Consider the following 144179-nt stretch of genomic DNA (forward strand, 5'->3'; position numbering starts at 1 on the left):
GATCCGTCTTGAGAATTATCCTATCTGGATATATGGACAAGAAAGGTTCAATAGCTGATAAAGCATGTAGTTCACTGATTCTTCTTGCTGATGTTATTGCCACCAAGAAGACCGTCTTGAGGATAAGGTTTTTGAGGGTAACCATTTCTAGTGGTTCAAAAGGTTCCTTTGTGAAGGCCTGAAGGACCACCGATAAGTCCCATTTGGGGAAGCTTCTGACAGGCACTGGTCTGGAGCGGGTAAGGGCCCTGAAGAATCTGATGATTAGAGATTCTGAAGAAATGGGCCTTTCCAAGAATACCCCCAGGGCTGTTACTTGTACCTTGAGGGTACTTACTGCCAAACCTTTTCCTGCACCCTCCTGTAGGAACTCTAAAATTGAAACAATACTGTCCAATTTTTGATCTTTCGATTCACACCAGGTATTATAGGTTTTCCAAACCTTTGCATATATATTCCATGTGACTTTTTTCCAACTGAAAAGTAGAGTAGCAATTAATGCATCTGAAAATCCTTTTCTTTTCAGCAGTTGCTCCTCAGATACCAGGCGGTGAGCTTTAGCTTTTCCACTTCTGGATGATAGACTGGACCTTGCAGCAGTAGGTCCTGACGAAGAGGGAGCTGAAAGGCAGGTTTGACTGACAGTTGGAGGACAGTCGAAAACCAAACCCTTTTGGGCCAATATGGAGTGATCAGGATCACTGATGCCCTTTCCATTTGGATCTTTCTCAACACTAACGGAATTTTTATTCTAGGCCATGTATCCACAGACAGCAGCTATCTGGGTCATGAAGTATCAAATTTAGGGTGTGTCCCTATCCTTAATTGCTAATTGAGTGAGAGGACTGGGAAACAAGGATTTCGGGCACAAATGTTTTTTTAAAAAACAAATTATTTTATTCAAAACATATTAAAAGCCAAAGAAAAATACAGGCATATAATTGTGTGTTAAGGACCAAACCAGACCCATAGATGGTCTATACTGTGGTGTACCTTAATACATACAGTTTAGAACAATGGTTTGCATACATCTTAAAGTACAGAACAATTAGTAGTCATATCATTCTCAGGACTATTCACTCACGATCAGACAAAAACCACCGGCGGACACCAAAATAGACAAGGTGTCGGTCCGTGGGATCAACTGAGAGTGTGAATTAACTTCCACCATATAATATTTGACCTTTGCTCGACATGTTTCGCTTTCTTATGAGAAAAGCTTCATCTGGAGCATATCATTTCGTTTGTCTGTGTAAAGAACAATACTGTTTAGACATGTTGCATGAAGATAACATTATTTATGATGTTTCATAATACCGTGTCCATTATTCCACTTAGTTAAAAATATATACATATATTGCATTTAAATAAGTCCTTATATTTTTTGTATACATATATCAACACAATATATCATTGAGTCTTAAGTTGCGTCTAGCATCCAAGGAGGTATTCGGTTGGGGGAGATCAAGCGCCGGGGATTACCAAAAGCGAGGCATATGTGGGGACCCACCCCGTAATTACATTGTCACCAAGATATAAGAAGTGGTACATATGGTAAACAGAGGGGGGGACATACATACCTGTACAGTAATATGGTAAACAGAGGGGGGGACATACATACCTGTACAGTAATAGTCAGGCATAAATCTCAATTCCGTAGGGGAGTTTTTTAACGAAGAGGACTGTTGTGCGTTTGTGGAAAGCACCGTATTTTGGCACCTATATGAGCATGTAGTAGTGAGGGTAATCACTCCATATTTACTAGATAGATAAGAAAAAGGAATAGATGTTTTTTAAAGGGGACCAGTTAGTATATTAGTTCTATAATTATCATTGAAAGATCGAAAAAAAGGAGTATGTGCTAGCCAAGAGGGCTGGAACATTCCAGGGTGACAAAGGTAAAAGGAAAAAGAAGAAAAAATAATAATATATATATATATGTATACTGCATGCATGTGAGTAGAGTGCATAGATATCCACAGAGACCCAGTAGTTGTCCCAGAAAAGGGTGATTAAAGAATTCATATTGACTTAGTAAACAGGGATAGGTAATTAGACATATAATTGGAACAAGGTAACGAATCCATATATGGGAACTCTCCGTGCAGCAATGGGCCACTCCTGGAGTATCCAACATCTTAATTTATATTTTTACTATATATAAATATCCATGTGTATATAAATCCTTATACATAGGATGGAGTTATATCTTAGGCATGGTATCAAGTTTGTACCCGAGTAAACGTTTCTATACTCCAGTGAGTGTAACCCAAATTGCATATGCACGGATGATTCCATCATGGAGTCAGAATGCATGCTGTATTAAACTAATAATAGCAAAAAGGAATGATGATAGGATATCATAAATTATCCTATCATCATTCCTTTTTGCTATTATTAGTTTAATACAGCATGCATTCTGACTCCATGATGGAATCATCCGTGCATATGCAATTTGGGTTACACTCACTGGAGTATAGAAACGTTTACTCGGGTACAAACTTGATACCATGCCTAAGATATAACTCCATCCTATGTATAAGGATTTATATACACATGGATATTTATATATAGTAAAAATATAAATTAAGATGTTGGATACTCCAGGAGTGGCCCATTGCTGCACGGAGAGTTCCCATATATGGATTCGTTACCTTGTTCCAATTATATGTCTAATTACCTATCCCTGTTTACTAAGTCAATATGAATTCTTTAATCACCCTTTTCTGGGACAACTACTGGGTCTCTGTGGATATCTATGCACTCTACTCACATGCATGCAGTATACATATATATATATTATTATTTTTTCTTCTTTTTCCTTTTACCTTTGTCACCCTGGAATGTTCCAGCCCTCTTGGCTAGCACATACTCCTTTTTTTCGATCTTTCAATGATAATTATAGAACTAATATACTAACTGGTCCCCTTTAAAAAACATCTATTCCTTTTTCTTATCTATCTAGTAAATATGGAGTGATTACCCTCACTACTACATGCTCATAGAGGTGCCAAAATACGGTGCTTTCCACAAACGCACAACAGTCCTCTTCGTTAAAAAACTCCCCTACGGAATTGAGATTTATGCCTGACTATTACTGTACAGGTATGTATGCCCCCCCCTCTGTTTACCATATGTACCACTTCTTATATCTTGGTGACAATGTAATTACGGGGTGGGTCCCCACATATGCCTCGCTTTTGGTAATCCCCGGCGCTTGATCTCCCCCAACCGAATACCTCCTTGGATGCTAGACGCAACTTAAGACTCAATGATATATTGTGTTGATATATGTATACAAAAAATATAAGGACTTATTTAAATGCAATATATGTATATATTTTTAACTAAGTGGAATAATGGACACGGTATTATGAAACATCATAAATAATGTTATCTTCATGCAACATGTCTAAACAGTATTGTTCTTTACACAGACAAACGAAATGATATGCTCCAGATGAAGCTTTTCTCCTAAGAAAACGAAACATGTCGAGCAAAGGTCAAATATTATATGGTGGAAGTTAATTCACACTCTCAGTTGATCCCACGGACCGACACCTTGTCTATTTTGGTGTCCGCCGGTGGTTTTTGTCTGATCGTGAGTGAATAGTCCTGAGAATGATATGACTACTAATTGTTCTGTACTTTAAGATGTATGCAAACCATTGTTCTAAACTGTATGTATTAAGGTACACCACAGTATAGACCATCTATGGGTCTGGTTTGGTCCTTAACACACAATTATATGCCTGTATTTTTCTTTGGTTTTTAATATGTTTTGAATAAAATAATTTGTTTTTTAAAAAAACATTTGTGCCCGAAATCCTTGTTTCCCAGTCCTCTCACTCAACACTAACGGAATGAGTTGGAAGGGGGGAAAGGCATACCCCAAACTGAACTTCCAGGGATGTGCCAGAGAATCTACTCCCAGAGAGTTGTCGTTTCTGTGGAGTGAGAAGAAGAGTGGAAGTTTTGCGTTTTTTGTTGCAAACAGATCCACCTCTGGCCTTCCCCAAGTCTTGGTTATTAACGAAAAGATTTCTGGATTCAAGCTCCATTCTGCTTCTCGGATCTTCTGCCTGCTTAAATAATCCGCCACACTGTTTAGTGTACCTTTTAGGTGGATTGCTGACAAGGAAAGTAACTGACTTTCCGCCCACTGCAGAATTTCCGTTGCCAAAAGCTGTAGGGTTTTGCTTCTTGTGCCCCCTTGCTTGTTTAGATATGCCACTGTAGTGGCGTTGTCTGAAAGGACTTGAACATGAGTCCCCTGAAGATTTTGAGAGAAGGCAGCTAGAGCTAGGCCGACTGCTTTCAGCTCCTTCCAATTTGAGGATTTCCTTGTCTCGGAGTGAGACCAAACCCCCTGTGCCAGGTTTTGGTTCCAGTGGGCTCCCCACCCCCATCTGCTGGCATCCGTTGTTAACCTTTGGCCTGCTGGGAAGGACCAGGTCAATCCCTGAGACAAGGTTATCTGATTTCTCCACCACCAGAGGGACCTCTTGACCTTGGTGGGGATCTTTACCTTTAAGTCCAAAGTCTCTGGATTGTGATCCCAGATTCTGAGGAGGAAATATTGGAGTGGTAGGAAATGAAGCCTTGCCCATTGGACGGCTGGAATTGATGCAGTCAGGTTTCCAAGGACTGACATGATCTCTCTGATCGACCACCACTGATTTGATTGCAGCCTTGCTACCATATTTTGTATTTTGACCTGTTTGTCCTCTGGTAGAAAGATTCTTTGTTCCACAGAGCATAACTGAAACCCTAGGAACTGAACCCGTTGAGCCGGTATGAGATTCGACTTCTGGATATTTACTATCCAGCCCAGAGTCTCTAGATGACCTCTTGCCTTGTGCAGGTCCTCTTGAAGTTTTTCTTTTGACGGGGCAAAGAAAAGCAGGTCGTCCAGGTAAGGCACCACAGAGATTCCCTGAAGGCGGAGGGGAGCTAAACACTCTGCCATTACCTTCGTAAAAATACGAGGGGCGGATGATAGTCCGAAAGGGAGTGCTTTGAATTGAATGTGAAGCATTTCCTTTCCCAGATTTACCGCCATCCTTAGGAATCTCTGAGTGAGGGGCTATAGGGATATGTAGGTAAGCATCCCTTAAGTCGATTGATGCCATGAAGCATCCTTTTGTTAACAGGGTTCTGACTGTAAGAATTGAGTCCATTCGAAACTTTTTGTACAGAACTGACCTGTTTAGTGGTTTCAGATTTAGTTTCAATAGGTTTTTATTGATTTTAACAGTAACCTAAGCGTTCATAAAAGGCAGGTAACAAACATTTCCTTCATGCTAGAGAAGATGTACAGAACAATCACAAAATGAATACAAGAAGGTATGACATACAACCGTCAGTTATTGTTCGCAAGGAACTCATGGGAAAGGTATCATAACAGTTGCCTGGAATAGCGGCGGACCTCCCCACCCCAGGCACCCCCATGGGAACAAACTGTGACTTGGGGGGGGGGGATGTCCACCTCTTGAGCATACAACAGTAAAACATCATGTAGGCATCAATGAACACGCTACCAATACCGCCATTGGAGAGGGCAAGAAACTGGTGAATGTGAGGGGAGGAAGGGGAGGACACAAAAGGAGGGTAGGGTGAACATAAAGCGGGTTAAGAGTTTAGGGGGAGTAGAGGAGGGGACAATGGCGTTGGATCCACCGTATATGAAAACAGGTAATCAACATCAAACAATAACTGTACATTTAGGGTGCTGGAGCCAAACATCCCATTTCCTGTGAAACGTCTTGGTTTTCAAGGAAATGCGGGAAAGGATGCGTTCCATAATCACACTGCTGGTTCAGGGTGTCGATGGTGTCCTCTATCGAAGGGGCTGTGGTGGATTTCCACAGTCTAGTGATAGTGAGTTTGGCTGCTAAAAGAATGTGAATTATCACCGGTCTAAAGGCTAGCCGAAATTCCTGGATACCAACATGTAATAGGGCCAAGTCTGGTTCGGGGGACACCCGCTGATTACACAATTCAGATATTAGGGAGAAAACTTTATTCCAGAATGACCGGAGAGATAGACAGGCCCACATAGTGTGGAAGAGGGTGCCACACTCCCCACATTCCCTCCAACACGAGGGCGGGTGGGAAGGGTAGATCTTGGAAAGCCGATATGGCGTTAGGTACCAATGGTGGGTCAGTTTAACATGTTGTTCCCAATGTGTAACGCATTTAGTGGCCGAGTACGTGGCCGAAAAGGCCTTTAACCAATGAGAGGAAGGGAACGTTTTATGTAGAGTCTGTTCCCATTTAATCATGGTGTGTGTTTTAGAGAAGTGTCCTAGTTGGGTAAGTGTTTTGTAGAAGAGGGTTATACCCTTAGAGGGGCCAAGGAGATCCTGAAGATATTCGTGGATAGGGGTAGGGAGTGTGATAGAGTGTGGGATGACTTCGGAGCGTAAAAAGGACCGGAGTTGGAGGTAAGTGTGGAAGGTCTTTGGCGGGAGGTTAAATTTTTTCACTAAGTCCGCGTAGGTGGAGAGCAAGGTGCCTTGGTAAAGGTCCTCGATGTGTCTCGGTGGGGCGCCCTTAGGCAACCACAACGTGAGGTCAAGGTTGGGAATAAGGAAGGAGAGAACTTGCAGCGGGAGCTTAATATTTTGACCACTGTCTGTAGGCGAAATGGCGAGGGGAATTTCTTTCCAAATGTGGTACGAACACAGAACCGCAGGAGTCGTGGAGGGAGGGGGTTTGGCCCCTATGCGAGTGGCAAGTAACAGCTGTCTAAGGTTCTTGTGTGGTAATAAGGCCGTTTCCATCTGCGACCAGGATTTGTTGGGGGAAGGGGACCACCAGTACTTAAGCTGGTCGAGCACACATGCCTTGTAGTATGAATAAAGGTTGGGGACCCCCATCCCCCCTAGGGACCTATGCCGGGACATAATAGCTAGCGAGCATCTCGAGGGTTTTCGGTCCCATATAAATTTGGTAATCACACTTTGAAGGGCTGTAAAGAAGGAGCGTGGAAGGGGGATTATCAATGTGCGGAGGAAGTAGAGGAGCTTAGGTAGGACTATCATTTTAAATGTGGCTATTCTACCCATAACGGATAATTCTTGCGTTTTAAGGGATGTCAGAGTGCGTGGTAAAGAATCCAATAAGGGTTTAAAATTGTGGGCAAACAGTCCGGAGGTGTTCGAGGTGAGTTGAATACCCAGGAAACCTAAAGAGTCTGCAACCCAAGTGAAGGGGAGATTTTGCGAAAGTGACTGACGGAGGGCAGGGGGTATGTGGAGAGGAAGTATTTGGGATTTGCTAGCATTTAATTTATAATAGGAAACTGCACTAAATTCTTGTAAGAGATCATAAACTGCAGGGAGAGATTTGGCTGGATTAGTCAATATGAGCAAAACATCGTCCGCGAACAGACTAATCTTGTGCTCAGACTGAGCGACCTTAGGGCCTGAAATCAGAGGGGAGTCACGGATTCTCTGAGCTAAAGGTTCCATAAGTAATGTAAATATGATGGGCGAAAGGGGGCACCCTTGCCTAGTACCATTGGTAATGTGTAGGGGTTTGGATTTAATCCCCGAGGTAAGGACTACCGCGGAAGGGGTAGAATACAGCGATAGAATGGCCGATTGCATCCAATCCTGGATACCAAACTTGTCTAGAACTTGTTGTAGGTAACCCCAATGGACCCTGTCAAACGCCTTCTCCGCATCCAGGGACAGGAGCAGAGAAGGCGTCTGAGGGGCCCCAAGGTGGGAGATTAGGCCAATAAGACGTCTGGTGGCATCAGGGGCCTGACGACCAGGAACAAACCCCACCTGGTCTGGGTGTATCAGGAGAGGAAGTACCCTCTGCAACCTTAGAGCTAATATCTTGGCGTAAATTTTAATGTCAACATTTAGCAATGATATAGGTCTATAGTTCGCAGGCAGAGAAGGGTCCTTATTCGGTTTCGGGATAGTAACTATAACAGCACGCAACATATCAGGAGGGAAGGAAGCAGTGGAGGAAGCAAGAGAGAAGATCTCCTGTAATCGAGGGGCAATTTCTGGAGCAAAACATTTATAATAGTCATTGGAGAAGCCGTCTTCCCCAGGGGATTTGTTGTTAGGTAGTTTAGAAATAACAGAGCAGATTTCGTGCGGAGTAATGGGTTGTGAGATAGATTGGAGCAGCTCCGGAGAGAGAGTAGGCAATTTAGTCTTGGAAAGAAAGTCGGCAATACCCTCAGGAGTAGGTTGAGGTGTAGAGCCGTCAGTGCGGAGGTCATAGAGTTTCTGATAATAAGACGCGAAGGCATCTGCTATATTTTTGGGGTTGGTCAGGAGATCAGCTGCGGTCGGATAGGTCAAAGTTAGAGTTTTCTGTTTTAGTCGCTTAGATTTGACCCTCCGAGCCAGCCAAGCACCCGCCCTGTTATTAAGTGCATAGAATTGAGCCTTCATGTACTTAAGGTGGTTTTCGTATTTATATAAGAGGAGAGACCTTAGGGTCTGTCTTTCAGAAACAATAAGTTGTGTGAGGCTGGGGGAGGGGTTAATTTTGTTTTCCTGCTCTTTAAGATCAATGGACTTCAACAGGTCCTCAACCTGTTTCCTCCTCTGCTTCCGCAGATATGAAGACATCTTGATCAATACTCCACGCATGTATGCCTTATATGTACTCCATAGGGTGAATCTGTTAACATCCTGGCTATCATTCCATTCAAAAAAATTGTTATGTTCTTGCAATATCGCCTGGCGCAACTTCTCATCCGCCAGCAGCGAAGAGTTCAGTCTCCACACCGGGGGAGGGGAGTTGCGCAGCTTATCGTCAAACTCCAGAACTATTGGTGCGTGGTCGGACCAAGAAATTGTGCCAATGCGAGCATTAGTCACACTCTGCAAGGATCCCTTCGTAGTAAGAAAGAGGTCTATGCGGGAGTATGAGGAATGGGGTGCAGACATGAAACGTATAGTCCCTTTCAGAACCGTTAAAACAACGCCAGACATCATATAAGTCGTGAGATTGCAGTAAAGACACGATAGATTGTGTAGGCCTTCTGGATTGGGAAGTGGAGTCCATGGCAGGGTCCAAGACAGTATTGAAATCCCCTCCAATCAGGAGGGTGCCTTGCAACATTTTCAGTGATACAGAAAGCAATGGGGACAAGAACTTCCGTTGTCGTGTATTTGGGGCATAGAGGTTAAGTAGGGTGAAGACAGTATTGTTCAGTTGGCATACTAGCACAATAAACCTCCCTTCAGGATCGGCTAAAGAGTCAATGTACTTGAATGTTACTGAGTCTCTGACAGCGATAAAAACACCACACGCCTTTTTCGGAGCGTTGGCCATATAGACATGGGGGAAGTGAGGAAGAGACACTATGGGACACTTGTGGGCTGCGAAATGGGATTCTTGGACAAAAAACGTCGGCTTTGTGAAGTTTGGCTTCTTTAATCAGTGCCGATCTCTTATAAGGACTATTAAGCCCTTTCGTATTCAGCGAGAGTACTTTCAATGGCATGATGACACAGTGGGACATGTGCGGATGGTGAGGGTCCTACCCAGGGTAGGTCTCACCGTATGTAGTGCATAGTACCTTACTGCAAAGTTATGTAGACAGGCAGGCTTCCGGGCGGTGTGTAGCACGATGAATGCGGTGTAAAAGGGACACTCGTATCCAGCAGACATCTGTGGTATTAGTCCAACCAGTTGTACAAATCGACAGGGGTGATTCGGATTCAGGCAGATGGCGAGTGGGTTTGGGGAAGCTGTAAGAAAAAGGGGAGACGACAAGACAGACAACACAGAGATAAGAAAGGCCTGACTAAAAAAGCAGGCATAATGGGCAGCCAAAAAGGCCACTGTGGTCAAGGGGGGTCTACAAACGCTCAGCAACATGCTGAGCTGTCAGAGAATTTGTAGGGCGCACCAGGGCAAAAAAAACCTGATGTGAAGCAATGAGAAAAGAGAGCGTCAAAAAAGAATAGAAAAAAAAAATAAGCAGCAAAACCAGCAAACATTGGAGCTCACGGCATTCCTCCAGAAAGTTGAAGAAGAATCTGACTTATGCAGAAAGCAGAGGCTTGTAGGAAATCATGTCCATTCAGAGTGCAGGCGTTCCAATGGGGGAACAATGGGTAAAGGGGTCTCGTCGGGTATAAGTTGCCACTGCTTGAAAAGCTGTATCCCCTTCTCCACACTGTAGATAGGATATGTCTTGCCGTTCCAGGTGACCAGAAGCTTCGTGGGGAAACCCCATTTGTAGATCACCTTGTTATTGCGGAGCATCTTTGTGAGGTGCAGTTTGCTGCGAGATATCTGTATAAAGGGAGATGCCCATGAATTCTTCAGGGACCGCTGGACTCTGTTTTGCCGCCAACATGACCCGCTCTTTCACATGGTAATAATGTATGCGAGCTAGGGTGTCCCTAGGCGTTGTGTCGGGCAGGAATTTGGGCTTTGGAATGCGGTGGGCCCTGTCCACACACAGTTCAATGTCGCTCAAGGCCGGGAGGAGGGCCTTCATCAAGCGTTGTACATAGCGGGTCAGCTCACTATGGGGGATAGTTTCAGGGATCCCCCTGAACTTAATGTTATTCCGACGTGAGCGATCTTCTAAGTCGGCTAGTTTAGTTTGGATGCGTTGTAACTCAGTCTCTTGGTCGGTATAAGCATCGACAAGGTCATTATGTGCATGATAGAGATCCGCCATCTTAGACTCTAAATGATGAATTCTATGGTCATTGGTCTGCACTTTGCCTTTAATATCATTGAACATGTCGTCAAAGTCAGCATGGAGTGTGCTCCTGAAGGATAGGAGCATCCTCTTCATGGTCGCTTCAGATATAGGCTGGTCTGAGGCAGGGAACAGATCAATGGAGAGGTCTGAGGATCTGTGAGGCCTCTGGGCCTTGTCTGAGGTGCGCTGTGTGAAGGGGGAAGAGTCTCCACTATTGCGGCGTTGTTTGGACTTTGCAGGGCTGGATGTAGTGGGAGAGGAGGGTGGGGAGCTTTCCTCCAGCGTCCCCATGTCAGCCATGTCCTCTAAAGGAGGGTCGCCCCCGCCGCTATAGCGCTGGGGACCGGGAGCCGCGCCGGGTCCGGCGCCATTTTGTGTACCTCGAGCCGGCGCCGCCGGGAAGAAGTCGGTCAGCCGCTGAGGTGGTTTCGTCGCCTTCCTGCGCTTGGACATCGCTGCCTGGTGATGTAAGGAGCCTCCTCGGTCGATTACCGTGACCGCAGTGAACAATGTCAGCCGCTGTGAGTTGCTGTAGTCTGGTGGATGCCGGAGCTCTCACTTCATGCGGCCATCACGCTTGCCGGCCGGACACGCCCCCCGTGGTTTCAGATTTAATATAAGACGAAAATCCCCCAATGGTTTCTTTATCAAAAATATGTGGGAGTAAAATCCCTGATGTTGTTCCTCCACTGGTACTGGACAGACAACTCCCTGTTGCCTCAGGTCCTTTAGCAGGTCCATCATAGCCAGGGCTTTTTCTGCAGCTCTTGGGAGGCTTGTGACAAAGAACCTTTTGGGTGGCGTCTCTGAAAACTCTGTTGTAGCCTTGGGACAGCATATCTAGAATGTATTGACTTTCTGTTATGGCTGCCCAATAGGGGAGGAATTCCCTCAATCTTCCTCCCACCGGCAATGCTTTGTCATTGTGTTTTGCTGGTTGACACAGGAGGATGGAAGAGAACACCTCCTTTCCCTTTAGGTTTTTGTGTCAACCAGTTTCTTCTTTTCTCCTGGGATCTGCTATTCTGCTGAGCTTTTTGAAGTCGAAAAAGCTTTTTTGCTGCCTGTTTTCTCTTCACAGAAAAAGACTTATTTTTGTCCGCTGTTCTATCTAGAACAGAGTCTAGCTCAGGCCCGAATAGTAGATCCGCCTTGAAATGGAAGTCCACACAGCTTATTTTTAGAAGCCGTATCCCCAGGCCATGTCTTTAACCAAAGAGCCCTTCTGGCTCAGTTGGTTAAAGCTGCAGATCTTGCTGTCATCTTCACTGACTCTGCTGAAGCGTCAGCAATGAAGGCTATGGCCGTGGAGCGCGTGGAGAAGGAATCCAAAATTTCCTGTTTAGGTGAATCTGCTGTGATGTGTGCTTTTAGCTGGCTAAGCCAGTATTCCAGATTCCTGGACACACAGGTTACCGCTATGGCAGGTTTTAGATTCCCCATGATGGATTGCCAGGATCTCTTAAGTTGCTGGTCCATCTTCTTATCCATGGGATCCCTCAGGACTCCCATGTCTTCAAATGCTAGGTCCGTTGACCTAGAAACCTGGGAGAAGGCTGCATCAATCTTTGGCATCTTATTCCAGGGAGCCCCTGGGTCCTCATCAAAAGGAAATCGCCTTTTAAAGGCTTTAGGGAAGAAGGTTTTCTTTTCCGGATCAGTCCACTCATGTTTGATTGCATCTGAGATGGTCTGATGTACTGGAAAGGTACGACCCTTAGGCTCTTCCAAGCCTGCATACATTTTATCATGCAGGGACAGTTCCTTCTTATCCTCTTCTAGACCCAGGGTGATGTAATCTGCCCTCAAGAGACCATGCACCTGCTCTAAGGACAGTTTGTATTTAGCGGGCCTACTTTGTGCCCCTTCCTCCTCTTCTTCCTCTGAATCCTCTTTGGAATGTGAGGGGGGAATGATCTCCTTGGGTGGGAGGGACCCCTTCTGTTCCCACCGAAGGAACCAATTGTGAACCCTGAGAAGAATGTGAGGCTGATGGCTGACTCAGGGCAGGATCCTGCAGGGATGACCGAAAGGATTGGATGGTAGCATCCGATTCCTTCCTCACAGATGCGACTAAGTCACCACAAACTGCAGATGCTTCTTCCTTTACTAGTGCATCAATACACCCCTGGCAAAGTGTCTTTTTCCAGCTTTCGGACAACTTTGCTTTGCATGAGGGACACTTTCTCTTGAAAACAGTTTCAGAGCTTTTAGCCTGGAAGACATGAAAGAAAAACATATACATGCTTCTTGTGAGTCAGCCTGATTCTCAGGGCCACCAAGGTGCACAGGAAGACATATTAAGGGAAGCCCCATGTGCCCTGACAGGCCCCCAGCCACCGGGGGGAAAGATAAAAGGGATGGAGAGAGACCCCAGAGTAAGATAGGCCATAATAAAGATACCCCTTACCTGGGCCTTACTGGTGCCTGTGCCTGTCCCACTCGCTGAAGAAGCTTCCATCGCTTGGCAGCGGTATCACCCGTGGCTTCGGTACAGGTTCCGGAGACCAAAGCGCACCTGCACTGGACCGGAATAAGGCACCAGCTCGCTCCTCCCTTCTTCCTCTGCGTCCGGCGGAAATGACGCCATACGCCCCCTGCAGTGCACTGCCCTTTCCGGAAACCTCACTTCCGGCCGGACGAGCGTCACTCTATCCGGAAAAAAATGGCGGCAAATTTGAAAACAAGGCGGCGGAGGTCTAAGAAAAATCGTTCCGCTCACCGAAGTGCCTTCCCAGGGCTGTGCTGGGCTGCAACTTATTACTATGGGCTGAGATTCAGAACTCAACCTAGAGCACTGAAGAGGAAGAAGGAGCCCATGCACTGCAGTCGGTCGCGTGAATGGGAGGAAGCAATCATCTCCAAAAAAAGGGTAGGTGGACGTAGGAAGCCCGGTCTCTCAGGATAGCACCTTGAGAGCCCAGCTCCCCACAGAGGTGTTCCTCGGCCGGAGAAAACACAAAAACTGACAAATGGTGGGAGAAGCCTCCTTTTAAAATCTGGTGGATGGGGTGTTTCCTGATGAGGAGAGGGAGGAGCCATCTCTCTAAGGTGCTGTCCTGAAAGACGTTTTAGGAAAAAAAATGTGTATTTATTATTTTTTGTAGTTGGAGTCTATAAAGCATTGCATCAGCACATAGCTGATGCCATGCCGGTCTCCTGCACATTGTCAGGGTATCTACTTGCCCGTACATCCCGTACGGGTAAGCAGATACTCCCTGACAGGAAGACTCAATTAACTACCACAGCGCTCCACAGCTCCATGGTAGTTCATTGAGAACTACAAGCTGACAGCCACTAAGGATGTTGGGTCTTGTAGTTCATTCAGACACAGAGCTGTGTGTCTTAATGACGCGGATGTGTGGGGGCGGAACCTTGGCCGCACTATGTGGGTGGAACTTCTCCCCGTACTGCTGCCACAGGAGGGGGCAGCAGGCAGCGGTTGCAGCACTGGGAACATGTTACATGTTTCACTCTAAAATCGGGTGGAACATATAACAGGAGGTAAACTTATCCTTTAAAGTGGTTGTAAACCCCTACATATACCCAGTGAAAGTGACTGGCCTCAGGTGATATACAGAGATAAAACAAATCCTCCTATACAAGTTGTACCTGTTTATTTACAGTCCTCTACGGCTTCCTAAAGCACACATTTTACACAGCATCTCCGAACTCTAGCAGGCGGGGGTCATCTGTCACACACTGGAGAGCACATACAGGGAGCTGACTGTCACCTGAGACCTGGATGAAGGGAATGGACACCCCCCCCCCACCTCATAGGAAAACATGCACAGCTCATGCCATCAATCACAGGCTGTGTGCTGAAGCTCCCCTTCTCTGTCCCCCTCCTGCGTTAGCTGCCAGAAATGACTCATGTAGACAGCAGAGCAGGGAGGCAGCAAACCAAAATCAAACTCAGTGCTTTATATTGAGAAAAGTGCACACTATAGATCAGTGGTCGCCAACCATTTGGACCTCTTAACTCACAAATTTTGAATCCTGGGGACCACTAACATGCATTTTACATGCCTTATACATACACACAAAGCCCCGGCTCTCTGCCCCCCTCCCACTGGATCATACTAGTACCTTATACACACACAATGCTCCGACTCTCTGCCCCCCTCACCCTGGATCACTCTGCTGCAGAGGCGTAACTAGAACCTTCAGGGCCCCTGGTGCAAGAAACCATAAAGGGCCCCCTTGACTCCCTGGGGCAACCCAGCCCCATGCACACTCCCGCACACCTGGATAGAAGGGGAGGCGGGGGCGGCATATAGAGTAACTGATCCCCTACATTTTCTTCCTGCAACGGAGGGGGGGGGGGGTGGTTCCTCTATATGCCACCCCGCTGCCCCTCCTATCTAGGTGTACAGGGGTGAGGCATGGGCCCCCTGGAGCATGGAGTTGGAATGAGTCACAGCGGTGGTGTAAATGGAATGAGATGAGTGGGAGAAGTGATAGGGGATGGAATAAGTGGCAGCGGTAAAGGGATGGCAAGAGTGGGAGGGGGGGGGGGGGGGGGTAGATGGAATGGGATGAGCTGCAGTGGTCGTGGTAGTGGTGGTGGGGAAAGGGATGGGATGAATGGCAGAGGTAGGGGGATAGGATGGGATGAGTGGCAGAGGTGATGGTGGGATGTAATGAGTGGTGGTGGTAGGGGATGGGATGAGTGGTGGTGGGGAGGATAGGAATAGTGGCAGCATTGGTGGGGGGATTGGGTCAGTGGCAGCGGTGGTGTTGCTGATGAGATCAGTGGCAGCGGTGGTGTTGCTGATGATACCAGTGGCAGCGGTGGTGTTGCTGATGATACCAGTGGCAGCGGTGGTGTTGCGGATGATACCAGTGGCAGCGGTGGTGTTGCGGATGATACCAGTGGCAGCGGTGGTGTTGCGGATGAAACCAGTGGCAGCGGTGGTGTTGCGGATGAAACCAGTGGCAGCGGTGGTGTTGCGGATGAAACCAGTGGCAGCGGTGGTGTTGCGGATGAAACCAGTGGCAGCGGTGGTGTTGCGGATGAAACCAGTGGCAGCGGTGGTGTTGCGGATGAGACCAGTGGCAGCGGTGGTGTTGCGGATGAGACCAGTGGCAGCGGTGGTGTTGCGGATGAGACCAGTGGCAGCGGTGGTGTTGCGGATGAGACCAGTGGCAGCGGTGGTGTTGCGGATGAGACCAGTGGCAGCGGTGGTGTTGCGGATGAGACCAGTGGCAGCGGTGGTGTTGCGGATGAGACCAGTGGCAGCGGTGGTGTTGCGGATGAGACCAGTGGCAGCGGTGGTGTTGCGGATGAGACCAGTGGCAGCGGTGGTGTTGCGGATGAGACCAGTGGCAGCGGTGGTGTTGCGGATGAGACCAGTGGCAGCGGTGGTGTTGCGGATGAGACCAGTGGCAGCGGTGGTGCTGGTGGGATTGGATGAGTGGCAGCTGTGATGGGATAGGATGAGTGGCAGTGGTGGACTCCTAGTGGTCTCAGCACGCACCGCCGGAGGCTCGCTTCCGCTGTGTAGACACAGCTGGAGTCGGGCCGGAGGAGGAGAGGCGGCGATCGCCGCCTCTTTTCCCCGATTGTTGGGGAAAGTGTGAGAAGACCCACCTTCTTATGTAAACAAGGCAGACGGATCTTCTCAGCGACAGGCAGGAGGAGATCACAGGATTCAGCATAGCTGAACCTGCGATCTCTGTCTGTGTCACAGAACCCCCTTCCCCCCCACACATCAGTAAGCATGAGGCTCACATTTAACCCTTTGATCACCCATAGGGTTAACCCCTTCCCTGCCAGTGTCATTATTACAGTAACAATGCATATTTTTAGCACTGATTACTGTAGTAATGTCACTGGCACCCCCAACAGTGTCAAAAAATGTCAGTTAGGGGTCCGATCTGTCCGCCGCAATGTCGCAGTCCAGAGAAAAAAAATAAATAAAATCGCAGATCGCCGCCATTACTAGTAAAAAAAAAAATAATAAAAATGACATAAACTCTTTCCCGTAGTAATAGTTATTAAATGCGATAACTTTTGCACAAACCTATCCTTGCGATTTTTTTTTACCAAAAGTATGTAGAAGAAAACGAATTGGCCTAAAATGTTAAAAAATTTAATTTTTACATTTTTTTCACTCTTTTTTTGTTTATAGCGCAAAAAAAAAAAAAAAAAAAAAAAAAAAAAAAAAAAAAAAAAAAATCGCACAGGTGATCAAATACCACCAAAAGAAAGCTCTATTTGTGGGAAATAAAAGAACATCAATTTTATTTGGGTACAGCGTTGCATGACCGCGCAATTGTCCGTTAAAGTAACGCAGTGCCGAATCGCAAAATATGGCCTGGTCAGGAAGGGGGTAAAATCTTCCGGTCTAAAAGCGGGAACTAAAGTCTTATTTTTAGAGACTGTGAACAGGCCAGCTTTTTATTAAAGAAACAGGCACAGTCTCTTCTGCAATTAAAATAAGTTTACCTGCTCTTTGTTATCCGACATGCAGTTTTCTTCCTCAACTTCAATTATCAGCATTGGGAAATAAGTATAGAAACATCCTTTACAGTGACATGATGTACAGGGAGTATCACCTTCCACACACTGACAGGCTCCTCTCACAGCCTATTATACCTGTAGATGTTCTGGGTGAGCGTCATACACCTCATCACACACTCTCCATTACTAAGGGCTCATCACACCATTATTACCTGACACACTGTGGAGGTGAAGATGGGGCATCCAGTACCTGGAAAGAAAGACACAGGTCAGGGAGGGAACAATATGGCTTCATTGTCAATACTAGAAGTAATGTCACCTCACCTCTCCACACCAATGCCACAGTCCGAGCTTGTCACAGCCAAATCCCCTGGAGCTCTACAGAAGCGAACTACATTCCCCGGCATGCACACCTCCGCCTTCCTGTGTACAGTCACATGGTTGCATACAGGTCACGCCTTCCTGTGTACAGTCACATGACTCCATACAGGTCCCGCCTTCCTGTGTACAGTCACGTGGTTATATACAGGTCACGCCTTGTGTGTGTACAGTCACATGGTTATATACAGGTCACGCCTTCCTGTGTACAGTCACATGGTTATATACAGGTCACGCCTTCCTGCGTGCAGTCACATGATTACATATAGGTCCCGCCTTCCTGTATGCAGTCACATCATGGTTACATACTGGTCCCGCCTTCACATTACTGCATTGAGGCCTTTCTGGAGGAGAGTAACATGGTTCCTGTGTACAGTCTCATAACCGCACACAAGTACCGCTGTTCACCGCCTTCCTGAGAACAGGCACATGACCGCATACAGCTCCCGCATGCCTCGTTGACTGTATACAATCTTGCCTTCCTGGGGACAGTCACGTGGTGTCATACAGGTCCCGCCTTCTTCTGTACAGTCACATGACTGCATTCAGCTCCCCCTTTTGTTCCATGCACGTTGAGGAGATATATAAAACATATCCTCCCCTCCTCGTGAATTGTGTGACGTACCCCAAGCAAAGCATGACGGGAAATGTAGTTTAGGGACTGTCGCCGAGAACTCTTACTGCTAAACTTAGTGTTGGTGTATGTGTTGTAGGGAGTAGAACTGTGTGGTGAGCCTGGAGCTGTGCAGGCCGGTGGAATGTGGTCCTAGTGTTTACACACCATGAGAGCGGTCAGGGGCTCAGAAGCGCAGGGCATGCCGGGAGTTGTAGTATTGAGGAAGAGGAGGTGATGGTGTGAGCACGTCTTTCTAATGGAGTCCTGACTGAGGAGAGGACCCCCGGGCAGTGTTGTATGGAGGTGAGGGGGACCTTCAGGAGGTGTCCAGTGCTGGCTTCATGTGTCAGAGTGGGGACTGTGTGGGCTCAGCCTCATGGTCCCAGCACAGGACATGGGAGGGAGAGGGACTGACACTCTACAAGGGACACCTAACTGTGAGCCTCATAGTCCCAGCACAGGACATGGGAGGGAGAGGGACTGACACCATACAAGGATGCAGTTCTCTATAATACAGACACCTACATGTGATCCTCATTGTCCCAGCCCAGGACATGGGAGGGAGAGGGACTGACACTCTACAAGGATGCAGTTCTCTATAATACAGACACCTACCTGTGAGCCTCATAGTCCCAGCGCAGGACATGGGAGGGAGAGGGACTGACACCATATAAGGGTGCAGTTCTCTATGATTCAGACACCTACCTGTGGGGTTTATTTACTAAAGCTGGAGAGTGCAAAATTAGTCTCACTTCTGGATAGGAACCAATTAGCTTCCAGATTCTGTTGCCAAACCTTAATTGAAGAAGCTGATTGGTTTATATACAGAAGTCAGCCTGGTTTTGCTCTCTCCAGCTTTAGTAAATAATGTGTCACATCCATCCAGTTATCTCTGAGTGTCTGCACTTCTCTAATACACAGGAGAGTCTTCCCCATACTATTCTAGGGGCATTGTTTACATAGTGGATTGCTCATCCTCCCCTCTGGTGTCCAGGTCTGGGGCCAGTATGCAGAATATGATGACACCTGTCTATAGCCAGGCTCTATACACATACAGGGCACAGGCCTGACCCTCTCTCTAACAGTCCTGTGGCATGTAGATGGCTTTTTCTCCACTTACATTGCCAGCATGGTCCCTGTGTGACGAGGGTGACTGACTCCTGTGCATGTACAGCAGGGACATCATCATACGCTGGCCAATGGAGATTCCTGAAAACTGGCACCCAAGGAGACCATGCCGGCAATGTAGGGTGGGCAAATTCTGTCTACATGCCGCAAATGTTTGTGAGCAGCCAAGTAGGTGAAATCTGTTGCACAAGAGACATTGCGTGTCTCCAATGCCACATTTGCCCGCTTGGTCTCAGTCTTTACCACTTAAAAATTGGGCACTTTCACCCCTTTCTAGGTCAGTTTTCAGCTTTCAGAGCTGTCACACTTTGACAATTGTGCGGTTATGCAACACTGTGCCTATATACATTTTTTATCATTTTTTTGAGACAGACCTTTTTTTGGTAGTATTAATCACCACTGGGTTTATTTTTTGCTAAATAAACAAAAAACTACCAAAAATAAAAAAAAAAAAAAAAAAAATTTCGTAGCTTCTGTTATACAATTTTGCAAATAAGTATTTTTTGTTCTTCAGTGATGGGCAATAAGGAGGCTGCTGTGATGGGCAGCACTTATCAGTGTAAATGATGTGATGACGCTTGCAGGGTAACAGCTCTCCTTTCCTCCCATAGACACAGCACGTGAGGAAAGCATTGTGGATAACCGGCAAGTCTGTTTACATGTGATCATCTGTGATTGGACACAGCTGATCACATGGTAAAGGGCCTCTGTGATTGGCCCTGGAGGACAGAGCTGTCCTAGAGCGTGCCCGATGCATGCCGCTGGAGGCGCAGGTCTGGGAGAATGTCTTTGGAGTGTAAAAAGAAAGTGGACAAGCACAGGGAGAACATGCAGTCTCCATGCAGACAGTGTCCTGGTCAAGGTTTGAACCAAGGACAACAATGCTGCAAGGCATTGTACTACTTACCATGTCACAGCTCAACATCAATCCTAATGATACTTCCTGACGTGTCCTTCTGCTGTCTCCATGAATCACAGCACACTTTCCTCTTAAAGCAGAATCAATGTAACTGTTTCCCAAAACACTTACACTCAGGGGATGCACTGAATATTATTTGTCACAGTTGCTTGTGCTTTTAACTGAACAGTCAATCCATCATGGCAACTGCAGATCAAACAGTGGCTAGGATGGCAGCTTCCTTGGCTGTAAAGGAGAGGTTTTGTTCCACTTTAACTGTATACATTCCTGCTGAGAGCAACCACTCCATCATTCCAAATAGCCTGTATTCCCCAGAATGGCTACCACTGCCCGAAGTGGAGGTAGTTCAGGTCTTCTCAGAGGTTTATTGAAAGAGTGAGGAGGTGTTCCAGCAGTGGCAGATGTCCTCACTGCAGTGTAGAGTAGTTGCCGACATTCAGGACTTTTTGATGTATTTAAGGAAGCCTTATGTGTGGTCCTTATGCCAGAAGTACATAGGGTAAACCGTTAGTAACTTCAGTCACTTTCAATTGCCGTAATGTTCGGAAGGATGAAGGCATCCTGCCAGTGTCAGGTTAAATATTTGGATGGCAGCAATGTCCACAATTTGCCTCCTTCCATTCCCTTTGTTTTTTAAATAAAATTTTGAAAAAAATGGTCTGTGCTAGTGGTGTACCGAAATAAAAAATTTGGACCCAAACTGAAAATTCAGGATGTACTTGGCAGAAAACTGAAACCGAAATGGACAGTTTAAAAATATATAATTGTATTATATTCAACTTTTTAATTAATAGCTTTAAGTCCCCGTTCACACTAAGGCGACCTGTGAGGCGACCTGGTCGCCTCACAGGTCGCCTCCCATAGGAAAGCTGCGGACCCGTTCTAATAGGAGCGACACAAGTCGCTCCGACTTAGAAAAAGGGTCTGGAGCTTCTTTGGGGTGACCAGGAGGCGACCGCCATAGACTTCAATGTTATGAAGTCCGTGGCGGCCGCTCCGAGGTCGCGGCGCGCTGCTCGCACCGCGACCTCGGAGGTCGCGGTGCGAAGTAGCGTAGTTTGTATGTGAACGGGGCCTTAAAAAAGCGCTTTTGTGTAAAAAATAAATAAATAAAAGCTCAAGAAAAATGCATCCCTTTAAATTCTATGTATGTCTTCACACTGGTTCCTTGCACTTCCATTGCAGTGTAACGCACCTTCCTATTGAAATGCATCGAAAACGCAGCAAAAATCCATCTAAAACTTACCCGTGTTGCATTTTTTATGCACTTTTTGAGTCACATGACCTTTAAAAATCGCGTGCGTTTTTCTGTGGCTTTGATGGGCACCTTTTTTTCTATCCGCAAAATGCTGAGAACCCTGTTTTCGGCCAATAATTTTCGACAGTCGAAATATCGGTGCGTCTCTAGTCTGTGCATGTATCAGGCATACAGCCAGCAGTGAGAGGAGTTGGAATTAGGGATGCACCGATCCGATATTAGGATCGGATATCGGTGCCGATACTGCCACAATAGCTGGATCGATAAAATTAACCGATCCACGGGCCGATCCAGGTTTTGCTGAGTCCCGGCTCAGCCCGCCCTTACTTGCACGGAGCTGCCGATCCGGTTTTGCTGAGTCCTGGCTCAGCCGTCCCTTACTTGGTGTAGTAGTAGTAGTATGGGATGGGAGCCGCTACTTCCTGTATAGGTCCGGCTCACAGGCAGAGTGGTATCAGATGCACTCCGCCTGTGAATGGAGGAGCCGTACACATGAAGCAGCAGCTTTGCTCTGTAATGCAGCCGCATGCATATTGTGTATGTGTGTAGTTCCGGATCGGTTTCGGTATCGGCAGATACACAATGCCAGATATCGGTATCGGGACAAGAAAAGTTGGATCGGTGCACCCCTAGTTAGAATCTACAAATTCTCACTGGTTGCCTACTATTGACATCTGCAGATGGATCTGGGCAGTTCTTGCTAAAGACTGACATGTGTTTATATAACATGACATGTTTTGAGACTTTGTCATTAGGGCACTTTCACACAGTCTTTTCCAATCCACTTGTCAGTTTTTCAGGCAGACCTGACCAGCAGCTCAATGGACAGGCGGATGTAAACAGACTTGTGATGCTCGTCTACATTCAAGTCCATCTAGGTCAGAAAAAAAAGGAGGACTGTGTCTTTTTCCAGATCTAAACGTGACGATTTGGAGGTAGCCTGATGTAAATGGACACAAGTTTGTTTACATCCGGTTGCCTATGTCTGTTGGATTCCAACAGAATGGACATGGATGTAAAAAATCTGGAAGCCCTCCTCTTCAGCTTCAGTTCAGCAGGGGATTCACTCACGGATCTCCTGCCTAGCGAAGCAGCTCTGTGTAAAAGAGCCCTTCTCAGCTGCCTTTGTTTACCATTTTAGTCCTTATAAAATGTAAGAAAATGAGTGACTTTTCTGAGCTAACAGTGGAAAATAATGAACCTGTGCTTTCAGGACTAATTTTGGGTTTGTTCATATTTTAGAACTCAGACCTCTGAAATCACGATAACCAAGAAGACTTACTCTCCTGTCTACGGAACCTGTTATTCTACAGGTAACAGCTGGAAGTTCAAGGACTGTGAGTATAGCAAGTACATATAAAACCATGTATACACTGTCGGGTTTATTTATTGAAGTCTTGAGAGTCCAAAGTCTTTATTCATTCATCTGATGACAGCAAGAAAAACAAAGAACAGCCAGCGTGTTTAGGGTGCCAGAATATCCCCCTTTATCAGGGCTTAGTGAAATAGTGGACTCGGAGGGAACAGGTACGCTGACAGTTCCTGCATCCCTATACTCCACTATTTCTCTAAGCCCAGATAAAGGGGGATTTTTTTGGGCCCCAGAACACATTTGCTAGTCTTTATTTTGATTGCTGTCATGAGATGAACAAGTAAAGACTTTGGGCTCTCAAGACTTTTGTAGGGCTCTCCTATTTAACTGACCTATGCATGGATTTCTCAGTTCGAGTGATTCCGCCCCCCTTCCTCCCAAGGGAACCCCTCCTTTATGGAGAGCTGCCAAGCCATTACATTTAGGAAAAAGCCACTCAGTGCCTTTTTGGAAGTATCTGTGTGTATATATATATATATATACACAATGGTATTGAGGGGATGTTTAAGGTGGAACTCCAGTTTTTACTTTTGAAATGATCAAAATGAATGTCCACCTGAAACATTTTTTTTTTTTTAAATTGTGTATTGAATGTGTAAAATTTAGAATCCCTGTCAAGATTTCCCTACTATCTGGCGGGGCTCCATTAGAGAGATTTCCCCTCGCTGAATCAGTAATAAGGGTTTCACAGACAGGATGTTGGGAACAATCTCTAACTGTAACACAAGCAGAAAAACAAATTATTCTTGTTAATTGAAACTCTTGTCATCTTTTTTTCGTGCTTTCTGTGTTCCACTTTTTGTTTGGTGAAACCATTGTCTTTGTCACAATAAATGAGGAACAATCTCCCTGAGCCCTGAAAAGCAGTAAAAACCTAGCAGGGATTCTAGCCCTTCCCTACTCTATCCAAAACTAGAAATATATTTTGGTTGGACATAAGTTATTTTATTTTTTTTCAAGTAGAAAATGTATATTGAGGTAAAGATCAGTCCGTTACAAATGATGCAGCATATTGTCGAATGATTACCAACAGAGAAGGTGTGGGTATAGACCATCTGAGCCCTTATACAAAATTTTTTTTTGAGAGAGAGCAATACCCAAAAGATTCATCATATGTTCCAAACGTATGATGAGGTAAAAAAAACAATTAGAAGACAGATCTGAAGGCATGTTAAAATAATGCTGGATAGGCATACCGCATTGGAGTACTTAGGATAATAGTTGAACATTCTCAGGTCTGCGAGGAGATGGAAAAAAATAGGGGTGGGGGTGGGATGGTGATGAGAGAAAAAGGAGTGGAAGAGAAATTACACACAAAAAAAATGGGATGGAGTGTCACAGAAAAGAGGAATATCACAATATTTGTTAAGTAAAAAGCCTCTCAGCAGTCTAATCTCCCTTGTTCAAATATTTGGGTCAACCTAAACCTACATAATGACAATGTGCTTCAGACCAACTACTCCTTGGGTCGCCCACAGCCTCGGATGTGGGATACTTCATAGATGAGATAGGATGGGATTACCCCACAAGGGTATATGTAGTCAAAAGGTCAGAGGAAAAGGATATTGAGCCCTAGCATTATGCCACATTCCAAGAGTAGTCCTCATTGGCCAGTAACCAATGAGTTAGATAGAGCGCCCCTAAAGACTAGGTTACTAAGGTACAATGTGACCCTGAGAGGGCTGCTTCCAGGGTAACTGGAGGGTTGTCTTTGGGTTGGTAAAACCACCAGCAGACCATCACCAATACTGCTGTCCAATAGTAGAGTTGAAGATTAGGCAGGGATAATCCCCCTTGTGTCAAAGGAAGTTGCAATGTCAATTTAGCAAGACGTGGGACTTTCCCAGCCCATACAATTGAGAGGACTATACTATCCAATTTGAAACAGAAATTTTGGTAAATAAACCATCTTGATAAGGTTAACCTTGCCGACTGGGGTGAGGGAAAGTTTTTTTTCAGGACGCACATCACTGGAAAAAGAGCTTAAGTAAGGAGATAGGTTTAGTCGCCAGGGAACTACCCTTTTGTATCCCAAGATATTTAACCTCATCCACCCAGCACAGCAGGGCATGCTTTACTGGTTTGGGGTTCAAAATACTGAGCTGGAAAATGAGAGATTTCTCTCAACTGACATCTATTTCAGGGAAGATGCTAAACATGTCAATTATCTGTAAAGCAGCCCTAAGTGAGTTGGATGTACCTCTAAGATATAGGAGCATATTGTTGGCATACAATATAGGAGCATATTGTTGGCATACAAGGACAATTTGTCTTCGATTCCACCCACCTCGATCTCCTTCACTGATTCTGCAGCACAAAGTTGAATTGCCAGAGGCTCCAGGGCGAGAGCAAACAGGCCTGGGTAGAGGGTAATGCCCTGTCTCATCCCACTAGACTGAGGAAAGGGAGCAGACAAAGAGTTGTTCATACATATTTTGGCTATAGGGGCCCAGTAGAGCATCCGTAGCCAGGCAATAAAACAGGAACTAAAGCCAAATTTACGAAGGTTTATTCAATGCTTTCTCTGTGTCTAAGAAGACCACTATCCTGGGGCAGTCTGAAATTGCCACAGCTATATGAGTAAACAACCTTCGGATGTTTATGTCTGTCCCCCTTCCTGTCATAAACCTGAACTGATCTGGATGTACCAAGGCTGTTATAACCACATTTAAGCGGTTAGACAAGCTTTTTGTCTGAATTTTTGGCATCCACATCGAGGAGTGATAATGGCCTGTATAAGGAGCATAAGTCTGGATTGTTTCCAGTCTTAGGGTTCACCACAATCTTGTGGGCAGCAGGGTGTTAGGGTCATTGGCTTACAGAGGAAGAGAGTGGAGTCTAGGAGCCATTTCATTAGAGAATGTTTTGTAAAATTCAGTTGGGAGACTGTTCAGTCCAGGCGTCTTCCCAGGTTGGCTATTCGAACCTCTTTAAGTGTAATGGGGACATCCATTTTCTCCCTAGAGGCATCCATCAATTGTGGGGGAACGACTGGTGCTAGGTAAGCAAGGAGGTCCTCCTCTACATACATCACCCGAGTGCTGTAAAGGCTCCTATAGTAGGATGCTGTTTTGCTTGCGTTTATCTAGCAAAGTTACTTTGCGTTATAATCAAGGAAGCTCAAACCTCTGCAATGTACAAAGGTGCTTTTACTTTACAAAAATGCTGTACATACAAAACTATTACATTAGGAATACAATACAAGACTGACAATTATATCAAGCATGATGCCTAGCAAATAAGCAGAAACTATGGTCAGTAACAGTAGAAATACGCTTAAAAGTTACTTAACTCCGGTTACTGTGTGTTCTTGATATTGGTTGACAACGAGGACTCTGGCTTCTTCTGGAGATCAGGCGAAAGCGTCTTGGCTGGTGCAGACTTTCCTTTGTTTAGTGTTGATGCATTATGGAGCCCTTCTTTTCATTTGGCTGCCACAGGCTCCAAAATATGTTACCATCCTGCTCCACTACATCCAGCTGAAATGGTACTCCTTGTCTCACGGGTCCCAATCCCTGATGCTGCAAAATGGCTTCTTCAGCAGCCAGGAGTGCGGTCCACTGCTCTAAACCCCATGAGAATTGGTTCAGTCTTTTTCCTTGTGACATAGTATATAGACCTTTAGAATCAGTCCAAGATGTGGGATGAGTGATCTCCAGAATCCCACAACTCCAATGATCTTCTGTGCCTCCTTTTTTGGTAGTAAGGGCCCGGGGGTGACAATGCCTGGATAGTTTGCACAACTATGCATTAAAACTCATAGGAAAACCGCACTTGCAGGGACATCAGTTTCACATCATCTGATTGTGAATGATTCATAAACTGCTGCAGTAGTGGACTCACTCACTGCAATAATTTTAAATCACTACTGCAGTGCAGTCAGTGCAAAACTGCTAGAAAAAAAGCTAGACAGTGGATAGGAGTCAGCGGACTTACGTTGTTTGTGCATGTGTTGCACACTGCTGCTGCTTTTCCTGGAGATGAGAAATCGTCCCAGACCACACTTTTATTTTTTCTATCTGCATCCATCTCCATTGAAATTTGAAAGACACTACTGAAATTGAATATAGGCTTAAAAAAACTGGCTGGCAACCAGTGGTGATGGGTGGCTGGCACCCTTTGGTGGGTGGCTGGCTGGCTGGCTGGCACCCTTTGGTGGGTGGCTGACTGGCTGGCACCCGTTGATGGGTGGCTGGCACCCTGTGGTGGGTGGCTGACTGGCACCCTGTGGTGGGTGGCTAGCTGGCACCCTTTGGTGGGTGGCTGGCACTCTTTGGTGGGTGGCTTGTCTGGCACCCTTTGGGTAACTGGCTGGCTGGCACCCTTTGGTGGCTGACTGGCTGGTACCCTGTGATGGCTGGCTAGCTGGCTGGCACCCTTTGGTGGGTGGCTTGCTGGCTGGCACTCTTTGGGGGACTGTCTGGCTGGCACCCTCTGGTGGGTGGGTGGCTGGCTGGCTGGCACCCTGTGGTGGGTGGGTGACTGGCACCCTTAGGTGGGTGGCTGGCTAACTGGCTAGCTGGCACCCTTTGGTGGGTGGCTGGCTGGGGCACCCTTTGGTGGGTGACTGGCACCCTTTGGGGGGTGGCTGGCTGGCACTCTGTGGTGGCTGGCTGGCACCCGTTGGTGGGTGGCTGGCACCCTGTGGTGGGTGGCTAGCTGGCACCCTTTAGTGGGTGGCTGGCTGGCACTCTTTGGTGGGTGGCTTGTCTGGCACCCTTTGGGTAACTGTCTGGCTGGCACCCTTTGGCTGGTACCCTGTGATGGCTGGCTAGCTGGCTGGCACCCTTTGGTGGGTGGCTTGCTGGCTGGCACCCTTTGGGGGACTGTCTGGCTGGCACCCTGTGGTGGGTGGGTGGCTGGCACCCTCTGGTGGGTGGGTGGCTGGCTGGCACCCTGTAGTGGGTGGGTGACTGGCACCCTTAGGTGGGTGGCTGGCTAACTGGCACCCTTTGGTGGGTGGGTGGCTGGCTGAGTGGGGCACCCTTTGGTGGGTGGCTGGCTGGCACCCTTTGGGGTGGCTGGCTGGCACCCTTAGGTGGCTGCCTGGCTGGCACCCTGTGGTGGCTGGGTGGCTGGCAGGCACCCTTTGGTGGGTGGATGGCACCCTGTGGTGGCTGGCTGGCACCCTTTGCTGGCTGGCTGGCACCCTGTGGTGGGTGGCTTGCTGGCACCCTTTGGTGGGTGGCTGGCTGGCACCCTTTGGTGGCTGTCTGGCACCCTGTGGTGGGTGGCTGAATGGCACCCTGTGGTGGGTGGCTGGCTGGCACCCTGTGTGGTGGGTGGCTGGCTGGTACAGGCCCAGGGCCTGTGGCTGGTTAGCTGGTACAGGTAGGGTCTGTGGGTGGCTGGCTGGCTGGCACCGGCAGCTGTGGGTGGGTGTATGTATGTGGTGGCTGTGTTAAACACACTGTGTGCACTATACACTCACTGTCCCAAGACTTCCTGACTCCAGACAAGGCTGAGGGAGGCGGCCTAAGAAGGAAGAAGCTGTCCCATTGGCTGGCACCCTTTGGTGGCTGGCTGGCACCCTTTGGTGGCTGGCACTCTTTGGTGGCTGGCTGGCACCCTTTGATGGCTGGCTGGCACCCTTTGGTGGCTGGCTGGCTGGCACCCTTTGGTGGCTGGCACCCTGTGGTGGGTGGCTGGCTGGCACCCTGTGGTGGGTGGCTGGCTGGCACCCTGTGGTGGGTGGCTGGCTGGCACCCTGTGGTGGGTGGGTGGCTGGCTGGCACCCTGTGGTGGGTGGCTGGCTGGCTGGCACCCTGTGGTGGGTGGGTGGGTGGCTGGCTGGCTGCCACCCTTTGTGGCGCAACATACGCAATGACGTCACGACAATATCGGTAACTTCCAGGGCCGATTCTGATATATCTGGGAAAGTGCTTATCGGTCGATCCCTAGCTAGTAGATGCCAATGTCTTTGTAGAATACATTTAAACTGTGTATGTTGGGCATTATACTGAGTAATGAACCTCACAGCATTGCTGTTTTTTTTTTTTTCAAACAAAGATTCTCTGGACTGAGTTTTAGTGCGATTTTAACCACTTCCATACCGCGTCATGTAAAATGACGTCGGCAAAGTGGTTGTGAGGATCCGGACCGCCGTCATATGACGTCGCCCGGATCTCCCCTCTACTGCGCGCCCCCGGGGGCGCGCAGCGCGGCGATCGGGGGTGAGGCTCGTCCCTCGGACATAGCCCATCCCTGATCAAGGTAAACAGCCAATAGAAATTGGCTGTTTACCACGTGATCGGCTGTGTAAATCACAGCCGATCACATGAGCGGCTCCAGCACGAGCCGCTCGTTCTCTCTGCAATGCGCGCCCCCGGGGGCGCGCAGAGCAGCGATCGGGGACGAGGCTCGTCCCTCGGACAGAGTCGATCCCCGATCTAGGTAAAGAGCCAATGAAATTGGCTCTTTACCACGTGACCGGCTGTGTCCAATCACAGCCGGTCACAAATGTCAACATAGAACACGGTAACTAGCTGTCACCGTGTTCTCCTCCTCACACACTGATCCTGTGTGAGGAAGAGATTGTGGTAACAGCTAGTTACCAATCATAGTGCACCCCAAACACACTGATTGCCCCCCCCCCCCCAATAAAGAGCACCTGTCACTAGCCCATCAAAGTACCCGAGTACCTGTCACCAGCCCATCAGGTACTCAGATGACAGGTACTCGGGTACTCTGATGGGCTGGTGACAGGTATTCGGGTACTCGGGTACTCTGATGACGGGTACTCGGGTACTCTGATGACGGGTACTCGGGTACTCTGATGACAGGTACTCGGATACTCTGATGACGGGTACTCGGGTACTCTGATGACAGGTACTCGGGTACTCTGATGACGGGTACTCTGATGACAGGTACTCGGGTACTCTGATGACGGGTACTCGGGTACTCTGATGACGGGTACTCGGGTACTCTGATGACGGGTACTCGGGTACTCTGATGACGGGTACTCGGGTACTCTGATGACGGGTACTCGGGTACTCTGATGACGGGTACTCGGGTACTCTGATGACGGGTACTCGGGTACTCTGATGACGGGTACTCGGGTACTTTGAGTACCTGTCAACGGAGTACCCGTCATCAGAGTACCTGAGTACCTGTCACCTACCCATCAGAGTACCCGAGTACCTTCCACCTGCTCATCAGAGTACCTGACGCCTGAAGTACCCGAGTACTTGCCGCCTGCTCATCAGTACCCATCACTACTCATCAGTACTCATCAGTACCTATCACGTATCAGTACTGATCATCAGTACCCATCAGTACAGTATCACCTATCAGTATCAGTACTACTCATCAGTACTTATCACCTGCCTGTCACCTGCCCATCAGAGTATCCGAGTACCTGTCACCTGCCTATCGGAGTACTCGAGTACCTGCCACTTGCTCATCAGTACCAGAGTACCTGTCACCTGCCCAACAAAGTACCCGAGTACCTATCACCCTTCATACAGCCACCATGTCCAAGTCCAAAAAGGTTTATATACGTCCTCCGTTTAAACCTAAATACCGGTGTTATGGCAGCAGATAGCTGCCATAACCCTGGTATTTTTTTAAACGGTGGACGGTTGGCTTTCCGATAAGGGTGGTCCCAGTGGCGGATTCGCCGTGGGATCACCCTTCCGGGATGGCGGAAGAGGCGCCCCCCCCCTCCCGCCACGTTCCGGTCCTTTTCCCCGCTTACCGGACCTGCCAGCAGCGGGGAAAACGATCCGGTCCCAGATCCTCACAGACAGGATGTCGAGTGAGGGCAAGCTTTTCCTCACTTGACTCTATGGTCTTGGAGGACCGGAGCTACGGAAAATGTTGTTGCCTAGCAACCGGTTTAAAGGTCCTTTTTTTTTTTTTTCATTTTATATAATAATTTTTTTTTTTTTTTATCTTTTAGTGTACTTGTGAGATCTGAGGACTTTTTGACCCCAGATCTCACAAAAAAAGAGGTCCTGTCGTGCCTATTTCTATTACGAGGAATGTTTACATTCCTTTTAATAGAAATAAAAATGATCAATTTTTTTTTTTTAAAGATAAAAAATAATAAATAAAATAAATAGTAAAAAAAAAAAATTAAAGCGCCCTGTCCCCGTGAGCTCGCGCGCAGAAGCGAACGCATACAGAAACCCCGCCCACATATGTAAACGGTGTTCAAACCACACATGTGAGGTATCGCCGCGATCGTTAGAGCAAGGGGAATAATTTGAGCCCTAGACCTCCTCTGTAACTCAAAGATGCAACCTGTAGAAATTTTTAAACTGTCGCCTATGCGGATTTTTAAGTACCAAAGTTTGTCGCCATTCCGTGAGCGTGCGCAATTTTGAAACATGACATGTTGGGTATCTATTTACTCGGCGTAACATTATCTTTCACATTATGGAAAAAAATTGGGCTAACTTTACTGGTTTCTTATTTTTAATTAAAAAAAGTGAAATTTTTCCAAAAAAATTGCGTTTGGAAGACCGCTGCGCAAATACGGTGTGATAAAAAATATTGCAATAATCTCCATTTTATTCTCTAGGGTCTCTGCTAAAAAAAATATATATAATGTTTGGGGGTTCTAAGCAGTTTTCTAGCAAAACAACTGATTTTAGCTTGTAAACACCAAATGTCAAAAATAGGCCTAGGCAAGTGGCTAGGATGCATGATGGTGCGCCTTGGATGTTGGGCCCCTCTATATGGCTAGGCTGTGAAAAAGTCTCACACATGTGGTATTGCCATACTCAGGAGGAGTGGCAGAATGTATTTTGGGGTGTCATTTTTGCTGTGTACATGCTATGTGTTAGGAATATCCTATAAATTGACAACTTTGTGTAAAAAAAAAAAGTTTTCATTTTTTTCCCACATTTTCCAAAAACCTGTGGAAAAAAATGATATGTTCAAACGACCCATAATGCCTCATAGAATATACGTTGGAGTGTTTGCTTTCCAAAATGGGGTCATTTTGTGGACTTTTCCATTGTATTGGTGCTCTAGGGCCTTGAAAAGTGTGATAGGTAGTAAGAAAGTTTTATGTGTATTTATGCTCCTAGAACGCCTGAAGGTGCTTCTTGGACGTGGAGTCTCTTTTTGTGGCCAGGCTGTGTAAAAGTCTCACACATGTGGTATCGCCATACTCGGAAGGAGTAGCGGAATGCATTTTTGGGTGTAATTTTTGCTGTGTACATGCTATGTGTTAGAAATAGCTTATAAATTGACAACTTTGTGGCAAAAAAAAGAAAAAAAATTTTTTTTCTTCAATTTCCCAAGAATTGTGGGAAAAAATTACAACTTCAAAAAACCCACCATGCCTCTTACTAAATACCTTGGACTGTCTACTTTACAAAAAGGGGTCATTTGGGCGGTATTTGTACTGTCCTGACATTTCAGGGCCTCAAGAAAGGAGATAGGCCGTCAGTACATCTGGTGTGATCAATTTTCAGTAATTGGTACCATAGCTTCTAGACTCAATAACTTTCACACAGACTAAATAATATACACTAATTTGGGTTAATTTTACCAGAGACATGTAGCAGTATACATTTTGGCCCAAATGTATGAAGAAAAATTAATTTTTTGCAAAATTTTATAATTGAAACTAAAAAAAAGTAGTTTTTTTTTTCAAAATTTTTGCTCTTTTTTTGCATATATCACGAAAAAAAAAAACCCCAGTTGTGATCAAATACCACCAAAAGAAAGCTCTATTTGTGTGAAAAAAATGATAAAAACTTTGTTTGGTTACAGTAAAGCATGACTGAGCAATTGTCATTCAAAGTGTGAGAGTGCTGAAAGCTGAAAATTGGTCTGGGCAGGAAGGGTGTCTAACTGCTCTGTATGGAAGTGGTTAAGCCCTAATGAGGCTTTTCTTAATATATCCTCTTGCCAGAAGTCTGTCTCCTAAAAAGATTAGCTTCCTTTTCAAAAATATAATCATTGCTACAGTTACGCTTGAGACGGAGATATTGTCCATATGGAATGAATTTTATAAGCGGGGCTGGATGGGCACTACAGCTGTTGATGAGCAGCTCCATCATGCGCAATACTGTGGAGCATCTCACTCGTGATCGATGCAGCTCTTATATAGAGAATCCCCTAATCGTAGAGGCTTTGGTTGTAGGGGAGGGCATGGAGGTCCTTCTTTGGCTCTTAACCAATATAATGATGACCCCCCCCCCCCCCCCCCAGGAGAGGTAGTTGAGGCTTTCCAGGACCCAATAACTATAGGGGGAATTTTCAGAGGAGAGGAAATGGAAGGGGAAGAGGAGGGTCCAATTTCAGAGGGGCGAGGGAGAGATCATAATCCACCAGGAAGGAGAGAGGGGAAATGGAGACCATGGTATCCCATGACACCACCCCAACCTTTTATATAGAGGAAGCAAGAGGAGAAGGGCAAAAGGCTGTAGAGGAGGGCAGAGGAAAAAGAAACACAATGCAAGGATTTTTTTAATTTAAGTGATGTAACGTTTATAGAAGATAAATTAAAGCTTTTAGAACTTGGTTTAAAATACGCCCCGGATAGGAACTTGAAGAAATTTTATGTTTTTATTGATTTTCAGAAATTTATAAGAAGAATTCATATTAAGCAATATTAGGCAAAAGGTTCCAAACCAGTGGATCAAGAGGCAGGTTACTATAATCTCACCCAACTAATGAATAATTCTGTTTTTAACCCCAAGGTAGCTAATAATCATTTCACTGAGGTTTTTAAAGCTATGGTGGAACATGATTTGGAAAAACTGAGGATTAACCCAACCAGATGAAAAAAGGATATAGAGAAGAATTTAGATGAACTGGAGAAAAAGAAGCAAATTGTCATTAGGGGGAGGGCTAGTGATTTTAAATAAAAAGGACTATATGAATTAATTGAACAGACTAGTAGGAGACACAAACATATGAGGAACTGAAAGGATATGAAGGAGAAATATTAAACATAAAGAAAGCTTGGTACTTAAATCTAGATGCATCAAAAGTCCCTGTAATATATCCGCTACTGAAAGATCATAAGAACCCATGGGAGCTAAATATTCCCCTCTCAGTGGCGAACCTCTTTATGAGTTGGTGGGAAAATGAAGCTAAATTTGGTAAAAATATTCCAGAACTTAAAGTCTACAAAATATATATAGACGATGTTCTCATTGTGTGGGCAGGATGGCAGGAATCGTTTCTCAATTTTCTCAGAGATAGAGGACAACCAGTTTGGTATCTCTTTTTCTGAAACATATGGATTTGAAACAGTAAACTTCCTTGATCTTGTCATATACAAAAAGAATGGGAAGTTACAGACACGTACCTATTTCAAAGAGGTTGATAGGAATGGTTACAACATTCCATTAGGGAGTTGTCACCATCCAAGGTGGCTTAGTGCTATTCCTAAAAGCCAAATGCTGAGGGTCAGGAAGAATTGTGATACTAGACAGGATTATGACACACAGGCAGAAATTATTATGGAGAGGTTCCAAGAAAAAGGGTATAATTTTAATGATTTCAAAAAGAACAAAAGAAACGATAAGAGATATGGATAGAGACAACCTGTTTAAAAAGAAGGAAACTAAGAAAAGGGACTATGGAGTAGCCTTTATGACAAGTTTTACTCGCCAATACAAACAGTTAAAAAAAAATACTGTATTTATCGGCGTATAACACGCACCTTCATTTTAAGAAGGAAGTTTCAGAAAAGAAACATTTTAATCAAATAAAAATAATAGTACACAGCCCCTTTCATTATACAGTCCCCTTTTACATTACACAGTTCCCTCATGCACAGTAGGACACAGCAGCTTTGAATCTAGAGGGGGTGTCAAGAGTCATACATTCCACTGTCTCCATCCTAGTACCTCTACACCCCAGTACTTCCCAGCTGAGCCCCTAAATGTATTGTAGTTGTGGGACTTGGGAGGGATTTGAGGTGTGTTGGAGATTAATTGGGTTATACATTAACTTTTTCTCCCTTTCTCCAGCCCAATTTACACTGCACAGCCCCCATGAATTACCAGGAGACCCCCTCCTGGGACAGCCCTGCAAGCGTACTCTAAAGTAAAAGGAAAAAATCACTGCCAGCCCCTTTTCATAGATGCTTCCTACATTGTCAGTGTAATAGTAAACCGATTCCTCTAAATACCTTGTTGGCGCCTGTGAGGGATTAGCTCGGTGGCGGGTGTGGATGACCCCTTTTGGGGTTCGTTACACAGGGAGATAGCCGAGAATTGGTTGCAAACAACAGTGTATGAGTTTTATTCTTGCAATTTTTCTTCACACAAGTGCAAGCATCAAAACATCAAAAATAAAATAAAAGACAAAATAAATCCTTGCCACTGTGTGCGGCTACCTTCTCACACACAGGAACCTACCTACAGAGTCTGTCCCCAACCTACTGTTGGGCAGACTTTGCTGATCCTACAGCAAACCATCAATAGTCCATTTATTTTCTCTTCACATAGGAAACATTCATTGTTTTTCACCTTCACATAGAAAATGTTCATTGACCTCTTCACATAGGAAACATTTCTTTGTTTTTCCCTTCACATGAAAAACATTCCTTTGTTTTCTCTTCACATAGAAAAACAGTCCATGTCCTAACCTTGAGAAGTCTTCAGCCTTTTTTACCCTCCTCAGCGCACATCGCACCAGGAGGTATATTCCTCTCCCATGCCCACACAGCTTCAGAAGGCACACGTCTGACTGTCCTCCTCTATTCACACAGCGTCAGGAGGCAGGGATCAATAGACTTCCTTTGGACAAATTATAGAGGCCTTAACTTCCTCATTCTGGACAGCTGAAGTCTGTTCAATGTCTTTAGACATTTCTGCCGACACCCTATAGTAATTGGTGAATTGTATTCCCATCTGTGACAACACTCACAGATTTACCTGACTTCCTGTCACATTTACTTGACGTCCTGTCACACGCCGTTCTTTCAAATCCGATCATGTGACCGCTCTCCTCTGACGTTGAATGGCCGATCATGTGACTGCTCTCCTCTGACGTTGAATGACCGATCACTCAGAGGAGGAGGAGCGGGAGGAGGAGTGCGGCCAGAAAGAAGGAAACAAGCAAGGTATTTAGAGGCAGCGTTTTGACATGAAAGTTGTATAATGTAGGAAGTATTTATAAGAAGACGCTGGCGCTGATTTTTTCCTAACTGCAGAGTACGCTGGAAGGGCTGTCCCGGGGCCAGGAGAGGTGAGGTGGCCAGCCTGACACCACTCCTCCGGACCGCCGATTCCCGCCCCCCCCCCCCACATTGCTAAAAAAAATATATTGGCGTATAACACGCACCCATTGTGTGCACTATTTTTTCAGGGAAAAAAAGTGCGTGTTATACGGTAATAAAAAAAACAATGGCTTCTTTTGTTAGAAGATGAAGAGTTGAAAGGAATACTGCCCGTCAAACCCCAGTTCATATATACTAAACCCCCAACATTACGGATGAGGTTAGCCCACAATGTTATAAATCCTCCTAAGAAGACTTGTACCTTTTTAGATCAGGTAGAATTTTTCAGTTGTGGTAATGGTGTGATCTGTAGGACTTCTAAATTTAGGAAAAGAAAAACAACATTTTGTATCCCATTCTCGAGAAGAGTCCTTTGAAATCAAGAAATGTATTACCTGTGGTACTACACATGTAACCTACCTTCTTGTTTGTCCTTGTAGATTCCAAAATGTGGGTAGAACCACAAGGAAGCTAGGGGTAAGGCTAAGAGAACATGTTAACAACATAAAAAAAAAGGTTAGAAGCACCACAGTTTGTCAAGTCATTTTAGATTGTTCCATGACAGGGACCCTAGTGGCTTGACCTTTTGTGGTATAGACAGAGTTGAAACTCATTGAAGAGGGAGCAATCTCCCAGAACAAAACTCAATGGATCTATCTATTTTATTATTTTTTTATTTTATTTTGTATTATATGTTTTCACCGTCTATTTTTTCACTATTTTTGTATTTTACGAATTGTAAAGGATTGGTTATATTCATACTTTGTGCTATTATTTAAAACAATTATGCAAGTTTGTGAGGGAAAGAATATTGTAATGTATTCAGGAAGTGATGTCATTTGAATATAGGAAGTAGAACAAGTACAGCCATTCTAAGTGTTATTATCCAAATGGCCAACTTGGGAGGAAGGTACTATTCCTGTGTATATAAATGAGTCCATCGGTGAACCGGAAACTATGTCCTTGATGATGCCCTGGAGGAGGGGTGAAACGCATATTTCTGGTTCCACCTAACTAACCACGTAACTTCTGCCCTCCGTGGAACGCATGCTGTGTAGTGGCAAACCCGGAAGAGCCTCATGGTTGTTTATGCCCGCTTTTTATCTACAATTTTGTAAGTTGCTTTGCATTTGCGCAAATAAATATAATTTTACAGTACTTCTCTATGAGCACCATTTTGTTTTATTGAGCCTGGAGGATATCAAAGCCGCCCCAAGGGTATTATTGGTGAGACCCGATTTAGATGCCAAGAGGCCTGATATCCACAACACCAGATACAAGCTTGGTTGACCCCCAGACTGAAAAGCTGTGGGTCCTTCCTCTCTGGTGAGTGGGGAATACGAGAGGGGAGTGTGGCACACTTCAAAGCATGTTTACATGAAGCACTTCAGCACCTCATTTATGGAGTTTGGAGCACCTGAGCACTCTATATGAGAACTTTTGAAAGACTTTGTATATGTTTTTTATTTTTTGAGCACATATTATTTTGTGCTGTATTATCATAATTGTATTTTTTGAGGTGTATTGAGCACTGGGTGGGCAGCAGCTGCAGATATTTTGGAATCACACATACATAGCGCAAGTATTTATGTTTTTTCATTATGGGCACCAGTTGCCTGCTTTCGGCTTCTTGTCCTCCCCTCCTCAACTCCCTGGGGGAAAATTTGTGGGCCAGGGGATTTCCTCACCCAGGGTGACAATGAAGGGCCATTCGGACAATTGACCAAGTGTATAAGGCTATCCATTATCCATTGGTTATATGTGGAAATTTAGACAACTATATGAATTGTAAGTCTGGCTATGAGGTGGGATGGTTGTTGTGTTTTTTTTTTCCTCTCTCAATGAATTTGTTTTTTCAGATCCTTATCTATGCTTTTCCTGAGGAAGCGAGCTTTGTACCTCACGATACACGTAGAGAAACAAATGGCACAGATTGTCTAGGATTCTTTGGAAATGTTTATACATTGATACGTTTTCTATTTATGTTTTTTCTACTGTTGGATCTTTTTGGCAACAATTAAATGATATGGTTAAATGTATGTGATGTCATATGTGATTTCAAATAATATTAAAGAGTGAAGTACCGCTTTAAATACCAGCTTAGAAGGGTTCATCAATCTCCAAAACATTGGTGATGCCTGACGTCTCAACCCAAACCGTTAAATCAGAATGGGATATACCGTCTAGCAGTCTGCATATATTAAGCACATACAAAGCACCCAGTATTTTGCTATTTATGTTGATTGATTTTCCGTTTACTAGGATTATGCTGTGTGTAGAATGGAATCTAGTGGCAGAGATGTGCCTTTACCCGGATGATCTGAGTGACGAAAATAGAATATTGTGTCTTTGCTCCAGAGCTTTTGTTAAGTAAGTCCCACTGTACAGATTTGCTCTATCATTATACTCATTTTAGTATATACCCATTCAGCCAAAAATACAGTACAATGCTGTTATTTAATAAAACCTAGAAAAAGGAAGTAAGAGAGAATATAAATGGTTGTTGCTTTTTGCTTTTGGCTTTTCATGTTTATAGGAACAAAAATTCTAATGATGTGTGTCTAATGAAGGGGGCATGCTTGCCACATGCCACAGTCTAACTGCACCCCAGCGGCAAAATGGCCTTGTTTGTGCAGGGGCAGGCCTTGGAATAAGAGACGGGGCAGTGGAAATGGAGGTGCCATAGGCTGCACTCAGAAACAGATGTCCTTTACTTTTTCTCAGTTGGTATTAAACAGAAAGTTATACATTGGGAAACAGACTGCTAAAAAGCCTTCCTTTCTCATGTAATAATGTGTCTCATAAACGTGCATCATTGCATATATTCCCATTGCTAATAATCCTGGTTTTGGGCCATAGTCCTTCAGTCTAACGTTTCAGACATTCTCTTAGCCTTGAATAGCTCTAGCAAGGGTGGCATCTTTACACTTGGGGTACCATGTAAACATGTTAACTGTAATCGGGAGTCTTAATACAGCCATTTATTGGATATGAGTGCCATTGGGCTGATTAAGTTCAAAACTGCTGCCACCAGGTAGATCGACTTTTTAGTCCACTATAACAGAGGCGGTCAACTGTTTCTGGACCTTGCCTGGTCTTGCACCTGAAGTACAAAAAACAATAAAGAGGTCCATGATGCTTGGTGTCGATTAGAGATTTGTTAATCAGATGAAAGGCATTAGCAGCACAACTTCACAAGAAAGCCTTAACTTGTTTTGGACTGATGGTGTTTATTCATAACTTAATGAGTAAGCAAAGCACCTGAAGGCTTTCTTGTGATGTTGCGTTGCTAGTGCCTTCCATACGGTTATATCTCTGTGATCTGCAGCAAGCAACATGGACATATTGTATGTTATTTTGTGCTGGTATAGTATGAATTGACTTAAGTTTAGCACTGCAGTTGGGTCTTTCCTGTCAACTTACAGTGGGGTTTTACTTACTGTACTTGTGGCTGCTGGGGGGGGGGGGGGGGTGATAGAATATGGGCTCAAGCACTGTAAATGTGACATTGGTCTAAGGAGGAGAGAGCCATGTATACTGTGGAGACACTGTACATGGTGGCTGTAGAAGCTTGAACTTAGTTATGTAGACTGCATAAGCATAGAAAGTGAGAAATGAAGGTTCAGAAGAGCACTGCTATGTCATGTGGTGGGATTATTGTAATTACTGGTGTTATACATTGCTACTGTCATTCTTTGCTAACAAGTGTCTCATCTCTTTTTCTTTCTAGTGATCGACATTTGTACTGTTTAGGTTTAAGGGGAGTTTACAGAACTAAAAAGAATAATGAAAGAGGTAATGTGTGTGTGAACCTCTATATTTGCATCTGTTTTTCTATATTTGCGTTGGAGCCCAAAATGGAAAAGCACTTTTTTGTGTTAAACTGTATTTATAGAATAAATATACTCTCAAACTTAGCAACATACTCAAAACTAAATATGCACCTATTGATCCAAAAGATCCAACAAAAAACTTCTATCTGGATGAAATTGCCCTTATTGGTAGTCGGAAGATGCAATCTAACAAAGATAAAATGGGCCTCTCAACTTCTATATGCATTTCATAATGCACCGGTCTGGATTCCCATACATATATTCAAAAAGTGTAACACCTGTACTTTGTTTTCCGCGCACTAATATGGAAAAAACAAACACCTCATATTAAACTAGAAACGTTACAGGACCAAAAGATTTGGGAGGGTTGGCGGTATCGAATCCATTATACTATTATATGGCTGCATATTTAAAGCTTCTTGCGGACCCCTCCACCCATGATCCCAAAAAACTCATAATATCCACTGTACTTTCTTTAATTATGTTGAACTCAAAAAATTGCAGGGATTTAATGGTTGGTCCATGTGTGGTCCTAATAACATTTCACAGCTCTATCACGGTCAGTTATTGAAAGACTTTCAGACGCTAAATCAGAATATATTTTATATTGAGTAGGTTGTTTATCAAACCATGTATTCTACCAATACTTACAACTTAGGCATGCTATCTCCCCTCAGGCCAAACTATCCCGTTGGGTATTAGTTGATCCTAAAATACTTACACAATTGGTAGGCTCTACCTCTAGAAAGGAAGACATTTCCTCTCTCTATAGCTCATTTATGTCTGAAGTTTAAAATGCTATGTCCTTTACTTGTAGAACCCAATGGTCGGAGGACATAGGTCATATATCAGATGAGGAATGGTCCAATATTCTGGATAATATACCTAAGGTCTCACTATCACCAGCTCAGAAGCTCAACCACCTTTTTATATTACATGGCACTTACCGTACTCCCCAAAAGCTATATACTGTATATGGCAAAGAAGGGACTCTCCCCTGAAATAGACAATAGCACTCTCATTCATATATGTTATGCAGATGTCCAAAATTGATAAGATATTGGACAAACGTTATTAAATCTATTCATATATGGAAGTGTTCTTTTCCCCTAGACTAGGCTTGTGACGGTATCAGATTTTCATGCTGCGATTAATTGATTAAGGTTTTGCCACGGTATACGGTATTATCACGGTATTCTATTATTAAATTTAAATTATTAAATTTCCACCTCACTTCAATTTCATTGCTGAATTTAGGGGCTTTGGTTCACTTATGCACATTATTATATAGTCAGTCAGTACAGACTCTGTGAACCAGGCCTAAAATAGGTCATCAAGCAGTGTCTGGCCTAACTGGTGATAACTGGTCCTGGCGCTCGGCTCCGATCCGATGGCCTGGTCATTAAGAGGGCAAATCCTTGTGGTCAAGAAGTGGTTAAACCTGAAGGAGGTGTTGTTTATAAATTACTTTACTATTGCTTTAGGCCTGGTTCACATGTATGCGGGTTGGTGGTTCACATGTATGCGGGTTGGGGGCCCACATTTGCACAGGCATAGCAGCCCATTAATGTGAATGGGCTTGAGCTGCTATGCCTGCATTTTCAGCTGAAAAAAGGTGCATGCAGAATTTAAAAAAATGCAGTGGCCATGAAATCCATCCTTCTTTTGCACCATGCGACTTACCTGCCGTTGCTGCACACGCAAACTGTTTTTAAATGCCGTGCCCACGTATACAAAAAATGCAGAAAGCTTGCCAGAGCAGGAACTGCAGGTTAGTCGCATGGTGCAAAAGCAGGATGGATTTCAAGGCCACTGAATTTTAAAAAAATGCTGCATGCACCTTTTTTCTGCGGAAAATGAGGGCATAGCAGCCCGTTCAAATCAATGGGCTGCTATGCCAGTGCAAATGTGGGCCGCCAACCCGCATACATGTGAACCGCCAACCCGCATACATGTGAACCGCCAACCCGCATACATGTGAACCACCAACCCGCATACATGTGAACCGCCAACCCGCATACATGTGAACCAGGCCTAAAGCAATAGTAAAGTCATTAATAGATAAAAACACCGGTCCTCCTGCAGGTTTAACCACTTCTGGATCGCAAGGATTTGCCCCTTTAAAGACCAGGCCATCGGATCAGAGCGCCAGGACCAGTCATCACCAGGTAGGCCAGACACTGCTTGATGGCTATATAATAATGTAATGTGGGCTGCTATGCGTGTGTGTGTGTGTGTATATATATATATATATATATATATATATATATATATATATATATATATATATATATGTATATTAGAGCTGCACGATTCTGGCCAAAATGAGAATCACGATTTTTTAGCTTGGAATAAAGATCACGATTCTCTCACGATTCTCTGTGTAACAAAAAAAAAAAAAATTGGGATAACTTTACTGTTACGTTTTTTTTTTTTTATTATTCATTAAAGTCTATTAATTGCGTTTGAAAGACTGCTTCGCAAATACAGTGTGACATAAAATATTACAACAATCGCCATTTTTTTTCTGTAGGGTCTCTGCTAAAAAAATATATAAAATGTTTGGGGGTTCTAAGTACTTTTCTAGCAAAAAAAAACTGATTTTAACTTGCAAGCAACAAGTGTCAGAGAAAGATCCAGTCTTTAAGAGGTTAAACTTCCTTTCTCCCTGGCAGAGGGAAGGAAAAGATACAATGTAAACATTTTTGTTTATAGTTACTGGGAGAGCTGTGTGAGTGAATGAGTCATCCAGCTCACTGAAATGTATCCATTCTAAAGTCAGGCAGACTTGACAGAGAAACTCGGTATTTTAAAAATGCCACAATAACAATACCGTGGCTATGCAATACCGCGATATATCGAATTACCGAAAACCGGCATATGTCTACCCTAGACCCTAAACTGTGTCTACTAGGTTGGCTAGATGAAGAGTTTTACACGCCTAACACACATATATATATATATAGGTATTATTAGCAGGGTTGCTGTTAGAAATCATTGGGCCCTGTACAGCCTTCCTGACAGGGCCCTCCAACCCCACCTAAACCCCAGTGACTCTGACTTTCCTGTCCTATGCCCCCAAAATGAAAAAAAAAAAGTCCACATCCTGGGCCCCTCTGTTGAACTGATGGGTTCAAGGTAATGTAATTTAAGCCCTGGTAAACAAGTAGGAGCAAGGGTGGGGTCTAGTAAAAATCAATTTATTCATTTAGGAAGAAATAAACAATAACGTTGCCTGGGGGCCTCCCTGTTTAGCTGATGAGGTCTGGGCCCAGTACAACAGGACCAGTTGTGTACTATCTTATCAGCGGCCCTGATTATTAGAGTCCTCTTCATTGCTCTGAAACTAGCACAAAAATGGCTCACTACAACAACACATTCTCCTAAAGACTGGGTCACTAGTGTTAATAACGCCTTGATAAGGGAGAAGCTGGTGTAACAGAGGAAGTCCTCTGTTTTAGTATACATATACTGTTTATATGTTGGTTCTTATATACCCTTTTCTCTGACAAAGTCTTCATTAGGAGTCCCTTAGCATCCCCTCAAACACCTTACATACTTTTGATGTTAGGGTGACTAGTCTGTAGTTTTTTGGTATACATCTAGATCCTTCTTTTTAAAATGGTCCACATTTGCTCTACTGCTTCTTCTATTAACTCTTTTTTTTGAAAGTGTAAACTAACGCAAAAATGTAATGCATTTGCATTTTCCTGGTAATTAGTGACCAGAAGTCCATAATCATCCTTCAGTGAGCCTATATTTTCCATTTTTACCATTTTGCTGTTGATATATTTGAAGATTTTTTTTTCAGGTTTTTCTTATTTTCCAAAGCAGTATGTTATAGTTTATTTTAGCTGCTCTAATTGAACTGTCAAGCCTTAGTTGAGTATACAGTACCATTTGTTCAATGAATCTCTGGATAGTTGAAGTTCTCCATAATGATTGTTACACCATTTCCCTGCAAATTCTACTTTCTTATATTTATCTCTTCCTCATCCTTAATGTTAGGTGGTCTCTAACGCAAACCCTTAATAAATGTACTATTTTTAGAATGTAACTCCAGCCAGAAAGACTCAACAAAGAAAGATTCCATCACAGCTCTCACACTCCCATTCAGATTGCTGTTGACCTATAGACATACTTCCTGGACAGAGAATACCTTTCCATATTAGCCCTTATCAGTCCTGGCAGTTAGTCCAGGTCTTTGATGCTACCACAAAGTCAAACTTCTCTTTCAGTAGCAGACGATCTAGCTCATCCATTTTGTTTGCCAGACTTTTAGCTTTTGTGTAATTGCCATTTAATTTTGAACTAGTGTTTTAGTATGCTATTGTTTTTTGTATTGCAATTTGTTTTTGCAAGACTTCCTGCGGTGCAGTTTTGCCGCTATAAATCGCACTGCAATCGCGGCAAACTGATTTGTGCAAAGTCTTTCGCCCGAAAGATGCTTCTGATCCTGTTTTGGTAACAAGCTTTATGCAAAGTGGTGTGCCGCGATTGCAGCACGATTTATCAAGCCAGAACTGCACCGTGTTTTTAGTCTGAAATTTGCATTGTGCGATTTGTCATTTTAGCAGAGAGTTTGGAAATCAGAGGCAGAATTACAGCGATTCTGCCAATTTTTCAAAACACCCAGTTGTGAATGCAGCCCACTATCCTCTTTCTTATGTTTTATGGAGTATAAGAAAGTTTTTAATCCATGATCACATTTTTTCTTTATAAAGACAAACAGTAGCCTGCTTTCAAGAATAAAATCTTTAATTCTACGTCTAGTTTCCAATGCTGTAAACTCCTAAGACACCCAGGTGTCAGTTATTGTGATTGAAGCCAATGTCCCACTGCCTTTTAAATGAGTTCCCTGTATGATTTAAACTTCTCAGTCTGTCACTTGCACATTCAGAAATGCCTGCAGGTCTGTTTATTTTGGATTCAACTGCTTCTTTCTTATGCAGGCTATTTGCACAGAATGCTTTAGTATCTTAAATATAACATGTTGTTGGATCTTGGAATTACTATTTTAAATTCATGAGCTGTAAATCTTAAGATTTACTTTATATGTTGTGTGTGCACTGCATTCCTAATTACAGCATATCTTCATCTTTATAGAGCAAAATGGGCATGATTTTGTGTTTTGTATATCTATAGGCAAAACTTGTTTTGTGGTGTGTTTTTTTTTTTTTTTTTTATATGACATATTTGCCAGACCCTTCCCTTACTCTCCATCTAGAAAGAGAAAGGGAAGCCTGCCAGCACAAGTGAGGGTAGAGGGGCACACGGGGCCTGGGCGGCAGGGGAAGACTTATGGTGCACAGGGAGGGTGATCTGTGTGGTGGTTTGGGCAAATACTGGAAGCGATCCCCTGTATGGCTCTCTCTGCACCAGCTGAAAGCCAACGAGAGAGAGGAGAAGACAGCTTTCAGCTACTGCAGAGAGAGCCATACAGCGGATTGGTTCCAATAATTGCAGCCATGCTGATCAGCCTCCCTGCCCACATCCAATTCACCCAGCCCCCCCCCTCCATACAGGAGGACCCGTGGTACTCCCTTATCCACAGCCCTGGTTGGAGATTACCTTAAAAGTTTGAATTTACCAACACTGACTATCCCAGTGACACTTGTCACTACTAGGATAAATTAAAAAAGGGTGAAATCTTCAAGCAGGTACAGAGAGGGAAAATCAAGACTGACAGAGGTTCTAACCCTACTGTGCTTTAACTGAAGCCAGAAAATCTTTCGATAAGAGAAATAATTTAAATACCTCTTTTAAAATGGAAGAATGATAATAATACACTTGGATACACTTTTATAATGGTGAAAGCGTATTATAATGTAGCCTAACAAAGAACATTAAGGCTGCATTCACATGTCAGCGTATAATCGCGGGCAGAACCGCCGCGGTTCTGCCCGCGATTCGGAGATTTATTGCAAATCGCGGGACGCCTAGCGTTGCCCGTTGATTTGCAATAGCCCCCCAAACGCCGAGCGATGTTGCCGCGATTTACGCCCGCCGAATCGCGGCAACATCGCGCAAACAAAATCGCGGGATGCAATACGCTCCAAAAAAGTACAAGAGCTTCTTTGGAGCGTATTGCGTCCCGCGATTTTGTTTGCGCGATGTTGCCGCGATTCGGCGGGCGTAAATCGCGGCAACATCGCTCGGCGTTTGGGGGGCTATTGCAAATCAACGGGCAACGCTAGGCGTCCCGCGATTTGCAATAAATCTCCGAATCGCGGGCGGAACCGCGGCGGTTCTGCCCGCGATTATAAGCTGACATGTGAATGCAGCCTAAACCATTACCATCAGTTGCTACTTCTCATTTTAGCTTACAGTATAGTTTAATTGTCAACCCTATGCCCAGACTACACTGTTATTGTGGGTGAAGGTTATTCTGTGCTTTGGATTGTGGAAGGAAGAAGTCCAGACACAGGTAGGACATACAAATTCTGTGCAGGTACCATATTACTGATGGAAACCAATACCACAATGCTGCATAGCTACAGTAATAAACACATGGCTACCACTTCTCCTGTAGGTAACATCCCCCTCTCCTTTAAAGGGTCCCTGTACTTAGAAAAATATGTAGGGTGCTGATCCCCTTCTGGAATTATATTGTTGACCCTCTTGTGTAAATGCTAATTGTCTGACCGTTTCTATCTTTAGTACTTCGAGTGGGAAAAGGAAATGTTCCTACAAGTCGCACAGCACTGCAGGACCCCTTTAAGTGTGTGAATGACAGCCTCAGCCTGGGCTATAGCCAAGCCACGTGGTGCTTGTAGGACCTTTTCCTATATGTATTGCTGGAGCTGGGATGAGCTCAGTCCTTGCCTGCTCTCCTAGCAGCATATCATAGTAGAGGACTCGGCTGGAGTCTTGAGCGGCACCAGCCATTCGGTTTTTGGTCCAGTTTAGTACTTTAATAACAGACTTGACTAAGCATATCACAAATTATATTCTTGATATGAGTACTTGTTCTGCATCAATGAGTCATAGTATTGAAACAATTGGATAATTATGAAATCCAGGCAACTAGTATTTTTGGAAGGAGAGGGCAGCTTGGTCAGCCCCCATTTTTTTTTTTTTTCTGTACAGATTTCTAATAGATGGCCATGTCATTAGCTATTATTGATACATGCCTTGAGATCCAGCAAAAATGAAACTGCAGTAAAAATTGGAGATCTTTGAATACATGATTATTAAAATGTATTGACCTACCCACAGATTATAGAGAAGATGAGGAAGAGTGCGAAGAGGAAGATTCTTCAGATTTACTGTCAGTGTCTGAAACTTCCAAAGCTTCCATTGTGGAAGAAGAACTGGACTCTGAGACTGAACTAATGTTACAAATGGGCCTTCCAGTAAAGTTTGGTGGATCATCATACGAGAAAAACTTTTTGGTAAGCTCCTTCTGCACCCCAAGAGCTTTCCCTGAAAGTTTAAAAGGTTTTAAGATATTGACAAAGTGTTAAATATAATTTGTTTTACCGTTACATTATTAGTGCTGTATATATTTAAAGACAGAATACAGTGGTTAGAAAACTAATAGTGGCAATATTATCGAATAGAGATCTAGTTACTTACTATTTTTAGTGTTGAGAAAGTCAATATAAAAGATGTAAAGAGAATCTGTCAGTTTTTTTTTTTTTTGTGATATTACCAGCATTATAAAAATAATTTTTAACTATGTAGCCAGCAATATTAGAAACCTCTCTGTTGCTTTATTCTTCCATGTGTGTGTAAGGCTTGACTCCATGCCAGGTTTGTAAGTGAAGCTGATTATTGTTCATAGAGTTGGCTCATCCTGCTAAGCAATCCATCTGTGGCACTTTCCTCCCAAGGTGGAAGACAATTCCCAAGGTGTCATTGCATTCAGTTTCTTAAAATTACAACGGAAATGTTCTGTTTAATTTCTGTCTGCTATAAACTAATGATAGGGTTAGTAGCTTGCATCTAAACCCTTCAAAAACCACCCACCTTAGATCCCAAAGATTACCACATCCATGCCACATTCCAACCAGAAAATGATGAAGTTTAATGTAAAAATGTATGATTATTAGGAGACTTCTAGGTCTTATTAGTACTTTAGTGCTAATTAACTGCTTGACCTCCAGAAGATTTACCCCCCTTCATGACCAGGCAATTTATTTTGTAATACGGCACTGCATTTCTTTAACTGACAATTGCGCAGTCATGCAAAGCTGTACTCAAATAGAATATATATAATTTTTTCCCCAGAATTAGAGCTTTCTTTTGGTGGTATTTGATCTCCCCTGCATTTTTTATTTTTTTGTGCTATTTGCTGAATGGCCTTGCATACCTACAACCCTTTCAGAACTGTTATTTTATTCAAAGGTAGTTCTCATATATTATTATTATTATTTATTATACAGGATTTATATAGCGCCGACAGTTTGCGCAGCGCTTTACAATATGAGGGAAGACAATACAGTTACAATACAATTCAATACAGGAGGATTTAGAGGGCCCTGCTCGTTAGACCTTACAATCTAGAAGGGTCATATACGGAGTAATATTTGGTAAACTCTTAAAGTTGTTTTTGACATGGCAAAATATACTACACATCAAACTAATTGTAATGCGTTCTATTTTACGTGCAGATATATAAAGAGGGGCTTTAAGCCCCATTCCCACAGTTTTTTTTTTTTAATTCATTTACATGGGTTTTGTATGCTGTACTATTCATTCCAATCGAAGACGCTGTTTTTGGAAACTGCGTCATGTAGACTTGTGTTTTGATAATGCGTGACAATGCATGTTACATGCACTGCATAGCAAAATTTGGTGCAGTCTGATTTTTCTGAATATTTTGGTGTGTTGCCACCACATTGATATTTTTTTTTTTCTACGTGTGTGTTAATGCACCACAAAATTGTAAATGAAACCTTAAAGCAGAACTACACTGCATCTGAGCACCATAAAACAAAAGCACTTTTTAATTCATTCTTAATATTCAAAGCAAACTCCTCCAACCATCCATGTCTCCATGCTTTGTTTTACTGAGAAAAACACCCCCTAGCATTTTTGACTGTGGCCAGCTTGAGTAAGGGCAGATGATTCATGTGGCATTTACTTCCTGGAATTCGTCTGCCTTTTCTCAGACATGCAGACAGGACGGTGTACTTAGCTGAGAAAACTCCTCCTCTCCTGAAAACTCCTGGGATGTATGATATCATTTGCAACTACCTGGAAAACAGGAAGTAACTAAAGAAATATTAAAAAAAATGTTTAAAACAAAACAAGTAAATATGATATACTTTCTTATCTATTGACTAATGCTATCAGCATAGGGATTCAAAATGGTCAATGTTGATTGAGAGAGTAAAGTTCTGCTTTAAAGAAAAAATAAAAATACACCATGCGTAGGTGCAAATTGTGTGCCTATGCCCACATCTGCCTTGTTTGGCATAGTAAAGAACCACTTGATAATGGTGTGTGGGGAGTGTTTTAAAAAGCTTAGTGTTTAATTACATAGGTTTCAGTACAAGAGACCACCTGCACACCTCTTTGAAAATCAGTTCCCCTATACAGTGCCTTGAAAAAGTATTCATACCCCTTGAAATGTTCCACATTTTGTCATGTTACAACCAAAATGTAAATGTATTTTATTGAGATTTTATGTTAAAGACTAACACAAAGTGGCATATAATTGTGAAGTGGAAGGAAAATGATAAATGGTTTTCAACATTTTTTACAAATATCTGAAAAGTATGGCGTGCATTTGTATTCAATCCCCTGAGTCAGTACTTTGTAGAACCACTTTGGCTTGTATTTTTGTGTTTGTCTCTACCAGCTTTGCACATCTAGAGTGAAATTTTTTCCAATGCTTCTTTGAAAAATAGCTTAAGCTCTGTTAGATTGGATGGAGTATGTCTGTGAGCAGCAATTTCCACTTCTTACCACAGATTCTCAATTGCAGTTAGGTCTGGACTTTGACTGGGCCATTCTTACACATGAATATGCTTTGATCTAAACTATTCTATTTTAGCTGTGGCTGTATGTTTAGGGTCATTCTCCTGCTGGACCACCCCAGTTTCAAGTCTTTTGCAGGCTCTAACAGGTTTTCTTCTAAGATTGCCCTGTATTTGGCTCCATCCATATTCCCATCAACTGTGACCAGGTTCCCTTTCCCTGTTGAAGAAAAGCATCCCCACAACGTGATGCTGCCACCACCATGTTTCACGGTGAGGATGGTGTGTTCAGGGTGATGTGCAGTGCTAGTTTTCCGGCCACACATAGCATTTTGCTTTTAGGCCAAAAAGTTCAATTTTGGTCTCCTCTTACCAGAGCACCTTCTTCCACATGTTTGCTGTGTCCCCCATATGGCTTCTCACAAATTGCAAACTGGACTTCTGATGGCTTTCTTTCAACAGTGGTTTTCTTCTTGCCACTTTTCCATAAAGGCCAGATTTGTAGAGTGCACGACTAATAGTTTTCCTGAGTACAGATTCTCCCACCTGAGCTTTGGATCTCTGCAGCTCCTTCAGAGCTACAATGGACCTCTTGGCTGCTTCTCTGAATAACGCTCTCCTTGCCCGGCCTGTCAGTTTAGGTGGGTGGCCATTTCTTGGTAGATTTGCAGTTGTGCCATACTTTCCATTTTCAGATGATGAACAGTGCTCCGTGAGATGTTCAAAACTTGGGATATTTTTTTTATAACCTAACCCTGCTTTACACTTCGCCACAACTTTATCCCTGACCTGTCTGGTGTGTTCCTTGGCTTTCATGGTGCTGTTTGTTCACTAAGGTTCTCTAACAAACCTATTACAAACCTGAGATTAAATTACACACCGATGGACTCTATTTACTAATTTGGTGACTTCTGGAGGCAATTGGTTCCACTAGATTTTAGTTAGGGATATCAGAGTAAAGGGGACTGAATACCAATACACGCACCACTTTTTAGATAGATATTTGTAAAAAAAAAAAAATTTGAAAACCATTTATCATTTTCCTTCTACTTCACAATTATGTGTTGGTCTATCACATAAAATCCCCAAAAAATACTTTTACGTGTAACTTGACAAAATTTGGAAAATTTCAAGGGGCATGAATGCTTTTTCAAGGCACTGTAGTTAGGGATTGGTATCTGAATAAAGGGGGATGATTTACTCTCTAAATGTAATAACATTGTTTGTAATGGTTAAGTGTATTGTGTGGAACACACTTAATCAGAATATTTATCTATTACAGGCTAAATTTCCTACAGTGAATTAACAAAAAAAACCTAGATTAGACTTGGGCTAAAAGCTATGCAATTAAAATAATTATGACTGAAATAATGTATTGATTTGCATTCTCTTGAGCAATACTACCAGCTTTTATTTACAGTATAGGTTTGCAGGATACAGGGGGGAGTTGTGTTTTGTATGTTTTACTCATGTTAGGTATGTTGTAAATGACCATTGGGTTCTGGGGTCCATTAGAGAATGATCTGCTAGGTATTCAGAAAGTAGTAACTAGGGATAATAATTATTGTCTATTTTCAGCTACCAGATCATTCTGTGAAACAACCTAAAACTAGAAAGAAGAACCGAAGCAAGCACCAGAAATGTCAAAATGAGAGCTGTACAGAAGCTGTGGTGGAGCTGACACAAGATATTAAAATTGAAGAGGATAGTAGTAAAAATCCTGATCAGACTGAACAGGAAGAAAGCCCATTAACAGTCCCTGAGAGCGGAAATGCTCTACCACCTAAATCTGCTGATCCCACCATACAGACGAGTTGGGAAAATTATTGGAACCAGTATGGACAAGGACTGCTGTGGCAGGATTGGGTTGTAAAGAACCCAGAGATTAGCCAGGATAACTCTGAACCCTGGAATTCTTCTGAGACTACTGAAGTGTGGAATAAACATTACAATGAATCCTACTGGCATTATTATGAGCAGTTTAACTACTGGACACAGCAGGGATGGACTTTCGACTCGCTGGGCGACTGTGACGAAAATTCAGCTGAACAAGTTATAAATGATGCAAAACTCCCAAACTGCACTCTGCAGTTGGCACCAACTCTGAAAGAAGACATTGATCGATTTTGTGATGACGTTGTGGATGGACTGGAGAATATAAATCTTAATATAAAGGAAACTGAGCAGGACTGTGAGCCCTTAAGTGTTATTTATGAGAGTCATCAGGCACAGGACACAGAGAGCCTGGAAACACATTGTCCTTGTGATCCTGATCATTGTGATCGCAGAGGTGGTGGTTCTGGGGAGACAGATGCACCATCTGGACGTTCTGCATCCTCTCAGCCAGGTCTGTAAAATTAGCACTTATTGATTGTACTAATGGCTAATTTATTGCCAATATATAACAGGAGATGGCCTTAGCACTTCTTTTATTAAAGCAATTTATATATAGGAAAGAAAGCTTGTGGTGATTAACTGCTGGGCTCCTGTTTTCTGTTTTCCTGCAGGCCTAATGATTTGTTTGAAAGTACAATCCTTGGTGGACTGTATTCTGTAATAATTAATAGCTCCATTAATTTAACATCTGAAAGTAATACAGAGATATACAGGAAAAAAAATATATGACATAGTCTTATTGTATGTGATCTATTCAAACAGTAAGCTTTGATGTCAGTGGTGGCAGATTTAACAAGTTGTAAATGTATAATTATTTTTCCCCTAAAATACTAACATGTTATACTCACTGTTCTGTGCAATAGTATTGCACAGAGCAGCCCCATACCTCCTCTTGTAGGGTCCCCTGCCAGGGTTCTTTGCTTCTCTTCTGAGTGCCCCCATAGCAGGCAGCTTGCTATGGGGACACTCTCCCTTCTCACAGAATTTGATTGACAGAAGCAGATGCCTACTGTCTCTGCCTGTGAAAGAGAGGGATAAAAGAACAGCGTTGCTGCAGACGGGCACAGTGCTAGATTAAAAGTGCATCCAGATAAATATTTAAAGGGAAGGGGGGTGGCTAGGGGGAGCTAAACATGGACGTTTTTTTTACTTTAATGTATAGAATACATTAAGGTATAAAAAAAACTCACGCCTTTAGAATCATTTTAGGCTCTATAGCTTTTTGATGTTGTGAAGCTAATCATTTGGGCCTTCTACTGATGCCATCGACTACTTGGAGACAAAAACACTGTATGACAAAGCAATCAGTAATCAACATATCTTTATCTGGTCTACATGAGATTGTACATACTTTTATTTTAGCCCAAAGATTCCATTTTTCCCTTGGGGACATAGCACATGGAAACCTCCATATGCTCTGGCATGCTCCAATGCTAACCGGTTGGGTGGCATGCATGAATCTAGCACACAAACTGAGCTTTCTGTGTCCAACTCTGTATAAACAAAACTTCTTTTTTTTTTTTTTTTTTAAGATTGCTCAGGTAACAGAATGATCAGAAAGAATGATTTATTATTCAGTGTGAACTTGGAACCCTTAGAATTATTCAGATTTTTTTTTTTTCTCAATAAGTGTCACAACTGAATCCAGAGAAAACTGTACAGAAAGGACAAGCAACAATCAGAAGGGATGAGGATGAGGATGACGATGAACCTCCAGAGTACAAACAAGCAAAAATCAAGAGGAGGTAAGTGAGAAATCTGACCAGCCAGAAATATGGTCTGTAATGTGCTTCCTTTTCATATGCAGACTGTTTTTACATTTTCTGTGCATTAATAAGTAAAAATATGTTTTTTGGTTTTTTTTTTTGTTTTTTATTTTTTAGTCATGAACTGGATGCTGAGGAGAACCCATCGGAAGTGTTTGCTGAATCTTCCACTATCCTTGGACTGAAGCATGGCAAAGGACAGAAGTAAGTATGAATTCACAAAGGAAAGAAATTTAGTAAGCATATCAAGACAGCTGTTTTTGGTTACTTTTGAACTCCAACCAACCTGACTGGTTTTCCACCCAGATGTCTTTAGAAGCCTTAAAATAAGCACAGAAAAAGGTGATATAAAGCAAATTGATATAGCCACATTAAAGAAATAATGTGGTAATAAGTAATATTTTTATTCACTATACGTGGCAATAAAGATCCCAATTAATCTGTTAAATAGTTTATAATGTACTCTTGAATAGCAGTAACCCAAAGGGCACCTGTGCCCAGACTATGGGCATTCGTTTACATTTTCTTAAACCATCAAAGCGCTTTAAAACAAAGCCGTTCCCAACCTCTAAAGCAGCTTGTAACCTGAAGTAATTCTCAAAGATCACAACAGAGACTCTAAAGTCTGGTTTCATTCCATTTCTTCTGGGATACACCTACTGCATTTACATTAAAGAGGTGGCAGTTGGCAGACTCAAGATTCTGGTGCAATAGAAAGTAAAAGAAAAAAACTTACAATTTAAGTGGTTCTGTTGTTTACTTTGAAGATGAACTTTTCCACAATGCCTATAGGTACAGAGGAGAGTGAGGGCTTGTTTTAAAGGCTAACCCCACTTTGTGCACTATATTAAATGTTACACCCATAGCTAGGGTTTACCAGGTGCAATGGGACCCCCACGCCACCATGAAAGAATGAACAAGTCCTGTGTGCCATTGCAGCAGAAGAACCTAATCCTATGGTATGATTATAGCTACATTCGTAGTCAGTTAGCACTTCCTCCAGCTCAGTTACATCAGTACAGACATAAAGCTGGGGGAAGAGTCTGCAGAAGCATGCCAGTGCACCTGCAATCCACTGGTTGCAATGCTTTGCAGGCTGATTTGCAAAAATAATCAATGCACATTTATTCCTGCAAATATATGCAAATTTTTTTTTTCTTTTTTTTTTCAGGTAGACTTAGCCTTTGAAGTGCCTTTACTGTAAATATTTAGGTGTGCATAGTCTGGGCACAGGTTTATTTTAAAAAGTTGGTGTTGGTAGAAATACAGGAAGAATACGCAAACATAATATAACACCCTTCAAAATATACTTCCCATTATGAGGGTTGCCATGACTGACTTAGTTCTGAAATGCTTGTTACCTGGCTCACTCACTACTTTTTGGGTCACATTGAACAATTATGCAGTAAGTGAAGTCTGAGCTTAAGGTCTGCTTACAATTTCCACATTGCTAACCCGGGCAAGTCTCAACCCATGTTTTCCTCTCATGATGTCTTTCCTTTAACCCTTTTCCTCCAATTAAATTAATAGATGGCATTTTTACGCTGTGATAATTTAAAGGATTAAAATGCCCACCATGTTTAATTTCTTTTCCTAAAGAAGAATTCCAGGTATGGTATTTTTACATAGCTACTAGTTGACCAATGTAAAAAATGCCATATCTGTAAAAAAAAAAACACAATGGGCATTTTAATCCTTTGATTATCACAGGGTAAAACAGATAACAGCCCAACATCACCCTGATTAGCAGCAGGTGTTATGACTATGAACCTCCATATGTTTTTAAGAAGTCTCTTGGCCAAAAAGCTGCCTAAACCTATCGGAATAAATGTCTCCTAAAAAAGGGTTCTGATGGTATTGTCACTTTCATATGTAGTCTAGTCAGCCGTGCGTGGTCACCATTACTAGTGACATACACACATATGGATAGAGCTGGAATGTGTAAGAATCTCTGTCAATCCTTTTATTGCTGACTATGTCTCTTTAGGGTGATTTACCTTTTGGATTTTTATTTGTTGGGATTTTAGACAGAACAGTGAAGGGAATTATTTTACAAAAAGTTATCAAAAACCGAAAGTTTGTGATTCTTCCACACTATCTAAAATGTTAAAAAACAATAAAGCTTTTTTTCTGTTCAAATAGTTTTATTCAAATTTTCAAGTTGTACAAATATCAACAATATGGAATAGGGTGTACGCTATAAGAGAGCAGCAGCATACCACTGACTGAAATATCATGTATGTAAATAAAACCGTACAAAGCAGTGCTGTGGTCATTAAAGTGATTGTAAAGTCTAGTTTTTTTAAAAAACCCGCATCCTCCTCTTCTTGGGTCCCTCATTCCTGCTCCTGGCCCCTCCCTCCTATTGAGTGCCCCCATAGCAAGCATCTTGCTATAGGGGTGCCGAACTGCAGCTCTGTGTGTCCATACAGACACAGAGCTGCCATTCAGCCCAGCCCCCTCTATCTGCTGATTTGCTCACTACCTTTGATTGACAGCCGCGGGAGCCAATGGCGTCCTGGCTGTATCTCAGCCAATCAGGAGGGAGAATCCCAGGATGGCTGAGAGGCTCATGGACATGGCTGGACAGAGAGGGGGCACAGGTAAGTATTAGGGGTGCTGGGGGGGGGGTCTGCTACACACAGAAGGCTTTTTATCTTAATGCATTCTATGCATTAAGATAAAAAAACCATCCTGATTTTACAGCTCCTTTAAAGTAAGGCAAAACTGTTTTTTTAGATTTGGATAGAATAGAGAAGGATTGGAACTCCTATCAGTTTTTATTGCTGTGTTCCCTGTTAGGGAGATTCGCCCTCTCTATTTGTCCTTTTTTACTATTATTATTGAAAGTTAAGTAAAAGAACATGACTCATTTTGGGTTGCCCTCAGAAAAGTAATAGAGAGGAAATCTTCCAATGGGGATACTAGTTCTGGTGACCTGAGGGTCCCTAAGGGATTCCCCTAATTTGCAGGGATTTCCTCTCACTTCCTGTCGGTCTTTGAGACATGAAGTGAAGGGAAATCTGTTCAATGAGACAGAGATGGGGGACAGGGGTTTTAACTTTTAACCCTCCCTTACTCTAGCTATGAAAAAAAAAGTTTTGCCTATAGTTCTACTTTAAACATAGGGCAAAAACTTGCTCAGAATAGTGCAACGGAAACAGAATATTAGGAGTCAAGAAAAGGGGATAGGTATGTGAGTGGATGAGTTGGTGGGGGGGTTCCTGAGGGACATGGGTGCGGAGTATGGAATCATACTTCTCTATCCTTGGTTGTCTGTAAGGCTTCTTTTTTTTTTTTTTTATGTACTTCAAACTAGCCATGACCAGAGATGGTGCTAAAAAATCCTGAAGACTCTATTTATAAAAGGGTTGATTGTTAATTGATTCATAATGTAGTAGGATGATACTCCAAATTGTTTTTGGTCTGCATAATGCTTTGCATCTTTGTATGTTTAAAAAATCATATTTGCTGCATGTGTACCTGTTCTAGATACGGGGGGATGCCACACTTCAGACATCGGACTCTGCGTTATCTGGATAAAGGAGTCAGGCACCGCTCTCATTTCCTGGATATGCACAGGCGTGTGAATGTTAAGAACAGCCACATATTTTTTGGAGATGACTCAGAAGTGAAATCCACACAAAGTAAAACATTAAAAAAGGTATGGCTTTTTCAGGTACAAGAAGTGATGGTCTGACTTTTCTTGTCAAATCGTTGGACCAGTCCTTCTCTGTTTAAACTTCCACAGTAATTAGCTCGTTTTATGTACGGAAATGATCAATTCGCTAGTAAATCTTGAACAGATTTTGAAACACGGTGGGGAAAAAAAATCTCAGTGATTGCTATAAAAGCCATTCTCTCATTTAATTATATTGAGCGTTATTCCATTCTAGTCTACAGTCAATATTGATTCCTTGCTACCATAGCAGCAATTCTCAAGCATTCTGTGTACAGTGCAGGGCACCCTCATGAAATTAATTTCCTGCTCATGTGATTGGCTGAGGAGTTTCTTGGTTTCTCCCTTAAGCCCCATACACACGCACAGATTGTTGGCCAACTGATCGGCCAACTTTTGTCCAGTGTTGTTTGTTGGTTGAAATGTGCTCTAGACTTGCACTGGACTTTTGTTGGCCAACAAAAACCAACTTCAGAAGTGATGTCATGTGCTGGTTTACTTTCAGTGTGTTTTTTCTTCTCTGAGCATGCCCAGTCTTGCTCATTTGATTTTTGTCTGCCGAAATCTGTACTGACTGAGGAACAATCGGCCGTTCTTTGTTGGCCAACAAAAATTTTATAGCATGCACACCAGATTTTTTTAGGCCGAAAATTCGCAGTTGGTTGTCGGAAGCATCATACTAACAAGCCTACAATCGGCAGATCGGACGTTGGCCAACAATTTACGGCCAACAATCTGTGCGTGTGTACGGGGCTTTACTGGGACTGGTTTTAGGCACAATCTCCCGCTTGACTTTCTCACCTCCCTCTATTTGAGGAGGTTAGTAGAATAAACTGTTTTGGTGTTTACAGAACAGAAGCAGGAAAGATTCTGCAATGAAATTTGCTGAATACATATTCACAGCATACAAAACTGACCTCCACAAAAGGATAGGAAAAGTTCCACTTTTAATCTTATAAATAAAACATGGCCATTTGAACCAGTAGTTATTTATTTCTGCCATTTATTTGTCAGGTGCAGACATTCCTGAAGAAGGTAGAAGGACCCACTGAGGATGAAATGAATGAAGATTTGCCAGAGGTGGAGAATTCTCTCAGTAGTTCTGACTCTGAAGGACTGGACACTTCAAATAAAAAAACACCTGCTGACGTACACAAGGAAGCTTACCTCCAGGAAGCTTCTGAGGAACAAAGCCATCCTGATATCAATGACATATCTGAATTACAAGATGCTAAAATGCAGTCTGACCCGCTGGAAGGCAAAGAGACAACTTGTAAATTGTCCTATAATGCCATCTGGTGTTCAGAAAATGAAAATTCGGCTCTGCAACAATCAAGGAAGAATGCAGAATCCACAAGACAGCTGGTCTCACTAGAAATTCCAAACTATCTACAGGTTGTAACAGAAGAGACGGGAAATGGTTGGTGGAATTCTTTCTTCTAATCTTTATTAAATCATTAATTCCTTTCCACTAAGTGATTTGGGTACCTTAGGCCTCCTGCTACTTTCTGATCAGTACTGAAAAGCTAGAAACATAAACTCCTGGCAATGCTGCATTACTGTAGGCTTAAGCTTTATTCTGGTCAATGTACTATCAGTTTAGAGTTTCTGTGGACATCTTTGCTGATATACATTCCTTCTCGGTTCTCTCATTTTCTCTGGGGTTCAAAACTATAGGTGGGTAATGTAATGAACAATTTAGGCAAAGGTCAGTCCAGTATATATCTACCTACTAGATTGATTTGGAGGATCATATACCTCCATTGACAAGTAAAATGGTAAGCCTAAATTTAAATTTTTTAAGATATTGGTCCAGCCCTGGATTAAGTGGCTGGTTTGTTAACCATTTACTGCCCAGCCTATTTTCAGGTGACTGCTGGGCGGGACATTTGTCCTTATGGGTCGACGTCATATGACATCCTATGGAAATGCGCTTCGCACACCACTCAGTGTGCAATCTGTCACTGCTTTGTTTACTGGACACAGCTGATAACTGATCAGTGTACTGGCCCGATGCCAGTATCATGGGATCGCTGTGACCAATCACAGCAGATCAAATGACAATTGTAAACAATGAATGGCTTTGATTCATGCCATTCATTGTGTACAATTGTGTTGTTAGCTGTGATTGGTCACAGTGATCACATGGTAAAGACAGAGCCAATCACAGCCCATCTGTGCCATGTTATTATCTGTGGCCAATCACAGCTAAAGACAACAATTCATAATGAATCAATTTCATTCAGTAAAAAATGTTGCTGTATACCATGGTATAAGCAATCCTAGTGTGCAAAAAAAAACTGTTTGAGAAACCAATGTCTCTAAGCATTGTGCTTCTTATACACAGACGCTCATCAAATTGATGGAAAATTTCTGCTTGCCAAATCCTTTCACTGGCAAACATAGGGTTAATTTTGAAGCCTGTTACAGTGAGGTGATAGATGTACAGGGAAATTTCATATTGTTTCTTTCCTGTAAGAGACTTTTCTACCATCTATGACCAACCTAAAGTAATGCAATATTAAATAAATATTTTTTTCTAAATTTTTATAGATTTTTTTTCCCAACAAACACATAAGACATCTTGATGCAAAACAAACGATATAAATAATAAAAAAAAGTAACTAAACTAAACCCAGCGTTACATATTTAAAATTCTGCACATTCTAATTTCCTCTGATCCATAAATGAATATATAATGAAATAAAGCTACAGATTCATATTCAACCCAAATAAACTTGTGTGTAAATGCATTTTAGCTTATTTTGTATAGATGTTTAGAGCTGCAAGATTCTGTATAAAATGAGAGTCACAATTTTTTTGCTTAGAATAAAGATCATGATTCTGAGGAACTTTTTTTATTTTAAAGATTTACAACCCCTGAACATTAGGTTATCAAACAAGATGGCAATAAAATAAGACATAGTAATCTTTGCTTCAATCAAATTTAAAGAAATGTAATAAAAAAATAATGTAATGTGTAAAGAAATAAAAAAATGACCATTAAGTTATATTAGGGTCTTTTTTTTTTTTTTTTTTCAGTTCTCGCCGATACCCATTATCGATACCTACCGCCATTTTTTTGTTTACACTCCGGGTGTCAGCAATGCTACAAAGCACTGAAAAGTAATTTTACAAATAAAATAAATACATTTTTGAATCGTGTAAATATATGTTAAAGGTGTAAAAATATTAATGAACAAAGCAAAAAAAAAAAAAAAAGTTTACTTATTAATAGTTTAGAAAATAGAAATAAATACCAAAAAAAATCAACAGGAAAATAATAATTAAATGGAGAAGGAGAATAATTAAATGGAGAAGGAGAATAAAGAGTTCATAGTTATTTTTTTTTTTACTTGACAAGGTTGCTTTAAACTGACTTAATTTGCCTATCAAAGTTCATCTCTTTGATCTGTAAATTAATACACAGAAGAACAGTTAGCCCCGGTTCACACTAGGTCGCTACGACTTCGGGGGCGACCTGTGAAGTCGCGTGCACCGCGACTTCGGCGCGACTTGCATGGACTTCATATAATGAATTTCTATGCAAGTCGCCTCCAGGTCGCCCCGAAGTAGTACAGGACCCTTTTTCTAAGTCGGAGTGACTTGTGTCGCTCCTATTAGAAACGGTCCTGTACTACTCAATGGACCCGACGGTGCACGACTTGCCGGGCTGACCAAGTTGCCTGGCAAGTCGTAATAGTGTGAACCGGCTCTTAAGAAGATACAATATTTCTTTGTACCTGTCTCAGCTCTGAGCAATCTTGTTGATAATAGACATTGCTGTCTGCTTTTTTTTTTTTTTTTGACAGCTGTGAGCAGGAAAACCGCTCTGCACTTTTTACATAAAGCATGGAAATGCTGGATTAAGATCATATGGGGGTCGAATTGAGAGCGCAATCTTTTAACGATTATTCGTGCAGCTCTAGGACGTATATTATATATAAAACTGCCTAAAGCATGTAACCCCCTGTTTTTTTATAGATTTTCAGGTGACTTCTACAGACAGGAGCAATAAGAAGAAGAAGAAAAAAAGTAAAAAGAAAATGCCTTTACTGCCACCAGAAATTGCTGCTGATCCACACCTTGCCAAATACTGGGCCCAGCGCTACAGACTCTTCTCTCGCTTTGATGAAGGGATAAAACTGGATGAAGGTAAACTGTAACAGAAATGCTACTATATAAGACAACATCTGCCTCTGTGTGTGGGCAAAACACCTGGTTAGGTGGCATCACCCATGTAGTAAATCCACATTTCAGCCAAAGCCCCATATATTGTAAGAACATTAGGTGGCGGCTTGAAAAAACAAAAATGAAAGGTAGAAATATGGTATAGTATAGTAAAGTATATTTCCGACCAGCTCTCAAAGCGTCTTTCACTCCCACATCCCAATTCAGCCCAATGTCCACAATATATAGAGAATATATCTCTAGAAGTTAAGGGACTTTTAAGGGAGTGACCACATCAATGAGATGAGCATATACAACAAAGTTTTTTATATAAAATTGCAAAATGTATTTATATTCAAAACAATCTAAAAACCATTGATACAACAAAATCACGTTCGCAGATAGACCTGTGCCATTACGTATGTAGACAGTGATGTTTATAGATGTGGTCCAACATGTTTCGCAGAACACTGCTTCTTCATGGAACCAAGTTGTACATCTACATCTTAAAATTTCAAAAATAAGAATAGGTTATGCACCTTAAGTTGTCTTTTATACATTTTTATCATTTAGGTTGCATAAATATATAAAAATAATCTTAATGCTCTCCAAAAGTCCCAAATTCAATTGTTATTGTCTCCAAACCAATGCGGCAAGACCACGGCAAGAATACAGCCAACCAACAGCCGGTAAAGAACCAGGGTCAGGTCTGAGGGATATCAGACCACACCTAGTCTGTATGGTAGTCTTTTACCAGATCACTAAAAAATATTGGTTATATTGGGTCAGAATGAAAATATGTGCTGGGAACCGCCTAACCTAATATGCATACAACTGTATCCAACCCTAGGTGTCCCTAAGGAAAATCGCATCCCACACATGTTCTCCTCCTAAGACTGTGTCCACCCCCATCACCGATTGACTAAAGGAGTGCATCCCTATTCTCATCATATAGGGCTAATTGAATATCACGAATGTGTAATAACCCCCCTCCCCCTTTTTCTTACCCCACTAGCTCCCCCATCTTATCCCCCCATCTCTCACTACATACCTCCCATCGACATCCCTCATTGGTGTCAGCCTACCCCTTAATTGCAACCACTAACCTTCCTTCCCCCTAACCGTGTCCACATCTATGGCTAACTCTATCCATCAAACAATCCTCTCTATGTTCATCCATGTGTATTTCCCCCAGGCATTATCCCCAATTACTGACCTCATGTTGAATGGCATTGTAATGTAACTCTCCAATCACTGATCTTATGTTGAATGGCATTCTAATGTAACCTCCATAATGATGGTCCTCTTACCCTAATACTGTCCACCGTGGGTCGGCGAGACGAGAGAGGCTATAGCAGCGCACCTAGCTCTGCATCCCACAGTTCACCAACTAAATATGGTTCCACCGGATATGACAGGGCTGTGCGCCAGCCCATATGTCACATCTGGGCGCCAAGGTATTTGGACATCCGCGAGTACCAGAACACAGCCATACTGCGATATCCAACAACACCGTCCCATGACACTCGCACAGCGCCACCACAGACCGAAGATGGAATTACCGATCAGATATGGATGGTAAGGAGAAAGGAACCGGATCTCCCACATTAGGGCTTGGCACCCAGACATCCCCCAATATACAACAGGGGCTGAACCCGGCCTGGCCCACCACATTGCTTGGAAAACACAACAATACAAGAACCAACATTGTTAAAATTGTTACAACATAACACCAAAGATGGTTATCTTAACCACTTGCCGACCGCCGCAAGTACATGTACTGCGGCAGTCAGCCCCGGCCAGGCAAAGTGACGTACCGGTACGTCACTAGCCTGTCACTGGTTTGTGTGCCAATAGCGGGCGAGCGTGCGCCCGCTGAGGCGCGCGCCCGCCCCCCGGCTCGTTCACTGAAGAGTCCGTGCGTGTCACCGGCGGACCCGATGTCCGCCGGTCACACTGCGATCGTCGGTAGAGAGGGAGAAAGGCAGTCGGCTTATGTAAACAAGCCGCCTGTCATTCTCCCCTGTGTAAAAATGGAGATCAGACGGTTCTACTATGTAGAACCGTTGATCTCTGTTTTTACAATAGTAGACATGTCCCATCACAGTTAGAATCACGCCCCTAGGACACACTTAACCCCTCCCTCTCCAATACAGTTAACCCCTTCCCTGCCAGTGTCATTTTTACAGTAACAGTGCATATGTATAGCACTGATTACTGTAGAAATGTCACTGGTAACCCCAAAAATGTCAGTCAAGGGTCCGATCTGTCCGCCGCAATGTCGCAGTCCCGCAAAGGCAGATCGCCGCCATTACTCGTTAAAAAAAAACCCACCAAAAATGACAAAAATCTTTCCCTTTGTTAGTAAACGCGATAACTTTTGCGCAAACCAATCAAAATACGCTTTTTGCGTTTTTTTTTTTTTTTTTTTTTTTTTTTTACCAAACATATGTAGCATAAAACAAATTGGCCGAAAATGTTAAAAAATTTTGATTTTTACATTTTTTTTGGGGAATTTCATATAAAAAAAATGTGAAAAATATTGCTATTTTAAATTTACGCTCTTTTTTTTGTTTATAGCGCATGATCAAAAAATCGCACAGGTGATCAAATACCACCAAAAGAAAGCTCTGTTTGTGGGAAAAAGAGGACGTCAAATTAGTTTAGGTACAGCGTCGCACGACCACGCAATTGTCCGTTAAAGTCACGCAGTAAAAAATCGCAAAAAAAACCCTGGTCGGGAAGGGGGTAAAATCTTCCGGGGCTTAAGTGGTTAAACAATTAAATGTGCATTACGTTGTTTTAACAATGTTGGTTCTTGTATTGTTGTGTTTTCTGAGCCGTGTGACAGGCTGGGCCAAGTACGGCCCTGTTGTATATTGGGGGATGTCCGGGCGCCAAGCCAGGATAGGGGAGATCCGGTTCCTTTCTCCTTACCATCTATATGTGGTCAGTATTTCCCTCTTTGGCCGGTGGTGGCGCTATGCGAGTGTCATGGGACGGTCTTGTTGGCTATCGTTGTCTGGCTGTGTTCTAGTACTCGCGCATGTGCAAATACCTTGGGGCCCGGATGTGACATATGGGGGAGAAGGGAAGAAAAAAAGGGTGTGTGCTACACATTCATGACACTTAATTAGCCCTTTATAGTGAGAATAGGGATGCACTCCTTTGGTCACTCGGTGATGGGGGTGGACACAGTCTTAGGGGGAGAACGTGTGTGGGACGTGATTTTCCTTAGTGACACCCAGGGTTAGAAACAGTTGTATGCATATTAGGTTAGGCGGCTCCCAGCGCATAGTCCCATTCTGACTGGATATAACCTATATTTTTTTGTAATCCTATTAAATGACTACCATACAGACTAGACTGTTATCTGGCCGTGGTCATGCCGCATGGTTTGGAGACCATAACAATTGAATATGGACTGTTGGCGAGCATTAAGATTATTATTGTATGTTTATGTAACCTATATGAAAAAAATGTATAAAAGATAACTTAAGGTGCATAACATATTCTTATTTTTGAAATCTCAAAATGTAGATGTACAATTTGGTTACCTGAAGTTCTGCAAAACATGTTGGACCATATCTGTGAACTTGATTGTCTACATACGTAATGGTACAGGTCTTTCTGCGAATGTGATTTTGTTGTATCAATATTTTTTTAGCTTATTTTTAATATAAATACATTTTGCAATTTTATATAAAATCCTTTGTTGTATATGGTCATCTCAATTACGTTGTCACTCCCTTAAAAGTACCTTAACTTCTAGAGAGATATTCTCTATATATTGTGGACAAAAGGTAGAAATATATATTGTGATGTTGTTTAGTACTGTAGAGCTATAGGTAGCAGTAACTTGGAATTCAGTGTGGAGGAGTATGCAACCCCTTCCAAAGTTTTGTCCGTGCTGGGTAAATATATATTGAATTTTATAGCATATGGGAATTTTTTAAACGGAATGAGCACGCAAACCAAATGTAAGTTGGTAAATGTTCAAAGCTAATTAACTTGCCCTAAGCAATGTAAAAAAGGATACATGTTGTGAAAGCATTCTTGTTTGCATGTTCTTAATACTGTGCTTAAGCACTTTCGGACCGCCCACCGCATACATTCAGCAGTAGGGCGGCCCGGCTGCGCAAAATCATGTGTAGGTACGTGATTTTGTGCAGGGGTTCTTGGGGGCGTGCCACTCCTGCTGTGATTAGACACAGCGGGAGCCAATCAGCAGATCCGGTGGCCGCGACAGCCATTAGCTACCCGCAATCGTGCAGGAGAATGACAGAACCGCTGTCTGACTATGTAAATAAGGCAGACTGTTGTTCTTTCACAGAGGAAAAGTGAAATTTTGTGTACTACCTAAGCTGAAACACAGATATCTATTTTCCTCTAGCACATCCATCCCCACACAGTTAGAAAGCATTCCCCAGGAGCACACCTAATCCCTTGATTACCCCTAGTGTTAACCCCTTCCCTGCCAGTGTCATTTATGCAGTAACAGTGCATTTTATTTTTAGCATTGATCATTGTATTGGTGTCACTGGTCCCCAAAAAGTGTCACTAAGGCTCGGTTCACATTTGTGCGATGCGGAAACGCTGCGAATATGCAGCGTGATCCCGCATCGCATCCGCATATCTGGCAGTTCACACTGCCATATGCGATACGCAGGGGGTGTCAATTAAATGTTAACGACACCACCAGTTTGATCGCATATCGCAGTGCGATCTGCAAGTTCGCACAGAATCGGATCGCACAAGTGTGAACCACTGTGCGATCCGATTCTGAGGCGGCTCAAAAAATGCCTCATGTGCGAGTTTGCTGCGGATGCGCTGCGAATTCAGCCATACAAAGTGTATAGTTGAACTCGCATCCGCACAGGAGATCGCATGTAATGAAGGAGCAGTGGGCTCCGAATTACATGCGATCAGCGCATCCGCACAAGTGTGAACCGGCACTTAGTGTAAGATTTGTCCGCCGCAATGTCACAGTCCTGCTAAAAATTGATGATCGCTGCCATTACTAGTAAAAACAATAAAAAATAAAAAAATGCCATACATTTATCCCCTAGTTTGTAGACGCTATAACTTTTGCGCAAACCAAATAAAGCTCAATTTGTGGGGAAAAGACATCAATTTTTTTAGGGTACAGCGTCGCACGACCGCACAATTGTCAGTTAAAGCAGCGCAGTGCCTTATCGCAAAAAATGGCTTGGTCATTAGGGGGTAAACCCTTCTGGGGCTGAAGTGGTTAAATACTGCATTTGCTAATGACAGGAAAAATTATCATGCTGACAGCTGACATTACACACTCTGTAATTTAAAATAATACATGAATACAAATAGAATTAGTTTATTATGGATGTCAAAAGTTAACTCCAGGTATGATCCTTATTGAATGTTTACAATAGTCCAGCTTGAACCAATGTATGTATGCAAAGTGCTGTGCTTAACGGATTCCCTGTTTCACACACTGACCACAGGGGAGGGGCACCTTATATTCATGCTGCCACCATTCACAGAAATTTTTCAGTGAATACAATCTGTGATTGGATGAAGTAGAAAGGAGGGGTGTTGATGGTGCTATGACTTTCCAGACTCAGACTATATTATATCTAAGACAAAATTATATCTACTGTATATCTATGTATCTAAATTCATGTGTCCCTCAATGGACAAGAAATGTGAAAACCTTTTCTTGGAGTCTATTGTGAGAAACAGGTCCCACCCCTCAGTGTTTCTCTTCATTCTCATGGTTTTGCTGAGGTACACCGGGTGGAAGTATGGGTGCTGGCATAACATTTTTCTGTTTGCCAAAGTTCATTCTTCCTGTAGCTGACTGTGTAACTCAACTGTATCTACATTTCCGTGTCCCTCAATGGACCCTAAGGAAATAATTTATCCGTAAGTACAAAAATCCTAAATATTATACTAAAATAATTTTCTTTGAGTCCATTGAGGGACACGGGTCGCACCCCTCCCTGTTTATGATGCAGATCCGGGTACTGCTTTTGCTACATAACTGAGGCATACTAGTAGTTTTACTTGATAGTATCCAGTCCTCCTGTAGGAGGCAGTACACCACAAAGGTTAAAAGCTTCCTGTGACCCAGTTGACTCAAAAAAAAAGTTTACAGGTAAAAATATCCTATTATTTTCTAATTCATTGTAAATCAGTAATGGCCCTGAAACCTAAAAGCTGTAATCCAGTATTCCCTTTTTGTGTAGGTTATTAAGCCACAGGGCATTGAGTACACTGTATAATACGAATACTATTCCTGTTCTATACTTTGTAGAAGGCTGGTTTTCAGTAACCCCAGAGAAGATTGCAGAGCACATCGCACAGCGGGTTCGCCAGTGCATTAGCAATGCTGTTGTAGTTGACGCTTTCTGTGGCGTGGGTGGAAATGCCATCCAGTTTGCTTTGGCAGGCATGAGAGGTAAGCCTTAATTAGAGTTTAAAACATACTATTTTAACATTGTACAGTTTATTTAATGCTGCTCTTCAACCTAAGATGAACAAAGCTATGTGGATGAACCAGCCAGTCCAGTTCAGGAGCTAACAGCTAATATGAACAATTGGGAATGTGCTTTCAATATAAGCTGAAAGGGCTCAATTACAGTTAGTTTTTTTTTTTTTTTTTTTTAACATGCATTTATTACCAGGCATCTGAAATTTTTTGGTCAACTTTAGCTACCAGCATTGTTTTATTTTTTAGAATTCAACCTAGTTTTAGTTAGATGCTATCCAGCATTGTCATAGCCATTGGATTCCTGCTGTCATTTTTCTTTGGTTCCTAATGTCAGGTCTATCGCAACCCAGGAAAGTATAGCAGTACTTGCATCTCTAGCTGCAGCTGACCTTGAAAAATGAAATTAAATGCTAAACATTCAGAAACCTAGCCAAAGCAGCTCTCTAAACAGCAGGATAAAACAGTTTACATAACATACATTTATAAAAGTCCTTAGTGCGAGCATAGGAGACCAAAAAGACATTGGTGTATAAGGAGGCATGCAGAAGTAGCTTCCTTGCTTCCATGGTAGTTTTGAACAGGAAAACCAGAGAAATGACAATGATGCACAAAATACATATGTTGTAATACATTAATGTGAGAGATTAGTTTAAACAGTACTTTTAGGATTGTCATCCTTTAACCAATTCTACCCCCCCCCCCCATTCCAAAAAGTCTTCTACATACAGTCAGGTCCATAAATATTGGGACATCAACATCATTCTAATCTTTTTGGCTCTATACACCACCACAATGGATTTGAAATGAAACAAACAAGATGTGCTTTAACTGCAGACTTTCAGCTTTAATTTGAGGGTATTTACATCCAAATCAGGTGAAAGGTGTAGGAATTACAACAGTTTGTATATGTGCCTCCCACTTTTTAAGGGACCAAAAGTAATGGGACAATTGGCTGCTCAGCTGTTCCATGGCCAGGGGTGTGTTATTTCCTCATTATCCCATTTACATGGAGCAGATAAAAGGTCCAGAGTTCATTTCAAGTGTGCTATTTGCATTTGGAATATGTTGCTGTCAACTCTCAATATGAGATCCAAAGAGCTGTCACTATCAGTGAATCAAGCCATCATTAGGCTGAAAAAACAAAACAAACCCATCAGAGAGATAGCAAAAACATTAGGTGTGGCCAAATCATCTGTTTGGAACATCCTTAAAAAGAAAGAACGCACTGGTGAGCTCAGCAACACCAAAAGACTCGGAAGACCCCGGAAAACAACTGTGGTGGATGACCGAATAATTTTTTCCCTGGTGAAGAAAACACCCTTCACAATAGTTGGCCAGATCAAGAACACTCTCCAGGAGGTAGGTGTATGTGTGTCAAAGTCAGCAATCCACAGAAGACTTCACCAGAGTGAATACAGAGGGTTCACCACAAGATGTAAACCATTGGTGAGCCTCAAAAACAGGAAGGCCAGATTAGAGTTTGCCAAACAATATCTAAAAAAGCCTTCACAGTTCTGGAACAACATCCTATGGACAGATGAGACCAAGATCAACTTGTACCAGAGTGATGGGAAGAAAAGAGTATGGAGCAGGAAAGGAACTGCTCATGATCCAAAGCATACCACCTCATCAGTGAAGCATGGTGGTGGTAGTGTCATGGCGTGGGCATGTATGGCTGCCAATGGAACTGGTTCTTTTGTATTTATTGATGATGTGACTACTGAAAAAAGCAGCAGGATGAATTCTGAAGTGTTTCGGGCAATATTATCTGCTCATATTCAGCCAAATGCTTCAGAACTCATTGGACGGCGCTTCACAGTGCAGATGGACAATGACCCGAAGCATACTGCAAAAGCAACCAAAGAGATTTTTAAGGGAAAGAAGTGGAATGTTATGCAATGGCCAAGTCAATCGCCTTACCTGAATCCGATTGAGCATGCATTTCACTTGCTGAAGACAAAACTGAAGGGAAAATGCCCCAAGAACAAGCAGGAACTGAAGACAGTTGCAGTAGAGGCCTGGCAGAGCATCACCAGGGATGAAACCCAGCGTCTGGTGATGTCTATGCGTTCCAGACTTCAGGCTGTAATTGACTGCAAAGGATTTGCAACCAAGTATTAAAAAGTGAAAATTTGATTTATGATTGTTAATCTGTCCCATTACTTTTGGTCCCTTAAAAAGTGCGAGGCACATATACAAACTGTTGTAATTCCTACACTGTTCACCTGATTTGGATGTAAATACCCTCAACTTAAAGCTGAAAGTCTGCAGTTAAAGCACCTCTGGTTGTTTCATTTCAAATCCATTGTGGTGGTGTATAGAGCCAAAAATATTAGAATTGTGTCGATGTCCCAATATTTATGGACCTGACTGTATCTGTCCTCACTCCTGCCATATCTTAACTGCTGTGGTCTCCTGGTAGGTAATCTTCTGCATATGCACAAAAAAATCTGTGCCCATACCTGTGGAGGGGCCTTACCTCAGAGGTCTCCAAACTTTCTAAACAAAGGGCTAGTTTACTGCCCGGGAGGCCGGGCAGTGGCCAGTTGGAGTAAACCATGCCCCATTTTTGGTATTAAGGGGATAAATAGTGCCCTATCGTTGGTGTCAGTGGGAGGAATAAAGGCTCATCGTTAGCGTCAGTGGCAGGAGTTAAGCTCCATTGTTGGTGCCAGGGGCAAGAATAATGTGCCTCAAGGGCTGGATAAAGACAAGCAAAGGTCCACAGTTTGGAGACAGCAGCCTTAAACCATTGGGACACATTTAGACCATTTATCGTAATGGCGATTTTCCGAGCACCTAGAACAGCAATTCAAACAAGAGAAAATTGCAGCTTTAGAGGGCTAGTAAACCACTGTCCAGAGTGCTGTAAAAAGCAAAAAGACTTCCAAATAGGACAGTTTTTAATGATAACCTGATGTACAAGTGTTTTGATTGTGGACAACATTTAGTGATAATTGGCATATTACGATTGTCATTCTTGTTAACTTTTACTTAGTAATGTCATCATGTTGCTCAATCCTATGCCATGGCTCAGTCTGTGGATTACTTTTGATATCTTTTTTCCATTCTTGAAAGTAACATCAAAATATTGTAAATTAGGAACTATTCATCACTGGAGGGTGTAATGTTTGGGGACAGGGAGATTTTTGTACCTAGCCATTCAAAGAGGGTTATTTTGGTTACCAGGTGTAAAATAAGGGTTATTGAGTCCATTAATTCCGTCTAACGCCAAACTAAGATAATGTGTGCAAGTTTTCAGGAATATTTTTGCTGAAAAATTAATTGTAGGATGGGTGGAGTTAACATGCCCCAATGTTTTTTCCCAGGCAGTGCAGATAGATTGGGATATGTTTTGAGTGTTTTTCCTATTTCTGAATACAGAAAGCTTTAGTTTTGCAATTTTTTCATGTAAACCTGTCATCATAAAAAAGCTCAACTAGGAATGTAAATGTAATGTACGCACACGTGTCGGCAGACGTGCCACATATTATGCATACACATATGGATTCAGCTAGATTGCTCCTTGCTTTTCTGTATTGGTGAGCCAATTGGGTTGCCTTACTGCCCATCAGGGAGAAAGAAGGCCAAATCTACATCTTCTGAATGAGAATATCTGCCTATATGGGTAGTCACCTCTAGGTGGCAGCACTCCATTTACATTACCAGTTTAGTAGCTATAGAGGTTTATTTCATGTCTTTTCATTCCATTTTAAAATATCTCCTGGAGGATTTAAAAGGATACATGCTCCAAATATAAGTCATTTTTATTTTTGGTTGCACTGGTTTGAAAAAGTGGTAAGTTTGCAAAATTTCCATATCTCATTACATATAGACAGAAAATGCACACAATTTTACATTATAAGGCACCTGTGTGCATAAGAGACCTTTTTTAGAGAATGTTAAGAATAGCCGGATTATAACACTTACAAGTAGGAGCAGACATGCACATTTATTTTAGAACAACTGTACTAATTTAGCCTGTGCTTGTAAATGGTACACTTCTGTTCATATGCAGCTATTATGCTGTTTACATTACCTCTATAACATTCTTTTGTCTTTTCTCTAGTTATTGCTGTAGATATTGACCCTGTAAAATTGGATCTAGCTTACAACAATGCCCAGGTGTATGGAGTAGAAGATCAGATCGAGTTCATCCGTGCAGATTACATGTGTGTTGCTGCTGACTTAAAGGCAGATGCTGTTTTCCTCAGCCCGCCGTGGGGAGGTCCAGACTATGTCAGCGCTGATATTTTTGACATCAAGACCATGATGAATCTTGATGGATATCCTTTACATAATGTCTTTATGTAATGTAAACTATCTGTTATATTCTTTATATAGATACATATACTTTCATTCTTCATAACCACTGTGTTACTGTAGATACCCTCATCTATTACCAAATAAGGCCTTCTTTTTTTTCTTTTAGAGCAGCCTTCTTTTTTTTCTTTTAGAGCAGCCTTCTTTTTTTTCTTTTAGAGTTTTTCGCTTCAATCAAAACAATCACATTAATTTTAAGAATGTACAAACGTAAAAAAATAAATAAATAAAGGCAGGGTTTACTAAGACATATTTAACCAGTTCCCACCCGGTCTGTAAACAAATAATGGCTAGGCGGCATATACCTCGTTTCGGGTGGAGACGTACTCCCAGAACACACCTCACGCGTGCCACACGAATGACAGTGGATGACTGATCAGTGTACTGGTCGTTGGTTCCATGTGATTGCTGTGACCAATCACAGCAGATCACATGACAACTGTACACAATGAATGGCTTTGATTCATGCCATTATGTACAATTGTGTTGATCTCTGTGATTGGTCACAGTGATCACATGGTGCAGACAGGGCCGATCACAGCAAATCTGTACCATGTTATTGTGTAAAAAGTGATAAATCAGCGCAAGCTATAAATAAATTTAACGTGCAATACAGCAGCCAAAATTTAAATAAATAATATAAAGGTACAGCGCTTGTTAAAAAATCAGTGAATAATTCACTAAATACAGTGCACACATAAAATAAATCCATGTGCTAAGTGCCAAAGCAGGTGCAATTAATTAACATAAGGTGCAATATATCAATAATAAAGTGTCACTGTGCTACATACAATCAAGTAAATATAAAAATGTATAATGATATTAATAAAATCAATAATAAAGTGACAAAGTGCTTATGATCAACCATATAAATGATTCAAAGCAAAAAGTGCATATAAAGATAAAACGTCCCTCAAACATGGCCTCTTCCCTGGTGTAAACACGCAGTGATAAAATGCTTAACCAGTGCTTCCAAAGAAAGTGCTCTCGCCACCAACACCCAAAGAATGGCCTCTCACCTGGGGTTTTGACCTGTGTGTTACCACTAGGTCAAAAAAAGCAATTCCTCTCAGGGGTTAAGAGATATTCCTCCTCAAGCTCATACCCGGGCTCTATCCAATGGCTTGAATGTAACAGCTCAAACAATCACCAGCTCATTAGTGGCATACCGCCTGTATGGCATAGAAGGAAGAGAGAGGCAAGAACACATCTAATGCTCTCCGTTTTATAAAAAACTTTAATTGGGAATTAGCATAAATAAAACTCACATATTTCAGCACAGATAGCTGGGCGGGCTATGGGCGCTTATCTCATCCGGACTCACAACGGGCTGACGGCTTCCTGGTTGCCGTGGAAGTCTCCGCCCCCTATACGTGTTGCGTCACCGGTCAACACCGGTTGACCCCTACTGAAGAAGTCGAATCATTGTTGACCGGTGACGCAACACGTATAGGGGGCGGAGACTTCCACGGCAACCAGGAAGCCGTCATCCCGTTCCGAGTCTGGATGAGATAAGCGCCCATAGCCCGCACAGCTATCTGTGCTGAAATATGTGAGTTTTATTTATGCTAATTCCCAATTAAAGTTTTTTTTAAACTTTTATAAATGTTTTATTTATTTGATTGTATGTAGCACAGTGACACTTTATTATTGATATATTGCACCTTATGTTAATTAATTGCACCTGCTTTGGCACTTGGCACATGGATTTATTTTATATGTGTGCACGGTATTTAGTGAATTATTCACTGATTTTTTTAACAAGCACTGTACCTTTATATTATTTATTTGTACCATGTTATTAGCTGTGGCCAATCACAGCTAACCCCAATAGTAAACACTGAATGAATCACTTTCATGCAGTAAAAATGGTTGCTTATAACAGTGAAAATCACAGGTATGCAAATATGCAAAACCTGATTACTTTCCCAGAGTAGTACAATTTTACAATGGTAACACTGTATTGCTCTGGTCACAGGGTGTTAAAAGAAATGGTAAAAAGAAAAAGAAAAACAAAAGTAATTTAGGGCTCTTTCACACTTGTAGTCCGTCAAACGGACTCCGCTTTTCTCAGCGGGGGATCGATCCGCCAATCCCCCGCTGAGCAGGAGAATGACAGCTGTGTCTCCTCGCTGTGTGCGGAGACACAGCTGTCAGTTCCCCATGCATCTCTATGGGGGAAATCGGATGGGAACGGACCGTCGGTCCGTTCTCATCCGATCCGATCCACTGGACGGATGGAAAATAGGGTTTCCATCCGTCCAGATTTGACGGATCTGATCGGGTTGGATGTCAGCGGACATGTCTCCGCTGACATCCGATGCCCCATAGGAATGCATGGGGGGACCGTTCAGATTCGCCAAAAAAAAACGAACAGGCAGATTTGAACGGTCCGCCTGTGTGAAAGGGGCCTAAAAGGTCATTCATTTTTTTTTTTTTTTTACATACTGTCACTGGTCGGTGTCTCTGACCACCGCCACACCAGTTGTATGATGACACTGATGATGTGATCAATTTTAAGATAAACAGTCAAAGCCAAAATGTTGGCACCCCTGCATTTCTGTCAGATAATGCACCACTTTGCCTGGAAAATTGTTGCAATTAGAAATGTTTAGGCATTCTCGTGTTTATTTCTTTCATGTGTATTGGTATGGCACAAAAAAGTGGAGAAACAAAAAGTCAAATCTGACTATTCCACACAAAACTCCAAAAATGGACTGGACAAAATTGACACCTTCTCAAAATTGTAAGAAATAATTGCATTCCAAGCTTGTGATGCTCCTATAATTTGTAATTAAACTCATCTGTATCATTTAAAACATGCTGACAATATAGGAATCACACCGGCAACCAGTTAAAATAGTGAATAATTGACCTTTCTGTTGTGTGTCTGAGTGCCATACAGAGCATGAAGAAGAGAAAAAGCAGCAAAGAATTGTCAGAGAATTTGAGAAAAAAAATTGTATAGACAATCTCAAAGTTACAAGTCCTGTTGTTCTGCGCAAAGTGGACTGTTCCTGTGTCCACTTTACGCAACATTGTCAAGACGTTTCCAGCCCATGGCACTGTAGCTAATCTCCCTGGAAATAATTTCCAGGGACAATTTGATCAGAGTTTGTCAAAACTTACCCCGGGGAAGCCAAAATCCTTTTGGAAAAATGTGCTGTGGACAAATGAAAAAAAATTACAGCTTTTTGGTAAAGCCCATCATTCTACTGTTTTCAGAAAAAGAAACGAGGCCTTTAAATAAAAGAATATCGTCCCTACAGTCAAACATGGTGGAGGTTCACTGATGTTTTGGGGTTGCTTTGCTGCTTCAGACACTGAATGTCTTGACTGTGCATGAAATCTGAAGACTACCAAAGAATTCTGGGGTGCAATGTATGGCCCAGTGTCAGAAAGTTGGATCTCTGTCAGAGGTCATGGGTCTTACAACAGGACCATGACCCAAAGCACACATCAAAAAGCACTCAGAAATGGTTTAAGATAAAGCACTGGAGAATACTGAACTGGCCAGCAATGAGTGCAGATCTAAATCCCATAGAGCACCTGTAAAGAGATCTCAAAACAGCAGTTGGGAAAAGAAACCCTTCCAATCTGAAAGACCTGGAGCAGTTGGCGAAAGTAGAGTGGTCCAAAATTCCAGTAGAGAGGTGTAAGAAACTCATTATTGGTTACAGGAAGCAATTGATTTAAATTATTTTTTCCAAGGGGTGTGCTACCAAATATTAAATACAGGGGGCCAATAATTTTGTCCAGTCAGTTTTTGGAGTTTTGCGTGGAATGTGTCAGGTTTGCATTCAGACCAAAGTTGCACAGGACCCTTTTTTTGGTCCGCACCAGAATTTGATCACATGGGTGTTCACACCTATGCAATCCGATTCCTGTCCGAATTGACAGTTCGCACTGCGATATGCAAACTAATCTGGGGTGTCATTAACTTTGTTTTGACACTCGCAGTAGTTCACATATGGCAGTGTGAACTGCCTGCGAGTCAGGTGCGATGCGGGAACCCACAGTACATTCGCAGGGTTCCCGCATCGCACCAATGTCAACCGGCACTAAAGCACAGTCATGTGATAGACTGACGAGCACTTATGTTTTAGGCCCTACCGACTGGTCTTACTTTCCTTAACACTTCTGATACCTTTGAAGTTTTCCAGCTTTCCCAGAAGATCACAAAAAACATTATCTATTTTATTCCACGTAACACTGATGTTGAGCAGGTAAGCTCTGTTTACAATTATGAAATATTGCGTGAAAGACTGTATATCCATTTATGCCTTTTCAGAACACAACTGGGGGTATTGTATGTATATTGCATATATGCATTTTTGTTTTTGATTGAATGTATAGTACAGTGGATATAAAAAGTGTACACACCCCTGGTAAAATGTCAGGTTTCTGTGATGTAAAAAAAATGAGACAAAGATAAATCATTTCAGAACTTTTTCCACCTTTAATGTGACCTATAAACTGTACAACTCAGTTGAACAACAAACTGAAATCTTTTAGATGGAGGGAAATAAAAAGAAAAAAAAAAAACTAAAATTATATGGTTGCACACCCGTCAACTAATACTTTGCTGAAGCACCTCTTGATTTTTTTACATCACTCAGTCTTTCAATGAGTCTATCAGCATGACACATCTTGACTTGGCAACATTTGCCCACTCTTTGCAAAAACACTCAAAATCTGTAAGATTGCAAGGGCATCTCCTGTGCACAGCCCTCTTCAAATCACCCCACAGATTTTCAATCAGATTTAGGTTTGGGCTCTGGCTGGGCCATTCCAAAACTTTATTCTTTTGGTAAAGCCATTCCTTTGTTGATTTGGATGTATGCTTTGGGTCATTGTCCTGCCGAAAGATGAAGTTCCTCTTCATGTTCAGCTTTCTAGCAGAAGCCTGAAGGTTTTGTGCCAATATTGACTGGTACAGGCGGTCCCCGGGTTACAAACAAGATAGGGACTGTAGGTTTGTTCTTAAGTCAAAATTGTTTGTAAGTCGGAACAGGTAAATTTTTTAAGTGTAGCTCCAGCCAAAATAATAATTATGTTTTTTGGATAGCATAGGGAAGGGTTAACACCCCTACAACATTTTTGTTGCTGTCTGTATTCCTGTTCAGAAGATTTCACCTCACTTTCTGTCCCTATGACAACTGGATTTTGAAAATTTTGGATGGTTGTGGAAACAAGGTTTAGTGATAAAGCTCCAGTGGAGACACCTTTTTCCCATGAGAACTCTTACAGGAGTGAATTTCCCTTCCTAGGGGTAGATTTCTCCTCAATTCCTGTTGTCTCCCTCCGTTTGTAAGTAGGAGTCATTTGTAAGTCGGATGTTTGTAACCCGGGAACTGCCTGTATTGGGAACTGTTCATAATTCACTCTTCTTTGACTAAGGCCCCTATTTCAGCTGAAGACAAACAGTCCCAAAGCATGATGCTGCCACCACTATGCTATCCTGTAGGTGTGGTGTTCTTCTTCTGGTGATATGCAGTGTTGTTTTTGCACCCAACATACTGTATCTTTTGGAATTATGGCTAAAAAGTTCAACCTTGATTTCATCAGAACACATTTTCCCACATGCTTTTGGGAGAATTCAGATGTGTTTTTGCAAAATGTAGCTGGAATTTAGAATTTCTTTTGTACTGATACCTTTTAACGAGATCCATCAGGTGCTTTAGAAGCTCTCTGCGGACCATGGCTTTTGCTGTAGGATGCAACTAATAAAATGTCAGGAAAGACCTACTAGAACAGCTGAACTTTATTTGGGGTTAATCGGAGGCATTTTAATGATGTACTGACTCCTATTTAACATGAGTTTGAATGTGATTGCTTAATTCTAAACACAGCTACATCCCCAGTTATAGAGTGTGTGCAAACTTATGCAACCACATTATTTTAAGTTTTTTATTTTTACTCCCCCCCCCCCCCCCCCCAAAAGATTTCCGTTTGTTTTTCAATCGAGTTGTACAGTTTATAGGTCACATATAGCCCCCGTTCACATACAAGCAACGCTACTTCGCACCGCAACCTCCGAGGTCGCGGTGCGAGCAGCGCGCCGCGACCTCGGAGCGGCCGCCACGGACTTCATAAATTTGAAGTCTATGGCGGTCGCCTCCAGGTCACCCCAAAGAATCTCCGGACCTTTTTTCTAAGTCGGAGCGACTTGTGTCGCTCCTATTAGAACGGGTCCGCAGCTTCCCTATGGGAGGCGACCTGTGAGGCGACCAGGTCGCCTCACAGGTCGCCTTTGCGTGAACGGGGAATAAAGGTTGAAACATTTCTGAAATGATTTATCCTTGTCTCATTTTTTGACTCAGACTTTTAAAATCCACTGTATATTTGACTATGTGAAAGCATCCTCCATTGAGAGTCAGGTGTACTTGGCATCATAAAATACAGCTGTTCGTATGGTGAAGCCATAGTGTTATACTGTTTCTAAATACTTAAAAAAAAACGTGTTTATACTGAAGTATTCTAAAACCCTGTCAAGCCGCCTAGCAAATGGGAAGCCTAAAGTGTATATAAACCCAAAAAATTATTTTTATGTTTGACAACTGTATTAGGTTTTCCTAAGCAAATTGTTCTTCATCTAGTCCATTAACAACCAGTTCCAGTCTGGGCCAATTTTGACATTCCTCTCCTTCATGTAAAAATCCACATTTTTTTTTTTTACTTGGAACCCCCAAACATTATATACTTTCTTTGAGCAGAGGCCCTGGAGAATAAAATGGTGGGTGTTGTATATTTTTATGTCACACGATATTTGCACAGTTTTGCAAACATACACTAAAAGCACAATACACCTTAGGGGGGAACCCTTGGGGGAATCAAAAATGGAGAAAGATCTGGGAGTCTTGGTTGATGATAGATTAAGCAATAGCATGCAATGTCAAGCGGCAGCTGCCAAAGCCAGCAGAATATTAGCATGCATAAAGAAAGGGATGTATTACAGAGATAAGACTATAATCCTTCCACTCTATAAAACTCTGCTCCGACCGCATCTGGAGTATTCTGTCCAGTTCTGGTCGCCAGTCCTCAGGAGGGATGTGTTGGAGCTGGGGAGAGTCCAGAGAAGGGCAACTAAACTGATTAGGGTATTGGAGGACCTTAATTATGAAGAGCGTCTGCAATCGCTTGATTTATTCTCCCTGGAGAAGAGACGCCTGAGGGGGGACATGATAGCAATTTATAAATATCTCAATGGGGATCTAAGATTAGAAAAAAAGCTATTCAGTCGAAGGGAATGCATGAGGACTCGAGGGCATAAATTGCAATTAGAGGAGAAACGTTTTAACCTCAGGCAACGTGGGGGGTTCTTTACTGTTAGGGCTACAAGATTGTGGAATTCTCTACCACAAGAGGTGGTTTCTGTGGGAAGTATGGCGGCTTTCAAAAGACTCTTAGACGTACATCTCAAGGATCAGAACATTCAGGGCTATGTGAGATGATTACAGCCACACACACCTACACAGGTTGAACTGGATGGACTATTTTCTTTATTCAACCTCACCTACTATGTAACTATGTATGTAACTTTCATTAATTTTAATGCACAAAAACACAATGTAATACCCAATTGTTTGGTAAAATTTAAAAGATGATGTCACGCCCAGTAATTAGATACCGAACATGTCACACTTTAACCACTTAAGGACCGCCCACCGTACATATACTGCGGCAGGGCGGCCCTTAAGCACAAAATCATGTATATGTACATGAATTTACTTTAAGGCTCTAGGGGGCGCGCGCGGTCTGTGATTAGACACCGCCGGCCTCCCACGATTGTCAAGGAGACTGACAGAACAGCCACCTGCCTATTTAAACAAGGCAGAGGGCTGTTGTGTCAGACAGGAAGGGAGAGATTTTGTGTTCTAGTAATCAGCAACACTCTCTCTTACTGCAGTCAGTCAATTCGCCCCACAGTTAGAGAACATTCCTTAGGAGCACACTTAAACCCTTGAAGTTGTTAAAGTTGCGTATACCCCTGGAATGGCACCAAACTAAAGTACCAAAATATCTCTGTAGACGATGTTTTAAAAGACTTTACAGGTTAATAGTTTGGAGTTAAACAGGAGATTTGGTGCTAGAATTATTGCTCTTGCTCATGTTTGCAGTGATACTTCACGTGTGCTGTGATCACCGTTTGCATGCAGGACCTATGTTGATGAACAACATCCCTTGGGATTAGACCCCAGATCTCTCCTCTGGCCTTCAAAGCATCTGATCAAACCAAGATCGGTTTAATCAGATGCTTTCACAAGCCGGTAACTGCTTGTTTACATGAGGCCGAAACCGGAAGTGGCAAAATCCTCGTCACTTCTGTTTTCTGACGTCACTCAGTAGGAAGAACAACATCTGTTCCACTCACTGTGTGCCATGAAGCGGATGACATCAGTCGCATCCTTACCGGGCTCTCCTCTCCGATCAGGGAGTTATGGTGGCAATGGGGTAGGGTGGTGGTTTGCACCCTTTTCGCCACCTGTAAAAGTGATCCAGTGCTTGGATCACTTTTGCATTGTAGGGAATCGTTTGTTGAAAACAAAACATACTGGGATCATGTTTGTAGCCTCAACCATGATCCTGATATAACTACTTCAACCTTAGGCCATTTATAAATAGCCTAAGGAGAGGAAGTGGTTAAGGGACACAGGAAGTCTTACACCTTTGGGTTATATTTCTGCCTATAGGAGCATTGGACACTGGCAAACAAAAGCTGTAGGGCAGCTGAGGGTATAAATCCCCTTACTACCAGCATGCCTCAGATTTTTGCTAGTGTTAAAGGTGGATAAGCCTCTTTTCTTCAGCTCTGCTGTTATAAAGATCAGTCGGTTATTTTACTAGCACTTTTTTAATCAATTAAGACTGCTGGATGTTTCCCCTCGAATATGCAGTAATCCAGACCGGCCAAACACCTGACCGCCCAGCATCCAGACCCTGCAGGGTGAGCCTGGAAGTGACCTTTGCGCACTAAGTTTTATGTAGAACACTGTGCAGATTGTGTTCTGGTTTAATTAGCTGCGGAGCGTTTTTCCAGGTCCTAAGCCACTGGCACTGCTTCTACACTTGTCCTGTCTCTAAAGACAGACTTGGGAAATAAACTGGGTGAGCCAAGCACTAGGTCTTTAGGTGTTGACATTTGTTTACTGCTAGCTTTTCTGCAGAGAGGGTTAATGCTATAGGACAGAGGGTCCCAGGGTCATCTGCTGGGTGAAATGTCATACATGAGCGCATACGTATAGCACCGTGGAAGCATCTTCTTGCTGTCCACCTACAGTGACTTTGGTCACCTCCAGCCATCCAACCCCAATCCACTAAGCCTCACCTGCTACTAGCTGTTTGAGTTTCGTGAGTAAAACAACATGTCTGACTCCAGATGTGAAGGGTATTGTCTTGCTGTACGGGGTTCCCACAGCTCACTTACTGCTAATGGGTTGGGGGCTGCTGTCACTGTACCTACTGAAGGTGATTAACATCTGCAGCCCAGAGTCATGCTGTTCTCTGCTACTTTAGTCTCTTCCCTCTGGCTTTGTCGGGTGTGGCTCAGTCCTCTGGCTTTTTGGCTGAGGTTTTTTACCACCATCATGCAGGATTTTATGATCCAAACTACCAACTTTTTTGCTGAAAGCATGTTGTTCTCCCGTGATCTCTCCAGCAGGTGCTGGATCTGATGTATCAGTGGCCCTTAGCAGTTTTTGATCTGTAGAGACTAATTTTGAGCCGCTGAGATCCTTGACTGATGAACTTATCTTATTGATGCTGTGCTTACCTCTGAAACTATATCAGCCTGTAGCTTTTACCAGTGCTGTTTCAAGTCTTGGGTTGTTTAGGACTTCTAAAGGCAAAGACTTTCGCTTTTTGACCTGCTTTACCAACTCTTTCTCAATAGAGATTGAAAGCACTCAGTTAAGTTTTTTGCTTCCCCTAAGAACTGGCTTTGTATCTGTTTTTGTGTGGATCCAGCCATGTTTTTTAGGATGCATTTGCTTTTACCCTTTTTCTGCTGACCTATGGCATATGTTAACAGCTGGTAGAGGGGAATAGAGACCAGCGAATGTCCATTTGCTGATCTCCCCTACCTAATAACAACCTGGAAGTGAGGTATATTACAGCTTTTAGCTGTGGCTGGAAAGAAGTTAACAGAGGGCTATTTACAACAGGAAAGGGATTACTTCTTTCCTTTTGAGGCTCTCTCTACTAGACTGTGTGTGTCTCTTGGGCTTTTCATAATTGGGTAACTGTTTCCCAGATTTGTAAGGCTGCCGCCTGGTCTTCTGTTCACACATTTTCTAATTTCTACCAAGTGGACTTTTTCGGCCCCATCTGATGCCATCTTTAGGTATTTGTTCCTTCAAATGGCTCTTTAAATTGCAGTCCCCAGTTTCTGTTGGGCCTGGTAACAATGTCAGCTCCTCCGATTGTACTGTTTTTGGATGTTTGAGGGGTTAAAACTAGGACAAGTAAAAAAATAAGATTTCTCTATCGTCCATTGACAGACGCAGCTCTTATGCTTCTTATACCATAGGGTTATGCTGCCCCATATAAGAGTGGTACTAGGCAGGAAAAAATTCACTGACACGCCTACAGGGGCTGTCCTTCACGGCATAACCTCACACACACTCTGCCACAAGCCAGTTTCTTGCTGCCTAGTGAATGAGTAGGACCTAGGTTTCCTGCTGGGACTTCGGTCTGAGTTTTTTGGTCTTTTAAGAATTTTTCTGTTTATTTCTCTTTCCTCACTAACGCTAGCTAGTGTCAGGGGGATTCTGCTGGTGAAGTACAAGCGACAGCTGACTGAGGTTTCACACTGGATAATCTAGATCCTTACGGTCTCCCAGCCTGGCCAACGATCGTGAGCAGGTTATAGTCCCTTACTAGGCCCTCGCCACGACAGAGCCCCTGTGGACGGGGACGAGCCTGCGTGTGGATGTCTCGCCGGGACGCAATGACATGAGACGCCCTTGTACCCCTCGGGTCGCAGCGTACCCCCTCGGCTGACAGCACCCCCACTCAGGGAGGGAGGTGGTCTGTCCGAAGCTGAGCCCTCCCGGTCCATAGTATGGTGAGTAAACTGAGCCCCCCATGTCCCTAGTGGCCTCTAGGGGGGTATGTGGGCCTACTCCTGGGGATAATAGGACCCCGTTTTGCTAAAAGATCCCTCTGGCCTATCAGGATCCCGGCCCTGCCCTCCCTGCTCCCGCATGGGGGCGCTATATTAGGCCCCTTGCGCCCGAGGGGTGGGGGTATACAGCGGTACCTTATCCTGTGGGGTCTGTTTAGGTAAATCCCTGGTGTGGCCTTGTATCGGAGTCCTGACCGCATGGCATCGTTCGGCCGCCATCTTAGGTGTGGGCATCGGCTCCTTGTGTGTGAGGTGATGTGGCCATTTTCCCTGGGCTTACTATGCAGTTGTATTAGTGGCATTTTGTTGTAGCCTGGAGCTACACAGGCAGTTCGGCCTCTTGTGAATTGATGTTACTTCCTGTGACATCGCTTCCTGTGCTCAGTTCTCCATGCTGCAGACGTTGCTGGTTCCTCTGTGAGGTGATGCAGTATGGGGGTCTTTTCCGGGCTTTCCCTGCGCACTCTACCTGCCGCTGTTCAAAGGGTAACTCCGAGTACAGTGCGATCGGGCGGTGCGGACCAGGATTGCGAATTTAAAGGGGCAGTGCACTTTTTTTGTCCCATTGCAAAATGGAGTCTCAGGTGGTAAATTCTCCATCAGACCCCCTCAGTGCGATTGCCAGTACGTCTGGCTCGCAGTCCATAGTGTCTTTTTCTGCAGCATTGGAAAGTCTGGCATCACCGGTTGCTCTTGTCATGAAACATGTTACAAACAAAAAACGGCCATTGCCTTCTCTGTCTTCTGACTGAGAGACTGATATGGTCGCCAAGGACAACCCCCTCCCTGAGGGATTCCTGTCCTCGCATTCGGATGGCGAAGAGGACCTGTCCTCAGCCGCAGCGCAGGAATGCGCTATGGTGGATGCACTGATTTGTTCAGTAAGGGAAACTTTACAATTGACTGATGAGCCCACACAGTCAGGAACGCGGGTAGCTTTGGCTCTGGCATAGCCCAGAAATCGGGTCAGGTGTTTCCTTGTCCCGAGGAATTTCACGATATTGTGAATGAACAATGGCGGGGTGCCTGAGCGCTTTAAACGCGGTTATCCCTTTGCTCACTTGGTCTTGAACTGCTGGACTGTGCCACCTAGGGTGGACCACCCTGTTTCCAGAAATCTACTGTGGTACCCGTGGAAGATTCCCCGACCTTCAAGGATCCGGCGGACAGACGGGTGGAATCCCTTTAACCGCCACCTCCATGTTTTGGCGGGTTCGGTACAAAAAACGATCTTGGTGTCCTGGTTTCACAGACGGTATGGGTTAAAGTGCTTAGGGGTAACTTGAACGCTTGAACCATATGGCCCAGGCCCTGGTGTTTCTGTGTGATGCGTCCTTGGTCGCGGCCCCTCTGGTTGCCAGAGGGTTAACAGTAGGTATTGCCGTACGCCGCATTGTGTGATTTAATAGCTGGTCGGCTGCCCAGGCTTACAGAAAGCCTTAACAGATCCCCCCCTTTCTGGGTGAGCGATTTTTTTGGAGAGTCCTTGGATGAGTTGATAAAAAGCTTAACGGGGGGGGGGGGGGTAAGAGTACTCTTCTTCTCCTATTCTCCAAGTGAAAGCTGAAACGTTCAGGGCCTCTGGAGGGAGCAAAAAGGCTTGGTCGGGTAAGCCAAGAACCACTCAGTCTGGTTCGGCGGACAATTCCTCTTCTGCATGTAGGGGCGCCCTCATCCGTTTTCTGGGGTGGGGGGACGTCTGCGTTTCTTTCAAGAACCCTGGATGTCCTTGATCCGGGACAAATGGATTCACAAACCGATTAGTTCCGGGTACAAGTTTGAATTTCGGTCTCTGCCGGCAGACAGATTCTTTCCCTCAAATCTTTGTCTGTCTTCAGATCGCTTAAAGGATCTCAGGGAGGCAGTGCAGGACCTCCTTGCGCAAGAAGTGATTGTGTTGGGTCACTTGCAGGACTGATTTTTCAAGGTTTTTATTCCAACCTGTTCATGGTGCCCAGGAAAGAGGGCAAGGTGCATGATAATTTGGACCTCAAGTCTCTGAACCGCTTTGTGTGGGTGCAGTAGTTTCAGATGGAATCCATTCGGTCGGTAGTAGCGTCTTTAGATCAGGGGGATTTTTTATCCTCCTTCGACATTAAAGATGCGTATCTGCACATATATACGGGGGACCCCAGAGGTAATCTCCGTTTTGCGGTGGCGGAGGAGCACTTTCAGTTTGCGGCATTACCCTTTGGTCTCACCTCTGCTGACAGAGTCTTTACCAAGGTTTTGGCGCCGGTGTTTGCATTGCTTCACAAAATAGGGATTTCGATCCTAGGATATCTTAATGATCTCATGTTGAGAGCAAACTCTCACCCAGCCTTGTTGGGCGATCTGTCAATCAGGGTTCAGACCCTTCAAGAGTTCAGGTGGATAATCAAATAATCTGCACTGACCTTGTCGGTGCGACTGGATTACCTGGGACTAACTCTGGACTCCTCCGTGGTGAGGGTCTTTCTTCCCGGGGACAAACTTCAGAAGTTGCAGGAAGAGATCTGATTGCTGCTGGAAAGAGATCTCTTTTCCCTTCGAACATGCATGAGAGCCCTGAGTCTGATGGTGTCAACCTTCAAGCCGGTCCCATTCGCTCAGTTTCTATCCAGGCCTCTGCAAATGGAGATTCTTGTTAAGTGGCACAAGGATCTACAGTCCTTAGACTGGATGATAAGTTTTGAGCCGACTCACGAGGTCAACTCTCTGTTGGTGGCTTTAGTCGCCTGCCCTGAGTCAGGGCAAGTCTTTTCTACCACTGCTGTGGACGGTGGTCACCACGGATGCCAGCCTGTCATGCTGGGGCAGGGTGCTGGACGACCCCTGTGCCCAGGGAGTCTGGTCGACATAGGAGTCCCCTTTACCGATCGATGTTCTGGTACTCAGAGCAATTGAGATTTGTCTGATCTATGGACAAATTGACTGCTCGGTCTCCCGATTCGGATCCAATCAGACAATGCCAAGGCTGTGGCCTACCTCAATCATCAAAGTTGCACAAAGAGTGCCCGGGCGGCCCAGGAGGTGGCCGAGATTCTGACGTGTGTGGAAGAAGAGGTTTCGGCTCTCTCCGCAGTTCACATTCCGGGAGTGGAGAATTGGCAAGCGGATTACCTGAGTCATCAGGTTCTGGATCACGGGGCATGGCCCCTTCAGCCAGAGGTATTTTGTCTCCTGTGTGTCCGTTGGGGGACCCCAGAGGTCGACCTGTTTTCATCTCAGCTAAACAAAGAGGTGCAAAGGTTTGTGGCCAGAGTTCGTGATCCTCTGGCTGATGCCACAGACGCATTGGTAGCTCCTTGGAGCCAGTATCAGCTGATTTATGCCTTCCCTCCGATACAGCTTTTGTCGAGGTTTCTCCGCATGATGGCGGTGGAGAATGTTTAGTTGATTCTGGTGGCTCCAGACTGGCCTCGTTGGTCTTGGTACGCAGAGCTGATAAAGATGGTCGTCGTGCCTCCCTGGCGGTTGCCTTTGAGGGAGCACCTTCTGTCTCAGGGGCCGATCCTCCATGCTGCTTTACGGTTTCGGTTTTTAACGGCATGGCTGTTAGAGGCCAGGTGCTGAGAGATAGCGCTTTCTCTGTGTCTGTGCTTCATACCCTGCTGAGGGCTAGAACATCAAACTTCCGGAAAGATTTATCTTCCCATGTGGAAGATGTATATTTCATAGTGTGAATCGGCACCCCTGCCTTTTTTTTCGGTGGCTTGGGTCTTGGCTTTCTTGCAGAAAGGAGTTGAGCAATGGTTGGCCTTGGGTATGATCAAGGGCCAAGTGTCGGCTTTGGCGATGTACTTCCAAAGCCCGTTGGCTGCTAATACCTTGATTCGCACCTTTCTTCAAGGGGTGTGTCATATGGCTCTTCCGAGACGACCCCCCTTGCTTCCGTGGGATTTGACTTTGGTTTTGTCTATTCTTGAAAAGCCTCTTTTTGAGAATATAGAGACATATCTCTGCCTTTGTTATATCAGAAGGTTGCCTTTTGGTAGCTATTACTTCTGCTCGCAGTGGTTCTCCGACCTAATCTGTTTTTTCTTCCTGCGGTGGTGTCTGATTTCCATTTAAATTAAGACATTGTTTTGCCTAAGCATCCCAAAGAAATTGCCTTGCACTCTTTGGATGTGGTTTGGGCGATCAGGGTTTACCGATTGGCCACGGAGTCCTTTAGGAAATCTGAGTCTTTTTTTGTCCTTACTGAGGGATCTCGTAAGGTATGCTGCGGCTATAACCAGATGGATTAGGCAGACGGTTGTACAGGCTTATTCACTGAAGGGTCAGGTTCCTCCTTTCCCTGTGACAGCATGTCCTACCAGAGCGCTGAGTGCCTTTTGGGCTTTTCCTCATCGGGCCTCTGTTACTCAAGTGTGCAAGGTGGTGACTTGGTCGTTCCTGCATACTTTTACAAACTTCTACAAGGTAGATTTGTTGGCATCTTCGGATACATCCTTTGGCCGCAAAGTTTTGCAGGCTGCTGTTTAAAGAGACTTGTTTTTTTCTTTCAGGGGTTTACATTTGCTTTCTATGGGTAAGCTCCTGTGGTTCCTGGTTGAGCTTTGTTACCCAGTTGGCTATGTTTAGCCTTTGGAAAAACGTTACCTATTTTTTTTTTGGGTTGCGTTCTTCCCACTCCTAATGCCTACACTGCTTTGGGACGTCCCTATGGTGTAAGAAGCATAAGAGCTGCGTCTGTCAATGGAAAAACTCCAAGAAAAGGTTTGTACAGCGAATACAAAAAACTGGATTTTTGTAAGAACTTACCATAAAATCCTTTTCTCTGGAGTCCATTGACAGACGCAGCACACGCCCCTCTGTTATGGGGATGGTTTCTGTCTTCTTTTTCACTGCTTGCTATAAAACTGGCTTGTGGCAGTGTTTATGGGTTTCATGCCGTGAAGGACAAACCCTGTAGGCGTGTCAGTGAATTTTTTCCTTTTTTGACGTGACTGAACTAATGAACTGAACTGTGTGAAATACACTGCTAATGTATTACTTTAAAGGCCAGCTCTAACCATAACAAGTATTTCCTATTTGTGGGAGCTTGCTTAATCACATTTTATCTTCTATTATCATGACTGTTACCTGATAGATTAATAAGACAACAAAAAATGTGAATAGTCCATCTGCAGAACACGGACACATTTTTGTTGTCTCCTTGGTAGGAGGAGAAGCTACTACTGCTGGGAAGTTGTCTAGACTAGAATCTTCTAGAAATAGGAAAAGCTCCAACTGATACAAGATTTCAGTCCATCAGCGCACAACCATATCTGTAATATCCATTTGAGGTGCTCTGTGTCCTTGATTATGTAGTGGGGGTGTATGTTATGTGTTACTATGTAAGTGTTAGTGTTATTGCTTGGTATTATAACACAAAGGGGTTGATTTACAAAAACCAGAGAGTGCAAAATCTGGTGCAACTCTGCACAGAAATCAATCGGCTTCCAGGTTTTATTGTCAAAGCTTAATTGAACAAGCTGGAGTTAGAAGCTGATTGGTTACCATACACAGCTGCACCAGATTTTGCACTCCAGTTTTTTACAGTTTTAGTGAATCAACCCCAAAATTTCTGGTTTCTCTAGAAATGTTTAAAATGGGCAAAAACATCAGAACATGGGAAACTTAATGGACAGCGAATAAAGATGTTTGTGGGGCACCAAAACTGAGATAAACAGCCTAGTATAATATATTATGTTGTTGCTGAGCTCCGATTGGCAGAAAGTACTCCTACAAATAATTGATAAGCCTTAAAAAAATTGGTTGGTTTTCAAAAGTAATAAAGTTCGAGCTTATACCATGTTTTAAGACAAAACAAAGTTCAGAACATGGACTTTGCAATGTACTGTATTTGTTGGTAATGGAAACCTGTCAGGTAATTGTAATAACAATAGTGTGCTTGCCAGTATGCTTAATGAAATGGAACTCCAGCTAAATGTAAATAAAGATTTGTAACCTCTGCCAGGGTTTTAATGCTGTGTTCCTGTTAGGGAGATTCAATCTTACTGTTTGTGCGGATGATTGTTTCATTGAGAACAGAGAGTGTCGAGTAATCTAAATCTGCAGGCAAAGTATATACTTCGGTAGCTTATTTTTGTATTCACAATAAATACTAGGCTGTGCAGTTATTTTAGAGAAGTATTCTGTACATTTTTTCATAATTACAACGCAGAAGGTCAAAGAGTAAAGGTTTGTTCCAGTTTTGTATTTCCTGTTTTCTGGTGACCTGTAAAGCTGATAGAATATGTCATCATTGACTTGTATTGTGAAAGCTGGAGTGCTTGAAAAGTTCATGGTGTGGTCTAGAGGGTCAGCTGCTTTTTTTTTTTTACGCTAGTTCATAAAATGTTAGGAATTTGTGAATATAATCTTGAAGCTGTTGTTTAACCTTCCTATATTTTACTTTGTGGGAAAAGACAAGCAGCACTGGTCTGAAGTACTCTCTGTGCTCATCCACTAAATTGTGCTGATAAATAATGAAGTACATAAAGTAATTTCCAATTATATACAATATGTGCTGAACCAATTCACAATGATAAAAGTAATAATATATACTAATATATATTATTTATTATAATATATATATATATGTATATGTGTGTATATATATATATATATATATATATATATATATATATATATATATATATATATATATACACACACACACACAAAAAATCCAATTTTATAGTGCAGAAAAGTGCAAAAAAAATTGCATAATCCTTAAGTGTAAATAATATAAGTGCAGCCACATATGTGTGTCCTATAGCAATAAAAAAAATCAATAAAAATTCCATATGTGATCCAAAGGAAAAAAGTCCCAAGATAAAAAACTCCAAATTGGTGCTGACTCCTTAGAAGTGACTCGCATGCCACTAAGTGCAACACCCAGTGTGATCCTCCACCACTCACACTGAATTAAATCACCAACAGCTGGTAACATTCATAACCAGCAACTGTGCCTCTTAGTAATCCCTTGACAGGTTAATGGCGTCACAGTAATGGCTCCAGATGCAGTTCCTCCCAATGAACCCTGTCATACAGGTCCCAAATACACATAAGGGTAGCATAGAAGGAGTAAGGCTTCCATAGTGTAATAACGTTTTCAAATCTGGCAATATTAAAATGGTAAAACTCAGATATTCATAGTGTCTTGCCCAACACCAGGGAAACAACGCTTGTTGGTATGGCTGATCGTCTGCTGATTTAAGCCGTTAGTACGATCCTGGCGTGCGCAGTGACGTCAGCGTCCTTGCCCAGCCCTATGCGCTTCGTCATGTGATCGCCATTCGGTCTTCCGATAGGAGAGGATGTCGCTTAATGAAATGCGTAGGATGAGGCAAGGACGCTGACCTCCCCATGCTTGCCAGGATCGTACAAGCAAGAAAGTTATAGCGCCTACAAACTATAGTATATACTCTGGAATTTTTATTTTTTTTATACTACTAATGGCGGCAATCAACGACTTATAATGGGACTGTGATATTGCGGTGGACAATCTGATGCTAGGGGAGAACTGACCAACTGCCCCTGACATTACCAGTGACATTAATACAGTGATCGGTGCTAATACTGTACACTGTCAGTGCACTAATGATGCTGCTTGTCCGGATAAGTTATTGGAGTCAGGCTGCACATGCTCAGTTGGGTGTGTATTGCTAGAGAGAGTTTTTTGTTTTCTTGGGAGAGTGCATGTGATAAACACAGGACCAGTCAGCACTGTCCAGACAGCGGGTCAGGGGTCCTGCAGCCTCAAAGGACAGCCAGTGCAGTATGAAAACTCCTCCTACAAGCTTTAACCAGGCACTAATAGAAGTCCCAAGATTGCTATATACTGCTGATGAGAAAAGGTATTTAGCAGTTTATATTTACTAAAATTATTGCATTTCCATGTTCTGTGTACTGTGGGAGACCAGATACAGTATAGTGAATGCAGGGTCCTGGGTTTAGTAACACCTTAACATCTAGGGGCGATCAAGTGGTTAAATATGTGCTTAATTATGTGTAATTAATTACTAACTAATCTTTAAATTTCTCATCAAGATCCTCCCTTCATGCAGAGCTCTGTATTGTGAGATCAGGGCTGTGATTGCACGCTGCCGATCAGTAGGTCCCGGCCATGAATCATTGGCCGGGACTTGCTGACAGGCTCCTGCTGTGCACAAGCACAGCAGGAGTCGGGCGGGGGGGGGGGGGGGGCGCACATGTGCGTGCCCTATACACAGAACTAGGCATTGACATATGGGTACGTTACTTTGCCTACAGCGGCTGCTCCCCCGCATTGCGGGCGGTCCTCAAATGGTTAAATGAGAAGTGCGGGTTTTAAAAGAACAAAACAAACATTCATACTCACATATGTGGCTGCGACATTGATCTGATGCCGCAACTATACCCCATTGGCTCTATCGCTGAAAACTGAATGACCGCTGATCGCTCAGTTCCAGTTCCCACTGATAAGAGGGCAGAGACTGTCAGGCACCAGTTCTCTGCTCTGACAGCAGGCTTTAGCCCACTGTCGGCAGAATAGGTCAAAGGATTGCAGACATAATTGTACTCTTGTGACCCACATGGAAAAACTTTGATATTACTTCTTTATATGTGCATGTTGGGCACATGAAGAAGTTGTAGATGAAAGTGATTTTCTGTTGCACTGTTTCCTGGATCTAGAGATCGGTTGAACCAATTGTTCATTCTTAATATCCACATGCAGAGCATGATTGATTGGTTATCCATATTCCAGCAATCTTCACCTAAATCTAGTATGTATTTGGCAATCTGTACTTGTGGCCCCTTAAAGGAATTCAACCAAGTCTGGTGATTGTGTCATTTCCAAAAAAATAAGTTTTATTTCTGTTTTACAATCTTATTAAATATGAAAATGTTTACCAAGAGTCAAAAGCAGGTGATTAATCTCTTCAAAACAGCAGCTGCCTTTACCTAACCACCCACATTTGGGAGAGAATCGTATGGCTTGCAGAGGCAGACTGGGTTACACAGAGTAATAGCGTGCAACTGCAAGCTCATAGGCCCTGCAGTGCTGTATGGATAGAAAGCACAATTGTGTATATTTACAGGTACCCAGTATAACTTTTATTCTAAGCAGATAACTTATTTGTGTATCACCTGGGGCTAGTGAAGTGACTGATACACAGAGATTTAAACAAATCCCACTACATAGTTGTACCTGTTTATCTGCGGTATTCTCTTTTCTATATCAGTAACCTGCCAAATTTTTAAAGCTTGTCTGAGCAGTCAGAAAAAAAGGGATGAGAAGCTAAAGTTTGGGCCCTCCCCCCCCCCCCCCCCCCCACTCTCCTCTATGGGAGATCAGATAAAAACGGACCGTCACTTTTGATCCGATCCTCCCAGGCGGATTGAAAAAAGGGTTTCCATCCGTCTGGATTTCACGGACAGGATCGGATCAGATAGCAGCGGAGATGTCTCCGCTCAATCCGCTGCTCCATAGAGGTGCATGGAACATCCAATCAGGCGGACTTGATCGGAAAGCCCATGTGAAAGGGGCCTTACACTCTGCAGAATCCATTGAAGGGAAGAGATACACCCACTGCACACAGAAACAGAGGCTGTCAATCAGCTGGAGATCTCTCCCCTGTCACCTTTTTTTCTCTTGGTGTCAAGAAACTTGTCAGAAGGGACTAATGCAGATTGCAGAGGAATGAAGCAGCAGACACACTTAGTGATTTTTAATTGAGACAAGTACACACTATAGAGGGATATGCTTTGTTCATATTTCATGTCTGAGGTTTACAACCACTTTAAGGAAACAAAACATGAACACTTATAGGTTCCTTTTTTTATTTTCATACGCTTTATTAGACATTTGTTTTCCTTAGTTTTTTTTTTTTTTTTTAAACACAATTACACATAAACTCTTGAAGGAGTTGTAAAGGCAGAATATTTTTTTATCTTAATGCATGCTTTGCATTAATATAAAAAATCTTCTGGGTGTAGCAGTCTCCCCAGCCCCCCTCCCCCCCCCCAGCCCCCCCTATACGTATCTGATGTCCTCCTCTGTCCAGCGTTGTCAATGAGTCCCTGATTGGCTGGGACATGCTGCTTGTTGTGGGGGCACTCCATAGGAGGGAGGGGCTAGGAGCCACAACAAGGGACCCGAGAGGATGATCCTGGCTGCTCTGTGCAAAACTAACTGCACAGAGAGGAGGTAAGTATAACATGATTTTTTTTTTTTTTTTTTTTAACGAGACTTTACAATCGCTTTAACAATCATAAACAATTATAGTTACAATTTGATTGTCTCCAGCTGTCATAATAATTATCATACATCCCTAGTGCATTATAAACTATATATAATATATACACACATATACACAGTGCTCAGAGTAAATGAGTACACCCCAACAGATTTGTCAGCAAACCTTTACTTTCCTTTCAGAATTAACATTTTCTATGGGACAGTATACTACAAAATACTCCCACAAATGCGGGCCATTGATTGCAACCAAGATTTGGTAATTTGCACGAACAAAAAAAAATGTTTTTCCTAACAAATTCATTCAAGACCAATGTTGCAAAAATTAAAACACCTCAATGAAAGTCTTAGGAGCAGAGCTAAATTTTAGACCACAAAATCCTAATTAACAAAAATTCAACTACAGGTGAGTCTAATTATTAATTAAACAGGTGCTAAGCAGACCATTGATTATAAAACTGCATTAGGGCTCTTTCACAAGGGCGGTCCGATCAGATCCGCCTGTCAGTTTTTTTAGGCGGATCTGATCGGATCCTCCATGCAGCTCTATGGGGCAGCGGGTGTCAGCGGAGACACCTCCGCTGACACCCGCTGCCATCCGCATCCGATCCTGTGCTGAAATCTGGATGGATGGAAACCCTATTTTTCCATCCGTTCAGTAATCGGAGCGGATCTGATGAGAGCAGACAGGCGGTCCGCTCTCCTCCGATCCCCCATAGAGGGCAGCGGGTGCTGAGACACCTCCCTCTCCGCTCTGCAAGCGGAGACGGAGCTGTCATCCGCCCGGCTCAGCGGGGATCACGGATCGATCCCCGCTGAGCAACACGGATCCGCCTGCGGAGGCGGACCGTGTGAAAGAGCCCTTAGGGCCCTTTCACATGGGCGTTCTGATCAGATCCGCCTGTCAGTTTTTAGGCGGATCTGATCGGATGCCCCATTCAGCCCTATGGAGCAGCGGATGTCAGCGGAGACATGTCCGCTGACACCCGCTGCCATCCGCATCCGATCCTGTCCGTGAAATCCGGACGGATGGAAACCCTATTTTCCATCCGTCCTGGGGATCGGATCGGATGAGAGCGGACAAGCGGTCCGCTCTCATCAGATTCCCCATAGAGAGCAGCGGGGCTCTGACACCTCTGTCTCTAGGAGCCCATGCAGAAAAAAAATAGAGAATTTGCCAGGGCCCATGTGGAAAAAAAAGACTACTGGGACTCTGTACTCTGGAGTGATGAAACCAAGATAAATGTTTTTGGAACAGATGGCTTCAAAACTGTATGGCGTTGCAAAGATGAGAAGTACAAAGAAAAATGCATGGTGCCTGCAGTAAAACATGGTGGTGGCAGTGTCCTTCTGTTGGACTGCATGAGTACTGCTGGTGTCAGAAAGCTGCATTTTATTGATGGTGTCATGAATTCACAGATGTACTGCTATATATTGAAAAAGAAGATGCTACCATTACTCTGTGCCCTTGGTCGTCATGCACTTTTCCAACATGACAATGATCCAAAACACACATCTAAGGTCGTTGTTGCATTTCTATAGAAGAACAGGGTGAAAGTGATTTAGTGGCCAAGTATGTCTCCTGATCTGAACCCAATCAAACACCTATGGGGAATTCTGAAGAGGCAAGATGAACATCACTCTCCATCCAGCATCCATGTTCTAAAAGAGGTCGTTCTTGAAGAATAGAAAAAGATAGATGTTTGCCAACTTGTTCATTTTATGGCTAGAAGACTTAGCACTGTCCTCCATACAAAGCATGGAGGTCATACACTATACTAGATGTAGTAGTTTTTGTTGTGGGGTTTATTAATTTTTGCATCAACTAATTTGAGTAAAACTTAAGATTTTGTAATCAAAGTTACATTATTAACCTTACTTTCATGTAATGAGCTAAACAGATGTTCTATACAACCCAGTTTTGTCAACATTTTGGAAATTGTTCTTGTGTTCAATTGAGATCTTGATTAAAATCATACTTTTTAAAAGGAGTGACCCTATTAACACTTTTGACCTAAATTTAATTTTGCATATTCATATATTACCCAATGTTCCGTGTTTTATTATCCCATACCTAGTAACCTCTCTAATTGTAGAGGAACCACCACCATAATATTCAACCATTAATCCCATATTTTTATACATTTTTCAGCGTTGCCTCTATGTTGGTGTACGCCCTCCCAGAACCACGCCTCCTGGGGCGCGCTCTGTGACCACTGTGACCTTTTGGACACAGCTGATCACAGATCGCTCAAAAGGGCCAATCACAGCCGCCCTTTACCATGTGATTAGCTGTGTCCAATCACAGCTGGTCACATGTAAACGGACTTGCTGGTTATCCAGCAGTCCTTTCCTCACAAGCTGTCTCTGTGTGAGAAAAGGAGAACCAATAACCAGCAAGGCTTGACAGTACATTGTTTACACTGCTAATTAGGACACAGTGTTCTGATTATCAGTGCAGTCCCATCAGTGCAACTTATCATTAATGCCGCCTCATCAGTGCACATGAGTGCAGCCTTATCGCACATCAGCGAAGAAGAAAAATTACTTATTTGCAAAATTGTATAACAAAAACGTTTTTTGTTTGTTTAGAAAATAAGACCCCCTGTAGTGATTAAATACCACCAAAAGAAAGCGCCATTGTTCTAAAAAAAAAATGATAATTTAATTTGGGTACAGTATGACCGCACAATTGGCATTCAAACTGTGACAGCACTGAAAGCTAAAAATTGGCCTGGGCAAAAAGGGGGTGAAAGTGAGTTGGTGCTGAGATCCTTTTATTATTTTAATGGTTTGACGTATTTGAATAATTTTGTGTAACAATAGTACACAGTTTTAATGTGATGCCCTTCATCGTGTGATGAAGGGCATGTGTCAACCACCTTAGTATGTGACACTTTGGGGATCATTCAGAATTATTTGACAGCTGCATTTGACCTGCAGTTGATCTTGGACATGCATTTCACCTGCTTCGAAGCCTGTCAGCAGGGACCCTAACAAGATAAAGTTAAAAACAAGTACAAATCCTTTGACAATAAAGTAAAATACATGTGTTTCAGATGTGCATATAAATGTTTGTTTGGATTTCCACTTGCTGAAAATATTTTAAAAAATTCAGAGATGCTTGTGTGGTTTCTGACCCTTTTATCAGCAGTCTGATAAATTATCTGTTATTTCCGTCCTATCAGAAACTAACAAAAGAGGAACTTTTTGGTTTATTTAAATAGATCTGTGCATTACATATACTCCTACCAGCAGACATTTGGTTTTTTGTCTTTTTTGTTTTATGCAACAGTCTGCAGTATGAAGTTCTAGATTCATAGACTGTTCACGTAGCCCTTTTCAATCTTGCCAACAAGTTATACAGCATGGGGAATTTACTGTACCTGCCCATCTGTAGGAGAAAATATTGCCCTCCTTGTGTCTAGTGGTAGATTGCTTTGTCAATACTAGAACTGAGATTCATTGTTAAAGGGAAGTAAGAGTGCCTAAGCCATCATAATGCCTTGCTTGGTGAAAAAGATTGATGCACCTGTATATACCGCATATGTTCATACCTAAAGCTGAACTCCAGGCTTAAAAACCATCATAACATTCCTCAATAGCCACGAAACATAAAGATCCACTAGTTTGTGTGCCAAAATGCTTACGCAAACCCGATTATTATCTTCTAAAAGTATCAAATTCATCGCAATGCTGTACATAACCTGTGCAAAGAGAAGAGCTTGTGGGAGAGACTCAGCAACTCCTCACATTACAGGCTACCTACAGAAATCTACGGGAGACAGCAAATACCAGACCAGTTACCCTGCACAAGGGAAAAGATCTGCAGTGACCGGTCTTTATTACAGGAAGCTCCTGCACAGAGGCAAGACTTAGCACTAGATTGCTGTCCAGATCTAGAAGAGATGCACAAAACACACCAAGTAAGAATATACATGCCACTTGTCTTTAAGCAATGTTTACTTATCCTGAAATTCATCTTCAAAGGGTAACTCTGCATTTGCAATACATTTCATGTTGCAAGGCATGTGCTCCCATGGTTTTCCGTACTATTTAGTTAGGCTGTGCTAGTTAATTTCTTAAAAAAACATAGGAGAGCCAAACCCCGATGATCTTTGATTTCTTTTGTGTTGTTCAAGCAGATCCCCACCTTTCAAAGGTTGCCTACCCCCACTCTACATCCTTCCAGGCCTCATATACTGATTAGTGGGAAATAAACCAATTTAGCTGGAAACGATGTCCTACAGTACACATTAACAGTATATTTTATCTACAGGTGACAATGGATTGTTCATATAGACATAGCATCGAACTGTAGAAAGAATGTCATTTCCCAAAGGGGCTCTTTTAATACTTCTAGAGCATATACACTATATTACCAAAAGTATTGGGACACCTGCCTTTACACACATATATTTTAATGGCATCCCAGTCTTAGTCTGTAGGGCCCACCCTTTGCAGCTATAACAGCTTCAACTCTTCAGGGAAGGCTGTCCACAAGGTTTAGGAGTGTGTCTATGGGAATATTTTATCATTCTTCCAGAAGCACATTTGTGAGGTCAGGCACTGATGTGGACGAGAAGGCCTGGCTCTGTCTCTGCTCTAATTCATCCATTCTGTGTAGGCCAGTCAAGTTTCTCCACCCCCAAACTCGCTCATCCATGTCTCTATAGACCTTGCGTTATGCACTGGTCCAAATCGTTTGGTGGAAGGGGGGATTATCGTGTGGGGTTGTTTTTCAGGGGTTGGGCTTGTCCCCTTAGTTCCAGTGAAGGGAAATCTTAAGGTATCAGCATACCAAGACATTTTGGACAATTTCATGCTCTCCCAACTTTGTGGGAACAGTTTGGGATGACCCCTTCCTGTTCCAACATGACTGAGCACTAGTGTACAATGCAAGGTCCATAAATGCATGGATGAACGTGTTTGGTGTTGAGGAACTTGACTGGCCTGCCTCAACTTGATGAGTCCTGACCTCAACTCAATAGAACACCTTTGGGATGATATAGAGTGGAGACTGTGAGCCAGACCTTTTTTCCCACATCAGTGCCTGACCTCACAAATGCACTTCTGGAAGAATGGTCAAACATTTCCATAGACACACTCCTAAACCTTGTGGACAGCCATCCTAGCAGAGTTGAAGCTGCTATAGCTGCAAAAGGGGGACCAACTCAATATTGAACCCTACGGACTAAGAGTGGGATGCCATTAAAGTTCATGTGCGTGTAAAGGCGGGAGTCCCCATACTTTTGGTAATATAGTGTATAGGGCAAACAAAATTGGGCAATAACAATTTTAAAAGTTAATTATCTAATTTCACAACTTTACAATATGAAATTGATCTGAAAGGTGGATTTGTTTCATTAGGTGTGGTTTCACACCTACTGTATGTGTTCTGCTAATGCATGATAAAAAATGCACTTCATTCATTCCGAATGGCACCTCAAGGCACAAGCATGAGATATGTTGATGGACCTTTTCTGTAGTTTTATCGTTAATAATTTGCTCTGTTCTGGTTTATTCTGTGTTGTGATCCATTGGCAGCCCATTAAATGTAAATAGGTTTCCTTGAAAGAAAAATATGTCCAATGCTTTTCTGGCCATACTTCTTTTGTGGATCACTCAAGTGCCCTTACTTTTGCTTTCCTGTGACCCAGAGTCATCTTGTAAAGGGCTGTTTCCCGCTGTCAGCTTACATGGCAGAGCCATTCCAGGCTCTGGAAGATCTCAATGACATTGTCGGGATCCACCCAACTGCCTGATTGATAGCTGTTCGCACTCAGCTGAGAGTCTAAGCCTTCTGCACCTACCCTCTCTCCAGTCTGGCACTCCAGTGAGCGCTGGAGGAGCAGAGTGGAGAGCAGTGACTGCTATTACTGCTCTCTGCCCCGAGCAGACAGAGAACTGAATGATCAGTGGTAATGCGATTGCTCAGTTCTCGGTCTTATCAGGGACAACTGCATCATCTCACCGATGCTAAAGTGTGGAGTATGGATGTTTGCTTTTTTGTATACACATACTACTCCTTTAACACAGTGCACGTTGACACACCTTAAAGAAAAGTTGTTAGGGTGCCTAAAGGAGGTCATTCTTAAGTACTGAGAGGTTCAGAGGTCATCTGTAATCTAAAACATAGGTGGAACAAATACCTTACTATCTCTAACCAATGTGTTTCTCAGATGGGGTTTCACAGAACCCTAGTGTTCTGCGAAAGGTCCCCAGGGGTTTTGCAGCAATCTACCTGTCAATCACAAGCCGCTGACAGGTAGATTGCATTCCCACCTGCTTACACTCACGTCTGCATGCAGAGTGGTCAGGTAAACAAAGAGTGTCTTCCAGGTGGCCCCCCCTCCTACTCGTTCACCCCAGGTGCTTGTATGTGATTGGATGGATGAGAGGAGGAGGGGCTAGCCAGGAACAGCACACAAGAGTAAGGACTACCACAGCCGCGTCCCTGTGTACCTCTGCATGAAAAGCAAACCGCTAATGCCCTGTTCCAAAGTAAGAATTTGCCCTGCTCCAATGTAGGAATGTGCCCTGCCCTCATGTATTTGTGTGCTCTGTTCCCATGTAAACACTTGCCCTGCTCCCATGTAATCTTGTGTCCGGCTCCCATGTGACCTTCTCTATGTAATCCTGTGCTCTGCTCCCATGTAATCCTGTGCCCTGCTCTCATGTCCTCTTCTGTATGTAATCCTGTGCCCTGCTCCAATGTGCCCTTCTCTATGTAATCCTGTGCCCTGCTCTCATGTAATCCTGTGCCCTGCTCCCATGTAATCCTGTGCCCTGCTCCCATGTAATCCTGTGCTCAGCTCCCATGTACTCCTGTGCCCTGCCCTCATGTCCTCTTCTCTCTGTAATCCTGTGCCCTGCTCCCATGTAATCCTGTGCCCTGCTCCCATGTAATCCTGTGCCCTGCTCCAATGTAATCCTGTGCCCTGCTCCAATGTAATCCTGTGCCCTTCTCCCATGTAATCCTGTGCCCTTCTCCCATGTAATCCTGTGCCCTTCTCCCATGTAATCCTGTGGCCTGCTCCCATGTAATCCTGTGCTCTGCTCCCATGTAACCATGTGCCCTCCTTTCATGTGCCTTGCTTCCATGTAATCATGTGCCCTGCTCCCATGTAATGATGTACCCTGCTGCCATGTAAATATGTGCACTGCTGCCATGTACAGTGCCCTCCTGCCTCGTCTGCTGTGTCCTTCCCCCCCTGCACCTTGCCCTGCTGCTGCCTCCCTGTACACCGCTATCAGGTTGAAACTAGAATTGAGCACATGTGCAGAAAAAAAACAATTACAGGTTTTACATGAAATTGGTACATTTTAATATTCTATTATTTAATGCTATTTTAAAAAAATAATTGTTGTTATATCTACAGCTCGCGGATCACACCGATGTTCCGTGACCTGTCGATATAAAACTTGTTTCAGGTGTTCCCCCGAGATTTCAGACTTACTGCTAGGGATTCCTCAACAGTAAAAAGTGGACCCATAGAGGAAGGGAAAAAACAAAGTTTGGTCTTGTTTGAGCTGGGAAGGGGGTGGAGTGGGGGGTTGGGTTGGCAGCAGGAGTATTTATTGCTCCACCATCCAAAGTGGAGACACGGTAAGACAGAAAGTGTTACTGATCTTGTCACGAGATGAAAAAAAAAAAAAAGGCAATTAAATGCAACCATCACATTCAAGAATTGTTGTTTTATGGAGTTTGATACTGCTTTGTTAATATTGAATATTTAAATTCCGCAAGTCCATTTATAGATGGCTTTCTTTGTATGTACTTGTTTTTTCTTATTTTTTTTATTTATTTTTTTTTATGCATTTGTTCTAGGTGGCATCCCTGGCTGGCCCTGGTGGACAAGTTGAAATAGAACAGAATTTTCTGAACAAAAAATTAAAGACATTGACTGTGTATTTTGGTGACCTAATTCGAAAACTGTAGATGCAATTTTTGTGTTTGTGAAGGTGTTACCAGTATCAGCAAAAAGGGAACTCTGTAGTCTTGTTTTTTTCATGCTAATTGTTCTGTATTAAAAAAGAAAAACTGGATTTTATGAACAATCCTTTTTTTGAAAATCAAACTCAAAGGTTTTGATGTTGTGCTTCAAACATCATTGTAAATTTTGGAAATTTATACAAAAGTAAATGAAAGTATGTTGTCTGGAGCAGGTTATCCTAACAGGTGTATATTACTTGTGGAAAATGCACATTTTACTCCCGTAGTCTGTAACATTTCATGTGGTTGAGCAATGCAGTTTTGGAGAGAAAATATTACTGCTGGTATATCTGTTCTACATCATCTCAAAGGCCTCCGATGTCTCTAAGACCAGTACCACCATCCAGAGAAAGACAACATAAATATAGTAAAACAAGGCATGTTAGCCATTGCAAAAGTCACTTGTTTACTTGGTTATAATATTTGAGATTCATATTTTGTGCAGTAAACAATGCCCTTCTTATTGCTGAGAAGACTGGTAATGCCTTTCTATCTTGTTGTAAATGCCTTTACCATGTTTATAATGATGGGGAATCTGCATTTCACACACATTTTCAGATACAGTCCATTATATTACCCTTCCTCTCCCTCTAAAGCACAGTCATAGTACCTACTGCTTACTAAAGAGGTAAACTCATCTTGATCTGTTACAAAGGGAGAAGACTCTTACAAGCCACGCATTACTACAAAGCCCTGTGTATGTAGAAAGTGAAAATCCATCCAGGCCACCCCCCAATGCGTTTTGCCCCACCCAGGGGGCTTGGTCATAAGGAATCCCATTACTAAGCCTCTTTGGTGGGGCAAAACACGTTGGGGGCCAAGATCGAGCCCGAGCTGAGGCTGTTTTCACTTTCCGCAAACAGGGCTTTTTTAGTGATGTGTGGCTTATAGGACTCTTCTCCCCTTGTATTGGCATCCACAGAGCTGGGACGAGCTCCGTCCTTGCCTGCACTCCCACCGGTTGGCAATTGAAGGGAAACTGTTGGAGCCTTGAGCAGCAGCCATAGTTTGGCATTGGTTCATCTTATTCTAATATCCGCACTCTACCTACTCTGAGCCTTACCTCTGTTTGTATCCCTTGAAGCGTTTATCTGACATAGCGTTTACCTCTGTAAAAGATAACTGCAGGTTATGTCTGTTCTATGGTCTTTAGTAGGTATACTTATTATGCCCAGAGTGGAGTGGGGGGGGGGGGGGGGTATCCAGTCAGGTCCATAAATATTGGGACATCAACACAATTCTAAACTTTTTGGCTCGATACACCACCACAATGGATTTGAAATGGAACAAAGAAGATGTGCTTTAACTGCAGACTTTCAGCTTTAATATGAGGGTATTTACATCCAAATCAGGTGAACGCTGTAGGAATTACAACCGTTTGTATATGTGCCTACCACTTTTTAAGGGACCATAAGTAATGGGACAGATTAACAATTATAAATCAAACTTTCACTTTTTAATACTTGGTTGCAAATCCTTTGCAGTCAATTACAGCCTGAAGTTTGGAACGCATAGACATCACCAGACGCTGGGTTTCATCCCTGGTGATGCTCTGCCAGGCCTCTACTGCAACTGTCTTCAGTTCCTGCTTGTTCTTGGGGCATTTTCCCTTCAGTTTTGTCTTCAGCAAGTGAAATGCATGCTCAATCGGATTCAGGTCAGGTGATTGACTTGGCCATTGCATAACATTCCACTTCTTTCCCTTAAAAAAACTCTAATCTGGCCTTCTTGTTTTTGAGTCTCACCAATGGGTTACATCTTGTGGTGAACCCTTTGTATTCACTCTGGTGAAGTCTTCTCTTGATTGTTGACTTTGACACACATACACCTACCTCCTCGAGAGTGTTCTTGATCTGACCAACTGTTGTAAAGGGTCTTTTCTTCACCAGGGAAAGAATTCTTCGGTCATCCACCACAGTTGTTTTCCATAGTCTTCCAGGACTTTTGGTGTTGCTGAGCTCACCGGTGCGTTCTTTCTTTTTAAGGATGTTCCAATTCAAAAAGTTGATTTGGCCACACTTAATGGTTTTGCTATCTCTCTGATGGGTTTGTTTTGTTTTTTCAGCCAAATGATGGCTTGCTTCACTGATAGTGACAGCTCTTTGGATCTCATATTTGAGAGTTGGTCCCTTAAAGTGTGAGAGGCACATATACAAACTGTTGTAATTCCTACACCTTTCACTTGATGTGGATGTAAATACCCTCAAATTAAAGCTGAAACTCTGCAGTTAAAGTACATATTCTTTGTTTCATTTCAAATCCATTGTGGTGGTGTATAGAGCCATAAAGATTAGAATTGTCTCGATGTCCCAATATTTATGGACCTGACTGTAAGTGAACTTTACTTGGGAGTATACTTAAGGTCCTACTTTTAAGTGTTCTCTTTATAGCCCTGCCGAGAACACCTGCAAATAGAGCACGGTCTCGGTCATGTCACAGGTTTTATCCTGTTCCCAACAATTTGTTTTTCCCGATTTTATGAGCATGAAGAGGGCTTCATTTGCTTCACAGTATCGAAGCAAAAATCGAATTTAGGAAGCACACAGTAATGCTTTATAAATATGCCAGTTTGAGGCCAGTTTGAGGTTCTAATGGAAAAGCAGTGGTATGATCATGGTTATATTTTATAAAAGGTCCCTTATTCTTTAAGGCAATCTTAATTGTAATGTGTAAAAATGTTATATTTAAAAATTTGTTATTAAGTGAAAAATGTTATATTTGATAATAAAAAAAAGTTTTGCATTGATTGGTGGTAATCTGAGATGTGTTTTTTAATGATCAAAATTGATATTTCAGGTTTTTTTTTTTTTTTTACATAAAGCAAGGAAGCTTTAGGGCCACTATCAATGGTTTATTTTAGTTTTTTCCAGATGGTGAGAGGCCTCTCAGTTTCTATGTTACTTACTCCTCCCCAAGAGAATAAAGTCAGCAGTCTTAATTTTTTATATTTGGTTGGAGAGCCACTCAGTGTTTGGTAGATGCTGTAGAGACAAAGCTGCCAGGATTAGCAAATATTGTCTTCAAATTAGAAAAAAAAAAGGCATGTGTGTTCTTGAATCTTGATGTGCTTTATTTCATATAGATCTGTGCAGTTATCCAGTATGCATTTTCTTTGTGTAATAGCTACCTGTCAATAGGAACAGCCACTGCTGCTCTCTTTCCTTGTGCAGGGTGACTGGTCTTCTATCCGCCCCTTAATTTCATTTTCCGCAGGCAGTCTGTAGTGGGTGGGCTTGTTGGGTCCCTCCCACAGCTGTACTCTCTATACAGGCTATGTGTAGCACAGTGATGATGTCACTGCTTCTTTTACAAGCTATCTGGGCTTGCAAAGACATTTGTTTCATACAGTGAATTTATATGCATCATAACTATTGATCAATATAGTTAAATGAGTTTTTGCCAGGAGCTCAACTTTAAAACAACCTTTTAGTCAGTTAAGGTAGGTGTATACCCATCATACTAGCGTCTTGGGTCTCCTACCTTCCCAGCATTCCACCACTGCTAAATCCTCAGCATTGAACAAGTGTCAGATGCCTCTGACCCCTACATAACTAGAAGACTCTGTGAGATGGTTAACAAAGGCATCCAAAAGAAGATTCTCCTAGAGGCTGTGGCACTGGAACAGAGGTGAGTTAGGGGAAACCCAGGCTATTGAAACTTCTATTGCAGGTTGCTTAAGGGTCCATAAACACTGGGCTTAAAAACTGCTGCTTCTATGGGAGTTTTGCATTTTGCCTGAAGAAGCAGCTCAATGTTATCCTATGTGTCCATGCGCATTAGGACGTTTAGGGACATGTTTTAAGCGCAGCGTTAAGAGGCAGAAAAAAAAGCCCTTCTGGTTTGTGTTTTTAAAGGAATTTTCTCGCAAAAAAAAAAAAAAGCTAAACACCAGTACAAACACGTTCTATATGAGTGTCTGCCAAAAAACTGTCTTTTTTTTTAGGCCCAGTGTGCATGGATCCTGTGATGGAACCGCTTGGCACCCCGATTAGGTGCTCCCTTTCGCCAAACGGGGTCTCCTGCCCTCCAAACCGTTCTGAGCAGACCGGGGGGTTAATACCAGCCCTTTTTACCCCAAACATCGTGCACGGACAAGATGTGAGGTGAAATCCAAAGGAATGACTGTATTGAAACTCAGACACATACTTTACACCCCACAGGAGGATACCCCCCCCCCCAATCATTTTACCCTAACAATTCACACTGTAAACAGGAATATAATTACCATAGCTAAAAAACAGCCAACATAAACTATAAACATTAACTTAATTAAACAACTAGCCTTTTGATGACCCTGAGGCAGCGATAACCTGGCTGGAACACCTTGAGGCTCGAGCCTGATTGTACCTCATGCCTCCTCGTCTGGAACTGCATGATCTCCTCTCATAGGACCTTGCCTCTGCATCCCTGGAATGTTTCCCCTTTATGACTGATCCATCCCAGTCTCACCGCACCCTCTCTCTCCCCATCCCCTTGGACTGCTGCTGTGGATTCCTTGACCTGTTATCTGCAAACTCCTGCTGCTGTCCTGGCCCCCTCCACGGGGAGGCCTCTGTACCCCTTCTATTTACCTTGTCAGATGCACTCACCTCCTCATACTTCACCCAGCCTTTCCCCACCTGGCTGGGGACTGATCCTCCTGGCAAGCCGACGGAGTGCCTGCACCATTTTGTTCCCTTTTGTATGCTACAACACTCCCCCTTACCTTTTGCTTCCTTCCCATTGTTCCTTTTACCCATGTTGTGTCCTGCTCGCGTGCCATGCTACCCAGCGAAGTATCACTCCCCAAGACTGCCTATGCTGGGAACACCTGCCAACTGCCCTTCTGTCACTGCAATGGGTGACAGGACTTGTTTTTCTTTATGGCCCCTGCACTGTTTTTTACCCAGGGTGTTTTTTACCCTTCTGCAGTTTTTTCTCCTGTGCTGGACCCTTTTTTTCCCCCTACTGGGGATTTTTCAACCCTGTTGGTTGTATGGTTGGTTTGGGTATTCTCAGGCCCACACGAGTTGGGGTGTGTGCAGGGCGGGGTGGGTGGGTGAGCTGTCTCAATTGCTGCGATTTCTCAGTTGGTTTTTGTTTTTTTTGTGCTTTAGATATATGCAATGTCTATTTACTTCTAATAATGCAGTTGCTCTATATGTCTGTGTCTATTGTGATCTCATGGTAGTGAATAGTGACAATGTGGGTGGAACGGCACCCCTGGAGCTCCTGTACACTCTAATGCTTGCCTTCCTCAATGGCGTGCCCTAAATTTCTAACCTGGAATGTCCAAGGTCTCAGAGACCAGATCAAACGCTCAGCGGTGTTTGATGTACTTAAGCGCCATAGGGAAGACATTATTGTCCTGTTGGAGACCCATCTAGATGGCACTCTGCAGCAGGCCCTGCGGCGCCCGTGGATAGGCTGGACATTCCACTCCATGTTTACCTCTCACTCTCTGGGAGTAGCGATATTGATCGCTAAATCTGTACACTTTGAGCTCCGGGGGTCCCTAGTAGATCCCATAGGCAGGTATGTGTTCCTGGAGGTGCTATTGTGTGGTGACCCTTACCTGCTCATGGCATTTTAGGCCCCCCCCCCCTTTCTCTTCAGCCATCCTGCTTGAAGGGCTGGATTTCATGTTGCTGAACCCCAATATCCCGGTGATATGGCTTGGCGATTTTAATACTATGAATCCCAGCCTGGATAGATTGCACATCTCCGGGGCTCCTCCAACCCCACCCACAACCACTAGATTTGCCCGCCTGATGGTGGAATTCAATCTTCTGGACTCTAAGGGCCTTCTCCTGTCACTCCTCAATCCATGGCTCTATGTCCCGTATTGATCTCATCCTAATCTCCCCCTCCCTACTCCCAAGACTGCTTGATGTAGGCTTCCATGCTTGCGGCCTCTCTGACCACAGGCCCTACTGGATATCGGTGAGTCTTCGGAGTGACCGGGTGAGGCCGGCCTGGCGACTGAACCCCCTTTGGCTTACTCTGATACCCGAGGAGAGGAATCTGACCGACGACTGGCAACATTTTTTTGCCAATAATGTTGACTCAGCCTCCCCTCTTGTGGTATGGGAGACTTTCAAACTACATGCCAGGGCAACCCTGACATCCACCATTAATGCCATTAAGTCGGAGTCTGCACGAGCGTATACTAAGGCCTCACAGGCCCTGGCCTCGGCAGAGGAAGCCTTTCTGGCTGACCCGACTTCTCCAGGGGCAGATCAGCTTAAACTTCTAACTAGGGTGGTAGAACACTTAGACTATGAAAAGGCGCGTAGAGCCCTCTTTTTTCAGAAACAAAAGCTATACGAACATGGGGAACACGCTGGTAAACTCTTAGCCTATCTAGTACATAGTATTGACAGACCCCCAGTTGTAATTACCCTGCACCCAGTTGACAGTACCCCTATTTCGGATCCTGCCAAGGTGGCGGAGTACTTCCGTAGCTTCTTCCGGGATCTTTACACCTCCGTCGCTCTGGACGATGACTCCCCAATCCTTCCCTACCTGTCCCCGGACGTGCTCCCACAATTGACCGCAGAACAATTGACGCTGCTAGAGGCACCCCTTACGCAGGAGGAAATAGTAGAAGCGATTGGTAAATTCCCGAGGTCTAAATCCCCCGTGTTAGATGGTTTACCCAACGAATTCTATTCCACATACTCTGATGTCCTGGTACCACATCTTCTGACCATGTTCGAAACCGCCTTTGACACCTCCTCCTTACCCCCTTCTATGCGTGAAGCCCTTATAGTACTCATACCTAAACCTGATAAGGACCCCCACCTCCCTTCCTCCTACCGCCCCATATCCCTCCTACAGGTGGATGTCAAGATTTTGGCCAAAGTGCTCTCCCTCAGACTTAATAAAGTGATACTCTCCCTGATTCACCCGGATCAGTCAGGCTTCATGCCTGGTTGAAATACCTTGTTCAATTTGCGATGCCTGTTTATGAATTTGCAGGCGTCACACAACAATTCTGGTTCTAGGATTGTGGTGTCCTTAGATACAGCTAAGACTTCGTAGAGGCTTTGCCTCGAGGGTTATGGCTTCAGCCCTAATTTTATTTGGTGGGTCCGAGTTCTTTACCAGGCCCCGGTAGCCAGGGTTTTGGCCAATGGATGCACGTCGGCAGAATTCCCGCTCACTCGAGGGCCCGACAGGGCTGCCCTCTCTCCCCTCTCCTTTATGCCCTGGTTGCCGAGCCCCTGGCGATTGCTATTAGGTCGCACCCCGATATCCGTGGCCTCGGGGCTGGCGCCTTAGAGGAAAAAATAGTTATGTATGCGGATGACACTCTGCTGTACTTGGCTGATCCGGGAGAATCCCTTACCACTGCCCTGGTCCTTATTGAGCGATACGGACGTTACTCAGGATTAACAATTAAATGGGATAAATCTCAAATTCTGCCAATAGATGATGCCCCCCCTCACCCAGTGGATTCACGCTTCCCCCTGCAGACAGTGGACCGTGTTAAGTATCTTGGGATACAGGTCACTAACTCCCCTAAAAATTACCTACCCGATAATATACAGCCTCTTTTTGCCTTTCTCAAGACTAAAACCCAAACCTGGGCGGTCTTCCACTGGGGGTACAGGGTAGGATCAACCTGGTCAAAATGGTTTTACTGCCCAAACTGCTCTACGTTTTGTGGCATTCTCCGATCTATTTACCTCTCAAACACTTCCTCCAATTCGACTCCATCCTTAAACCCTTTATCTGGGGCTCCAACCGACATAAACTAGTCTGGAGGAAACGTAAAAACCCCACAGACCTGGGTGGCCTGTCGCTCCCCGACTTTAACATGATGTACTATTTTGCATTGCAACTATCCCATTTCTTTCACTTATACAACTCGGATAGTGAAAGATTGCTAGCCCTCCTTGCTCCGTCCAGGGCCTGTGCATCTGCTGACCCCCTATCCCTGATACGGACGGGTGTTCGGGGTACTGAACCTCGGGGTGGTAGAACGTCTATGCTATATCAATACAGACGTATATGGGATGTTGTGTCCATCAAACTGGACCTCCCCTTGCTCCATGAACATATGCCGCTATGGCACAATACTCACCTCCCTGAGTTTGTCTCTATTACTGATGCACATGCTTGTGCCCTGCACGGAGTGCATTTCCTTGCCCAAATATTAACTGGCGGTACCCTTAAAACGTTTGACGCACTGAAACAACAATTTAACCTACCTAACCAAATGTTCTTCAGGTACCTACAGGTCCGACATGCCTTTTCCTCTCAATTCCCCTGACCGGTACAGGACATAGCCCCAATCTCCTTAATAGAAGTGCTCAGGGGATCTGAACCTAAACAACTCATTTAACACCTTTATAACGCGCTCCTTCTACCTGCCTCCACGGTATTAGCTTACGCCATTAAAACTAAATGGTTAGGGAGATGTGGGGCCTGTGGAGGATGAGGAGTGGGAGGATGCCCTGGACAATTGTAAGTTGGTATCCCCAAAGTTATCAGACCGCTTGACTCAGCTGTTTGTACTTCATAGAGCCTACTTGACCCCTATAATGAAAGCCAAATACCATGTTGATGCCTCAGCTTTGTGCCCCGTGTGCGGGAACGCGCCGGGTACGTTCTATCACCTTCTTTGGAGTTGCCCCATGTTGCAGGGATTCTGGAAACAAGTCGTGGGGTTCCTGCATGACACCATGGGCTCTCCTCTAACGCTGGCCCCAAAACCTTGCTTACTTGGAATCTTCCCGGATGTAAGTATCGATAAATTCACCACTCAGTTCTTAGACGAGACTCTATTCCTTGCAAGGAAATTTATTGTACGACAATTAATGCGACCCTTCAAGACTTGAATCGTGGCCATATTATGGGAGCCGCCCATGCTCTACGGCATTGAAACGGTCTCTCTTTGACTACTCAGTTGCTGACCTGCAGTTGCACTGTTCCCTGACATTGGTGTTACTATTTACACGTGACTGTATTCAGAAGTTATGTAATTACTTTATATTGTATTCTGCCACAAGCACTCAAGTTATCTGTAAATATGTTTAATTTTTTTCAATAAAAAACCTTTGTTTAATGGAAAAAAAAAATTAAAACAACTAGCCATCCAGACAATGTAGTAATTATTCAGAGAGCTCTTCTCAGGTCAGGCTGCCCAGCCCCAGGTCACAACAAAATACATTACACATTATCAGATAATATCCCACAGTAGTTTGCTAGCAGACAGACAAACAGGTGAGTTAATTAGCACAATTGACAATGGGTGAAAGACAGGTGGCTTGAGCTGATATTAACATCTGCTATGAGTCTCACAGTGTGAAGCAGTCATTGTTGGTAGTTGTGCAGTTAGACCCTAACCATGGATCCCAGGCCTAGATTCCTGGAGTCTGTGTGTTCTGGGGAGACATTGACTTGAATCCAAAGTAACATTACTTCAAGGGTCCCCCAGACACACACCTCTCAAAGAGCAGTGCTCCCTTAAAAGCCAGGGCTCATAGTCAGTAGGCAAGGGACTAGCCTGCAGTCCCTTCTAAAAGCCCCTGTCCTGGGTGAGTCGGTCACAGATCCTCAAAGAAAACCTGTAGTGAAATATGTGGGCTGCCATTGTTGACCCTATATTCTAAAATTGTTGATGGTCCCCTGGCTTCAGTATTTTTCAGATTCATTCACAAGAAACAATTATGATGATCATGAGTTATGATAGGACTTTTATGCATCCAGGTTAGTCACACACAATTTAACCAGCAAAAAGCTGTTTTTTCTCAGCATCAGCATTTTTTCTCTGCATCTCGTCAGGACTCTGGACGTTAGCCATGAGTTTAGAACTGACGTGACCATTATCAAATGGGTACTATTCTGACTTTTAGACTTTTTATTTTATATCCAAAGAATGCACCAGGTTGGTGAAGTATTAAGTCAACTAGAATTTGCAAAAGGCCAACAATGACAGCCTGCATGCTTAGTCTCCCTACCTGTACTTTGTACTTTAGTAAAATAAACATCTACAATGCAGGTGAAGATTTTGTATCCTGAGTTATTTAATCAAAGGCTAATGTTAGGGAAATTATGATTAAAGGCAAATGAGGAGGGCAAAGATAAACAAGCAGATAAATAACTAAAGGACTCTGACCTTAGAAATTCCCACTGTGTTATGTGTTTACATGAGCTTTGCTGCACAGGGAACTGAGCCAGACGGGATCAGCAGTCAATAGTGTTTTACCTTTACTTTTACTCATAAGGACAATCAGCCTTCAAAAAAAACTTTGGTAAGCTATCCTCTGTATTTGCTCTGAAAAACATAACTGTAGCAAAAACATCACCGCTTTCTTTATTGGCGTGTGTAGGGTGGGGGGCGGTTTGGGGGGTTATGTGTTTTCTAAATCACCTATGTTTTGGAAGCAATTTACAGCAAAACTGCAGCTAAAATACAAAAAAAAGTCTCAGAGTGAAAGCCTAAAGGAAAAATAGTAAAATATATTCAGTTTTTAGTTGAACCACTAGAGGTCACTGGTCTTCTGACTGAATAGGGCTAGCATCATTCAACCCACTTCCTCTGAGTGCAAGTTGTCATTGACTTCCCCTTGGGAAGCACCATTATGTCAAAAGCAGAATTTGTCTTACAAGTCTTGATTTTCATATTCACTGCCCTGTACATTCAGTATTTCATTAAATTAATAACGTTCTAAAACCTAAATGAATGAGTTTGGGCACACTGCAGAGTTAATATCTTGTACTGCCCCCTTTGGCAAGTATCACAGCTTGTAAACGCTTCTGGTAGCCAGCCAAGAGTCTTTCAATTCTTGTTTGAGGTATCTTTGCCCATTCTTCCTAACAAAAGTCTTCCAGTTCTTTGAGATTTCTGTGCTGTCTGTCACGCACTGCTCTTTTAAGGCCTATCCATAGATTTTCAATTATGTTGAGGTCAGGAGATTGTGAAGGCCATGGCAAAACCTTCAGTTTACGCCTCTTGATGTAATCCCCTGTGGATTTCGAGGTGTGTTTAGGATCATTATCCATTTGTAGAAGCCATCCTCTCTTTAACTTCAGCTTTTTCACAAATGGCATCAAGTTACCATCCAAAATTTGCTGAAATTTTATTGAATCCATTTTTCCTTCTACTCGTGAGATGTTCCCTGTGCCACTGGCTGCAATACAACCACAAAACTTGATTGATCCACCCCCATGCTTAACAGTTGGACAGAGGTTCTTTTCATTAAATTCTGTGCCCCTTCTTCTCCAAACATACCTTTGCTCATTCCGGCCAAAAAGTTAAATTTTAACCTCATCGGTCCACAGAACTTGTTTCCAAAATGCATCAGGATGGTCTATATGTTCATTTGCAAAGTTCAAACGCTGATTTTTGTGGTGAGGACGTAGAAGAGGTTTTCTTCTGATGACTCTTCCATGAAGACCATATTTGTACAAGTATCTCTTCATAGTGGAATAGTGTACCACAACTCCAGTGTCTGCCAGATCTTTCTGGAGGGATTGTGCAGTCAAAAGTGGGTTTTGAATTGTTTTTCTCACAATCCTGCGAGCTGTTCTGTCTGATATTTTTCTTGGTCTTCCAGATCTTGCTTTAACTTCCACTGTTCGTGATGACTGCCATTTCTTAATTACTTTCCGAACAGAGGATATTGACATCTGAAAACGCTTTGCTATCTTCTTATAGCCTTCTCCAGCTTTGTGAGCGTCAACTATTTTCAGTTTCAGTTTTCTAGACAACTTCTTAGAAGATCCCATGGTGCTGATTGTTGGGGCAAGGTCAGATGAGTCTGGGCATTTAAAACCTTTGAGATTGACATCACCTGGTCTTCCCAGACGATGATTGAGAACAATCAATGACACTGGCAGGTCTCAGCCTTGCAAAGGGGGCAGTGCATACTATAAATTCTGCAGGGTGCCCAAACTTTTGCAGACGCCATTTGTTTTCTGTCATTTTGAAAGTGTCAATGATGGAAATAAAATCTAACTTTTGTTGACATATTATAAGAATGTCTAATCTGTAATTTGATACCTTTTGGAGATTTTTCCATCTTTCCTTGGCTTCTTTATGCACATTAATACAACATTTTACCTGGGGTGCCCAAACATTCGATCCCCACTGTACTTGTGTCGGCTGTACATCATTGTTCTGGACCGACTTCCTGATAGCAACAAACGTGGACCAGGTTTGTGTGCGATTTTGGCCAGTAATGGCCACTTGTAGTCTCTACCAGAGGCGTATTTGACTGGGTGACTGCACAGGAGCACATCTGGAAGATGGTTGTCACCCCATCACAAACACCATCACAGGATCCCCTGAAAATATTTTAATGAAAGCAGCAGGTTAATAATAAATTGAAAACATTTTCTGAAATGAAATTATCATTATACGCCTCTAAATACCACACGCACATGAACGAGTGTAAATACACACCAGACAAAGCATTTTTTACGCTGGTTTTTCCTGACAGAAAATGCAGAGTAATGGGATTATTTTAATATCTCCATGTGCATACTGCCTAAAGCAAGATTTATCAAAAGGGCTTAGATCTATTTTAAATGTGATGTAAATGTAATAAAACATCAAAGATCAAAAAGCATTCCAAGAATGTGTAAAACTAAACAACTGAGAACAGTCACCTGATTACCTTTCACGGAATTTCCCAGATGAAGTACTTCCTTATTCTTGGATTACCGTTACTGCGAAAAAAAAAAAAAAAGCACATACAGTACTCAGAGTTTGAATCTGCTATCCAGTGCTTGTGAGGGTGGAAGTGAAATGGTTTGCTAGATATAATTGTGCCTGGATATATGCATGTTTGATATGTGCAGTTCCATGCAAATATTAAAGACTTCTACAAGTGCCTAGTGTGTTTACATTTGTAGACTAGGCAATGGGCCAGAAGTAATTTATTTCACAGCTGTCTGATCCCTACCATAGCCTGCCGAAGGTACCGCCCTCAACGCTGCCATGTATCCTGTGCACCAATGTCTCACCTGTGGACCCAGGAAAGACACGTCGGGTAGTGATGGACGAATATCGGCCGGGGCGGTTTGCGAACGTTAGCCGCAAACTTTCTCAAATGGACAATGTCATAACAGAAGTATTGCAATTGGAAAAGTTGCCCTAAAAATTTTTTTTTTTTTTTTACAGCGAAAAATTGTTTTTTTTTTTCCTAAATCAGTCAGAACTGACAGCAGCCAGTAAATACATGTCAAATACATATAGGGTCCATTCACACATCTGTAAAATGGGTCCGCATCTTTTTCACAATTTGGCGGAACGTTTACAGACCCATTGATTTTCAATTCCAGTCTGAAAAATTAGGCATTCACAGGATAAAGAAGTAAGTGTCGGCCATTCCAGGCCCCAAAGATTAGCCCACATGCGTTTACCTGACAGCTAAGAACGTTGTATTCTGTGGCTAAAGGTACATTAGGCATTCACAGGATAAATAAGTAAGCGTCGGCCATGAAAGGCTCCAAAAATTAGCCCACATGGGTTTACCTGACAGCTAAGAACGTTGTATTCTGTGGCTGAAGGTACATTAGGCATTCACAGGATAAATAAGTAAGTGTCGGCCAGTATAGGCCCCATAAATTAGCCCACATGGGTTTACCTGACAGCTAAGAATGTTGTATTCTGTGGCTGAAGGTACATTAGGCATTCACAGGATAAATAAGTAAGTGTCGGCCAGTATAGGCCCCAAAAATTAGCCCACATGGGTTTACCTGACAGCTAAGAACGTTGTATTCTGTGGCTGAAGGTACATTAGGCATTCACAGGATAAATAAGTAAGCGTCAGCCATGAAAGGCCCCAAAAATTAGCCCACATGGGTTTACCTGACAGCTAAGAACGTTGTATTCTGTGGCTGGAGGTACATTAGGCATTCACAGAATAAATAAGTAAGCATCGGCCATGAAAGGCCCCAAAAATTAGCCCACATGGGTTTACCTGACAGCTAAGAACATTGTATTCTGTGGCTGAAGATACATTAGGCATTCACAGGATAAATAAGTAAGTGTCGGCCAGTATAAGCCCCAAAAATGAGCCCACATGGGTTTACCTGACAGCTAAGACCGTTGTATTCTGTGGCTGAAGGTACATTAGGCATTCACAGGATAAATAAGTAAGTGTCGGCCATAAAAGGCCCCAAAAATTAGCCCACATGGGTTTACCTGACAGCTAAGAACGTTGTATTCTGTGGCTGAAGGTACATTAGGCATTCACAGGATAAATAAGTAAGTGTCGGCCAGTATAGGCCCCAAAAATTAGCCCACATGGGTTTACCTGACAGCTAAGAACGTTGTATTCTGTGGCTGGAGGTACATTAGGCATTCACAGGATACAGAAATAAGTGTCGGCCATAAAAGGCCCCAAAAATTAGGCATTCAATGGACGGATATTTGTGGCCTGTCATGAGGAATTGTAATCAAACATGGTCTACTGGTCACATGTGTTGAATTCCTCAGAGATCCATGCCTCATTAATTTTTATAAATGTGAGGTAGTCAACACTGTCATGAGCTAGGCGAGTGCGCTTATCGGTCACGATCCCCCCTGCTACGTTGAACGTCCTTTCGAACAGGACACTGGACGGGGGGCAAGCCAACAGTTCCATTGCAAATTGTGCAAGCTCTGGCCAGAGGTCAAGCCTGCCCACCCAGTAGTCCAGGGGTTCATCACTCCTCAGATCGTCCACATCGGCCGTTAACCTGATGTACTCGGACACCTGTCGATCTAGGCGTTCCCTGATGCTGGATCCGGAGTACAGCTGTCGATGGGTCGGCTGAAAGAAGGATCTCGTATCTGAAGTGACCAAAACATCTGCAAACTGCCCTCTTCTTGCAGGTGCTGTTGGATTGCTACCCGCAACTGTCTCTCTGTGACTGGAAATTCCTCTGCCAGCGCACGCAAAAGCAGAATGCAGCATTTCTCGCACCAAGGCCTGTAAGTGCTGCATTCTGGCCGCCATCTGTGATGGTGGTAACATTTCCGCCATTTTTTGTTTGTTCCGGGGGTCTAAGTACGTTGCCACCCAGTACTGGTCCTCGCCCTTTATGCTTTTTATACGGGGTCCCCCTTAAAACACTGGAGCATGAAGGCCCCCATTCGCACTAAACTGGACGCGGTGTAGTGGCCTGGCTCCAGCTCATCATCCAGGATAATGTCGTCCTTGTTCTCCTCCCCCCCACCCACGGACAACACCAGGGATCCCAGACAGGTTTAAAGCATGCTCTTCTTGCTTCTCCTCATCCGCCTCGGCACCATCCTCCTCTGACTCCTCTTCAGACTCCTGTTGTTGACTTGCCTCAGATGGAGTAGCACCCCCTGGGAATTCATTCAACATTGCGACTTCCTCATCTTCCTGCTCCTCGATGGCTTGATCAATGACACGACGCAATGCACGCTCCAGAAAAAAGGCATAAGGTACGATCTCACTGATGGCGCCCTGGCCGTGACTGACCAGTTTGGTGATCTCATCAAATGGCCGCAGAAGTCTGCATGAGCAGCCACTGGCGAGGTGAAAAAACCCAAGCTCCCCAGAACCTGTCCTGCCGCAGAGTTTGTACAAGTAGTCCTTAGGCTGCTCCAGCAGAAACATGCAGTTATCAAGCAAATGCAACGTTGAGTTCCATCGCATCGAGCAGTCACAAATAAGACGCCTGACGGGCAGGTTGTGCCGCCGCTGAACGTCAGCAAGGCGAGCCATGGCTGTGTAAGATCTTCTGAAATGGCCCGAGATTTTCCTGGCCTGCCACAAGACGTCCTGGACCCCAAGGTATTTGGCAACAAATCGCTGCACGACCAAGTCCATGACGTGTGCCATGCATGGCACGTGTGTTATTTTGCCTTGTTTCAGCGCGCTTAACAGATTGGCACCATTGTCGCACACCACTTTACCAACTGTCATATTGTGTGGTGTCAGCCACTGATCTGCCTGTGAACGCAAAGCTGGGGCGGTGCAGCGGAAGAGACGGAAAAGGAGGAGTCAGCCGAGGAGGAGAGGGAGGATGGAGAAGGAGAAGAAGAGGCAGGCCTGCATGCAATCTGTGGCAGTAAAACCAAATCTACACGGGTGCCACGGTTTACATGCTTGACGGCCGTCACAAGGTTCACCCAGTGGGCAGTAAAAGTTATATACCTTCTGTTATATTCTCAGTGTTGTGAGAGACACAGGACTCTGGTCTGGAACAACGGATGTTTATTCAGGACTCACTGTACACTCCAACATGCATTACAGGACAGCTCTGTATATCAATGCATCTCTTACATGTCTCTAAGATGGCCACTCTGCCCCTTGACCCTTGTCATCACTCCTGGGTGGAGCCAGCCTTAAAGAAACAGTACATGTGAAACCCTTCAGGTATAACACCTTCCCTGCCCGTGTTTGCTAGACCATGTGTCTGTGGTCAGATGTATCTTGGCACCGACACTGTGTGCCAGGGATACATTCACTTGCTGCTGAACAGCTCTGGAATGCCCTTCTGCGAGAAATATTTCCTGCCTGGGACCTTCCATTTTGGTGTTCCAATGGCCACAAATTTCCGAAAGGCCTCCGAGTCCACCAGTTGATATCACAGTAGTTGGTGGGCTATCAGTTCTGATAAGCCAGCAGTCAAACGTTGGGCAAGAGGTGTCAGGGGTCTGTGGTAGTGAGCCCTTATAGATCCCCAGCTCAGGATTCCCCAGGGTGCGGAGTCTAAGCCCCAGCCTGCTTCTTCACCCTTGCCCCTGATGGTGGGGATGGACTTGCAGCAGACTGGAACCAGGTCGCGGCCCCCAGGTAGGCCCAGCTGAGAATGTGGAGACCGCTGGCGTGTGCAGGGTAAACAGGAGACTATAAGGAGATCCAAGAGACAAGCCGAGGTCAGGACAGGCAGCAGACAAACGTAGACGGAGAAACAAAGCCGGGTCGGTACACAGGAGATCAGATACAATAGCCAAGGGATACAAGGATGGGAGCTCAGAGAACAGGGTTGTTGCTCAAGCAAGGAACAGTGCACTGAGCCTGTGTATATATAGGGAAGCAAACAGGGAAGTGACCCAGGAAGTAATTGACAGAAACAGGATATAACCCACAGTGGAGCAGGCGACGCCCATAGAAGCCCAAACACCACATGTGAAGGGAGCCAAGACAGAAGCATTGCTGCAAGGAGGTAAGAATATACAGACAAAACTATAGGCTAACTTGTGACAAGAGGGTTATCCGGCGTCATCATTTTTTTACGCTCCAACATTTGGGCCATGGAAGCCTGCCTTTTTCCAGAACAACGTGAGGACAGCATGATGGAAGGTGGAGTGGAGGACAATTGTGAGGGGAGAGGAGAAGGAGAAGAGGCTGGACGGTGAGAGCCTGGAGTGTGGCTTTGTGGGTTCTGGCGGCGTTGCTACCACTGGGCTTGGTGATGGGAGTTCAGGTGCCTTCTTAAGGCGGTCTCCCTAGGTGAGTGTTGGGCTTACCGCGACGTATGCGTTGACTGCAAAGTCTGCAGATGGCAACATTGTTGTCAGCAGCGGACACATTAAAAAAAGCCCACACTGTGGAGCCATGTGCTGGCGTCCTTGGAGCGCCAGATGTGACTGTACATGGTTGATGGCTCGCTCCTGATACTTTTGCAGTCTGCTTTGTCCCTCCTGTGCAATGCAAGTTCAGCCTGCTTCTCCTCCCTATCTGCTGGTCCATCTCTCCCTCTGAACTCCCCTCCTCTTCCTCTCTTGTGGCCACCCATGTGACGTCCATAGACACGTCATCATCAACGTCACCTTCCCCACCACTAACATTCGAGATCTCGGAGTAGACAGCAACAGCGGGGACCAATCTCCTTGGGCTGATCTGGGTACTGTCGTCAGACTGCTGAGTGGCGGCTGTTGCTACCTCCTCTTCCTGATCCGATGCCAACAATGGCTGCGCATTGCAAATGTCTTGTGATGGATCGGAAAATAATTCCAGTGACTCAAGCGGAGGGTATATGGTGGTGGTGTTGGTGGTGGTGTCTTTTGGGGTGCACACAGCAGAGAGTGAAGAGGGTGTACATAGAGAGGATGAGGAGGATGCAGAAGAGGAAGGCTGAGTGAGCCACTCAACCAAGTCTGGTGCATCCTTTGACATAATCAAACGCACCTTCTGAAACGTCACACTTTGGCTCCCGCCTACTGCTCCTGCCCTACCCCTACCACCCCTGTGTAAGGGCCTGCCTCTTCCTCTGCCTGTCATTTTTTTAGTTCAATCTTATTTTATTGAAAGAGAAGGGTTTTACAGGGTTAGGGGAGAAGCATGGGGGTATGAAACAAATAAATTGTTCAGGTATGACATATGGTAAACTGTGAGTAAATGCATACAACAATCAATATCGACAAGTGCAAATAAGAACCCAAACCGCCAGGTCCATCAGATCCTGGCAGCAGCACAAGGTCAAGAAAACAGCAACTTGGGGTGTCAGGAGGTAACATAATTAAGAGAAAAGTCTAGGAAAGGCCAACACCAGTATAAACACTTTCATGGCTGGCGTCACTTGAGGAGATTGTGGGAAGTGTGGTAGGCATTGATAAATTAGGCATTGATAAATATCCCGGCTTTCCATCGAGGAGCGCCTAAAAACAACAAATAAGTAAAGGAGGATTGCCTTATGGTATCAATGGTACAGCCAGGGAGGGGAATAAAGGTAAGAGGATGGGATAAAGCAGGAGAATGTAAAGAGGTATGTCAAGGGGACAAAGAAGGTGGAGGAAATCAGGATGGGCCTCCCACGTCCCACTACTGCCCCCCAGCACCAGGTAGCACAGACGTCTCGAGCCAGGACTGAAAGGCGTCCGAACACCGAAACATGTCCCAGGACCTCCAAGCAGCAGAGAATCGGTCCTCCCTGCCCCCCTCTCGCGCCAACAGGTTTTCCATGTCTCTAAGCCGGCCCAGTTCCAGAGCCCACTCAAGTTTAGAGGGTACCTGCTTGGACCTCCAGTGTCTGGGTATCACCGTCCGAACAGCCGCCAAGAAAAACCTCAAAACATCTCTCTTGATCGACCGGAAGGAGCCGGGTAACAAAGACAACAGGGCCAGTTCCGGTGTCGCAGGAACATTTGTTGCCTGGAGCCTGCAATACAAAGCTATAATTCCAGTCCACAATTCATGGATCTGAGGACATTCCCACCAGATGTGAATAAGCGTTCCCCTAGAGGACGTGCACCGCCAACATTGGTCCGACTGGAGTGGGTCAATGTAGGCGATCGAGGAAGGGCACCTGTACCATCTGCTCAAGAGTTTGAACCCCTTCTCCTAAACTTGGGTAGCAGGAGACAGCGAGTGTCATTTTTTAAATTACCCTGTGAAAAAAGTCTCTAGGGAAGCGCAGTATATGTGGAACAAGGTATATAACACCCCACTTCAATCTGTGGTATTGGGGGGCCACTGGTTTATCACACCAGTTCTACAAATAATTGGCCAGTAACTGTTGTCACTGTGTGTAGCACACTTAAGGCAGCAAAAGAGGCCACATTTTTGCAGGACTAAAATACACTCTTATAAAAGTATACTGTTAAATAACACCCCACTTCAATATGTGGTATTGGGGGGGCACTGGTCTATCACACCAGTTGTACAAAAAATTGGCCAGTAAGTTTGGCACTGTGTGTAGCAGAGTTAACACAGCAAAAGAGGCAGTATTGTTGCAGGACACAAATACACTTATAAAAGTATACTCAGATAACACCCCACTTCAATATGTGGTATTGGAGGGCCACTGGTCTATCACACCAGTTGTACAAAAAATTGTCCAGTACATATGGCACTGTGTGTAGCAGAGTTAACGCAGAAAAAGAGGTAATATTGTTGCAGGACACAAATACACTTAAACAAGCTTACTCAGATAACACCCCACTTCAATATGTGGTATTTGGGGCCACTGGTCTATCACACCAGTTGTACAAAAAATTGGCCAGTAAGTTTGGCACTGTGTGTAGCAGAGTTAATGCAGCAAAAGAGGCAATATTGTTGCAGTACACAAATACACTTATAAAAGTATACTCAGATAACACCCCACTTCAATATGTGGTATTGGGGGGCCACTGGTTTATCACACCAGTTTTACAAATAATTGGCCAGTAACTGTTGTCACTGTGTGTAGCACACTTAAGGCAGCAAAAGAGGCCACATTTTTGCAGGACTAAAATACACTCTTATAAAAGTATACTGTTAAATAACACCCCACTTCAATATGTGGTATTGGGGGGGGCACTGGTCTTTCACACCAGTTGTACAAAAAATTGGCCAGTAAGTTTGGCACTGTGTGTAGCAGAGTTAACACAGCAAAAGAGGCAGTATTGTTGCAGGACACAAATACACTTATAAAAGTATACTCAGATAACACCCCACTTCAATATATGGTATTGGAGGGCCACTGGTCTATCACACCAGTTGTACAAAAAATTGTCCAGTACATATGGCACTGTGTGTAGCAGAGTTAACGCAGCAAAAGAGATAATATTGTTGCAGGACACAAATACACTTAAACAAGCTTACTCAGATAACACCCCACTTCAATATGTGGTATTTGGGGCCACTGGTCTATCACACCAGTTGTACAAAAAATTGGCCAGTAAGTTTGGCACTGTGTGTAGCAGAGTTAATGCAGCAAAAGAGGCAATATTGTTGCAGTACACAAATACACTTATAAAAGTATACTCAGATAACACCCCACTTCAATATGTGGTATTGGGGGGCCACTGGTTTATCACACCAGTTGTTCAAAAAATTGGCCAGCGAGTTTGGCACTGTGTGTAGCAGAATTAACGCAGCAAAAGAGGCAATATTGTAGCAGGACACAAATACACTTATAAAAGTATACTCTGATAACACCCCACTTCAATATGTGGTATTGGGGGGCCACTGGTCTATCACACCAGTTGTACAAAAAATTGGCCAGTAAGTTTGGCACTGTGTGTAGCAGAGTTAATGCAGCAAAAGAGGCAATATTGTTGCAGGACACAAATACACTTATAAAAGTATACTCAGATAACACCCCACTTCAATATGTGGTATTGGGGGGCCACTGGTCTATCACACCAGTTATAATACTTTTTTAAAAGTCCTTTTATCACTGTTTGTAGTATTGCTGCAGAAACGCTCAACACACCAGTCACAATGCTGCGCAGTGCACAATACAAATCCACTATAATATGCTTTCTATATTACAAAGTATATTATAAGTCGATCACACCACTATATAGTGCACTGCACACCTATACCAAATACCAGCCCTTAAAATGACTTTTGTGGACCTTAACAGAGCGATTTGTGTCACTGACGAATCTGTCCCTGGTGCACACAGCAGACCTCTCCCTGCACTGACAAAAATGAGACAGTACACCTATACCAAATACCAGCCCTTAAAAGGACTTTTGTGGACCTTAACAGAGCGATTTGTGTCACTGACAGTCTGTCCCTGCTGCACACAGCCAACCTCTCCCTACACTGACAAAAAGCAGAATGTGAAATGGCTGCCAGGTCAGGTCTATTTATAAGGTAGGGGGTATATCCATGTGCTGAAATGTTTCAATTGGCTGTCCCGTCCCACCTGATGGCTGTGTCATGGGTCAAAGTTCCCCCCAATGTAAACTAATATGGCCGCCGCAAACAAATCGGCGGGCTGCAATCAAGAAAAGTTTGCCGCGAACCGACCACCGGGGGAACCGCAAGGCCATCTCTAACAGCAGGTGCTGGAAGGTAGAATAGAGAGAAACCAGTGGATATTTGTTTGGTGATCTCCCCTCTGTAGAATAAATCAGAAGTGGCTTGTATTACAGTGCCTTGCAAAAGTATTCACCTCCTTGGCATTTTTTGTGTTTTGTTGTCTCACAACCTGGAATTAACATGGATCTATTGAGGATTTGCATAATTTAATTTACAGAACATGCCCACAACTTTGAAGATGTTTTTTTTTTATTATGAAGCATACAAATAGGACAAAATAACAGAAAAAGTCAATGTGCATAACTATTCACCCCTCTAAAGTTAATACTTTGTAGAGCCCCCTTTTGCGGCAATCACAGCTCCAAGTCGCTTTGGATAAGTCTCTATGAGCTTGCCACATCTTACCACTGGGATTTTTGCCCATTCCTCCTTGCAAAACTGCTCAAGCTCCTTCAAGTTGGATGGTCTGCGCTTGTGAACAGCAATCTTTAAGTCTGACCATAGATTTTCTATTGGATTGAGGTCTGGGCTTTGACTAGGCCATTCCAACACATTTACATGTTTCCCTTTAAACCACTCAAGTGTTGCCTTAGCAGTGTGTTTGGGGTCATTGTCCTGCTGGAAGGTGAACCTCCCTCCTAGCCCCAAATCACGCACAGAGTGGTACAGGTTTTGCTCAAGAATATCCTTGTATTTAGCACCATCCATCTTTCCCTCAACTCTGACTGTTTCCCAGTCCCGGCTGCTGAAAAACATTTTTCTTTGGGTGATGTGATTTGTTGGGTTTGCGCCAGACATAGCGTTTTCTTTGATGGCCGAAAAATTCAATTTTAGTCTCATCGGACCAGATGCCCATTCTCCATACATTTTGGGAGTCTCCCACATCGCCTATTCGCAAACTCAAAACTCAAAACGTGGCATTTTGTTTTTTGCTGAAAGTAATGGCTTTCTTCTGGCCACTCTGCCATAAAGCGCAACTCTATGGAGCGTATGGCATATTGCCGTCCTATGTACAGATACTCCAGTCTCTGCTGCAGGTCCTCCAGGGTTACCTTAGGTTTCTGTGCTGTCTCTCTGATTAATGCCCTCCTTGCCCGGTCCGTGAGTTTTGGTGGGCGGCCGTCTCTTGACAGGTTTGCTGTGATGCCATGTTCTTTCCATTTGATTATGATAGATTTGATGGTGCTCCTGGAGATCATCAAAGATTTGGATTTTTTTTTTAACCTAACCCTGACTTGTACTTCTCAACAACATTGTCCCTTAATTGTTTGGAGAGTTCCTTGGTCTTCTTGACAGTGTTTTGGTTAGTGGTGCCTCTTGCTTGGGTGTTGCAGCCTCTGGGGCCTTTCAAAAAAGGTGTGTATATGTAATGACAGATCATGTGACACTTAGATTGCACACAGGTGGACATCATTTCACTAATTATGTGACTTCTGAAGGTAATTGGTTGCACCAGAGCTTTTTATAGGCTTCATAACAAAGGGGGTGAATACATACGCACATGCCAATTTTCTGTTTTCTATTTCTAAAAAATAGTTTTATGTATATATTTTTCTCATTTCACTTCACCAATATAGTCTATTGTGTTCTGATCCATCACATAAAATTCAGATTAACAAAACATTGAACTTAAGGCTGTAATGTAGCAAAATAGGTCAATACTTTTGCAAGGCACTGTATATCACCTCCAATTCCGACTTTCACTTTCCCTAGCTGCTGTGGCAATGGATGAAGCTGATGGAGCACAATCTGCACTCCATTAGCTTCAGTGGAAAGCAAGGGAGACATCCAGTTACTATGTAATGCAGAAGCCTGATGACATAAACAGAAAAACGTCCTTTACCTTCCCTGACTGAGCCAAATTCTCCTTTTGTTTCTCATATGTTCCTATTCCAGACACTGCAGCTCCCAGTCAGATGGTTTCAGTAACATAACCATTGTGCCAATCCAGAAAGCAGTGTGGAGGACTGGGTGTGGCCAGATGCTGATTGACAAGCTGTTAATCAGCAGTTAAAAAGCTGATAGCCACACACACCCCTTGCACCATTTTTTCCCACTGTAGTGCAGCAGGCACAGCCCACATGCATGAGAGTGACAATTTTGCACTGAATTCAGGAGCAGTGCAGCATTGTTGCTGTGCTATCAAAGGAAGCTGCATCAGGTGGACTTTACTTTGTAGGGCTTTGCAGGGGAACTAAGAGAAAACTATAAGAGCAGATGAGTTAAATTGATTACTGCAGTACATTTTTTTTAATGTAAACATGTCAGCAAGCCATAGTAATACAAATAATTATTCTAGCAGGCATCCTCTAGGGCAGAGGTCCCTGACCCCCAGGACTCAGACAAGGGGCACAACTACAGGGGTTGCATTTGCAACCAGGCCCCATGCTCCAGGGGGCCTGTGCGGCTCCCCTGTACACCTGGATAGAAGGGGGAGGCTCAGGGACAGCGTGAAGAGAAATCACTGTCCTCCTTATTCTGTAGCTGCAGGAAGAAAATGGAGATTGGTTCCCCTGTATGCTGCCCCCACCACTCCTATCCAGTTCACTTGTGTTCTGCTGTCTCTGGGCTTTTGTGTGCTACCCTGGTCCCCACCTCCCTCACACTGTGCTACCCCCCCCCACCCCCACCCCCACCACCACTGTGCTCCCTTCCCTCTCCTGCCAACTGCTGCAGGGGATGTGTCACAATAGAGAACCAGGAAGGGGTCGGTAAATAAGTAATTTACCAGCTCCTTCCTTTACTGAATGGACAGAGTCATAGTCGGTGACATTGTAAAAAAATAAAATAAAATGATAAAAAATAATACAATTAAAATACCAAAAAATTGGTTGCTTGACGCCTACGATGCACACTTGCTGACCTGATTTGCCTAGTTGAGTTTTCTACCATGACCCCTGCATGGGTGAAGTGTCTTATTTTTTTTTCTTTTCTATTTATGATATTGTTTTAATGTTAACCGAATGCACCTGTGTTTTGTTTGTTTTTTCTATGTTTTTTGTTTGTTTCTAAAACCAATAAAAAGATTTTCAGAAAAAAAATATCAAAAAATAAAAACTACGGACACCAGTGGGTGAACTTCCAGGATCGCAAAGGTCACACTTGCGACCGGGCCCTGGCATTTCACCACCGTGGTGAGGCCCCAAGATGGCAGGAAGGGGGCCCACTGCAGAACTTGTGAAAGGGTCCTGCAATGAGAGTAAAGGGCCCCAGGATCAGTAGGAGGAGCCCCAGGCTTGAAGGGTAGGGCCCCGGCCAGGGGTCCGGGGGGCCCTTTATGGTTTCTTGCACTGGGGCCCTGAAGGTTCGAGTTACGCTTCTGACTCAGACCAGTGTTGGTTTGTAGCCCATTAGGAAACGGGCCGCATAGGGGATGAGTGGTGGGCGAGCAAAGCTTCTTCTGTATTCACAGCTGCTCCCCATCACTTGCATTACCACTTGAGCTCCTCTTCCTGTCAGATCAGCAGTAACATTAGATTCTCCCTTAGGAGTATGAACCCTACTGTAAATTGCACATGCGAGGGATCTAGGTTGTATCCTCCTTATGAGAATCTAATCCCTGATGATCTGAGGTGGAGCTGAGGTGGTGATGCTAGCACTGGGGAGCGGATGCAAATACAGATTGCCATTTGTGAATAAGCCAGGTGAATCAACTTTGTCTGTGCTAGAAGTGGAGATGGCGAGCAGGCAGGTAGGGGAATTTTATTGTATAAGAGACTACGTGTCTCTTCTGCAATATAAGCCTGCATGCTTGCATTTTTTTTTTTTTGTTTGTTTTTAATATTTTTATTAGAAAGGTTTTTGCAATGAGGTACAACAATGCCTAAACATAGGCAACAGTAATTTAAACTGAAAGTACTGCAAAGTCAATGATTGCATAAACAAGTTGCCATGCAGAACATAATAATACAATGAAGGGTGTAAGGGCAAGCAAAATAAAACTCGCACAATGCTTGCATTTTTTTTACAGTGGGATTTTAGTTCTGCTTTAAACAGCGGATCTGAGAACTAGGTAAATCCCAAGTTCTCTGCTGCAAGGTTATTAACATTCTCAAGGCAAGGGACATTTTAAATTTTGCCTAATAAAAGACAAACCTCGATTGGCCAATACGACTCTTGTGGACCACAGTAGTCCACTTACTTGTGCTGTGACCCAGAATCAGCCAACAGCTTTTTTTCCCCATATTACCACATTGCTCCTTTTAAAGTGATTGAAAAGGCTTTACCTTTTTTACCTTAAAGTGGTTGTAAGCCTGACATGAAATATAAACAATGCATATCCCTCTATAGTGTGTACTTAATCCAGAGCACCAAGTGTTGTTTCTGTCTGCTGCCTCATTCCTCTGCTATCAGCATGAATCACTTCTGATGAGTTATCCTGACACCAAGAGAAAAAGGTGATGGGGGGGGGGGGGGATCTCCAGCTGATTGAAAGCCTCAGCTCTGTTCCTGTGTGCTGTGTGAAGTGGGGGTGCCCCTTCCCTCCAATTAGCTGCTCTCCTCACTGAGTGAAACTTCAGCTCCCCACTCCCTGCTTTTTAAAGCTGAGAGATCCTGTGTAAACTTTGTACTTTGAACAGATGTAGGGGGGAAATAGCTGCAGATAAACAGGATCAACTTATGTAGTAGGAATTGTTTCATCTCTGTGTATTACTTGAGGCCAGTCAGTTCACTGGGATTGTTTAAGGTTTTAGAATCACTTTAATGCATTGGAAAAACTTATATTAAATGAATGTATAAAAGTAATGCACAGACAGTGGGACTTCACCCTATCCCCCGCTCCCGTGTCAACGGATTTGATTGACTGCAGCAGAAGCCAATTGCTCCTGCTGCTATCATTCTGTCCAATGAGGAGAGATACAGTGGCGAAAGCTGCTGTGCTATTGCACATCGCTGGATCGGATGGGCTCAGGTAAGGAAAAGGGGAGGGGGGGTCTGAGGACAGCTACAGCACAGAAGGTTTTTAATCTTAATGCATAGATCACATTAAGCTGAAAAACCTTAAGGCTTTAGAACCACTTTAAGCAAACTTATCTGCATATGATAAGAGGACTGATGTGAATCCCAACGGCCTCTGAACTTCCCTGTAGTAAAACCGCACACCACCTCAGTGTGTAAAAGGTGGGGGGGAGCTTACCAGAGTTAAATGACCCCCAGTAAAGAGTGGTCAAACAGCGCTCTATACACTCCACAGGACATCTAGTTTCTCTCAGGCATCTTGCCAAACAACCACACCGCTATGTTCCCACTGATCAATGTGCAATTTAAGAGTGGTCTCATGAATGAAAACAGAAATGCTCTCCATAGTGTGAACTAATAGAGTTTTTTGTTTTAATGAGGTATACTTACAACGGATGGGTAGTAAACAGGCACTTCCCATCACATGTACAGTTAGTTTGTCAGAAACTAAAACAGCTGTGGCTTGTTTGCACATGCGCAGTGGTGTGTGTTCCAGCTCCACCCAATGCGTTTTGTCATAGGTGACATCATCAGCGGTGTAGGACACACGCTGCCACTGCTTTCCATTTATACGCAATAACACAAGGAGGATATCAACCTGATTGTAGCAAAACACACCAGGCATGATCTATCAATTGACACTGTACTGTGCAGACATTTCCAGCGCAATATAGCCGAATTACAAGCTCGTATCAGATGCCCCTTGTGGATGAAGACCAAAATTCAATTAGCACGTCATCCAAAGTAGTTTGTATGTCTTATGCTATGTAAACATATCTAGCGCGATGCGGCCATGATGCTAGCTTATATCAAATGCCATCCTGTGGATAAAAGAAAAAAAATACACTGAATCCATTAATCAGAATAAAAATAAAATATAAAGGTAAAATAAAATCAAAACTACCTGTATGCAATCATCCATATGTATTACAAAATAAAATAATTAAGACTACTACGTTTATTAGCAAAGATTTTAAAAAAGACACCCTATGTTTTAAGGATATGATTGGTTTCCTTGTTTGTATTTCCCTTTTTTTATGTCTTTTTTTGTTTTGTTTTTTGTCCCTTCCTCTTTTCTGGTTCCAAATATACAGTTTTTTCGTTAGACACATTTGGGGGCATATTTGTTTATACAATGGGTTAAAAAAAAGAATCACCCCCTTTTAAAATAATCACATTTTGTTGCTTTGCAGCCTGAAATGAAGGCAGCTGTATTTACTCAGTGCAACATATAACATCCAAATGAAAGATATAACACCAACATGTCAGAAAAAAAGTTGGAAAAAGGATCCCCCCTCCTAAAAAGGACTTGTAAACTTAATCAGGTGTAGCTAATCACCTTCTCGATGACACAGAAAGCCATTTCACTTTCAACTGTGATCAGCTGTGGCCATTTTGATTAGCTCAGCATGAAAAAAGCTTTCCTGATGCATCTCAGTCCCTGATAGTGCAACTGAAGCAAACAATCAACTATGGGTGGCAAGGCACTGTCACCGGGATCTCAGGAATAAAGTGTGGACAGGCACAAGTCAGGAGATGGATACAAATTTCAAAGGCTTTATCAATGCCTAGAAGCACAGTGAAGTCTATTATTAAGAAGTGGAAGGTATTTGGTACAACACAGACCCTCCCAGGATCAGGACATTGCTCCAAACTGGATGAAAGAGCCAGGAGGAAATTGATCAGAGAGGCTTACAGAAACTTTGAAGCAGTTGCAGGAATTTAAAACAAAACGTGGTCATTGTGTGCATGTGACTACAACATCACAAATCCTCCACAAATGTGGCTTGTATGGGAGGGGGGGGGGGGGGGGGTGCAAGAAAAAAACACTCCTCAAAAAAGTACACATGCAGTCACGATTGAGCTTTGCCAAAACGTACTTTGAAGATTCTGAGGCCACATGGAAAAAGGTGTTAAGGTCAGATGAGACTAAAATTGCATTATTTGGCCCCAACACAAAACAATATGTCTGTCGAAAAACCAACACAGCTCACCATCCAAATAACACCATTCCTACAGTAAAGCATGGAGGTGCCCTAATACAATGCTGATTCTCCCCCGCCCCCCCAATGCAATACAAGAGGACAAGGTCCCCCCCCCCAAGCCCTTTTACTCTAACCTGGCTGTCTACAACAGGGCAGCTCAGGCTCCTCTCACTCAGTCAGTGTATCTCAGACCTGCTGGCTGCTGCAATGCTGGTGTCTGTGTGGAAGGGAAGGGAGCGATTGGATGCCGCCATCATGCAGTCAGGAGATCCGCCACCGCACAGCAGCAGCCCGCCAGATATGACGTCATGCTGCTCACAGCGGCTGGCATAGCAAAGAAGAATCTGTCGCTCAAGTGCAGCGGGCCGGCAGTGGCCCCATCTCAAAGCGGCCGGTAGGCCAGTCCGGCCCTGGTGTTTGTCTGCAGCAGGGATAGGAGCACTCAGGATAGAAGAGAAAAATGGATGGGGAAAAATACAGTCAAATTATTGAGGAAAATCTGCTGCCCTCTGCCAGAAAGTTGTCAATGGGAAGAAGGACTACCTTCCAACAAACTTGAGGCTCTAATTAAAGCAACATGTGGTTCCGCAAAATACTGACACAAGGGGGTGATTTTTTTTCCAACTCAGTGATTGTTTTTGATTTTTTTTTCTGACATGTTGGTTATATCTTTACCTTGAATGTTATAAGTTGCACTGAGTAAATACAGCTAAATATAACAAAAACGGTGTCTCTCTTCATTTCAGGCTGCAAAGCAAAGCAACAAAATGGGGGGGGGGGGGTTCTTTTCTATACCCACTGTATATTTTTAATACTTATTGGTATTTTATGATTACATATGAATGGATGTATTACATCACACATTCTTTTAAATTTATGATATAGTTTCATTGTGAAACATACTGTATTTTTATGCACATGTGATTTTATATATACAGTACATAGGGCATCTTTTTACCTTTTTTTTTAAAATTGCACATTGATCTGTGGGAACATAGCGGTGCAGTTGTTTGGCAAGGTACCTGAGAGAAGCTGGACGTTCCATGAAGTGTATGCTGTTTGATCGCTCTTTATTGGGGATCATCCAACTCCGGTAAGCCCCCCCCCCTCTTTTACACACTGAGAGGGTGTGCGGTTTTCCTGCAGGGAAGCTCAGAGGCTGTTTGGATTCACATCTGTCCTCCTCTTGTCATATACAGAGAAGATTGCTTAATTTACCTTCGGGCTCTTCAGTGGGACTTTTGGTTCATTACTTTTATGCACTTACAGTATATGTTTGTTCCTATTTTTTTTTATAAGTTTTTCCTCTGTAATTTTTTGACGATTATGTCATACCTATATTTATGATTTGAATTTAGCACTATTGTGATTTTTGTAGAACTGCACTGTTGTTTATTATATTTTGTGTATACCATGTATTAGAATATTGTGCCAGCTTGTCAAGGTCTACCTTGCCCTCCTGTTGGCAGCCATCTTGGACATGTACAGACTGCTGCCTCTTATAAACTCTGATTGCATCATCACTTGCCTGCTTAAAAGAAAGGAAAAGGAGGCGCAAACACCTAGTGCATTACCCGTGGTACTGTTTAAAATATTTTAATAAAATGCTGAATGCATACTCACAAGAGCTCTGAAGAAGGGAGCTTGACTCCCGAAACGCGTTAGCGGTCGCAATTTCCAGGACGTGTTCCAACATACGTGGGACGGAAATTTGCAACACGATTTCTATTCTTCATGTTTGTGAGTATGCATTCAGCATTTTATTAAAATATTTTAAACAGTACCATGGGTAATGCACTAGGTGTTTGCGCCTCCTCTTCCTTTCTTTTATGCACCCGTTTTGGAGTTCCCTGCCTGAGGAGAGCAGCACGCCAGTCTTCCCCTTTGGAGTGAGCGCTTGGCTGAAATATTTGTCTGGAGGATCACTTGCCTGCTGCCTGGGCGTCGCACAGTGGTGATGCTGCTGCACACCTGACTATATCTATTACCTGATGTGTTGCAGTCCTTCCCCTAAGTTTGTGCTCAAAGGTGCATCTCTGTTAGCAGTCTCCTGTTCTCCGTGTTCCTCCGTGTATGACCTGGCTTGGCTGAGGACTCTCCTGGCTCTCGACCCTGCTTTTGCAGAGAACACCGCATAGGTAGACTACCTGCTTCTGGACTCAACCCCGGCTTGGATGACTACCTGCTTCTGGACTTTACCCTGGCTTGTTCCTGCTCTCACTTCCTAACCCTTGATGTGCGTTTATTGTTGTTTGCTCCAATAAACTGCTTTATTTTACCTGCAACCCCATGTGGTCTGGTTCCCTGGAACCCTGACAGTACACAAGGGCCATGAATCCTGACGATACAGGTACTCATATGCTCCCTATGATGGTTACCAGGCTTGATGAACAAGATCACCTTTTGGGTCAGTTCGCTCAGGCATTGCAGACCTTGCTTGCGCGCACCTTGCTCCTGGTGCTGCTAGGCCGGTGGTTCCTCCTGCTGCTGCTCCTGTTGCCGCTCCTGCAGTTTCAGCTGGAGTCACTGTTACCAGAGGGATGACTGGTTCAGCCCCCCTTCCGCAGCGATATGGGGGTGAACCGAGTCAGTATCGTGTCTTTCTAAACCTAGTGGGCATTATGAGATGATTCATCAGGTGTTTCCTTTTGACAGGTCCAAGGTGGGCTTCCTAATCTTGTTGTTCTTGGATAAGGCCTTGGCCTGGGTGAGTCCCTTATTGGGGAACGATAATCCTTTGATATTCGATTACCCGAGTTTTGTTGCCTCCTTTCGTAGCGTATTTGATGTGCCTGCTCGCTCTGTCTCTTCTGCAAAGTAGCTCCTGTCCATTCAACAGGGTATACGAACCATTGCCGAGTATGCCATTGAATTTTGTACCCTGGCAGCAGAGGTGGGCTGCAATAATGAGGCTCTGGTGGCTGTCTTCTCTCATGGTCTCTCGGATGCATTGAAGGATGAAATTGTGGCCAAGGATCCCCCTGACGAGCTTGAGGCTCTCATTCCCTTCCTGATTTTGATTGATACCAGGCTCAGGGAGAGACCATCATTTAAGGAATAAGGAGAACCTGCCTAGGCCTCCTACCAGATTGGCTCCTACGTTTTGTTTCCCACCCATTCCTCGCTCACCTCCCATGTCACCTGGGGATGGTGTGTCTGGCTGTGAACCCATGCAGCTTGGGTTCACTCGCCTTTCCTGAAATCTTGTCTGACCCGTCCGGGAAATGCTCACACCTAAGGTCCTGTTGGGGGAAGATCTTTTGTGGAATTTCCTCATCCCCGATTTTTCGTAAAGATAAACCGCTGATCACATTTGTCCTCTCCTGGGCAACGGATTTGGTGGTTACTCAGGCGTTGGTAGACTCCGGTGCTGGGGGTTATTTTATTGACAGTACATTCGCTACTGCGAATTTCATAACCTTGCAGCCTTGTGTTTCTCTACTAGTTATCGAGGCGATTGATGGCAGGCCCCTGAAACCAGCACAGGCTACCCAAGAGACTGTTTCGGTTGATATGGCGATAGGGGCTGTTCACAGGGAATTGACTTGTTTCCAGGTTATTTCATCCCCACGCAACGCCGTTGTTTTTGGGTACCCTTGGCTTCAGAAACACAATCCGACCTTTAATTGGCAGTCGGTCAAGATTCTCTCTTGGTCTCCACAGTGTGGTGCTGTTTGTATCCATGGGCCTGTTAAGATACTTTGTACCTCCTCAGGTTCAGTGTTGCCTACTGAATATCGTGAGTATCAAGATTTATTTGACAAGGAGCGTGTACTCTTCCTCCTCATCGTCTGTACAATTGTGCCATAGACTTGCAAACTGGTGCCATTCCCCCTCGTGGCAGGGTTTATCCTCTTTCGGTTGTGGAGAATAAGGCCATGGAGGGGTACTTTGCTGATGCGCTTGCCCGGGGGCACATTTGCAAGTCCACTTCTCCAGCAGGTGCCAATTTTTTCTTCGTAAAGAAAAAGGGGGGTGAGTTGAGACCTGGCATTGATTATAGGGGTCTCAATCACATCACTGTCAAGAATGCATACCTGATTCCATTAATTACTGAATGCCTCAAGGGAGCAACTGTCTTTACCAAGCTTGACCTAAGGGCCGCGTATAACCTCGTAAGGATCAAGAAGGGCGATGAGTGGTAGACCGGATTTAATACCAGAATTGGTCATTACGAATCTCTGGCTATGCTCTTTGGTTTGTGTAATGTACCCGCTGTCTTCCAGGAGTTCATTAATGATGTCTTTCATGACATTTTGCAGCAATGCGTGGTAGTCTATTTGGACGACATCTTGATTTACTCAGACTCTATTGAATAACACTACCTGGATGTCAGATGGGTGCTGCAACGGTTACGTGAGAATGGGCTTTTCTGTAAGCTTGAGAAATGTGAATTCCACCCATCTCAGGTTGCCTTCATGGGCTACATCCTTTCTGCTGAAGGGTTTTCCATGGGTCCTCAGAAGGTTTCGGCTTTTCTACAATGGCCTCACCCCAGTGGTCTCTGTTCCATTCAGCACTTCCTCGGGTTGCCAAATACTATCTGAAATTTATCAGGAACTTTTCCTCTTTGACCAAACCTACAGTCAGGTCCATAATTATTTGGATATCGACACAATTCTAATCTTTTTGGCTCTATACACCACCACAATGGATTTGAAATTAAACAAAGAAGATGTGCTTTAACTGCAGACTTTCAGCTTTAATTTGAGGGTATTTACATCCAAATCAGGTGAACGGTGTAGGAATTACAACAGTTTGTATATGTGCCTCCCACTTTTTAAGTGACCAAAAGTAATGGGACAGATTAACAATCATAAATCAAACTTTCACTTTTTAATATTTGGTTGCAAATCGTTTGCAGTCGAATACAGCCTGAAGTCTGGAACGCATAAACATCACCAGACGCTGGGTTTCATCCCTGGATGCTCTGCCAGGCCTCTACTGCAACTGTCTTCAGTTCCTGCTTGTTCTTGGGGCATTTTCCCTTCAGTTTTGTCTTCAGCAAGTGAAATGCATGCTCAATCGGATTCAGGTCAGGTGATTAATTTGGCCATTACATAACATTCCACTTCTTCCCCTTAAAAAATGATTTGGTTGCTTTTGCAGTATGCTTCGGGTCATTGTCCATCTGCACTGTGATGTGCCGTCCAATGAGTTCTGAAGCATTTGGCTGAATATGAGCAGATAAGATTGCCTGAAACACTTCAGAATTCATCCTGCTGCTTTTGTCAGCAGTCACATCATCAATAAATACAAGAGAACCAGTTCCATTGGCAGCCATACATGCCCACGCCATGACACTACCAGGGGCTGTTGAGGGGAGGGTACTGTCAAGGTTTTTCATTGCCCTCCTGTTGGCAGCCATCCTGGACATGTGCAGACTGCTGACTCTTATAAACTCTGATTGCATCATCACTTGCCTGCTGCCTGGGCGTCGCACAGTGATGATGCTACACACCTGACTATATCTATCACCTGATGGGTTGCAGTCCTTGCCCTTGCGTTTGTGCTCCAAGGTGCATCTCTGCTAGCAGTCTTCTGTTCTCCTTGTTTCTCCATGTATGACCTGGCTTGGCTGACAACTCTCCTGGCTTTCGACCCTGCATCAGCAGACGACCCCACATAGGCACACGACCCGGTATCTGTAGACTACCCGCTTCTAGACTCGACCCCGCCATTGGCTCCTGCTGCTGTCAATCAAATCCAGTGAGGAGGGAGCAGGGCAAAGCCAGGCTGTATGAATCAATAGACACACACACATAGACCAGCTCAGGTTGGAGCCTACATGAGTGCCCCCATAGCAAGCGGCTTGCTATGGCGACACTGGGAAGGAAGAAGGAGTCGGGAGTGTTGGCGGGGGATACCAGAAGAGGAGGTTCAGGACCACTCAGTGCAAAACCATTGCACAGAGAAGGTAAGTATGACATGTTTGCAATTTTTTAAAAAAGTACCAAAAACTGAAAACTTTATTTAATTTATTTTTGATATTCAAAACAAACTCACCCATTCATTCATGTCTCCATGTTTTATTTTGTTTGAAAAACACTCTTCTAGCATTTCTAGCTGTGGCCATCTTGAGTAAGGGTAGATGATTCATGTAGCATTTACTTCTTGGAATCCATTTACCCTTAGCTCATGCATGCATGCATGATGTCCTTAGCTGAGCAAAAGCCCCTCCCCCAGATGAAAGAAAAACATGCCCATGGAGACTCCTGGTATATATCATGTAATTTTGACCTAGACTAGAAACCAGGAAGCAACTGACGAAATGTAAAAAAACATTTAACCACTTGCGACTGCCAGCAGTACTTATAATGTGGTTGGTCGGCTCTGTCCCGCAAAACTATGTACCTGTACGTCGCTTCGCGGGACTGCTTGTGGGGGCGCGTGCGCGCCACAGGGGAAACTGTTAGAAATCACCCCCTAAGGACACATCTACCCCTTTGATCGCTCCTAGTGGTGATTAAATATCACCAAGAGAAAGCTCTATTTGTGTGAAAACATTATAAAAATGTCATATGGGTACAGTGTTGTATGACCGCGCAAAAGTCATTTAAAGTGTGACAGCGCTGAAAGCTGAAAATTTGCCTGGGAAGGTAGGGGGTAAAAGAGCCCAGTACTGAAGTGGTTAAAAAGGTGTATGGTCATAAAGGGTTTGCATCCTTGTCTGTATTGACTCACAGCTCCATGTTCATGTCTGCAATTTTTCGGAGAAACCCCAATATATGATGAAAAAATAATCAAAAGACTTGTGTTGGCAGGGAGTGGTGTTCAATATGGAATCTCCGCATTATTAACAAATTCTCAAGTGACTTTTTGAATACCTTAAGCATGAGCTAATGTGTTCCTTCACAAAAGGTTTTTCTTTCAGATGCAGAGGTAAAGCTACCGACAACAGGTGCAAAGGGTGGGGAGACTCGCCTCGAGCTGCAATAATAGGATATTGCAAACTGTTAGTAAGCTGCCAAGTTCACTTTATGTTGGTTTACCTTTTAACCACTTCAGCTCCAGAAGGTTTTACGCCCTTCCTGACTAGAGCGCTTTTTACAATTTGGCACTGCACTGCTTTAACTGGTAATTGCGCAGACATACCATATGGGTTATACGCCACCTATAGGTGAATGGACACTGAGAACCAATCAGACAGGAAGTCCCCCTATATAACCCTCCTATACAGGAAGTACCTCCGTTTTTTGCCAGTGTCTTAAAGGTGATGGTCACGGTGGAGAAGCTCTCCATATTTTTGTATGTTTTTTCAAAGAAGAAGAAAGAAGATTATGCTACAAACCCCAATCAAAGATCTCTGAATCTAAGGGGTTAGCAATCAGATCCATCCAAAGAAAGTCAAAGACTAAAGGATGGTACCTGAGCCTCGGGAAAGGAAAAACTAGGTTTTGCCTGTAATGTTGTTTGTTTTAGGCACTGTACCCGTAGATCCAGACTCTTTTTAAAACCAAACCCCAAAGGCACTCTGGCAGCAGCTCTACAGGTTCAAGGGAGTGGCCCCTCAAAAGCAAGGGGACCCAGTCCTTAAAGGTCGGCAACTGACAGAAATTCACTGTGATGGGTGAAGATTGGATTCTTGTTTCTGGTAAGTCCACTTTAAAAATATTTGTAAAAAAAAATGTAATGCACTGTTCTCTTGAAAGATAAGATACCATGTACCATGTTGGTCTCTACAAGAGACAATAGATGTATTAGCTGTGTCAAAGCACACCTTGTTTGTTTAAACATATTGCTTTCACCCTGTGTTGATCACCTGAAAAGTATATCAGCTGTGACAAAACGCACTTTGTTTGCTTAAACTGCTCTCACCCATGTTGTATGGCATGCAGATTTTCACCTTGGTGCGAAAGTGCCCGCGCATCCGTCTCTTCGGAAAGCTCATTATCAGGCAGCACCTTCAAGTGCCATTTAAGTAAAAGCATGTGCATGGAGCCAGGAGGGGCGTGTCATGACGTGATTGGCGTGCACGTGGATGCAACGTGCACGTAGCACACCGTGCATGCGCAGTGCAAGCGCAAATGGCGCAATTTCTTAAGGAAGTGTTTCCAGCGTGCAAGTCTCTGTCAGAGGCTGGGGGGGGGGGGGACACAGAGCAGCAGTGGCTGAGTTGCGTGAGTCACTGTGGATGCATGTTTACAGGCACGGACAGCTTCTGTTACTTGGGATAATCAGTACTGTGTGTGATAAGCTGTATAGCTTGGCATAAGCCTTGAGTACACTAAGGTTAGTACCTCAAGTTTTCCTTGCCTAAGAGCAATGTCCTCCCAAAAGAGGAGTGGGGGGGGCACAGCTGGAAGGGACCCAGTGGTGCTGCTGTCAGGTCTTGAAGATCCTAGCCGTGCTTCCTCTTTGTTTCCCTTCCCTGAAGGGCCAGAGGCAACTAGCCAATCTGAGACATTACAGTTGCCAGGCATAGGAGTCCCACATCTAGTGCTTCTGTTGCTGCCTACATCACTAAGGACGATTTTGCCTTGAGGGTAAGATTGCTGGCATGATTGCAGCATCGCAAGTAGGGAGAAAATGTGATAGATCTCCCTCACCTGAGCCACCCCCTGATTTCGTTCAGGATTGGGCAGAGGATGTGAAAGAAGTAGCTGTAAATTACCTATAGAAGGTTTCCACTTCTGGGGAGTCAGGACCTGAGGAGTCATACTCAGCCTCTCAATCTCAGAGATTGGTAATTCAGTCTCTCACTGAAATGGTCTGGTCTGGATACAAATTACCTCCCTTAGAGATCTATGAAGTCTCTTTTTCCTCTCTAGGCTCTGGTCTGGATACAAATTACCTCCCTTAGAGATCTATGAAGTCTCTTTTTCCTCTCTAGGCTTTTTTTAGTCCCCAAGCCAAACAGAGACGTGAGACCTATTCTGGATCTCAAAGCTCTGAACCAGCTTCTAAACATTCGTTCTTTCCGAATGGAGTCAGTTTGCTCAGTCATCGCCTCCCTGCAAAAGAGGAATTTCTAGCATCCATAGACATCAAGGAAGCATACCTTCACAGCTCCAAGAGTGTTCACAAAGATCCCAGCTCCAGTATTGGCTGCTCTAAGGTCTCAAGGGATATCAGTGATAGGATAATTAGATGATCTATTTTCGAACGGCTTCAGCTCTAAGCCAGAATGTGTTCCGGACAGTTCAATTTTTAGAACGTCTGGGTTGGATTCTGAACTTGGCAAAATCAGCAATACAGCTGGTCCAGCGTCTGGAATATCTGGGGTTTCCTGGTGGATACAAGGCGGGCAAAGGTATTCTTGCCATCAAGAAAGGTCACGGACCTGAAGGATCTGGTTTTATCCGTAAGAAGGAGAAAGCATCCTTCTGCATGGGGTTATTAGGGAAGATGGTGTCCGCATTTGGAGCAGTTCCCTATGCACAATTCCATGCCAGACCTTTACAGAACAACATTCTGTCAGCATGGACAAGAAAGGTCCAGTCCCTAGACTGCTGCATGTCTCTGGTACCAAGAGTACGACGTCAGAGTCTAAGTTGGTGGTCGATAACCAGAAATTTGGAAAAAGGGAAATCCTTTCTTCCAGTAGTCTGGAAAGTAGTGACTACAGATGCCAGTCTCACCGGCTGGGGAGCCATTCTGGAGGAAGCCACTGTCCAGGGAAAGTGGTCTTGGGTAGAAAAGTGTCTTTCCATCAATGTCTTGAAAATCCGAGCAGTTTGTCAGGCTTTAAAGTACTGGACGCCAAGACTTCGAGGTTACCCTGTCAGGGTACAATCCAACAATGCCACAGCTGTGGCTTATATCAACCATCAGGGAGGCACCAAAAGTCAGTCAGCCCAGAAGGAGGTGGATATCATCCTATCCTGGGCAAAAAAAATGTGTTCCCTGACTATCAGTGGTTTTCTTTCAAGGAATAGAAAACTGGCAGGCAGACTTTCTGAGTAGTCAACAGATATTTCCGGGGGAATGGTCTCTACACCCCGAGATCTTTGCATTGATCTGCCAATGCTGGGGGTCCCATATTTAGATCTATTGGCATCCAGGTTCAACAACAAGTTGAAGAGATCTGTGTCCAGGACCAGGGATCCACTCGCAGTTATGTCTCGGTGACTCATTGGAAGGAGTTTTCCTTGATCTATGCTTTTCCTCCTGTTCAGCTGCTGCCGCCTTTGCTACACAGAATCCAGGTAGAGGGCAAACCAGTAATCCTGGTAGCTCCAGCATGGCCAAGGAGGTTTTGATATGCACAAACTCAAAAATTGGCAGTGGCAAGGCCTTGGGTTATTCCACTACGCCCGTAACTCCCCCCTCAAGGTCTGATATTTCACCCTGCTTTACCTTCTCTGAATGTGACTACTTGGCGATTGAATCCTTGATTTTGAAAGAGCGGGGTATATCTGGCCCTGCAGTTTCTACCCTGATAAATGCTGGAAATGCTAGAGGCATTTATTACAGAGTCTTGAAATCTTACATTACCTGGTGTGAGGCCAGGAAATGGCATCCCCGCCAATATATCATCGGGAGAATTCTTGCAAGTAGGGGTAGATATGAAATTAGCCTTAGGCACTATTAAGGGTCAAATTTCAGCCTTTTTGTTTTTTTCTAGAGACAGATCGCTTCACCGCATTCCTTGGTTCAAACCTTCGTTCAAGGGGTGTTACATATGCTTCCACCAGTGAAGCCACCATTGTGTCCTTGGGATCTAAATTTGTTGCTGGCAGTTTTACAGAAACAGCCTTTGGAGCCCATGGGGCATATTCCCCTGGTTCTTTTGACCAGAAAATTGATAGATAGATAGATAGATAGATAGATAGATAGATAGATAGATAGATAGATAGATAGATAGATAGATAGATAGATAGATAGATAGATAGATAGATAGATAGATAGATAGATAGATAGATAGATACAAATTTATTGTCATTGCATAGTACAGGTACACAACAACGAGATGCAGTTTGGCATCTACCAGAAGTGCAAAATGTAGCAATCGTGCAAAAGTGCAGATAAATATCTAGCATATTTACAGTGCAGATAACCATCTAGCATAATTAAAAAATATATATACACAAATGAATGTGAAATATTGGGCAAAATGTACAGTAATGATAAAGATACATACAGATATAAATAGTGCAGATGTACTGAGGAGTGAAAAGATATACTATGTAGTATGTACATGTATAGTACAGAGGTTACATACAGTCTTTTGTTTGTGTTTGTTTTGTAATGATTAGCGGTGTAATGTTGAGTTCAGTAATATGATGGTGGATGGAAATAAACTGTCCCTGAACCTGCTGGTTCTAGTGCGCAAGTTTCTGTATCTCCTTCCTGATGGAAGGAGGTTAAACAGTTTATGACTGGGATGCGAAGAATCCTTGATGATGTTGTGAGCTCTGCGCAAACATCTGCTGTGGTGAAGGTGCTCAATGGCAGGTAATTGGGTGCCAGTGATGCGTTGAGCAGTTTTGACCACCCTTTGCAGTGCTTTACGTTCACTCACAGTGGAGCCTCCGTACCATAAAGTGATGGAGTTGGTCAGGATGCTCTCAATGATGCAGCGGTAGAAGCTCGTTAAAATCCCCGGGGACAAATGAGATTTCTTGAGACTTCTCAAGAAATACAGACGTTGTTGTGCTTTTTTTTACCAAAGCTGACGTGTTCTGCTGCCAGGACAGATCCTCAGAGATGTGAACTCCCAGGAACTTAAAACTGGAGACTCGCTCTACCTCGGTTCCATTGATGTTGACTGGTAGATGTCTCCTGCTGTTGGATTTCCGGAAGTCCACAATGAGCTCTTTGGTCTTTGTGGCGTTGAGAGTCAGATTATTGGTGGCACACCATACTGCCAGATTACAGATCTCTTCCCTGTAGGCCGATTCCTCATTGTTTTTAATCTGGCCGACCACGGTTGTGTCATCCGCATACTTGATAAAGATGTTGGATTTATACAGAGGAGCACAATCGTGGGTGAACAGGGAGTAGAGCAGTGGGCTCAGAACACAGCCCTGCGGTATGCCAGTGTTCAGAATGAGGGTTGAGGATACCTGGTTTCCCAACCTGACAGATTGGGGTCTGTTGGTGAGAAAGTCCAGAATCCATCTGCAAATGGAGGTGCAGATACCCAGTTCCCTGAGCTTAGTGATCAGTACAGTGGGGAGGACTGTATTTTAAAGCAGAGCTAAAATCAATGAACAGCATTCTAATGTATGTATTGCTCTTATCCAGGTGGGTGAGAGCAGAATGAAGAGCTGTGGAAACTGCATCCTCAGTTGACCTATTCGGGCGATAGGCATACTGGTGTGGGTCCAGTGTAGGTGGTAGGCCCGCAGTAAGGTGATTCAGGACCAGTTTCTCAAAGCATTTCATAACAATAGGGGTGAGTGCAACTGGGCGAAAGTCGTTCAAGTATTCAGCAGCTGAGTGCTTAGGCACTGGTATGATAGTAGTGGTCTTCAGGCATGTTGGTACTGTGGCTTGAGCCAGTGACAGATTGAAAATGTCAGAAAAAACATGTGCCAATTGTCCAGCGCATGCTCTGAGAACACGTCAAAATTGGTAATTTTGATTGTGATAACTTTAGCCAGACGAGTATCAGAACTAGCAGCTTTTTCTTGTAAAGAGCCATTCTTGATTTTACATCAAGATAGGGTTATTCTGTGTCCACACCCAGGTTGTTTTGCCCAAGGTGGTGTCCAGTTTCCATTTGAATCAGGACATTATACTGTCTTCCTTTTTTCCAAATCATCAAACAGCGGAGGAAAAGTTATTACATTCTCTTGATGTAGTATGTGCATTTAAGATTTACTTGAAAAGGTCAGCTCAGATTCAAAAGACCGACCGTTTGTTTGTGCTGCCAGAAGAGCCCAGAAAAGGGCAGGCAGCATCTAAGTCTATGATTTCTCAATGGATTTGCCAGGTTATTTTCAAGGCATATGGTTTGAAAGAGAAGGTTCCACCTTTTTCCGGTAAAGGCACACTCCACCAGAGAAGCAGGTGCCTCTTAGGCAGTTCCCCATCAAGCTTATTTGGCTCAGATTTGCAAGGCCACGACTTGGTCATCGCTGAATATGTTCACTAGATTCAATCAAGTGGATGTTAGGACCCAGAAGAAGTCTGCATTTGGCCACAGTGTTCTGCAGGCAGCTATGTAGATTTTTTGTGGTCTGATGGCGGTATTTATGGTGCCCCACCCTCAAATGCATTGCTATAGGGCGTCCTATATGGTAATGAGTATGGCTCTGTGTCCCGTGATGTACGTAAAGAAATATGGATTTTTCCTACAGCTAACCTGTAAAATCAATTTCTTGGAGTACATCATGGAACACAGAGGTCCCTCCCATCTTGTATGGGATGTTTATTGCTTGCTACACAACTGAGGTACTTCCTGTGTAGTGGGAGTTATATAGGGGGACTTCCTATATGATTGGTTGCCAGTGTCCATTCACCTATAGGTGGCGTAAAACCCATATGGTAATGAATATGCCTCTGTGTCTCGTGATGTACTCCAAGAAATCGATTTTACAGGTAAGCTGTAGGAAAAATCCATATATTTCTCATACATGCCATGGGTATATGTGGAATTACACCCCAAAATACATTCTGCTGCTTCTCCTGAGTATGGGGATACCCCATGTGTGAGGCTTTTTGGCAGTCTAGCCGTGTACATGTCCCGAAAACTAGTCACCACCTTTAAGCTTTCTAAGGGCGTAAATTGTTGATTTCACTCCTCACTACCTATCGTAGTTTAGGAGGCCATGAAATGCCAAAATAGCACAAAACCCCCCCCAAATGACCAGTTTTCGGAAATTAGACACTCTGAGTAATTTGCTGAGAGGCATATTGAGTCCATGGAATATTTTGTATTTTGCCACAAGTTTCGAGAACATGACATAAACTTTCATTTATTTTTTTACACAAAGTTGTCACTTAAATGCTATATTGCTCACACATGCCATTGATATATGTGAAATTACACCCCAAAATACATTTTGCTGCTTCTCCTGAGTATGGGGATATCCCATGTGTAAGACTTTTTGGCAGTCTATCGGCGTACAGGACCCCGAAAAACAATCACCGCCTTCAGACTTCCTAAGGGCTTAAATTGTTGATTTCACTCCACACTACCTATAGTAGTTTAGGAGGCCATTAAATGCCAAGATAGCACAACCCCCCCCCCCCCCCAAATGATCCTTTTACA

General features: G+C 43.5%; 1 protein-coding gene across 2 annotated transcripts; it reads left to right on the plus strand.

Moving 5' to 3' along the window:
• Positions 1 to 18318: 18318 nt before the first annotated feature.
• Positions 18319 to 101458, plus strand: TGS1 (trimethylguanosine synthase 1). Of its 2 annotated transcripts, none has more exons than XM_082259142.1 (15): positions 18319 to 18465; positions 22710 to 22804; positions 38294 to 38401; positions 39762 to 39826; positions 47083 to 47258; positions 51369 to 52137; positions 53317 to 53431; positions 53570 to 53656; positions 56945 to 57116; positions 58146 to 58551; positions 61116 to 61286; positions 67594 to 67737; positions 71840 to 72056; positions 76241 to 76319; positions 101260 to 101458. In XM_082259142.1, exons 3-15 carry the CDS (start codon positions 38298 to 38300, stop codon positions 101368 to 101370), a joined length of 2616 nt encoding a protein of 871 aa, XP_082115268.1. In that variant the 5' UTR covers positions 18319 to 18465; positions 22710 to 22804; positions 38294 to 38297; the 3' UTR covers positions 101371 to 101458. The 2 variants fall into 2 exon arrangements, with proteins under 2 accessions (XP_082115268.1, XP_082115269.1); XM_082259143.1 differs by having other exon boundaries at positions 22710 to 22780.
• The last annotated feature ends 42721 nt before the right edge of the window (positions 101459 to 144179 follow it).

This window comes from Pelophylax lessonae (genome assembly GCF_965119305.1).
Source record: "Pelophylax lessonae genome assembly, chromosome: 5".
Taxonomy (NCBI): domain Eukaryota; kingdom Metazoa; phylum Chordata; class Amphibia; order Anura; family Ranidae; genus Pelophylax; species Pelophylax lessonae.

Coding starts and splice junctions, on each gene's coding strand:
- TGS1 (XM_082259142.1), top strand. CDS start 38,298: ATGCTGTGTGTAGAATGGAATCTAGTGGCAGAGATGTGCCTTTACCCG. Junction 38,402..39,761: donor TGCTCCAGAGCTTTTGTTAA/GTAAGTCCCACT, acceptor TTTTCTTTCTAG/TGATCGACATTTGTACTGTT. Junction 57,117..58,145: donor AAAGTAAAACATTAAAAAAG/GTATGGCTTTTT, acceptor TTTATTTGTCAG/GTGCAGACATTCCTGAAGAA.